The 144,179-nt window shown below is 47.4% G+C and overlaps 2 protein-coding genes across 9 annotated transcripts; one reads left to right on the forward strand and one right to left on the reverse strand.

The window, feature by feature from the left end:
* The first annotated feature begins 9,727 nt into the window (after positions 1-9,727).
* On the forward strand, positions 9,728-32,298 carry POMGNT2 (protein O-linked mannose N-acetylglucosaminyltransferase 2 (beta 1,4-)). The gene is made up of 2 exons (XM_046001412.1): positions 9,728-9,967; positions 29,988-32,298. The coding sequence occupies exon 2, from the start codon at positions 30,093-30,095 to the stop codon at positions 31,833-31,835; it is 1,743 nt and encodes a 580-aa protein (XP_045857368.1). The 5' UTR covers positions 9,728-9,967; positions 29,988-30,092; the 3' UTR covers positions 31,836-32,298.
* Positions 32,299-41,020: 8,722 nt separating this feature from the next.
* On the reverse strand, positions 41,021-107,113 carry GASK1A (golgi associated kinase 1A). 8 transcript variants are annotated; one of them, XM_046002870.1, is made up of 5 exons: positions 106,950-107,113; positions 59,017-60,312; positions 43,992-44,114; positions 42,097-42,200; positions 41,021-41,517 (listed from the first exon to the last, which is right to left on the reverse strand). In XM_046002870.1, exons 2-5 carry the CDS (start codon positions 60,265-60,267, stop codon positions 41,307-41,309), a joined length of 1,689 nt encoding a protein of 562 aa, XP_045858826.1. In that variant the 5' UTR covers positions 60,268-60,312; positions 106,950-107,113; the 3' UTR covers positions 41,021-41,306. The 8 variants fall into 8 exon arrangements, 7 of the variants coding, with proteins under 7 accessions (XP_045858826.1, XP_045858824.1, XP_045858829.1 ...); XM_046002868.1 differs by lacking the exon at positions 106,950-107,113 and adding an exon at positions 95,696-96,037; XR_006818057.1 differs by lacking the exon at positions 106,950-107,113 and adding an exon at positions 95,696-96,037 and having other exon boundaries at positions 41,477-41,517; positions 42,097-43,878.
* Positions 107,114-144,179: the final 37,066 nt, after the last annotated feature.

Genomic DNA, 144,179 nt, shown 5'->3' on the forward strand with positions numbered 1-144,179 from the left:
TGGCAGTGGGTGTTAGTAATCTACCCAATATTCATTATTCCCTTACTCTCTTAATAATGAAAAAGCTTCATTTCTGCAACTCCCTGGCAGGTAGGGGTGGCCAATAAGACATAAGTAGAAGTTCTGAGTGAGACTTCCAGGAAATTTCCTTTTGCTTCCAGTCCTTCCTCCACTTCCTGCATGGGTCTCTGTTGTATGGCAAGCGCTGCAGCAGCCTTCTTGTGACCTGGAGGATGAAAGCCATGCACTAAGGAGAGGGGAGCAGGAAGGCCAGTTAAGTCTGGGTCATTGAAAGTCCTCTTAGAGCTTTCAAACAGCTCTGGGCTATTTCTCAGACAGGAGCAAACAAAGTCCTAATTGATCTAAGCTACTTTAGGCAGCCTTCTGATGCTAATAGTCCAACACAGTCCTCCATTCACACTGATTCACATTCTGACTGATAGCACCTTTCCCCTAATATTCTCACCAGCATTACATATCACAAAGTATCTTATGTTTTTTAGCATTTATTTTTTATTGAGGTATAACTTACATACAGCATTCATGTGTACATGATTCGATGTTTATAGATATTATGAAATAATCACAATAAGTCTAGTTAATATCCATCACTATGCATAGCTACAGAATTTTTTCGTGCAATGAGAACTTTTGAGGTCTGCTCTCTTAGCCACTTTCAGTTATGTAATACAGTATTATGAACTATAGTCAAAGTGCTGTACATTACATACAGTGACTTCTTTATTTTATAACTGGAAGTCTGTGCCTTTTGGACTGTGCCCATTTGCCCACTCCCTACTCCCAGCCTCTGGCAACCACCAACCTATTCTCTGTACCCTTGATTTTATTTTATTATTATTTTTTTTTAGATTCTCCATAGATGTGAGATCATACAGTATTTGTCTTTCTCTTTTCAACCTACTTCACTTGGCCATTGATGGGCATTGACCATCAAAGTTTCCCCATGGAATTATCCTCCAAGAAATTCAAGATGTGAGGCTGCAGAAAGTGAAGCAAATTACTGAGCTGGAGATTTCAGAAGCAGCTGTATTCAGGAGGTAGCTGCACCTATTTGAGCAAGAGAACCAACAGAGACAGAAAAGCAAGGGACCCACATGGTCCTGCAGGGTCTGGGGAGCCCAGGTCAGTGTTCTCAGTCATATATTTCCCAGGTATGTGTACCATATGCACTGGTTTTTTTCGATGTAACTTGAGCATTTCCACTAAAGGATGTGCCTTACTTTTCTCTCACATTTAGAGTGAAATCATCTTCCACAAGTCTGCATAGGCAGGACAAGCTAAATAAGAGTCCCTGGCAGGAGAAAAGGAAAAGGGCAGTGTTGGGGTGAGGAGATAAGGAATGGGGTGACTTTGAATTATGCAAGTTTTACATCCTTCCTCCCAAACTTAAGGTGTGTTAAAGGCAATGCGATCATTTAAGTTTCAGTTTCAGGAAACGAATGTGTCTTTTATAACTATCTTTTTCCCTAGGTAGCATTTAGTTACCTATACAAGCCAATGCATAGTGGGGAGCCTTAAGAAAGCCCTGATGACATTTCCTGCTTAAGCTGGCTCTGAGGGCTCACCACAGGAGGAAAAAGGGAGCACCCCCATGGAAAACAGACATGGTAAGCACAAATGTTAGCAAAACTGCCTATCACACACCAACAGGAAGATGGACAAATATAACCTTGAATTAAGAACAGACAATAAAGTCTTACAGACATTAAATTTTCTTAAAAATAATTATTAAGTTTTAGAAAGCATATTTTTAAAGCCCTTTAAAACTTCATTCTGTTGCCATATCTGGAGAAGGCAGCCCTGGACTGATGGCAGGCCAGAAGGGCTCTCATTCTCTGCCTCTTCTCTCAACTGAGCTCTTCTGGGCCTTGCCTCATTTTCTGGTCTGGGCACAAAGGCCACTGAGATGATCTGGCTTCCTGTTTCTCCATTTGCGTTGAATCTGAGGATTCCTTTTGAAGATGCTAATAAATGCATAGCGTTTTTTTTTTTTTTTTTTAAGATTTTATTCATTTACTTGACAGCAAAAGATGGAACAAAGCAGAGGTAGCAGGAGAGAGAGAAGCAGGCTTCCCACTGAGCGGGGAGCCCAATGTGAGGTTCGATCCTGGGACTCTGGGATCATGACCTGAGCTGAAGGCAGACACTTAACGGCTGAGCCATCCAGGTGCCCCAAATGCGTAGGTTTCAAACCAAGTGGTTTACTAAGCTTCTGGAGGACCACCCTGAATGAGGACAGCGGAAGCAAGGTTAGAAGAGGATGGGGGTAAGGAGGATAACCACTGCAGGAACTTACACAACTTGAGGTGAAAAGAGAGGGAGCAGAAGGGGTGAAAGTGGTCTGGGAGAGAATAGAAAGGCTGGTATGGAGTCACCTCAAGCTAGGTTTCATCTTTCCATTTGCTAGCTCCATGGCCTAGGACAAGATACTTAATGAGCACTTCCTGCCCGCAGAGTTTCCAGGCACAGGGCGTGTGCATTCTTTGTTTGGGAATTTCTTGTTTTAAGGAGTTGGCCCTGAGGAAACAGTCCTTAACACCTCATGTGGAATTTAAGAAAACAAATGAACAAAGGAAAAAAAGAGAGAGAACAAGAGAGACAAACCAAGAAACAGACTCTGAACTATAGAGAACAAACAGGGTTACTAGAAGGCAGATGAGTGGGAGGGATGGGTAAAATATGTGTTGGGAATTAAAGAGTACACGCATCATGATGAGTTCTGAGTAACTATAGAATTGTCAAATCATTATATTGTACACTTGAAGTTAATATAACACTGTATGTTAACTACACTGGAATTAAAGTTAAAAAAAAATGGATGGAGGACCTCAATAGACATTTTTGCAAAGAAGACATGTAGGTGGCCCACAGATACATGGAAAGATGTTCAAAATCACTAATCATCAGGGAAATGCAAATCAAAATCTCAGTGAGGTGTCACCTAACACCAGTCTGAGTGGCCAGTGTCAAAAAGACAAGAAACAACAAGTGCTGGTGATGATGTGGAGAAAAAGAAATACTTGTTAGAAATGTAGAAATGTAATTGATGCAACTACTGTGGAAAACAGTGTGAAGATTCCTCAAAAAAATTAAAAATAGAAATACTGTATAATTCAATAATTCTACTACTGGGTATTTGCCCAAAGAAAATGAAAGCACTAATTCAAAAAGATATATGTACCCCTATATTTATTGCAGAATTATTTATAATAGTCAAAGTATGGAAGTAACCCAAATATGCACATCTGGGGATGAATGGATAAAGATATGTCATAAACACACACACACACACACACACACACATAATCACACATATAATATACATATACATATATATGAGAGATTCATATATATAGTATTATTCAACCTATATATCTATTTTACATCCATATTACACACACACACACACACACACACACACACACACAGAATATTACTCAGCCATAAAAAAGAATGAGATCTTACCATTTATGACAACATGGATGAATCTGGAGGGTACTATGCTAGGTGAAATACGTCAGAGAGAGAAAGGCAAATGCCATATGATTTCACTTACATGTAGAATCTAAAAAGAAAATAAGTGAACAAACAAACAACAGACTCTTAAATACAGAGGTCAAACTGACGGTTGCCAGAGGGGAGATGGGGGAGGGGGTGATGGGCAAAATAGATAAACAGGATTAAGAGGTACAAATTTCCAGTTATAAAGTAAGTCATGGAGATGAAAAGTACAGCATAGGGAATATAGTCCATAATTTTGTAATAACATTGTATGGTGATAGATGGTGATTACACTTATTGTGAAAATAAAAGTCACCCATAATCTTACCACACAGGGTCTATGCTAAATATCCTTTCTATGCACAAATATACTCTTTTTAAAAAGGGATTATATTGACTATTTTGGTATTTTTCTCATTAAATGATAATAGCGTGAGCGCCCGAGTGGCTCAGTCAGTTAGGCAACTTCCTTCAGTTCAGGTCATGATTCCAGGGTCCTGGGATAGAGCCCCACTTCAGGCTCCCTACTCAGCAGGGGAGTCTTCTTCTCCCCTCCCCCTGCTCATGCTCTCTCTGTCACTCACTCTCTCTCTTTCAAATAAACAAATAAAATCTTTAGAAAAAATAAATGATATAGTGTGAAATATCTTTCACAGCATTAAGTATTATTTTGCAACATCCTTTTAGTGATTTTTTTAGATGGTCCATGGCTTTATTTATTTATTTATTTATTTTAAGATTTTATTTATTAATTTGACAGAGAGAGAGAGATCATAAGTAGGCAGAGAGGCAGGCAGAGAGATGGGGGGAAGCAGGCTCCCTGCTGAGCAGAGAGCCTGACGTGGGGCTCGATCCCATGACCCTGAGATCATGACCTGAGCCAAAGGCAGAGGCTTAACCCTCTGAGTCACCCAGGCGCCCCCCATGGCTTTATTTAATCAATTCTGTATGGCTAAGGAATTAAGCAATTTCCCTGTTTTTGTTTCCTCTATTGAGCATTTTTATTTTGGAATAATTATAGATTCACAGGAAGATGCAAATATGGTACATAGAGGTCATCCTGTTTCCCTTGATGGTATGTCTTTCATGATTATAGTAATAGTACATTATCAAAACCAGGTACTTGACACTGGTATAAATTGGTGCATAGTTCTCCATCATCTTAAGACATGTAGGTTCATGTAACCGCCACCACATACAAGATACAGAACTATTGCATCCCCTCAAAGGCTTCAGCTTGCTACCCCTGTACAGTCTACATGCCACTGTCTTCTCTACCCCATCCTCAACTCCTGACAATCACTAATCTATTCTCCATCTCCATAGTTTGTCATTTCAAGAATGTTAAGTAAATGGAATTATAGCATATAACCTTTTGTGACTGACTTTTTTTCACTTCTTGTAATGATTTGGATACCCACCCAACTTGCTGAATGTATCATTCCTTCTCATCGCTGAATAGTATTCTATGATATGGATACACTATTCATCCATTCATCTTGTTTGACCATTTACCTATTGAGGGACTTTTTTTCCTTTCAAGTTTTGGGGAACTACAAATAAAACATCTATGAACAATGGATTCAAGTTTTTGTGTGGACATGAGTTTTCATCTCTCTGGGATAAATACCCAGGAGAGCAATTGTTGAGTCATATGGCAAGTGTGAGTTTAGTTTTTTTTTTTTTTAATTTTATTTTTATTTTTATTTATTTGACAGAGAGATCACAAGTAGGCAGAGAGGCAGGCAGAGAGAGTGAGAGGGAAGCAGGCTCCCTGCCGAGCAGAGAGCCCGATGTGGGACTCGATCCCAGGACCCTGAGAGTGAGTTTAGTTTTTAAGAAACTATCAAACTATTTTCACCAGCAATGTATGAGATCCGGTTCTTTGTATGCTAACCATGGTATTGTCATTATTTTTTAATTTAACTATTCTCATAGCGGTGTAATAGTATCTAATGTGCATTTCCCTAATCACTAGTGATGTCGAACATCTTTTCATGTGTTTGTTATATATATATATATATATATATATATGCCTTTCAGTAAAATATCTGTTCATATCTTGCCAATTTTGAAATTTATGGCCCAGAATATAGTTTTTTTAAATGCATATACTCTGGGTGTTCAAAAAGAATGTGTATTCTGTTGTTGTTTAGTGGAGTGTTATGTAAATGTTGGAAGGCAGCTACGCTCACCACTATACCACCAACGCTGTTATGTAAATGTTGATTAGTTCCAATTGATTTTGCTGTTTTTGAGCGTTTCTTTTATTTCTTTTTTTAAAGATTTATTTATTTGTTTTAGGAGAGTGGGGTAGAGGGAGAGGGAGAAAGAAACTTTAGCAGACTCCTTGCTGAGCATAGAGCCTGATGCAGGGCTTGATTTCATGACCCTGAGATCAGGACCTGAGCTGAAACTAAGAGTTAGTCCCTTAACCAACTGTCACAAAGGCACCCCTTGTTGAGTTTTTCTATATCCTTGCTGACTTTCTGTTTAGTTTTTCTGTCAATTTTTGAGAGAAGAATGTTGAATTTTCTACCTAACATTGCAGATTAGTCTATTTCTGCCTTTAGTTCTATCAGTATTTGATCCATTTACTTTAAGGCTATGTTATTGGTACATTCACATTTAGGATTACTGTGTCTTGTTGGTGAATTGATCCTTTTGTGGTTACATAATATCCCCTTTTTCTCCCTAGTAATTTTCCTTTTTCTTGATCTACTTTATCTGAAATTAATATAGCCACTCCAGCCTTTTATTATTATTACAAACAACACTGTTCAGCCTTTGTACTAATCTACAATTATGAGAATTTCTTGGTTAAAAGTCTGCTTGTTTTTTTTTTTTCATTTTTAAGATTTATTTATTTGACAGAGAGAGATCACGAGTAAGCAGAGAGGCAGGCAGAGAGAGAGGAGGAAGCAGGCTCCCTGCGGAGCAGAGAGCCTGACGCGGGGCTGGATCTCAGGACCCTGAGATCATGACCTGAGCTGAAGGCAGAGGTTTAACCCACTGAACCACCCAGGTGCCCCAAGTCTGCTTGTTTTTTAAAAAGATTTTAGTTATCTTTTTATTTTAGAGAGAGAGCGCATGTATAAGAGTGTATAAGCAAGTGGTGGGGCTGGGGGGAAGACTAGAGGGAGTGGTAGAGGGAGGGGGAAAGGACCTTAAGCTGAGTGTGGAGCCTCACAGGGTGCTTGAACTTAAGACCCTGAGATCATGATCTGAGTCAAAACCAAAAGTCCTACACTTAACTGAGCCACCCAGGCACCCCCAAAGTCTGCATGTTTTTAAAGGCTTTTGACAATATTGTCAAATTGCCCTGCATAAATTTACTAAGTTTTACTGCCTAAACACTGGACATATCATTTAAAATAACTACAAATGAAAGACAAGTTTTAACCAGTTACAATAGAAATGTCTCATAAACTGCAAAACACTGATGAAAGAAATTGAAGATGACACAAAGAAATGGAAAAACATTCCATGTTCATGGATTGGAAGAACAAATGTTGTTAAAATGTCTCTGCTGCCCAAAGCAGTCTACATATTTAATGCAATCCCTATCAAAATACCACCAGCACTTCTCACAGAGCTGGAACAAACAACCCTAAAATTTATATGAAACCAGAAAAGACCCTGAATAGCCAAAGTAATGCTGAAAAAGAAAACCAAAGCTGAAGGTGTCACAATTTTTGACTTCAAGCTGTATTACGAAGTTGTAATTATTAAGACAGCATGGTACTGGCACAAAAACAGACACACAGATCAATGGAGTAAAATAGAAAACCCAGAAACAAACCCCCAACTATATGGCCAACTAATCTTTGACAAAGCAGGAAAGAATATCCAATGGGGGGAAAAACAGTCTCTTCAACAAATGGTGTTGGGAAACCTGGATAGCAACATGCAAAAGAATGAAACTTGACCCCCCCTTTTTAAAAAAGATTATTTATTTACTTATTTATTTATTTATTAGACACAGAGAGAGACCACAAGTAGGCAGAGAAGCAGAGAGAGAGAGGGGGAAGCAGGCCCCCTGCTGAGCAGAGAGCCTCATGTGGGGCTCTATCCCAGGACCTGAAATCATGACCTGAGCTGAAGGCAGAAGCTTAACCCACTGAGCCACCCAGGTGCCCCAGACCACTTTCTTACATCATGCACAAAAATAAGTTCAAAATGGTTGAAAGACCTAAATGCGAGATAGGAAACCATCAAAGTCCTAGAGGAGAACACAAGCAGGAATCTTTTTGACATCGGCCATAGCAATTTCATACTAGATATGTCTCCTGAGGCAAGGGAAACAAAAGCAAAAATAAACTATTGGGACTTCATCAAAATAACAAGCTTCTGAACAGCAAAGGAAACAAGAAAACCAAAAGGCAACCTATAGAATGGGAGAAGTTATTTGCAAATGACACATCTGATAAAGGACTGGTATCCTAAATACATAAAAAACTTATACAACTCAGCACCCAAAATATAAATAATCCAGTTAAAAAAATGGACAGAAGATATGAATAGACATCTTCCCTAAGAAGACATACAGATGGCTAAAAGACGCATGAAAAGATGCTCAACATCACTCATCATCAGGGGAATACAAATCAAAACTACAATGAGGTATCACCTAACAGCAGTTAGAATGGCTAAAATTAACAACACAGAAAACAGCAGGTTTTGGCGAGGATGCAGAGAAAGGGGAAACCCTCTTACACTGTTGGTGGGAATGCAAACTGGTGCAGCTACTCTGGAAAACAGTGTGGAGTTTCCTCAAAGTGTTGAAAATAGAACTGCCCTAGGATCCAGCAACTGCACTACTAGGTATTTACCCAAAGGATAAAAAAAAAAAAAACAAAAACTGATTTGAAGTTACACCCTAATGCTTATTTATAGCAAGTTTGAAGTTACATCCTAATGCTTATTTATAGCAAGTTTAACAATAGCCAAATTATGTTTTGAAAAAACCCAAATGTCCATCAACTGATGAATGGATAAAGAAGACATGTGTGTGTGTGTGTGTGTGTGTGTGTGTGTGTGTGTGTATAAAATGTTGCTCAGCCATAACGAAGAAGGAAATCTTGTCTTTTGCAGTGATGTGGCTGGAACTAGAAAGTATTATGCTAAGCAAAGTGTCAGTCAGAGAAAGACAAATACCAAATGATTTCACTCATATGTGGAATTTAAGAAACAAAACAGATAAACATGGAAGCGAAAAAGAGAGGCAAACCAAGGGGCACCTGGGTGGCTCGGTGGGTTAAAGACTCTGCCTTCGGCTCAGGTCATGATCCCAGGGTCCTGGGATCCAGCCCCGCTTTGGGCTTTCTGCTTGGCAGGGAGCCTGCTTCCCCCTCTCTCTCTGCCTACTTGTGATCTCTGTCTATCAAATCAAAAAACAAAAACTTAAATATTAAAAAAAAAGGCAAACCAACAAACAGAACTATAAAGAATAAACTGAGCAGGACTCAGGGGGTTGGGTGGGGAGATGGGTTAAATAGGTGTCAGGTATCAAGGAGGACACTTGTAATGAGCACTGGGTGTTGTATGTAAGAGATGTATCTCTAAATTCTACTCCTGAAGCTGTATTACACTGTATATTATTACACTGTACGTTAACTAACTAGAATTTAAATAAAAATTTGGAGAAAGAAAAAAAGAAATGTCTCATACCTCAGTGGGGGTGCAGGTAGTAATGGTTGGTGAACATATTTAAATGAGTTAAATTCTCCTCTATCCTAGTAAAAAGCCTAGTTAAAAAAAAATCATAAATCCAGAAATAGGGTCATATATGTATTTTCAGAGTGGGCGCCACTCTTATGCAGCAGCCATAAGAGTTGGGAATGTTTGCCCTTTTAGGAAGGTCTGAACGGTATGGGATGGGATGGGGAACTGGATAGGGCTTTTGTATTTATATTTGTATTTGTAGTCATAGATATTTTTTTTTGTAGTCATAGATATTTTTAAAAATATGTGGTGTATTTTTATTTATGATATCTGACTTGAATTTACATTTATTATCAGGACTTCTATAATTGTAAAAATCTAACACCAAGTAAAACTGTGACTCTCATGGGAAGAGACTACAACTTCCAGGATTCCGTGGGTTGAAGCGGTGGGGTGTTCTCGGAGACAAACTACAATTCCCAGAATCCCGCTAGACAAGGGGGTGGTTCTGGCCTAGGGTTGGGGCCACTGAGTCCGCAGGCGTGCGCTCTTGCAAAGGCTGCCGCGCCGGGCTCGCCAGCCGAGCAGGCGCACGGCGGGCACCCGCGAGCCCGGCGGCCGCGGACGGGACGGCGCCTCGGGACCTGCCCTCCATGCCTGGGCCTCCCGGTCTTGTAGCGGGAACGGGAGGAGGCGGCGGCAGCTGTTTGGGCCAAAGCCGGGTCCGCCGAGGGCCCACCTGGACGCTTGAGCCCAGCGGAGCCCGGCCTGCGGGGTGCAGGTGAGACGCGCGCTGGGGGCTAGCCAGGGCTCCGCGACACCCCGGGCTTGGAGTTGAGGGATCGGCCCCGGACCTCCCGCGGGAGGGTCAGCTGGAGCGCCGGGCCCTGGGGTAAAGAGGAGCCCAGGGAAGTTTGCCGAACCAAGAAGTGACGGGTGATGCGGACTGACAGAGGAGCGGGATGGGGGCGGGGGTGAGGATAGGTGGACCCTCGGGGTCCCGCTGCCGCGGGGTCCGGGCGGCGACCCCCAGGCGCGCTCGTTGAATCCCTTAGCCCTTGGCTGGCACTGGCAGCAGGTCCTCACGCCCTTCAGCTTGGGAGTGGAATAGCGCAGTTGGCTGGGAGCCAGCGACGTGCGCGGAGGGGTCTTGGGACCCTGGAGCTCCCTTGGAAGGCAGTACCTGGGCAGGCCTGCGGGCTGATCCCTGGGCTCTTTGGGGTGATAAGCGCCCGGTGATAAGAGCCTGCCATGACTTGCTTGACAGTGCCAGGGTAGCCTTTGGAGGGACCCAGTTGGACTCCTGACCCCTTGCATGTGGGTAGACCCCATCTCCTGGTCACAGATGAGAATCCTCTGCTAAGTAAGATCTAGGGTCCTCAGGCCAGAGCCCTGCATCTGGTGGTGGGCGACTAGGGTCTGCTTACTTACTCTCAGAGACTACTCTTGGGGGAAGCAAGGCCCAGCACAGGAAAGGTTACGGGGGGTGAGCTTGATAGGACTTAGTGGCTAAGAACACAGACAGAACAGAGTTTATTCACCAAATGTTTACTGTTACATGTGCTGGGCATTCAAATCTTGGCTCTCATTTATTAGCTTGAGCTAATAAGTGCCCTTGAGCAAGTTACTTACCCTTTCTGAGCCTCTGTTTCTTCCTCTGCAAAATGGGGATGAAAGTACCTTCATGACAGGCTTGCTGTGAAGATTACATGAGATAATGCTGTGCAAGTCCTCAGCCCAGTGTTGGTACACAGTGGATGTGCAGCAGATGGTAGCACTTGTGGTTGCTGAGACAGCAAATGTTAGAGGTGCGGCTGGAACCCAGGTCGTCTTTTTACTGGAACTAGGTGCTCTCTCTGCCTCTCATGGATCTTGGAGATCTTCCAGTTCATCCTTTTCACATTACAGAGGAGGCGTCTGAGTCCCAGTTAGTGCTAGAGCCAGGAAAGAACACGGGTCCCGTTTTCCCCAGAGATGGCCAGCCTTGGGCCCCAGGAGGGTGAGGAGAGGCACAGAGTGGAGATCTTCAGCAAAGAGGAGGATGGGGTGCTGGTGACAGAGTTCCCCCAGACCGCCCTGTGGCCACACGAGCATCCTGTGGCCTGGAAGTGTCAGTGACAGAGCAGCTGCAGCAGTGTCCAAACTTTCCTTCTGGTTGGCAAGTTCTTGCTCTGCGCCAGGCTTTAGAAAATATGGAGCAACAAACAAAGGCTTCTAGTGCATATGGAGCTAATTGGAAAATTAAATTATCAAGTGTTCCATTCCCCAAGGGTCTGCGGCACTCTTAGTTTGGTTGTCAATGGGTACTCTCCCCCAGGACCTGCCTAACACCTGATAGGTGTTTTTTTTTTTTTTAAAGATTTTATTTATTTATCTGACAGAGATCACAAGTAGGCAGAGAGGCAGGCAGAGGGGGGGGGGGAAGCAGGCTCCCTGCTGAGCAGAGAGCCTGATGCGGGGCTTGATCCCAGGACCCTGAGATCATGACCTGAGCTGAAGGCAGAGGCTTAACCCACTGAGCCACCCACGTGCCCCTGGTAGGTGTTTTTAAATTGGGTAAAATAATGAACATGAAAGGCATAGCCCACAAATGTCAGCATAGGCTTTGGAGTGAGACTTGGGTTCGAATCCCAGCCCCACCACTTCATAGCTATGTGATGTTGGGCGATTCACTTAACAACTATGCATGTACTTCCACCAATGTGGGATGAAATCGATAGCACTTATTTTAGATTTGTAGGAGGGAATAAATGAGGTTGTTCATCTAAAGCACCTAGCACTGTTTCTGGCATAGAGTAAGAGCCACTGAATGGGTGGTAGACCGTTATTATGATAATAATAATACTATAAATACTATAGGCATTATTTTGCCTATAAAATAGGTATAATTGTGTTGGTTTTTCACACCAGGAAAAGGAGACTTGCAAGGGTTAAGAATTAGCCCAGGCAGACACAGAAAGACAAATAATACATGCTATCACTTATGGGTTGAATCTAAAATAGCCGGACTCATGGAAGCAGAGAGTGGAATGGTGGTTGCCAGGGACTGGGATGAGGGGGAACAGGGAGGCATTAGTCAAGGCGATAAAGTTTCAGGTATACAAGACGACCATGTCCCAGAGACCTACTGTACAGCTTAGTGCCTGTGGTTCACATGACTGTACTATTATACTCTAGAATTTGCTAAGATGGTAGATCTTATGTTAAATATTTTTATCGCAAAAAAATAATAAGAGGGTGGGAGGAAACTTTTGGAGGTGATGGACAGGTTTATGGCATAGATTATGGTGATAGTTTCACAGGTGTATACCTGCTTCTGAACATCAAGTTTTACACGTTAATTATGCACAACTTTTTGTCTGTCAAAAAAAAAAAAAGAAGAAGAAGAAGAAGAATTGGTCTAGGATCATGCAGCTGCTAAGTGCCGGGACAGGAGCTCACTTCTGGCCTTTCAGCTGGAGAACCAGTGCCACGTACTTCTCTGCAGCCTGTGGTCCTCCCAGTCCTTGAGGCCTGGCTGTGACCGGAGGGGTGGGGGCGGGGCCGGGGGGCCAGAGGGCAGCCTCTAGCATCGCAGCAGGGGGTCTTCAAGGTGGGGACCCTACAGTCTGGCTGCTTGTGCTTCCTCTCCATGTCTGAGGTTGGATGAGGCTGGAGGCCGCATCCACTGAGTGAGCCTGGGGGATGAGGTCTTAGGAAGAAGTGCGGCCCTGTGACCCCTGGACCGCAGGGCTGGTGAAGGGCGCCATCTGGGTGAGGCCTGGAGAGCTTGATTCTGAGAAGAAGTGATCTTGTTTAAGGGCTAGGAAGAGTTCTTCTCTGGGCCTGATCTCTGCCTTTGGGAGGAGGGCCACCCAGGAGCCATGGGTGTGAGGACAAGGAGCTCTGGACTGAGAGCACCTGCTGTTTTAATCTTGGCCGCCTTTGAGAGCTCAGCCGTCCTGGCCGCTGCCTCCCTCAACCTCTTTTATAAAGTAAAGAGATGGAGCAGATCATTTCTAAGGGCTCTTTTAGCTCTAAAAATAGAAGGTTTTGTCACTTTAAATTGGTGGATTAACCCTCTCAGCCCAGCACCGGGGCAGGTGGGATAATTATCACCCCCCTATGTTACCCAGACTTTCCTCGGGGCAAGAGAATGGCCACAGCTCCCTTGAGCTGCCTGCCACCGTGGGTGTCTCTGCCTGGCCCAGTGGGGAGGAATTACACAAGGAAGCAGTGGGTTGCTAAGTTACAGTGGTGAGCCTGTGGGTCTGCGTTTCTGCAGTCATCCACACCTGCTCTGCCCTTGAGTGACAAAAACTCATTGCCTTGACGTCTGCCTTGCTTCTCTGTCACTGACTCTACTGCCGAGTCTGAAGCATGGTGAATGAGACCCCTGGTAGTCAGACATAGGTTTGTATCCTGGGGCCCCTGCTTGAGCTGTAAGACCTGGAGCAAGCATCTTAATCTCATTAAACTTTGTTTTTTTTCATATTAAAAGAAAACAAAGCTAATCCTAGTACCTACATTGGAGGGCTTTTGTGAGCCTTAGTGGACAAGGGGCAGGAAAGGGGCATAGGATGGTGCCTGGTACACAGTAGGTGCTCAATAAAGGAAGCTGGTGGTAGCATTAACTGCCACCCCCTGCCCAGAAGCCAACACCCTCTTTTCCTGAGCTAGCCAGGACAGTGATGGATCCTTCCATTTTTGTCTGGCTTCCCATGTCCTCACTGCTGCCTGTGCAGGGCCCGACCTCTGTCAGACAATCAGACCTTTCACTGCCATTGGTAGCTTACCGTCAGTACGATCTTAATGCTAAGGGTTCTCTCTTTTCTCCATTTTGAAAGCATAACAGAGGGCCCCTTCCAGGCTGGACACTGGGTACTCAGCCATGAGCCAAGCATCATGGAGAGGCTGGAGCCTTTGGTCTGCCGAATTGCCTCTATTACCGTTATTATTGCAATTATCAGGAAGGCCTGTGTCAGGTTATATTCAAAGGAAAGGGAAAAAAGAAAGAAACAAGAGATTAAAAAAAAAAAAAAGGCTCTTTAGAAACTGAAGCAGATAGAAGGGTGCTGCCAATTTGCCCCTGAAAACTGCTTCACTCAGCTCCTGGAGCAGCCAGATATTATTAGGACCCCATGGCCTTAGTGCTCCCTCCTTTCTAGGAACCCCTCCATTCCAAGAAGCGCTGGACGCAGGTGTCCATGGTGCTGCCACACCCGCAGGCACAGCCGGGCAGCTGGACGAGAGGCTGCCAGCCACGGTGCCTCATCTTCTGTGGCTGGTCACCCAGCGCTGGGTGCAGGGTCCACTTCTGGGGGGCTCTGGCCAGCTCCAGACCTAGGCCCTGAAAAGCCAGGTATTAGAGCCTTGGGGTCTGAGAAGGCATAAATGCTCCAGGAGTTCTAGGCTAGGGGAGGAGGCACAAACTCCCACACTCACTGGAGCCAAGAGCCCATGGGGCGAGCGAAGCAGGGCGTTGGCCCTGGGACTGGGAGGCCAGACGCCCAGATGAAAGCTCAAGCTGAGGAAGTCCTGGCAGGAGAGTGGCCTGGTGCTACCTCCTCGTCTCGGCCAGCTCTGGCTGCCATATCAACAAGCCGCCGCTGGGGTGACAAGCAGCCGACATTTATGTCTCCTGGGTCTGGAGGACAGAAATCCGAGCTCGAGGTGCTGGCAGGTGTGCATTCTCCCGAGGCCCCTCTTCTTGGTTTGCAGATGGCTGCCTTCTCACTGTGCTTTGTCACGCTTCTTGTGGCTGAGTCACTACGTGCTCTGTGCCCCACACCAGCTGGGTCCTAAAATCTGGTGCCCAACGTAGAGAAGGCAGAGAACAATAAAGGCGGTGATAATTGCATTCGCTGAGTTTCTGTGCCCTGGCAGGCCGGGGAGATGAGGGCCAGATGGTGCCTGGGCTGTTGACATGCTCGGTGTTCAAATCCGGACTTCACTCCATACAACCTGAGGCCCCTGGGACTCATGTACTTGGCTCCACCTGGCCTCTGTGTCCTGATGTGCAGATGGGGAATTCGTGACAGCGCTAGGCTAGCCCCTTAGGGTTGGCTTGAGGATGAAATGAGATGTACAACGGTTTCTGGTACACTGCCGACATACAGTCTTGAAGATGGCCATGGCTGAAGTGGTTAATTTCATGCTGGGGCCTGGCTGCTTGTAGGCTCTCTTCCCAGGGGAAGGGAGGCAAGTCATTAGGAAGACTGAGCGAAACTGGGAGGGATGATGAATGTACCCCAAAGCCATTACGGGGGTTCAGTCCCTTTAGGAATAATTTGGGGCTGTATAGCTGGCCTGGTACCTGTGTGTCATTCATGGTTAATTTGAGGAACCTGATGAAATGTGATTCTGAAAGCGGATGTGTTTTGAGGCCTATTCAGGTACTTTCCATGTATTACCCCATTCTCACAGCACCCTATGGAGGTTATTATTCCCATTTAATAGATAAGGGTATTGAGGCTTGAGGTGTTAAAACGGCTTCATACCTAGGGTCTGAAGGAAGGTGAGTGTGAGCCGGGTGGCCTGGGAAGAATTCTTGGCCATGACCATCAGGGAAGAGGGTTGAAATCTCCGCGGCAATCTTGTGTGCCCTAATGCCTGCACTTAGCCCAGACTGGGTGGGCTGACGTGGGTGGGAGATCAGCCAGGCCTTTCTGGCTTCCTAAGCAGATCCTCCTGTTACCCACCTGACAGTGCTCCTTCTCTTGGGAGCCCTTCGGGCAAGACCGGTGGAGGCAGGGATTTTTAGGTAAGGCTAGGTGACCGTGCATTGGGATGATGCAGGGGGTGATCAGACGAGGAGTCGGGTCGGCCCCACTGAACCAGGAAGGCCTGTGGTGTGCGCACAGTGCATCCCAGGCTTCCCAGATGTTCCTGGGCCGGGAGGAGGGTGTCCTGCGGTGACGCCCCACCCCGGCCCCGGCAAGGAAGCACACATGCCCTTCTGCCGCAGCAGCTGTGGCCCATCTGGTTTGAACAACAGTCTCTTGATCCCCTCGGCCACAGTGGGGGCCTTGAGGACATTTTTTTTTCATGTTTGTGTCTTTTGCATATACTTTAATTTGGGCTGATACAAAGCCTCACTCCCCCATTCTCTTCATGTCCTGTCAAGACTTTGGACTGAGGTTCATGAATAAATATACATACGACTGACAGAGATGCATACAGATCATCTCTCCCTGGCGGTACCTGGTACCTTCGCTCAGGCAGAGTCTGCAGGAAGCGAAGGAGGGCCGAGTGCCTGTGTGGGGGCGGGGCTAGGGGGGTGGGTGGGGTGGGGGGGCAGTGGCATCCCTCTTGCTTGGTCAGTGACTCTGCCCTATTGGTCATTAACTAAGTTCCACGTCATGCCTGTCCACATCTGAGCAAAGCCTGTTTTTTTTTTTTTTTTAAGATGATTTATTTATTTATTTGACAGAGAGAGATCACAAGTAGGCAGAGAGGCAGGCAGAGAGAGAGGGTGGGAAGCAGGCTCTCTGCGATCCCAGGACCCTGGGATCATGACCTGAGCCAAAGGCAGAGGCTTAACCCACTGAGCCACAGGTGCCCCACAAAGCCTGTTTTTGAGAGAATGAAGGAAGGAGTCTAAGAACCTTCGCCACGAATGACTCCAGGCCACAGCTTTCCACTGCGGGCCAGGGATCCGGGCCTCGGCACATGTTCCAGGAGGAGTTTCCTTTGGGGATCTCTTCAGAGCTTGAGTCTGCCAGAAGATGGGAGCTCAGAGCCAGTGCCCTGTCCCTGTGTTGCCCCAGAGCCTTGCTCTGTGTGAACATGTGCGGCCTTCGCTGCCTTCTCTTCCTGCTCCTTACTCTTCCTGGGGGGCCCACTGCACCCGACCAGGCTTCGGCTGGGGCAGAGTGATTGACAGGTAATTTGAGACAAGGGTGGTCTGGTGCATAATACCCTCCTCGGGGCCTCCGTGCCAGGGAGTAGGCCTGCTGGAAACAGCGCCATCCAGGCTGTTGGTGCAGAACCTTCAGAGTCCAACAGGGACTGCCTTGTCCGCGTAACAAGTTTATTTCCAAAGAACACAGGTTAACAATCAGGCTTCGGCCACACAATTGGAAAAGGTGCCACCGAGGTCATTTCTGTTGAGGAGTAGAATCAAGGTTTGGGTTGGCCTTTGGTTTGTTTCCTTCCCCCTCCCCGCAGCCCCACCCCAGCCAGGATGGCTCTTCCTCTGCCTCCCGGCAGGGACTTTACTCGAGGAGGCAGCAGAGATTCTGCCCTTCCTTTTCCAGCAGCCTTGTGCCTTGTGTGGAAGAGTTGTATCCTCTCAGACGGCAGACAGGACTTAGGAGAATCTGGGACAGGAGAACGACCCGTCTCTTCTTCTAGGAAGATAAGTTTAAAGAGAAGTTGGCTTGCGTTGGGGTGCCCGTTTGCATGGGCAGTGGATTTTTATTCTGCATGGTCTTTATTATATGTCTGGAGGTCAGAGCGGGCTTCTATATGATAGTTGGCAGCCATCTGGGGATCCGTTCCAAGTGCAGGTAGGACGTTGCAACAGGAGGCACACCACAGGGCGTCCAGCTGGGGATCCCGGGGTGATGGAGAAGCCTCGTCATGTCCACTCAGGGCAGGAGCGAGAGGGGTCGTGGGCAGCGATGGTTTTTCCAAGTTTCATTTTCTCTGCTTTCTAAAGGAAAAACAAGCACACAAGGCCCGAGGTTGTTGGGTCCTTCAAGTGCATGGAGAGGCACTAAACAGTAGGTCAGACCTCAGGACTGGACACAGCCATCCTGTCAGCCAGACAGGCTGCATCCTGCCTTCTGCAGGACACTTCTGAGTGTTTCTTCTAGTCTCCCAGGCCAGGAATGGCGACCCGAGTTCTCCCTCAACACCCCCATCTCCCTACCCCCATCTCCCTACCACCCCCATCTCCCTACCAGTTTGGTGTTGTCACCAAGACTGGTGGCCTCTCCAGGAGCACTGAAAATTGGCCTGGAGAAAGGGGACATCATGGGACCCATTGTCCAGGAAGCAACGTGGCCCAATTATTCTTCACCATTTTGAACTTCCTCCTAGAGTTTATTATCCAGAAACATTTTGAAATGGTGATGGAAAAGGCACTTTCATCTTCTTCAGTGCTGGCGGTCTGAGTAATGAGCTCTTTGCCTCCATCCGTATCTTTTGAAAACTCTTCTGAACGTTTTGCCTGATCTTTGAGCTCTGCCGGCTTCCACAGCTGCTACAGTGCAGCTGGGGTCAGGGGAAGGGGGAGTACGGGAAACAGACTGAAAGGACTTTATAATAACCACTGGTGGCCCAAGTACCTGTTGGCTTTTTCCTGCTGCACTTTGGCTACTTCATGGCAGGGGAAAATGCAAGGTGGTTTTTCATCTGTCTCCACGTGGCAAAATACAGTTATGACTATGTTAGTTCACGTTCCTCCAGAAGTAAAACCTGAGACAGAGATGTAAGTACAGGAGATTATTAGCACTCCTTCCTAACAGACATGATTAAGGGACTGAAGAACTGAGACCAGGGACGGGGAGGAGGGGGCATGCATCAGGCCAGTGCCCACTCCGGGCAGTCACCTGTCTGTTAGGGAGCTCTGGAGCCAGTGTAGAACATGCCTCGGAACTCTCCATTCTGGACAGCATGGGAATGGGGTATTCATTCATTCATTCATTCACTCACACACTACACACTTATATTTCAATACCAGGAGAGTTAACGTGCAGTCTTGTAAGTGATTCAGCTGTTCCGTGGGAGGGGTAACTGTTCCCACTGGATGTTGGTTCAGGCTGCCTGGCTTGTACATGGTAAAGTTAGAAACCCAGGCGGTCCCTCCTCTGGGCCCCATGCTCCAGCCACCACACGATTTCTAGCGAAATGCTCTGTCCATCCCCAGAAAAATTCCCTTCCCATTTTCCCCGTTGGAAGGCAACTTGAGAACCTCAAGGGCCCTGTGAGCCGGTCTGTATTTGTCCTGCTTTCTGTCCGCATTCTTCTGGCTGTCCTGAGGAGGGGTTGGTAACTTAGCGTCTAACTAGAAACAGTGCCCCCCATCCCCCAACTCCCCAGGCTCAGACTCAAAGGCTGGCCTCTGCCTGGTTGCCTAGTTGCCCCACAGTGCCCCAGCCCCATGTTTCCTGTGTTCCGTAAGCTTGGCTCCAACTCCCCCACACCCCAGCTCTACTCCGAGCTTGCCTGGAATTGGCTACTGCACACAGAGCCCCCCAGGTCCAGAGGAGAGGCCCGGCTCCTTCCTGCTGTGCCCCACACCACACCCTCACCTGCCTGCGGCCAAGCTGACGTTCCAGCACAGGGAGGCCTGGGAGAGGGGCAGGTGGCAGAATGCTCACCAGAGAGGTGCCCACTCAGGTCAGAGTCTGGTCTTTCCTCTCCCTTTTCCTCATTTCCCTGCAGGTCTTGCTCTTTGAGGTCCCCTGGATGTGGCTGTTGTGCCTTTAGCTGCTGCTGGAAGCGTTTCCGTCAGTGATGGGAGCAGAACACGCGTCTGCTCAGGCCCTGCTCGTCTGCCTCTCATCTCTCCAGGGAGGGCCACTTATCTTATATTGTATAAATATTCATTTATTACTCAGCCACTCTCTGGAATTCTGCCATTTGTAAATAGGGATTTGTTTGCCTCTTTATCCTTAACTTTTTGACTTTTTATTATGGAAAACATTAAACAGACACAAGAAAGGATCTTAGAAAGGCCCCCATCACCATTTTTCACAGTGATCTATTTGCTACTGTCTTGTTCCATCTGTCTCCATACTTTTTTTGCTAAAGTATCTTTATTTCATTTTCTTATTTATTTATTTATTTATTTTAAGTAGGCTCCGTGCCTAACATAATGCAGGGCTTGAACTCACCACCCTAAGATCAAGAGTCGCATGCTCTTCTGACTGCGCCAGCCAGGAGCCCCATTGCTAGAGTATCTTAGGACAAACCACATATGTGTCATTTTACCTATAACCACTCTTATGTTCTCTTCTTTCTTAAGTTATCTAAATTTTTTTTAAGATTTTACGTATCTGAGAGAGGGCGAGACAGAGTACAAGCAGGGTTGAGTAGGGCTGGCAGGGGAGAAGCCGGGGGAGAGGGAGAAGCAGACTCCCTGCTGAGCAGAGAGCTCAACGCAGGGCTCCATCCCAGGACCCCTAGATCAGGTCAGGACTTGAGCTGAAATCAAGAGTCAGACACTTAACTGAGCTGCTCAGGCGCCCCTTATTTAATTTGTTGTGACTTTTTATTTTAAAATAATTTGAGACTGACAGAAAAGTTACCATAAATGCTTCACTCAGCTTCCCCTGATGTTAAATCTTACATAACCACAGTGCCATGATCAAAAGCAGGAAATTAACACAGCACCACTACCTAAACCACAGACCTTACTCAGATTCTGCCAGTTATACACTGACGTCCTTTTCTGGGTCCAAATTGCCACATTATGTTTCGTTGTTGTGTCTCCTTAGACTTCTTCTGTCTAGGACAGCTTCTCAGTCATTCCTGGTCTTCTGCGACCTTAACTCTTGAAGAGCCCTGGTCAGGTAATTTGTAGAATGTCCTTCTATTTGGGTTTAATGTTTTCTCTACTAACTTCTCTATACACCGTATTCAGAGCTAGCAGGGGAGCTAGACCCCGTTTCCCCTTTTGGACATACAGATTGAGGTTGTTTATTTCAGGTAAGAAAATCACAGAAGTCAGGTGCCCTTCTTAGGGCACCATATCAAGGGGTACATGGTGCCAGGAAATTGTTCCCAGTGATATTAACATCAGTTACTTGGTTCAGGGGCTGTCTGCCAGGCCTCTGTATCATGAAGTTTTATCCTTTCTTTTTTCTTTCTTTCTTTTTTTTTTTTTTTTGATACCATAAACTTTCTGTTTTTGCCTTTGTAACAGATATGTATCTCCCAGAGAGATTGTTTGAGAGGATGCAAATATCCTAGCTCTCATACTTCCACCCACTAATTTTAGCATCCAGTGGTGGATCTTGCCCGAGGCCATTATTTCTGTGATGCTTGCCAAATGGTGATTTTCTGTTTCCATCATTGCTTCTGCATGTATTAATTGGAGTTCTACTGTAAGAAAGATCTGTTCCTTCTTCCTTATTTACTGATATCAATATTGACTCATGCATGCTTATTTTATTCTGTGGGTTATAATCCATAACTATTGCTTTTTAATTTCATTACATTGCCCCAAATTTAGCTCCTTCAGGTTAGCTCCTGAGCCTTCTTGATATGTCCTCATCATTTTTTGAGAACTTACATTCTGGCAGTACAAGATGTTCCCAACAACTCTTGTATTTTCCCCGCCTGAGCCATGGAAGCAGTGATTTTTCCACAGAGCCCTGGTTCCTGAGAGGGGACAATGTTAGAAAGCAAGACCTGTATGCCAGGCATGCTGTCCCTGCTCCCAGGCCCTCCCGTGGGTCAGAACTAGGAGCTGTCTGTATGTGTGTGCACCCCTCACTCCCCCCGCCCCCACAGCTCTTCCTCCTGCTCACACTCCTCCTGTCACGTCAGCCTGGGTCCTTCCTCAGTTCCCTGGCCCAGGTCTGAGCTAAGGTCTCCAGGGTAGCCTCCCCAGCTTCCCAGTGAGACACGCTGCCCTTCTGGCCTCTCTTGACTTTGAGGATGAATGAACTCTCCCTCCCCCCCACCCCTGGGCTTCTTTCTGTGTCTTTTTGTTTCTCGTCAGAACCCGCAGCTGTGGTCATGTCACACTCAGGATGCAGGTGTTCCCTTCTGAGCAGTCCGTACCACGGACCCACGTACAACTAAGGGTAGTTGGCGCCTGTGGTGGAACCATGGGACATGGTCAGAATTGGTCAGGTATCAGTAATGTACCGTGATTCAACCTAATAGCGAAGTAGGTCTTCGCTGGGGCTGCCTGGAGAATTCCATGGGGTGAGGGTGGGGGGGGGCCACATGTTTTTGTAAACGTATATGCGGTGTATGATTTTACATATGTAGATATAGATACAAAATACCAACTTCAGAAGGTAAAGGTTGATGAAATCTTTCAATCTTGGGGATGGAGCTTGCAGAAAATTTCTTATGAATGAGGCATGCTTGGGGAAGGGGATGTTGGGCTTTACAGGTTGCTATGGAACATAAAAGAGTTTCTCTTTTTTATCAGTGGGCCCTTAGGTTTGAAAAGACAGGGAAGCACTGATGTTTAAGCACATTTCTTGGCTCTAGGTTCTGGGCTTGCAAAGACCTTCCCCTGGGGATTAACAGGGCTGATGGGAACACAGGGAAACCCCAGTCAGGAAGGCAGCCGCCTGCACCCTCTCCTGTCACTCTGGGGCTGGACCAGAAGTTCTCTGCTCTTGTTCTGTGAAGGCCTTGAAGACCTGCGTGAAGGACATGGGGTTCATGGGCTCTCAGGATAGCTGTGACTTTATCCTCTTCCCTGCAGGCCAAGAAGACCCAATGGGACTGGGTAAGTGGGAGTTCTGTTAAAGGATTAGCTTTGAATTCACGGGAATTTATTTCACATAAGTCATCTGCAGACTTCGGGACTTGACTTGCCATAGGGAGCATGCTCCTTGTACCACTTCATGCAGAGCTCCCTCTCTGGGGACCCCCTTCTTCTCTCCCATAGGAGTGGAGAGACACCGAGGCTAGGAGCTTGTCACTGGGTTTTCTACCTTTGTTCTCCCCCATATCCACGCTACTCTGCTCAGAGACCTTCAGTAGCTCCCCTTTGCCTAGAGGGTAGAGTTCAGATTTCTTGACCTAGCATCAAGGCCATTGACATTCGGGCCTTAGCTGATTTTTCCAAGTCTCTCTTCTGCTTTTCCTCTGTGTGAACCATCTACCTAACCAGACCGGACTGTGTGGTCTCCTCCATCTTTGGATGCCCCCTCCCCACCTCCTCCTTTCTTTCTACCCTGGAGATGACATTTGTGGTTCCTCTGAAAGCTCCAGGGAATGGCCAAACCAGAAGGACTCATTTCTTCCTCAGAGGAAGCCTGCAGGGCTCACCAGAGCCCCACCTACTGCCTATGCTGTGACCCTAAGGTTACCTTAGCCCACATTCCCTACCCCATGGAACCCGTGTGGAAAGTTGTAGCTCCACTTGAGCCCACAATGAATATGCTTGTTTTCTAATTGCTAATACAAGAGTTTCTCGGAGGGCTTTGTTTACCCAAGTCAGAAGGGTCGTGGGGAAACTGATGCCAAGTAACCCCATTAGGTTAGAGCAGAGCTCAGAAGCAGAAGGCACAGGCCAGACCCCCATGCGTTTGCTTCCTGCACAACACCCTGTAAAGACATTCTCAGGTTTTCTTGGTTTGGAGAAACCAAAACTGAGCTCCATAATCAGGAAAGCTCACAGCAGGAAGTCCAGGCGTGTAGGGCTCCGAGACATCAGTGGGGTCTTTGTTTCTCTCCTCCATCATGCTGTCCTTGGCATCCTGGCTTCACTGTCCAGCTGGTCAGCAGATGGCAGGCGGCAGCCCTGGGATAGCTCCTCCTTTCCTCTCCGGTGGGTGGGAACATGGAACATGGACTGTGAGTCCTCCCACTTTGCTCTGTTCAGTTCTACTCCGGCAGTGGCCTCCCCTGGGCCAGTAACTGGCTCCAGAAGCGTGCTCTCTGCTGATCAGCCCTCTGGAGGTGGGAGGTAGATCTTGGCTTTGTTTGCACCTCGTGGGTATCAAGGAAAGGTCTGGCTCCTAGCCAAACCCAGAATTTTATTAGGCAGGGGGAAGGGGTGGGAAGCCTGGGTAGAAAGAATGTTCCCCTCTGTCACTTATTAATACACCTGACTTGGAAACCCAAGGAGCAGAGCTGGTGCCCGTCTGACCCAAGGTGCCAACAGGTGGCAGCATATCTTGTCTTGGTCTCCATCTTTGGGAGGAATCTTCTTCGATTTAAAATGCTTTGTTTCAAATGACTATAATGAAAAGTGACAGGTCCCGCCTCAGCGGCGGTCAGCTTTTGCTTCAAGTCAGATGAAGGCAGCCAAGTATGTCCAGAAGGTTTTAAAATGCCAGACTTCATCGAGCATCCCCGTGGCCCTTCATTAACCATCTGATGCCCCAATTTTTTTTCTTTTCCCCTCTGCTAGACACTCGTTAGTTTGAACCTAATCGTGCGCAGTTGCACGCAGTTGCAGGAGTAGTCGGCTGTCAGTACTCATGAGGTTCAGCTAACACCTGATTTCTGACCTTCTCCACCACCCTGTAAAGTGAGGGCTGCACATTCACCTTTGCTGATGGGGAACTTGACTTCAGTAAGGCCACACAGTAAAGTCAGGGAGCTGGGGTTTGAACCCGAGTCTTCTGGCCTTTTATCCTTAAACTTTCCTAGACAGCGCACATCCTCTCCCAGGAACTACCGACCACCGGTAATGCAGCGGGCACTCAGAGCCAGCTTGGTCTGGGGTGTGATGTGAGAGCTCCTGGTGATCGGGCGTCTCCAGAAGAGCAAACCAGTCGGTCAGACTTACGGGAGTAAGATGGAGTTGGTGCCCTAAGTCCAAGGCATGCGGACTACCCGTTTCCCCGTTCTAGGGAGAGTTAGCAGAAGGTGTGGCAGCGTTGGCGAGGGGAGGACTCCACAGGAGTTTCCTTGGGCAGAGGAGGCTGCAGGGGATGTTGTGGGCCTGCCCTCCTGAGCAGAGCTGTGCCCAAGGGGCTTCAGAGCAGCTCATCCACATCAGACGTGGCCCGGCTAGAGGGAGGCGGCGGGATGGAGAAGCGGAGAGACTGGGCTGCACGAGGAGGGTCTACCTTCACTAGACCCTGAGCTCAGAAGCTGCTCAGCCAGGCCTGCACCTGCCTAGTGGCTCTCCCCAGCCCGTCTTCAGGAGGCAGCGCTCACCAGCTCATTAGGACACCTCCATTTTTAATCCTGGCTGCGTCAGACTTGCTGGGGGATTTGGGACCAATTCTTCACCTCTCTAAAATGAGGACTTGCTTAGTGGTGGTTAACCTGAGTAATAGGGGAATTCCTTCCTGCGAGTGAAGAACCCCATTTTCAAATACATTTTTGTGGCACTCCTATGAGTCTCCTAGGGCTGCTGCAACACATTTAACCCTAGATGTGGTGGCTTAAAAGGCCAGAAATTTATTCTTGCACAGTTCTGGAGGCTAGAAGTCTAAAATAAAGATATTGACAGGGCCATGCCCCCTCTGAAAACTCTGGGAGAGAATCCTTTCTTGCATCTTCTTAGTGTCTGGTGGCTCCTGGTAATCCCGAGCAGTCATTGGTTTATAGCTACATCATGTGAGTCTCTTGTCTTTGCCCTCATGTGGCCATCTACTCTGTTCCTCGGTGTCTTTTTCTGCCTCTTACAGAGACACTTTCATTAGATTTAGAGCCTCATTTAGATTACGATATCATCTCAAAATCCTCAACTAATTGTATGCATAAAGACCCTCTTTCCATATAACATCACATTCTCAGGTTCTGGGTAGACATGAATTTGGGGGGCATTATTCAACCCACTCTAGTACCCCTAAATATAAGAAATTAAAGGCGCTTGGTTTTGTTTGGAGGTAAATGGAGGCCCAAGACCCTGGCCTCATGTCCTTGTTGCCTACCACCAGCCTTGGCAGCCTCCAAGAATCAGGTCTGCAAGCCACTAGGTACCCAAGGTTCCAGGAAGCCCTAGTTCATCATATCCCGTGGTGATGAGACTTTGGACTTAGAATTTTGAATTGATACTGGAATGAGTTAAGACTTTGGGGGCTATGGGGACTCATGGCCCTGTTCTCTGGTTAAGAGTCTCTTCTTGGTTTTTCTCAAATGTGGCTGTACCCCAGAATCACCTGGGAGCTTGGTAAAAAAGCAGATACCAATGAGACTTTGGGCTCTGGTCAAAATGGAGTGGACACGTATATCGCTATCCAGGCATACACTAAAATACAGGACTAAAAACACAGGACATTAGGTATAAAACATGAGAGGACCGAAAAGTAGAGAGAAGAATGTGGAGCAACACAGTGGTGAGTTCCTTGGGTTTTCTTTTTGCCTCCTGTGTATCCTAGACTGTGTGCTAAAGAAACCAACCCAGAAATGTCAGTGAGCATAGACCAGAAAAAGCCCCAGGGAAAGCTCACGTCTCTCATCAAAGGACTGGAAGAGGAGCAGCCTTTTTGACAATAGTACCCTATTCCTGTAAAACACCAGGGAAAACTGCTTCTCCCCTCCCTTCCAGCTTTAGTAAAGGCTGAATAGACAGACATCCATCCATCCTTGCTTTGCAGTAACCAACCAGGTACCTCCCATCTTTAGCAAAGCACGCCTACCCCCCCCCCCCCCCATGGGGCTGGATGAGAAGCCTGGACTTTTACCACAACCCAGAGGTAAAAAGATCCCTTTTTACCCCTTTCCCTGCCACCACAGTCCCCTTGAGGTTTCACCGGAGCCTAGACTTGGACCCCCCCACCCAGTGGTGATGAGGCACCCCTACTGAGGCCAGCTGAGGAGCCTAGATTTCCACCCCTTCTCAGTGGTTATGCTGCATCTCTCACTTTCCCTGCCAGAGTGCTCTTGCTGGAGTCCAAGCAAGGAAGCATGGATTTCCCCCTACCCAACGATAGAGTCAGCACTCTCCCTTCCCCACCAGCATGGGTCTTGCAAAAACCTGCTGAAATGGAAAACCTAATATAAGCTCCAGGATAAGTCTCAGCAAAGAAAGAGAAGATAGAAGGAACTAAATGGAGATTTGAGAACTGAAGAATGTACTAACCAAAATTAAAAAAAAAAAAATCACTGGTGGGCCCAGTATAAGAATGGAGATGACAGAAGAAAGAACTGGTAAACATGAAAACAAACAGTAGAAATTACCCAGTTTAAACCGTGATGAGAAAATAGCCTGGGAAAACCAATTGAACAGAGCCTTAGACATCTCTAGGACAATACTTTTTTGAAATTTAGCATTCGTGGACCTGGAGGCCTGATGACCAGGCTTCTGAAAAGTAGACGAAGGAACACTCTTCAGGGCCACACGAGAGGAAGGATGTACAACGTCCAGGGGAAGAGCGCTTCACGTAGGGTAGATTCCTCAGAAACATGGCGGCCGGAGGGAGGCTGCCCAGCCGAAGCGTTTGTGTGCTGAGAGAAAGCACTGTCACGCCCAAGTTCTGTCCCAGTGAAAATATCCTGTAGGAAAGAAGGTGAAATCAAGACATTTCTTCACCTGAAGGAACACCGGGAGAATTTGCTCTCAGCAAATTTCCCTAAAATGATGACCAAAGGAAGTTCACCGGAGAAGTAATAACAGAGGAAAACCTGGAACATCAGGGACAAAGAAAGAACAGGAAGAGTAAAAATTGGGTAAATACAATGAACTCTCCTTTCCTTCTTGAGGAGATTACATTTGACAGTTGAAACAAAAATGAGAGCACTGTCTGACGCAAAGTTTGATGCATGTAGAGGAAACATTGAAGATAATTATATTATAAGGGAGGAGGGTAAAAGAGCCCAGATGGAGATCAGGTCTCTGTCCTCCATCAAGAGGTAGACTGTCACTACCAGTAGACGCTGCTAAGTTGCATATACATTGTATGGTGCCTAAAGAAACCACTAGAACATCTGCACCGAGAAATACACTCAGAAACACTGTACCTAAAAATGGAATTCAGATTATCTGCAAGAAGACGGGAAAACGAAACAGAGGAACAAAATATGCAGATGCCCAAGCCGTACTCCAGACCTCCTACTGAGTCAGAACCTACAGGATCCCTGCCTGCGAATTTCTGGTTTTAGCAAGGGCCTCTGGGGATTTCAGGAACCAGCCAGGTTTGAGAATCTGTGGTCTAAACCTGTTTTTATTTTTGCTTTTGTTTTAGAGAGAGCAAGTGATCACGTGTGCTGGGGCCGGGGGGCAGCTAGGGGGAGAGGGAGAATCTTCTCCATGCTCAGCTTGGAGCCCAATGCAGGGCTTGACCTTGACCTTATGACCTGAGCTGACATCAAGGGTCAGATGCTTAACTGACTAAGCCACCCAGGGGCCCCTAGACCTTTTTTTAAAAAAATTTTTATATATATTTTTATTAACATATAAAGTATTATTAGCCCCAGGCGTACAGGTCCGTGAATCGCCAGGTTTACACACTTCACTCAGCATAGCACATACCCTCCCCAATGTCCATAATCCCACCACCCTCTCCTCCCCCCTCCCCCCGGCAACCCTCAGTTTGTTTTGTGAGATTAAGAGTCTCTTATGGCTTGTCTCCCTCCCGATCCCATCTTGTTCCATTATTCCTTTCCTACCCCCCTCCAACCCCCCCCCCCACGTTGCCTCTCAACTTCCTCATATCAGGGAGATCATATGATAATTTTACCTTTTTTTTTTTAAACAGCAAATGGCCAACCCTGTTAAGTTGTAAAATCAATTAAGAGGAACATGCCCTCCCCCCACCTTTTTTAGAACAAACTTAATATACTGGACTAGAAACACTGGACTACATTATAGCCGGTCAGAGTAATTCTTCGTGAAGTTTTGGCGGAGCAGTATAACATGTGTGTATGTATGAATGTGTGCATGCTGAACCGTTAGATGACGGTCGCTGGAAGAGATGGTGCCCCCAGGAACGGCCTTCAGCTAGTGCCGGAGAGGAATAGGGAGGCGAATAGCCCGGCCTCTTCAGAATAGTGACCTGCTCATTAATGTGCCTGTATGGGTGTCACTCCTCCCTCCCACTCTCCTGCAGGGATTTCTTTGGATAATGTCTCAAACTATTTTGGCTCAAATCCTTGTCTCCGATTCTGCTTCTGAGGGAAACTAGCCTAAGCCCCTGTCTCTGGGCAGGATTGCACTTTGATTTTTGTGATTGCAGGGAGAGAGAAGTTACAAGACCCCAAGAGTCCAAAGCTAGCCCCAAGGGAATAAAGGGGTGGCTTCAGTCCCACCCCAGGGCAGTGCTGGCCAGGCACCAGGGGTTCCCTGGGCAGCTCCTATGAGGCACAGGGTGAGACCCCTCAAATCTGAGCAGTCCTGGGCTTCAGAGCAAGAGTGTTAGCTTTCCTTCTAGTGCAGGAAAATGGAGCAAACGCCACCAGCCCAGCCAGGCCTCTCTGCAGGCCTGTGTGTCAATGGTGCCGTCCAGATACAGTCCCTTCCCTGGACCAGGGAGGGGGCAAATATCTACCAGCCTTTCGTGGGACTCTAAAAGGCAGCAGGCATGAATTCCAAACAGTAGCTTTAAGCAAGAGCAGACGATCCCCCACATCCCCTGGGCCTGTGGGCCATGGGTCCTAAGAAGGGGACACTGGGCTCCTGGTGTACAGCCTGGCCTCTGCGCCCATGTAAGGAAGAGTCCTTACCTCACAGGACCAGGAATGCCAGGCCCCTGTGGCCTCGGGTCACGGATCCTCCATTGGTTAGCTCTTCCCCTAGCAGTGCCTCGTACCAAACAGCCACAGGGTTTCAGTGACATCCAGCAATGAGCACTCACTCAGCCCAGCTGTCTGCGTGTCGTCACTGGCCACCCAGAGGTCAGCTGGGTTAGACTGGGCTTGGCTGCAGCAGCAACGCACCGCACTCCTGTCGCTCCTCCTGGAACCAGGAAGTTCGGCTGCGCAGTTCTCCCCTCGGCAACGTCCTAGGTATGAAGGAGGCCCGGCCAGTCACACAGGCTCTCTTCAAGCCTCTGATCATGTTTTCCTGCTGACATTTCACTGGCCAAAGCAAGTGATGTGTTCAAGTCCCAAGGCAGGGCACAGGGATGTATACTGCCCGCACGGGAGCGGTGGGGAAGGGAGGGCGAGAATAAGCGGTAAGCGGGGACAGAACGGGCACCGCGCCAGGCAGGAGCCCAAGGTGGCTGCGGACAGACAGATGGACAGATGGGGCCAACACCTTTCCCTTTCCTTGTCTCCCGCAGGCTTGTGCTGGCGCTAGGGGTGCCCGCGGGGATGGGTAGAACCCGCCAGGCCTGTGGCGCCGCCCGGAGGCTGTGCTGGCGCTAGGGCCCCACGGTGGCGTTAGGATGCACCTGTCGGCGGTGTTCAACGCTCTCCTGGTGTCGGTGCTGGCGGCGGTGCTGTGGAAGCACGTGCGGCTGCGCGAGCATGCGGCGGCGCTGGAGGAGGAGCTGGTCGCCGGCCGCCCCGCCCCGGAGCCCGCCCCCGCGCCCAGGATCGACTACCCCAAGGCCCTGCAGCTCCTGGCGGAGGGCGGCACGCAGATGGTGTGCAGCGGCCGCACGCACACCGACCGTGTGTGCCGCTTCAAGTGGCTCTGCTACTCCAACGAGGCCGAGGAGTTCATCTTCTTCCACGGCAACGCCTCGGTCATGCTGCCCAACCTGGGCTCCCGGCGCTTCCAGCCGGCGCTGCTCGACCTGTCCACCGTGGAGGACCACAATACCCAGTACTTCAACTTCGTGGAGCTGCCGGCCGCCGCCCTGCGCTTCATGCCCAAGCCCGTGTTCGTGCCCGACGTGGCCCTCATCGCCAACCGCTTCAACCCTGACAACCTGATGCACGTCTTCCACGACGACCTGCTGCCCCTCTTCTACACCCTGAGGCAGTTCCCGGGGCTGGCGCACGAGGCGCGGCTCTTCTTCATGGAGGGCTGGAGCGAGGGCGCCCATTTTGACCTGTACAGGCTGCTCAGTCCCAAGCAGCCGCTCCTGCGGACGCAGCTGAAGGCGCTGGGCCGGCTGCTGTGCTTCTCCCACGCGTTTGTGGGTCTCTCTAAGATCACCACCTGGTACCAGTACGGCTTCGTCCAGCCCCAGGGCCCCAAGGCTAACATCCTTGTGTCCGGCAATGAGATCCGGCAGTTTGCCCGGTTCATGATGGAAAAGCTGAATGTGAGCCACACGGGGGCGCCCCTGGGCGAAGAGTACATTTTGGTCTTCAGCCGCACCCAGAACAGACTCATCCTGAATGAGGCAGAGCTGCTGCTGGCGCTGGCCCAGGAGTTCCAGATGAAGACGGTGACGGTGTCCCTGGAGGACCATGCCTTCGCCGATGTCGTGCGTCTGGTCAGCAATGCCTCCATGCTGGTCAGCATGCACGGGGCCCAGCTGGTCACTGCCCTCTTCCTGCCCCGCGGGGCAACTGTGGTCGAGCTCTTCCCCTATGCGGTCAATCCGGACCACTACACCCCCTATAAGACGCTGGCCACGCTGCCCGGCATGGACCTCCAGTACGTAGCCTGGCGGAACACGATGCCAGAGAACACGGTCACGCACCCTGAGCGGCCCTGGGACCAGGGGGGCATCACCCACCTGGACCGGGCTGAGCAGGCCCGTATCCTCCAGAGCCGTGAGGTCCCGCGGCATCTCTGTTGCCGGAACCCCGAGTGGCTCTTCCGCATCTACCAGGACACCAAGGTGGATATCCCGTCCCTCATCCAAACCGTGCGGCGTGTGGTGAAGGGCCGGCCTGGGCCGCGGAAGCAGAAGTGGACCGTCGGCCTCTACCCAGGCAAGGTTCGGGAGGCGCGGTGCCAGGCGTCCGTGCAGGGCGCCTCCGAGGCCCGCCTCACCGTCTCCTGGCAGATCCCCTGGAACCTCAAGTACCTGAAGGTGAGGGAGGTGAAGTACGAGGTGTGGCTCCAGGAGCAGGGGGAGAACACTTACGTGCCTTACATCCTGGCCCTGCAGAACCACACCTTCACCGAGAACATCAAGCCCTTCACCACCTACCTGGTGTGGGTCCGCTGCATCTTCAACAAGATCCTCCTGGGACCCTTTGCAGATGTGCTGGTGTGCAACACGTAGCGAGCGTGCTGTGGCCAGGCGGCGGTGGGGGCGGGGATGGCTCCCCCGGCTCAGTGTCCCGGGCCCACTGGGGCCCTGCGGTGGTTTCCGGGAATTATTTATTTATCGAGCAGGCCTGCCCCCAGCCTCTGCCTCTGCGTCTTACTGGGTCTAGAGTGTGACGTTAACACCACTGGTGTAGTGGGACCCTCCCAACCCCCTTCTCCTGTCCTGAGCCTCCGTACCCTGGAGAAGGTCCTCAGTGGGAGGAGGAAGAAGGAAAGTGAAAATCCTAAGGAGCCTCTGGCTGAGAGATCGTGCTGTACCCTACGGAATCTCTCTGGTTGATATCCAGATGTCTGGAAACTGTGAGTAAATCATGTGGTTGCTTGGGTGGGTGGTTCATCAGCTTCCATCATCATGAAATTCACCTGTAGCACAGTGAAGGTGTGTTTGGAACATTCATTAAATTATTATAAACGTCTTGGTCAAGTCCTTTTTTTTTTTTAATGTTTATTTATTTTTAGAGAGCGAGAGAGCAAGAGAGAGCATGAGCAGGGAGCCCAATGCTGGACACAGTCCCAGGACCCTGGGATCATGACCTGAGTGGCAGGCAGTCGCTTAACCGACTGAACCTATCTAGGCACACCTTGGGCAAGTCTTTTTATTGGGTAGTTGGAAGCAGGGCTGGTGGTCGGTGCCCGTGTGCTCTTTCATCCCAGCTGTCAACCGAGGAGATGTGGCAATGGGCAAGCGGCAAAGGACCGCGAAGTGGGGCAGGCTGGTTGCATTGCGTCTTGCAACTTGCCAGGTGAATGTCACATTTCCCATCTAAGTGGGGTCCAAGTCTGGAAGCCTAGGGTCAGGTCTGCGGTGAAGAAGAGCACTGCCCACCAGGGGGCGCTCTTACGCTAAAGAGGACATCCGGCAGCCAAGACCACTGCAGACCAAGACCAAACTGGGCATCCGGTTCGCTTAGAAGGACAGAGGGCAGGGAATTCAGCAAGATAGCACGGAGCACTTTTCTTCAGCAGGAGGAGTTCTCACGGCAGCCCAGGGGATGTTTTTCCCCTGTTCTGCAAATTGCTGCTCGAGGGTGAGGAGGAAAGACCCCTCTCAGTAGTTGGGGCCACCAGCTTAGAAGCCCCATGGGAGCCATTGTCTTTCAGACAATAGACATGGTTCCCAGCCCACCCCCCAGACACTGCGCTCAGTGGAGCCTGCTGCTCTGATGCCTGCCCAGACACTAGTACTCGCAGAGCCTTTCCAGTGTGGACATAGCTCATCTGTCGTAGGTCACTTGTACTGTAAGCTTTGCTGAATGGCACACCTGTCATTCCACCGTTCTCTGGCTCCTGCAGAAACAGCTAGAATATTAATCCAAGATCAGATTTGTTGCACCAAGCTAGACAGTTCTCAAGCTGAAGTGGTCTGTTACATGAGTAGCGGGTCCCTGGCCAGGGCAGTCTGGGAAGAATGGCCTCAGTGCCTGTCAGCGGTGGATTCAGAGCAGGAGACCTGAGTGGCATGTTTTCGTGGTCACCAGGGGCCTCTGTGACCTTCCCTTTACCCAGAATATCTTTGTCCCTAACTGTACCCTCCATCGACCGCCTTCTTGGACTGCCACATTGATGCACACGTGAAGATTCAGTTCAGTTGAAAGTCTCTAACACTGAGAGGTGAGGGTAAAACTACTTGGAAACCCCTTGGTGGTTTCTGCTAAGGCTGAACACAGCTGCCTTGGGTCTCAGCGATTCCACTGCTAAATGTATACCCCAGAGAAAGGAGTGCCAATGCCGTTAAAGGCATGTATCAATAGAGCTCTAAATAGCCAGAAGCGAAACAAGACCAGTTTCCACCAACAGGTATATTCATGCAAAGGACACAACTTTTTTTTTTAAGATTTTATTTTTTTAGAGAGCATGAAATGGGGTGGGGGGAGAGGAAGAGGGGAGAGAGAAAAAATCCCAAGCAGACTCTGTGCTGAGCACAGAGTCCCACACAGGGCTCAATATCATGACCCTGAGATCATGACCTGAGCTGAAAGCAGGAGTCGGATGCTTAATCAGCTGAGCCACCCAGGTGCCCCAGGACACAAAAAGTTAAAAAAAAAAAGAAATATGGGTACACACAACTAAATCTCACAGAGCATTAAATACTTACCGAGTAACAATATATACTGTACAATTCCATTTACACAAAGCGCTGGAACAAGTAAACCAACTTATGGCGGGAGAAGTCCGAATTGCTCCTGGGAAGGGTCAAGACTGAGCTGGACAGGAGGGAACTCGGGCCGGGGATGTCTTGATCTGGCTGGTGGTTGCACGGCGACCGTCCATGTCACCAGGCATCCGCTTACACTTGAGATCAGTGCCCTTTATGTACGTCACAATTGACCTCAGTTAAACAGAAACAAAAACTCGGCCCAAGGGGCAACTCTTCTGGAAAGCAGTGTGTGTCTTCTCCAGCTCCCCAGTCATGAGGCCTGCCGCATCCCCCAAACCCCAGCTCTGCCGCCCTGTCGTGTTCTGGAAGGTACTGTGCTCCCACAAGGGTTTGCCCACTGGCTAGAGGCTCAGCGTGGGTGTTTGTGTGTGTGGACCCTGATGCTGAGGAGCTCCGCAAATGGTTCGTTTGTTCCATGAAACAATGGATTTCTGCCTGTGTCCATATTACTTTTGCAAATTTGTGATCCTGTGAAACTTTGTCCTGTTTTTTTTGGTTTTGTTTTGTTTTTTCCTCTTAACATCGTAACATGAACGCTTTACCTTGTCCCTGAAAGTTATTCTTTGAAAACAAGATTCTAGCTGACTATAGAACGTTCCACTGCATGGGCTCACAAAGAAGTTGCTCTGCTTTCCCCAGGTCACAGCATAACCAGCAGGAGCCTGGATCCATAACCAGCAGCTCTGCCCAGGCCCTTTGACTCCTGTTTCTGTTTTTGCTGCTGCTTTGTTACCATGTTTCTTTTACTGATGTTTAGTTAATTTCTAGTGACTTGCACAGATCTTCACTGTAGAGTCTTATGGGTTTCACGCATACCTACTTCTTCATACCCCAGACCCTTGCAAAGTGTACATTATTGCTATTATCCCCATATTTGCAGGTTTTTGCACTTTGGAAATTTAGCAGGCAAGAATTTTTTTTGTTATCATAGAGGGGTTACAAGAGCTGCATTTAACATTAAGAGTATGCCATTTTGTTGGTACTGTTTGTTTTAAATTAGTGTCCTCACACAGCTGCATCAAAGAATCGGGGGGACGATGAGGGCAGGAGAGCCTGGGAGCTGGGATCTAGGGTGCCCAGGAGCAGCTCCGACAGAAGACCATCCCCATAGCCAGCGGCAACCTCTGCACCCCATGAGTCAGCTCTGAGAGCACCTCACTGGCCATGGGTGGGAGGGCAGCGAGCCAGTGCGAAGCCTGGGAAGGGAGCACACACGGACCCCCCAGCCCAAAGCAAACCCCTCAGAAGTGTCCCTCAGCCCTCGGCTGTGTAGCCTCTGTCCACCCTGCTTGGCCATCCCTGTGCGGTCAGGCGCTCCGGGAGTACCGCCCCCACCCCAGGCACTACCCAACAGCATGTACCCCTGAGTTGATGGGGGGCCCTTCTCCACCTGGGCCCCCACCTTCCAGCACAGGAGGGCAGTGTCAGGTTTGCAAATAGTCCTCCTCAGATATGGGGAGGGCGGAAGGGAGGCAGTGGCATGCTGCCTTCCTCTTTGCAGGGTTGTGGCCCTGCGCTCTCCCGGCCCAGTGTGGAAGACGGTGACAGCCTGGCCAGGTCACTCTGGTCAGCGCCAGAGGCAGAGCCCAGGGCTGCATCCCCATGCGGAAAGGCACTGTGGGGTCTCCTTCAGGAGTCCTGCTGGCTGTGGGAACTCCAGGGCCCTTACAAAAAGGAGTTTCATGTGTCAGAGAAAACCTTGTGAAGCCACACAGCATATTAGAATTTGAAACAATTCTGTTCTGTTTGGGGAATGAAAAGCACAAAAAGATGTAGTTGCTTTCCGGGCACTTACATCTAGTGGAAATAATCCAATAATCTCTTTGGAATGTTGTACTGTTGGGACTTCCCAGGTTCAGATAGGGCAACCTTCTTCTAGGATTGCTAAGCTTTAGAAAAACGCTCCAACTTGAATTTCATGTAACAGGTTTTTGGGTGCTGTATTTGCTGTATCGCTGTAATCTCATGCTGAGTTTGGCAACACTACCTTTTTCCCACTAGTGGAAAATGTGAGGTGGGGAGGTTTGTTGTATAACCACGAGGTTAGTAATCCCCTGTACTCCCATTTTCCCAATGGAAATGCAGAGGCGCTGGTGGGAGGAAGGCCTCACTCCTGCCTCAGCTACAATAAGAAATAGGAACGATACCAAATGCCTGAAAAGATGCAGGGAAACCAGATCGCTCATATACATTGCTGAGAAGAGTGAAATGGTAGCCTGGGAATAGTTTGGCAGTTTCTTAAGAAATTAAACATATTACCATGAAATTGCACTCCTGGGCATTTGCCCCAGGGGAAAAAAAATATTCTGTTCACACAAAAACAAGTATGAGAATGTTCAGAGCGGCTTTCATTGTATTAGCCAAAAATGAGAAATGACCCAGATGTCCTTCAGTAAACAGTAAACAAACTGTGGTCTCTCTGGACCGTGGGGTACCAACTAATAAAAAGGAACAGTAAAAAAAAGGAACAGACTATTGGTATAAGCAACAATTTGGCTGGATCTCGGGCATTGTGCGGAGGGAAGAGAAAAAAGCAATTCTCAAAAATTTACATGCTGTGCGATTCCATTTAGACCATTCTCAAAATGATAAAAATTGTAGAGATGGAGACCAGATGTGCGGCTGCCGGGGATGAGGGTGGGAGAGAGTGAAGGGCCGGGTGTGGCGGGAGGGGCGGCAGGAAGGAGAGCATCCCGGTGCTGGGGCAGTTCTGTGTCTCGATTGCATGGTAGTTAATGAATCCACAGGTGCTCAAATGAGACACAGTACACCAATGTCAAGTTCATGGTTTTGGAACTGTACTGTAATTACGGAAGACGCAACCACTGGGGGAAACTGGATGAAGGGTACACAGGACCTCCCAGTACTGTCTTTGCAACTACTGTGAATTCATAATTATGTCAAAATGAAAAGTTGAGGGAAAAAAATAATCCTTGGGAGGATGCGAGGCCCGGGCTCCCGGCTCACGATGTGTCACGGTCGCTGTCGTAGTTCCTTCCGCTGTCACAACCACCATCACAGAGCTGGTAACTGAAGATAGCTGAGAGGTGCAAGACGTCCTCCACCTCACTCCTTCCAACCGGCCCTTGAGTGCACCTAAATCATGGAATCTAATTTTCGTACTGAGCCCGGCTGGGCCATGGGGGAGTCTGGGTAATGACAGCTGCAGCTTTCCTGCCTGGGTCCTGCAGGAAGCCTTCGTAGGGTGGGTGGGCGGAAGTCGGACGACCCCACCCCAATCCCACACCCGCCCTATCACCCACCAGGACTAGACATGTCTTCGTGGGGCACCAGAGCTTCCAGGTGTGCAGGGCAGGGAAGGAATGCCTCCAGTCCTTCCCAGCACGAGAGTCCGCGAGGTGCCTGAGGTCCCACCGGCCCTGCGTGTGTTTTCCACGAAGGCAGTTGTCACCAGAACAAGGCAATCCGACCAGTCGCCGCTGGATCTGCCTTATGCACTAGCCTCCAGCGTCATGCTCAGAGTCCCTCCCCCAGGCACATGGAGGGGAGGCCCTTGCTGCCTGGTGTGATGCAGGGTCTGTAGAAACGATCCTCTGGCAAATGATTCTTCACTGGGGAGACAGACACACAAGAAACTTGACAAAAATCCATATTCTCACACCCATCAGCTTGAAATGAGTTACTTCACTCATCTTGTCTCCTGGGCCTCCCACCAGCAGGTGCCCTTGACCTGTACTTCCTCCACAGCCCGCACTGGGAACCCTCCAGAGATCACCCTGCCTCTGCCTGCCCTCTGGGTTGGGGTGTGCTGCTCCTGACGGCCGCCCCTCAGAAAGCCAAATGCTCCCAAGAAATCCTCCAGTAGGAGCTAAGTTGTGCCGTGGAACTGTAGACACTAACAGAAGCATTCCTCAGATCACACCTCACGTGGGCTGCCTTCCCTACTGACAAGCCTGGCTCACCCTGGAGGCCTGGCTCCTCCCAGGCCCCCTGCAATCCTGTGATCAAAGCCCACCACCTCTGCGGCTTGATTCCCAGGGCTTCCGTGTCTGTGTCTCCTGGCTGGGTGCTACCTCCTCCCCCCTGAGGCCTCCCCCAGTGGACCTGCCATCCAGTATGCCCTAGCCCATCACCTGCCATGTCCCTTGACTGACCCACGACCCCCCACGCTATTTTCCTACCGAACTTAGCCTCTGCTGTTATGTGAGCTGCATGGAATCCGACCTTCTACCTCGAGACGCCTTCCACTCTGGTCTGCTTCCTTGGAGGTTCAGTGACTCCTCTCCTCGGTTGGACAATGCCAGGGGTGGCAGAGGTCACCCCACCTCTTGCCCCAAAGGCCTCCAGCCCCTATAATACTCCAATGCCCTGCCAGACCCCACTCCCCTAAAAGGCATCCCCTGAGCCATGCTAACCAGAACCCCAGGCAGCCCAGGTGTGGCAGTGCAGGAAGTGTCTTGCCTGAACTGGCAGGTGAGCCTCAGGGGTTCAGGGGGAGGGTGCTGCCCACTCATCTGAAGGCCCTGGCCTGGGGGAACCGTCTCAAAATATGCACAGAGGTCTTGCCTCCCGCATCTCCTTGTGCTGCCCCCCCACACCCTCAGGCAGAGCTCTTGTGAGCCCCTCTTGCCCACATGCTGCCCCCAGTCTTCCTATATCCTCAGCCATGGGGACCTTGCTCAGCCAGCAGAACGCTAGGACACATGCTTATGGCCCGACGACATTATCTCCAAACATCTGGGACGTGGCCACCACAATGTGCCGCATACATGGACTCTTTCCAAATTCTATATTGTGTGGAACATCTGAACCAGTGAATGAATGAAGAAGGAAGGATGCTATAGTGGGGGAGGGGGAAGGGGCTCTGGAGTTAAAGGGGCCTGGGTTCAAATTCCAGCTTCACCAGCTACCTGCTCTGTGACCTTGGGCAAGTGACTCAACCTCTCTGGGCCTCTGTTTCCTGTTCAGTTGGATGGGAGCAGTAATGCCCTCCTCCTGGAGTTACTCCAAAGGTTTGTGATGAGGAACACAGTAAAGCTCGAGGCACAGTGTGGGCCACCTTCTGTATTCATCTCATGCCAGGTAGTGCTCCCCAGGATCAGGGCACCTGTACAGCCTCGGGCAATGCCCTCCCTCCCCAGCTGACATTCTTTACCTGTAGAGTGACAATCATGCAGCTGGGATTGTCATAAGACATTCGCGAAATCACCTGTAGAAACCCTCAGCGCCATGCCTGGTTTGTAATAAGTTATTACAGGTCTGGAATTCCATAGCCAAACCTTGGAGGCCAGAAGTCATTCCGAATTCTGGATTTTTCAGCTATAGAGAGGTAACATGGTGCCTATTTGTGTTTTATGCTACACTCTCGGTGGGATCTGAGGTTACAAAACACGATAACCAAGCACATTGGTATTTCTACGGTATAGGAATAGTGTATGAATATTCAAGTTGAGCGGGACATGAGTTTTGGCCCTGGACGTAGGAAAAGGATTTTGATTTTCAGGGCTTGGGAATCCCCAAGGAATTGGGAATTGTGTCTAGAGAGCTGTGAACCCCTGTTACTATCACCAGCCGCTCCCCTTTGGAAACACCATCATTTTCCTTGGAGCAGCCCTTCTGGAATGAAGTACAAAGAAACAGGGTCGGGTCTGGGGTGAGGTGAGTCAGCCACCATGGTGGCTGGCGACTGGGATGGCCTTACCAGACCACGTGGCCGGCCGGTTTCTCAAGGACTGGTGTGCAGGTGAGCAGACCCCCACACCGCAGACCCCTCATGGCTCTCGCCTCCCGAAGCCTTAGCTGTTTGCTTCGCTGGGCACATCCTTCTCATTCCAGAGGCAAGGGCTGGGGGAAGCAGAGGGCATGCGGGACACCCTGTGGCTGAGAGTATTCTCTGGAAAGGATGCAAAGTGGCGGAAGCCTCAGGTTTGCAGGAAAGATACAGTTCAGAGCCTGAACCGACATTAAGGAGCAAAGAGCAATGGTTAGGGAGCCAGATGCCCGTGACCACGCTTGGCCCAGGGGTCGAAGTGTGCAGCTGCATATTCCAGGCAATCGGCCCCGCCTCATCAGCAGCGCTGAATCCAAAAGGACTAGAGGAGACGCTGTCAGAGTGTTCCGGCAGGGCAGAGGGAGCCCTTTCATGATGATTATGGGCTCAAGACAAGTCCTGCCTGGGTTCAAATTCCGACCCTTCCAACTCCGAGCTGGGTACCCTTGAACAAATTCCTTAACCCTTCTGTGCCTCATCTGTACAGCGGAGATGCTAATAATCACACGTACCCATCGGCAAACCACGGTCACAGTGCCTGGTGCATAGTCATTGCCCAGGAAATGTTACTAGTCATTACGACTGGTGCCCGATAAACCTTTTTATTTGCCAGCTGCGAAGTGGCCCCAGCCAGATCTGAACCCAGAGCTCCCTCATTCATGTCCAGTCCTCTGAAAATCAAAAGAGAAAAAAACCTTAAGGGTGCCTACATTTCAAAAAGTCTTCGGAGGCGGAAGGGTGGGAGGAACAGCACCGCGAGAGACCTGCGCCCCCGGCCAGAGCCACTCTTGGCTGAGAAGCAGCCCGGGAGGTATGAGGCCCAGCCCTGGAGTTCTGAGGAGGCAGGCAGAACTGGGCTTGGAGCCTCCCTCGGCCCTCTACCACCCCTGAGGGAGGAAGAGGCCCATGCTGAAGGCTGTGCTGGAGACCGGTCTCTGCTGAGTGGGCTGAACAGAGCGCTGGGCCCTGTGTCCCCACCGTGCCCTGGGTGGTCGATGTGCGCTGGGCAAGCCGGGCAGGGCCACTTAACTGTTTATATGTCTGCCTTTCTGTGCTGAGCACACCTGTTCATATCAGGACATAAAAGGGCTTGCTGGCAGCTTCGGGCCTTGCTTACTGACAAGCTTCTGGCTCCGTGTCTTCAGAGGGAAACTTCACACATACACACACACACACATGCGCGCATGCGTTCACCCTCCATATGCATGTGGGAGGCACAATTTTATAGTATCTGGAGCAGTTCTTAGAACATTCTTGAACACATTTATTGGTGCAAGGGAGTAAACAGCCAGAGCCGAAAAGGCTGAAAGGAGGGCGGTAAGATGGAAAACCCCCACCCCCCACCACCTTCACCGTCCCGAGCAGGTGGGACATCTGGGACACCCACGGTATCCTCAGGCTTTTCTTCCGGCTTTTCCAATTTGTCTTCAGGTTGGGGAACCCAAGAGAACGTGGCCACGAGGATGGAAGCCCATCCAGTCAGGGGGTGCTGCCCCGCCAGCGGGACAAGAGCCTTGCCTGGGCAGCGGGGGAGCTCACGGGGCCTCGTCCCTGAAGAGCGTCAGGTTATGTTTCCGGATGTGCTCCAGCAGCACCTGGCCTCGCCGCTCCAGGGTCTGGAGCACCCGCTTCAGCCCCTGCCTCCCGCCCTGACTCTCCCAGAACACAGGGTCCATCTGCAGGGACAGGAGCAGCAGCTTCTGCAGACACCCTGAAGCAAGAACCTGCACGGCCGACTCAGGAAACCTGGAGGCAGGTCCCCAGGGCCAGGACAGAAAGGAAAAGCAAAAGTGATCTCAGAAAATGTCCGGGACCGGTGAAGCCAGATGGCCAGGGATTGCACGGCTGGCCAGCCTGGCACAGGTGTCCTGCAGAATGCCTGGGCCCGCCTGCTGACTCGTCCTCAGAGAACCCTCCTACCAACTCTGCTGTGAAAACAGGGGATGGGGCTTCTGGATGGGTCCCCCATCCCACAGAGATGGGGAAACCAGCTCTGCTATCCCAGGTGAGTGCCAGCTGCTGTGCTTGGCAAGTGCCTGGTGGCTGTCAGGTGCCATCCTCAGAAGGCTGAGCCGCCTGCAGTGAGTGAGCAGGGAAGGCGGGCTCCCCAGGCTGGCTCCTCCTCTGGGACAAGGAGGCCCTCTGGATACGGGGGTGCCTGCTGACTGTCCTCCCAGCTCCCCACCTCCTCCCGGGGCTCAGATCCAGTAGCTTTTGTCTAATAGGCTGCAGAGCACTCAGGACCATGGGTCAAGGTCCCACGGTCCATAGCAGGGCTATTGGGCCTCCGCCTCCAAACTTCCATCCAATCCCGCAGACCCTCACCCAGCAATGCCCTCCAGCAGCCGGAAGTTCAGCTTGTCCTCGGGATGCTGAAGGTTGCCAGCATTATCGATGTAGACCAGATGGGATGGATCACTGCTTCGGACCTCAGGGAAGAAGACGGACAGGGACAGGGGTGGGTGAGGTTGCAGCCTAGCTGGTACCCATGGCTTCTGTCAGTGTTAAGGGTCTTGGGGGCCCCTGAGCTGACAATCCCACAATGCACCCTGCTACCTGCCTGGAAGGTTCCCCTGCGCTGAGCTGTAATCTGACTTTATGGTAGTGCTGTGCTCAGTGCTTCCAGGCACCGTCTCATGAACCCTCCCAGCAACCTTAGAAGGGAGCCTTTAGAATCATCTCCATTTTACAGAATCAGGGCACAGAGAAGTTAAGTAATTTGTACACAGTCACACAGCTAATAAGTAGCTGGTTCGGTCCCACCTGGGCCAGTAGTGCGAAGACACATCCTGAGAAACTGCAAGGTAGAGGGACTGATTCCTGCTTTGGTGGATGAGGGGGTGAGGAGCACGGGTGAGAACCCGCAGGTGCGGAAGGAGCCCACCATTAGGTTGTGGCTTCAGGGCATATTGCGTACGCGCATGCTCACACACCCTCACCCGTCTGGGCCACTGGTGGCTGTTCTGCGCCTGCGTGTTCCCCTGAGTGTCACCAAGAACGCACACACCTTCCACCTTGGGTGCCATACTCCATCTATCCCCAGAGAAGAATTTAGCGACTCCTAATCCCTTTGAAAACTAAAACCAGCAAAAGGGAATACCTTAGCACTTTAAAAACATGGTGTGGCTGGGAATGAGAGGCCCGGTCTTCCCTTCTCCCACCCCCATCCGCCCCATTCCTAGACATTCTCCAGGATTCCATGGTATTTTCCCATAATTCTCCCCATCACCCTCAGCTTAACTTACGAACTTTTGCCTCCAGGACCCTAGCTTTCCCTCCCTCTGTCTCTTCCCCCTCACCCCTCTCTATACATCAGGGATCATCTATTTTTTGAAGCCTGATGACTCCTTCCTCCAAAATCTGCTGTCCTAAGGGATCTGTGAAATGGCTGCCCCCCCTCCCCGATGGTGAATGATAGTTATAAAAGCCTTACCTCTCCCCGTGTGAGTGCCTTTTACCAGGGAAGAGGGGAGCGGTCTCTAAGGATAGGAGTTGGAGATTTCCTACAACCCAGAGGTTTCACGAGGCAGCCCAAGCCTCTGGGCTGGTATGGCCTGCCTGACGGTCAGCCCGGACACCGTGCTGACAGCTACCCTCCACAAACAACTGGCCAGGGGAAGACATCGAGGACATGAGGGTCACTGGGGGAGAAGATAGAGCAGCCCTTCCTGAGGGTGGCCCCTTGCTCCTTGGGCAGAAGTGGGTGCTCTGCCATTCCTGTCCCTGTCTCTGATGGCCTCGGCACACCACTTCCCACCCTGGGCTCTACTTTTCACAGGAGGCAGCCCAGGGTTCCTCAGATTGTCACGAGCCTGTGAGCTATGGGCCAGAGGAGAGAGCCCTGTCACTGCCACTGCCCAGCCCTGCGGCCTTGGAAACTGCCCTCCCTTTTCCATTGCCACGGTTCCTACATTGGCTGGGATGGTGGGGGCGGCTCCCCAGACACACAGTTCCCACCCCTGCTTCCAGAGGCCCTCGGGGTCCCCTGTAGTCTCTCGAGGGGATGGTAGAGTGGTCCCACCTCAACCGTATCGGCAAAGGCTCTCTGGGGTCAGTTTTATATATGGTGGCTTCCCAGAAACATTGTTCGGACAAAGGCTCCTGCTGCTGAAAAGAACAGGGTTCGGAACGTCCCATGTCATGTGATCTCCGCAACTCCCGAGACTCCGCAACTTCCCAAGGAGACAGGAAGACGGGAGTCTGGGTGACAGGAGATGTACCAGGATGTGCACCAACCGCAGCTCCTCCGGGTTCCGGCATTTCTCTCGAAGCCTCTCTTCCACACAGGGGTCCGACGGCTCGGGCTTGAAGCCACAGCAGTAGCGGTCTAGGCGGTCGTGCACCTGCGAGGACACCCAGACTGTGAGGGGTGTGGCTCAGGGTCTGCCTGCCCCACAGGCCCAGCACTCGGGCGGCCTGGCCCCGGGGGGGGGGGGGGGGGGGGAGGGGGACCTCGTGCTGGGGGCAGGCCTTGGTGGCTGTCGGTGCCTGTCAGCCCATTGCTGACCCCTGACCAGAGAGGGATCCTCTGCTCTGCTCCTCCAGCCAGCTCGCCCTGCGCCCCAGGAGCTGCTGGCTCACGCCTCAGGCCGGCACGGCTTTCCACCAAACTCTGGCCTGAGGCCACTGGGCCTCCCAGTGCTGACCATCCGTGTGCTGGGGGAAATCCACATGGGACTCCACTCCTTGTTTAAGCAGTCAGTGCTGCAGCTGGGGTCCCTCCCCTCCTTGGAGCTAAACATGCTTTAATGACCATCTAGACAGCTCGGGAGTGGACACCTCTCCCACCCTGCGGGAGGCCGGAATCAAAATCAAGGTGGGAGGAGGGCATTCCCCTCACAGGCTTGGTTTCCACTGGATACCTTGAGTGAGAATTCTCAAGCGTGATGTGGGGTCAATTCTGAGGAGCTCTGCCTCCCACCCACTACGTACACACGTGTAAATGACATTTCAGAGTGTCACAGGATTCTCATAATAATATATCCCACTCACCTGCTTCCAGGAGTTCTCTTCAAGAAGGAAGGAGTTGCTGCCTGCAAGTCAGGAATTAAACAGAAACAGGGATCCGCCCGCGCCCTGACCTACTTGAGGAAGTTATCTGCCGTGGGCAGCAAACGCAAAGAGGTCCAGAACCGAGAGGCCTATAAACAGAAGTGGCAGAGTCCTCTTGGGTGGGAGAGGGAGGGTCTTGCTGTAGTTAGAGAGACAGGAAAGGGGGAGGTGAAGGGGGAGGTGGTGTGGAAAAGGTTGGGATGTGCTGGGAAGTGGATGAGAGAGAGGGTGAGGTTGGGGACAGCAGGGTGTGCCTGTCACAGGGTGGGCGAGCTGGAGGAGATGCACCTTTTTCCCTCACAGGGAGGAAGTTTGGTTTGATACAATACCTTGAGGAGTGCTAACGACAGAAGTGAGATCTCCAGAGGTCTGGGTGTGGGAGGGCTTGCTTTGCTTGGGGCAAGAGGAAAAATCCATTTGTTGCTGTGGGAGGGGGAGGAGAGAGAGGAGAGGAAGAGGGAAGTGAAGCAGGGAGCAGCAGGAGGCTGAGGGTGTGAGAGGTGCCCTCCCCGACCCCTCCTCCCCCCCAGCCAAGTGGCCACCCTTGTGAAATGCTTGCTGGCCTTGGGGGAAGGGCTGAGCTCTGAGTTCAGGTCTAGTGTGGAGTAAATCGAGGCAGGCGAAGAAGCAGTCAGCTGCCTGGGATTTGCCCAAATCCTAGGAAGGTTTACCAGATCCTCCTGGGTTGTGGGGGCCGTGGTTTGAGCGATCTTAAGTGCCCAGGTGGTGTCAGGGTCATGGGAGAGGGAGGACTCCGGGACCCCCCAAGGAGGATGATGAATCACACAGGAGCTAACTCTCAGGACTCGAAGGAAATGCAGTTCCTGAGAGAGCCTGGTGTGTGGAAGACCCAGCAGGGAGACCCAGATCCCACCTTTGCAGAATGGCTGGTCTAGTGCAGGAAGCCTGGGCACACCCCTGGAGAGGCAGGTGCCAGCCTGGGAATCTAGAAATCAGCTCCAGGTAACATACTCTGGTTGGGGCAACTGTCTAGGCCAAGGGCACAGAGGGGACAGAGTCAGGGTGGAGGTGAGTGAGAGTCAGGGAGAGGGAAGCAGGAAGCCAGATGGCAGCAAGCGGGTAATGAACCCCACAGAGAGAAAGGGTTTGCTTCCTCTCTCAGTCCTCGGGAACCTTCTGTGATTCTGCTTTACCACATGGTTCAGCTCTTGGGGGAATCTGGGGCACCTCCCTCCCCCATGGTGGTGGTGATGGTGCAGGACAGTCACAGGTTTACAGCAAATGCAGGGGCCATTTTAATCTGATATAGCAATGACAGGGTCTCCCTCCGAGATGCTGATGATGTGGTCTAATATGAAACATATTTGGTCACAGTCCCCTGATCCTGGCGCAGAGCTCCTAAAACCCTTGGAATTTCCCAAGAGATTCATAATGAGCCCCTTCAAGCACATCTGTGTTTATGCTGATGAGATGACACAGGGGAGCCCCAGATAACTTCAGAACGGGGGCTGGTCAATGGAAAGACAAGTGAAGAGAGGGTAGGAAATTTAGTTCCATACTCCAACCCCCAGGAAGAGTAGAAGAGCTGGAGGTGGGGTTATAAAAACTCGAACAATGAGATTTGGAGCACTTCCAACCCGGAAGTGGTTGGAAGTACTCCATGAGTCAGGAGGGTGGCCCATCCCAGCTCCACAGGGACATAAAGCTCCTGGGCATGGGACCCTTCTGTACCTCACCCAATATACCTCTTCATCAGGACATTCATTTGTATCCTTTATAATAAACCTGTAAACATAAGTAAAGTGTTTTCCTGAGCTCTATTGAGCCATTCTATCAAACTATCCAACCTGCGGCGGGGGGCAGTCATGAGAACCCTTGGTTTATAGCCAGTTGGTCAGAAGTGTGGGTAGCCCAGGACTTTTGACCGGGACCTGAAGTGGGACAGTCTTGTAGGACTGAGCCCCTTAGCTTGTCTGGGATCTGACATGGACTCCAGGTGGACAGTGTCAGAATTGAATTGCATTGTGGGACACCAGTTGGTGGTGGAGGATTGGTGTCAAAACAAAACATCGGGGCGCCTGGGTGGCTCAGTGGGTTGAGGTCTCTGCCTTCGGCTCAGGTCATGATCCCAGGGTCCTGGGATCGAGTCCCACATCAGGCTCCCTGCTCAGCGGGGAGCCTGCTGCCTCTCTGCCTACTTGTGATCTTTGTCTGTCGAATAAATAAATAAAATCTTTAAAAAAACAAAAACAAAAACAACAGCAAAAAACCAAAACTTTGTTCTGGTGGCCACCACCACGAAAACCACCGTCCATCCCCAGCTCCTTCACTACTCACTGCAGCTGTGCAAGGGAGACGCTATGAGCCCATTTTACATATGGGGACACTGACCCCAGACATACCCAAGGTCATAATGTAAAAGTCACGTAGCTAGGATTTGGGCCAAGGTCTGCCTGGCTTGAAGGCCAGCTCTCGGCATTATCCTGCCCTGCCTACCGGAAAATCAGGAAAGGGGAGCCAGTTACAGAGGTCAAATTAGGTCTCCATCATTACTCTTCATGAGATTAATTAATATGGTCTCACCCTTGCTAATTAAGGCTAGAGAAGAGCTTTCAAAACGGTGAAGGAGGAAAGGGAAGAATGAGAAAACACAGAGCCTGTCATCCTCCATGACAGCAACTGAGGCAGCCGCGGGCATGGTAGGGTTCAGACAGCCCATGTCTCTCATCTGTGATCCCTGGGGGTGACCAACCCAGGCCAGCACTACCATCCTGCCTCCCTCTGCCCACTGGCACAGCCACCCCTCTCCACAAATGGGGCGGAGAGGGGACGGTCTGTCACCTCTGAAAGGCAGTACTCCTCCAAGCTACCCCCCAGTCCACTCAGTCCGCCTCAGCTCTGGCCAGTCAAAGGTCTTGCTTCGTTTCCATATCCCTTGGCAGGAAAACTCACGTATGTTCTGAAAAAAATGCAGAATTGATCTCCTCCAACACAAACAACATAATTATGGTTCAATCAATGTCACAAAACTAAACATCCAGGAAAGAGAGCGTTAGAGTCTCAGCTGCTGTCTCAAAACATGTTCTGTTTTGCAATAGTTCAGCATGGAGAAGTCGCACGTCCGGGCCTAGACCAATCACCCAAACAGGCTGAGGGCAATTCTGTGAGGGCCCATGAGGGAGTCTTTCTAGGGGCAGTGAGCCAAAGACACCCTCAGGCGCTGCTCGGAGGACTGGTCCAATCTGTCCAGGGTGACATGAAGTGAGCCCATTAACAAGACCCCTGACATGGGCCATCACTGCTTTGGCTGCCTGGGCTTTGGATAACGACAGTCACAAGTCACAGAAAAACTTAATTCAAAAACGGTTTTAACCATAAGGAAAATTAAGATCTTCCGTGGCAGCGATCAGCCCCAAGATCAGGCAGGCTAGAGGTATGGTTGCTCCTTATTGTCGTGGTCAGGACTCTTTCTGCTCTCCACTCCCCACCCACAAGGTTAACATCAGAGTGTTGTCTCTGGAAGCCTGCAGGTGGCCGCTGTGGGCATGTGCTTCCTTGTTCATGTCCAGAGAGAAGGAGAGGACAAATGAGAGAAACAGAGACAGAGAGACAGAAGGAAAAGGCACTTCTCCTCCAACAACCTTCCCTTTAACCTGACTGGACCAAATTGGGCCACACACATCCCTGGACCAAGGGTGGCCAGTGGAAGATGGCTATGCACTGATCCCCGGACCTGGGAATGGGCAGAAGGTGAATCACGTCAGGGCTCTGTGCGAAAGTCTACTTTAGCTACAGTGTCCTCACTCAGGCTACTAATAAAAGCATTGACCAGGACAGGGCTGAGGACAGAGCCCTGCAGCCTGCATCCAGACCACCCCACCTCCCAGGTAGCTTTAAAGCCACTTGAAGCCTGTATCATGTTCCCGTATGCTATGTTCTCGCTATATGACCTGAGGAAGTTATTTAATCTCCATACTCCTCAGTTTTCTCATCAACAAAATGGGGCAGCGATACTCCCCTCCCACGGACCTGCCCTGAGGCTCACATCCGGTAATGATACCTGTGAGGCAGGGGGTGGTTGTTGAGGAAGAGCCTTCTGTTGTGTTTGTCCTGGGAGTGAGAGGCCCAAAGACCTCCAGGGATCTCAGGGGTCTCCCCCCAACCCCCCACCACACACACACCAGGAAGCCCCAGCTTCACCTAGTGCTACAGGCCAGAGAACCAGAATCTGAAATAATGTAAGTTATAATAGGGTAGCTACGCTCTTGTGGGTACACCCAGTTTCTGGACCAATCTGCCCAACACACACCAGCTGCTGGCTTCTCTTTGGCTGGGAAAGTAAAGGCCAGGGCAGTTTTGGCAAGACTGACACGGTAACTGCTCTGGATTTCATATTATGCCTGACGCCCAGCCGCCAAGCCCCCTTCCTCCCGCCAAGTCCTTCCCAGCCCCGTCTCCCGGCCATTCTGTGCGGATCTCAATTTACAGCATCTATTTCCAGAGGAAGCCACAAAGAACATGGGCCTATCCAATATTCCTGGCTTCTCAACTCAGTACCCATCCAAATGTTTAACAGGAGGGGCCTGGCCAGGCCCCGTTGCCAGTTTGATTATTTTGCCATATCGTCTGGTTATTTTTTTTCCACCGAAGAGAAATTCAATTTCAACAGCAGCGGGCTAGCAGCCAAATGGGACCAAGATTAAGTTTCATTCCCACATTCCTTCAGGATTTGATTTTTTTTATCCCGTTTTGAAAAAATGAGCAGTTACCAAGAAAAAATGATAAACCTTTGCAGTGTTGCTTTTCTGACCCACCCAGCAACGTTGCATGCCCATGATGGGGACTGAAGTCTGTTCACATTTACTTAAGCCATTGTAAAGCTCACTCGGTGCTTTCCACGCGACACCCCGTTTACTCCCTCCCGGTAGCCAAGGGGTAAATGCCATTATTGTCCCCACTTCAAAGGTGTGGAAACGGAGTCCCAGTAATGTGCCGAAGGTCTCACGGCAAGGAAGTGGAGGTGCCAGGACTCGAACCCGAGCGGTCCGTCTCTGACCGGTAAGGGGGGGGTTGGGTGTGGCCGCACGTGCTTTGTGGCACCAGAGCTTCCAAGTTCCCTGCTGGCAAAGATGAAGACATGGTTTGGTCCTGTCCCCAGCACCTGCACTTGTTTTCACAACCAGAGCCTTAGCTGAGGTTTTTCTGAGTGAAAGAATGAGGGAATGACATGCGTGGCTGGCTGACAACACGGGGACTATGATCACTTAAATTCTACAATTCTGGCCAAGATGCCAACACCGGAAGTGTCCGGCAGGAGGCCTGGCTTTGTGGCCGCCACACAGGACATCTGGGTGAGACAAGACACTGCAGTCTGCCAGCGAGGGACAGCAGGTCCGGCTATGGGAGAGGGGAAGTCTGGGGGGAGCCAGCACGGGTAGGAAAGGTGGCCAGAGTCCCCTAACTGACCCATCAGGCTCTTGGGCCAAGAAGGGTTCCTCAGCCAGTGCCTGATCTGGTGGATTCTAGGAGGGTGGATGGATTTTAGGTGGGTGGATTCTAGGAGGACCACTTGCTGTTCCTGGCGGCCCATGCCCCCTGCTCAGTGACCTTCTCCCCGGCTGGGAGTAGTGACAGGCCTGGGTCTTTCTGGCCACCCAGAAAGGGTGGCTCTTGGCCGGGCCGACTCACTGCCTGGTGATCAGATTGCCACGAGGTGGCAGCATCTCTCTCCACAGAGGGCAAGGATCTGGTCCCACCCTGCCCAGCTGGCGGACAGAGAATTCTTGAGGCTTCTTTGGGGAGGTCAGAGTGGGAGAGGAGTGGGTTAATGGGTATTACTCCCACGTCCCTCTGAGGATTCACCTGAGAGTGTTCCCCATGTGTCCTGACAAAGGGCAATCATTCCTGGAAGCTTCGGGAAGGAACATCTGCATGCTGCATCTGTCCCAAGCCTGCGAGGTTGTGGCCCCCGCTTGGGATGTGGGTGAACAGACTGGCTAACAGGCTTTGAGGAGATGCACTGAGAAGAACTAGATCTTATCTAAAAAGATATCTGTAGATGGGTCTAAAATTCTAACAGCAACACAAACACCACAGCCGTGAAAAGATAAATCCACCACAGCAAAAAAGTTTCCAACCGAGAAAGCTAGGGTGAGTCAACATTAGAACACCTTCCACGAGAGTCCTCACATAATAGAGTCCCCACATCAGAAGAGAAATGCTGTGACCTCTTCCACGGATACTCGGAAGACATTTGATAAAATTTTGCATCCATTCCTGACAAGAGAAATTCTTAATAAAGCAAGAAAATGAATAGTTCCTCATTATATCTTCAGTCAAAAACTACTATGATGTTTAATGGTGAAACAGCAGAAACTGTCCCAAATCTGTAGCAACAGCTTGTGTCTCTCAGGCCATTAAAATTTCCCAATCACCCTGGAGCTGCCAGCAAATGTAATGAGGCGAGAGGCAATGAGAAGACCAAGGGCATTCATTACAGATGAAAAGCTGGGATACTTGGAAAACCAAGAGGATTAACTGAGCAGCTTTTAGATGCCACATTAATACACAGAAATAATAGCCTTCATGAAGCCTGGAGGCTACTGGCCAGAACATCTAATGGAAGAAAAGATCCCATTTTCAGTGGCCACAGGAAGATGAACTCCCTGGGAATAACCCCACATGAACAGAAGACATCTAGATGCTCCTGAGGACCACGAATAAAGGGAGAGACATAGCTGCTGGAGAACGTCATTGAAAAGACATGACTGCTAGTTGACCTGAGAGCTGGACCTGGGCACTCGGAGGCCTCTTGCCCCCTCCCCAGTCCTCCTGGGAATGTGGGCTTTGCTTGTCTTTCCTGCTCCCAGAAGCTGCTCCGAGGCATGGCCTTGAGATGTTGATGTGGTGTAGAGAACACCTGCATGGGGTACATGAGTGAACCCGGTTAAGGCCTCTCTATAAACTTCTAAGGTTTGGTAGGTGGGCACGGAGATCCTCTGTCTGGCTGCTGCTAAAGGCAAGCCTGGTATATAAGTTCTCTTTGTTGATTACACCTACCACCTACCAATGTGGAGTGGTCTGCCTCTTTGGTCTCTCACGGCCCTCCATGTAGAGGGTCCGCTTTCAGATTACACCTGGGAAGGTCCAGAGTGGGTTGCGAACCAACAACATCCAAATCTTGGCTAGAATGACTTCATGTTTTAGGATATAAATTCTCTCTACAGTCCACACAAATTTAATTTGATCCCAGTAAAATCCCAAAAGGACTTGCGAAGGAGAAGGAGTGACAAGCTGACTCTAAATTTCTTACGAGAATAGTATGCAAGACTATCAGGAAAATTCTAAGAAAGAGCAATGAGGAAGACCAAGCCCTACTGGTTTGGTTATCAACATAAAATACGAAGCACAGCAATTAAAACTGTGATTCTGGCATAAAAATAGACAGAACCTTTACTGGGACAGAAAAGAGTCCAGAAATAGACCTACATACATATGGAAATTGGCTATATGGTAAAGGCAACATTTCAGATTGGGGAAAAGGTTGATTATTCAACAAATGTACTGAGACATTTGGGTTGCCATCTGAAAAAAAAAATCATTGTTTTGCATCTTATCTCTTGCTCCAGAATAACTTCCAGATGGATCAAAGATAGATGAAAACACATGGGGGAGTCTTAAAAATAACCTTGAAGTGAGGATGGCCTTTTAAAATACATACTAACCCAGAAGTCATAAAAGAAAAGCTGGATAATTTTAACAACATAACATCTTTTACATTTCTGCATAGCAGAAAGACTATAAACAATGTTTAATGACAACCGAACCTGAAATATTACCATACAGTAAAACGAAAGACTAATTGCCTTCATCTATAAAAAGCTCTTGAAATCATTAAGAAAAAGGCCAATAACCCAAAAGATAATGGGGCAAAGACTATGGACAAAGAAGAAAACAAGTTAGAAAAATCCGAACAGAGACAGGACTCGAGTGGGGCTGAAGAACAGGGAGGCGCCCACGGTCCCTGTCACGCGGAACAGGCGCTGTATCTCCTTAAGACGTTTGGACCCTGGGCTCATAAATTCATTTTCTACTGCTGCATTGCAAATGACCAGGGGCTTAGTGGCTTCAAAGAACCCACTGATTATGTCACAGTTTCTGTGGGTCAGGAGTCCACCACGTTTTCACCAGGTTCTCCACTCAGAGTCTCACCACATTGAACTCCAAGGTGTCGGCCAGGTGCCGCATCTCATTGTAGCTCAGGGTCATCCCCTAAGCTCATTCAGGTTGTTGGCAGAGACCATTCCTTGTGGTTGCAGGAGTAGGTCCCGGGGATCTCAGTGTCCTCCTAGAGGCCTTCCCTTCCATCAGGTAGTTCATAGCATGGCTGTTTGCTTTCTGAAGCCAGCAGGACACTCTTTAGACACTTCCTCTCTTTTGAAACACTCCCCTGATTAGGTCAGGCCCATCCAGGATAATCTTCCCTTTGATCAACTTGAAGTTAAATGATTGGTAACCTAATCACTGAAGTGCTGGTCCATCATATTCGCAGGTCTCACCCAAACTCAAGGGCAGGGGCTAAAGCCAGTGGGGTTGGGAACTGTGGGGATCATCTTAGAAGTCTGTCCCTCATACCTCATCCTGGTTGAGGTCCCTCTTTTAAATATATGTAACGTACTCAATGTCAGCCTTGTCGAGACAGGTTTCCATCCTCCGTAGTTGGCTGCACCATCTGTGAAATGGGGTGGAACACAGCTCCCATCTCTTCACCTGTTGTCGGACTTAAATGGGTTCATGTGTGTGGTTTGGGTCAGACATTGCCAGACAGCCGTAGGTGCTTCATGAATGGCTACTCTGATATGTCACGTCTCTGGTTGGAAGCCTGAAACGTCAGCGGTCAGAACAGATCTGAGGTCCTTTCTAACTGACAGAACACCTGATGTCCCAGGAAGACTAAACCAGAGGAGATACACATGAACTGAAGCCACAGACTCGGACTCAACAGAAGGAACGCACACAGGATCACAAATAACTGAAAACAGGCTCCTTGGGAAGGAAATGGGCCAGTCCCACCCAGAAGAGGCTCAATAAATACTTTTTCTGGAGCCAGTTTGGTACAGCAAAGAGGGCAAGACCATGCACTCTGGGGCCAGGCGGCACTGGGTGAAACAAGGCTTTGACTGTGGGCAAGTAAGTTCCTTGGCTCTTTTTTTTTTTTTATACATTTTTAAATTCTTTTTTTAAAGATTTATTTATTTATTTGACAGACAGAGATCACAAGTAGACAGAGAGGCAGGCAGAGAGAGAGAGAGAGAGGAGGAAACAGGCTCCCTGCCAAACAGAGCGCCAGACTCGGGGCTCGATCCCAGAACCCTGGGATCATGACCTGAGCCGAAGGCAGAGGCTTTAACCCACTGAGCCACCCAGGCACCCCTCCTTGGCTCTTTTAAACCTCAGTTTCCCCATCTGAAGAATGAAGCTAAGAATATTTTCTTCCTCCAAGGGCTGTTATGCATTAACACAGGCAAAGTGCTGAAACAGTGGTCAAGGGCATTGGCATCTGTCCTGGAAGTGTAAGTGAATTAATGGCCAGAAGGCAGGAGCATGACAAATGTTGTCTTCTACCTCTGTGATTCTATACAGACCCTATAAGAGAGACCTATAGAAAGCTTTGGGATTCTTTTCGGTCTAGAGGAAGAAGTGGTGTTTGAGGAATCAAAACACAGTAACACCTAGACAGGAAATCATACAGAGACCCTGGAAGTTCATTCATCACCCGTTCGTTCGTTCATTCATTTATTCATTCATTCAACAAGTGCTTATCTAGGAGACTGAGCCAAGAGTTTGGCTCTGTGTTAGGTTCTGAGGCAGTGGTGATGAACAAAACAGAGACATATGATAAATACATGAACAAATAAATCAGATATTTATATACTGTGCTGGGAATCAGAAAGGGACTAGACAGGATGCCATGAAAGAGAAAGAGAATAACAATGAGGGGTGGTCAGGCTTGCTGAAGCCTGGGGAGGAGGAGTCAGAAGCAAGTCCAAGCCAGAGGCCCTGCACCAGAAGGAGCTGTGTGTGTTTAGAAACTAACCAAGGCCAAGTGCCAAGAGATGGGGCTGCGGACAGATCCTTGAAGGCCCTTGAAGAATATGGGGCCTTGGAGAACCTGATTTTGAGAGCACTGAGAAGGCCTTACTTTGTTTTAATGGGGAAGTGGGACACGATCTGATTTATGATCTTAGAAGTGTGATCTCTGCGTCTGAACACTTCCGTGTGAACTTCAGAGCTCACCCTCCAACTTGCAGCTGCTCTATGGCTTTATCTGGGGCCTTTCTCCAAATTCCAGGGGACCCATGGCACCAGGAGCAGGCCTCAACCAAAGATTGATGGGATATTTGGCTATAAATACCTGAGTCCCTCACCTCTTGGTAGGCTAATTCTGAGCATGTATTTTATACCATTTCTCAGAAATTTTCCTGTGGAACTAAGCTCCAGTCACCCACGTGGTGACCTGCTTGATACCATGCCCTTCATCAGCTGCCTGCCCTCTCATCTCACTTCCCACCTCCCTTCAGGTGTTTCCTGAGATTGTCCCCCAGATAAAGGACCTCCCTGGAATCCTGGGCTCAGGGTCTGCCTGGGGAAGACTTCTGTAAGGCGACTGGATTGGAGGGGATGTAAGTGGAGGCAGGGAGACACATTGGAGGGCTGTCGTGTTAGTCCAGGTAAGGAAAGATGATGACCTGGGCCAGGACGATGGCAGGTGAGGCTTCCTGGGATCTCCACTCTTGGGGACATGTAGGCCCTTCATAACAGAGATTGTAGAAAGGCTCTCATGAGCCAAAATTACCAACTCCCAGTCTGTCTGAATTCTCCACATTTCACCCACCATCTAGCCAATCACACGCCCTGTAAGAGGAAGCAGTGTGAGAAAAGAGGCCCCCTTAAAAGAGAAAAATAGAAATGAGCCCAACTCCCCCAGCACTTCGTGCCCTCACTCTGGCCTCTGGGTCAAAGGCCCCCTTGGGTCCCAGGCACAACTCCTCTTAGGTTGGATTTGGCTCACAATGAATGTGACGGTCATTGGCTCTTCCTGACCAAGGCTTGGCGGTGCCATCATCACTGGCCCAAGAGGAGAAGTCCTTTCTAAATTTTACCAGGGTGAATACAACTCTTGTTTCTTGCAGGCCCCCCCCCACACCCCCCGACCTTGAGTCCCACCCAACGAACACACCGACACACTCTCCCACCCGTTTTGTCCACCCGAGTAGAACCAGCTTCTCACTGATCTGTTCAGAAGTGGCGGACTCTCTCTTGGTCCTGCTTCTTTGCATGACGCGGCCTGGACTGGTGGGCTGCTGCGTACTCACAACTAGTCCTTTATCTCTCGTAGCCAAACAGCTAATTAGCTGAGAGCACGGTCCCGGTCATACTGCCTGCCAGAGCTTGCTCTTGACTTTTTCATTAGGAGTTTCAGATATTGTGAGTGTCCTCCCACTAGTCCCCCGGGACCCACTCTTCCTGTATGTACTGATGGCTTCCTAGGACAAGGGCGGCATGGTCCCTTTCCAGCTGAGGGACCCGGTTTGGCCGGCCAGCACACAGGCCGGGCCACAGGAGCCAGGAGGTCGATGCCCTCACGAGCTGTCTCAGCCGCCGATAGTTGGGAGCTAGTGTGTAAATAACCCAGCACTGGCTCTCACGTGAGACAACTTTGGTGTGTGTTATCACACTACCTCAGTGGAAATAAAGAGCTGGTATCTTAAGACACTGAGTTCTGGATAGGTTTCTCAGCATCTCTGCAATCACTAATACGAGGTGTTAGATGGGGTTTACAGAGCATGGGGTATGATTTGTGGGAGTACGAGGAAGGCGGATGTGTGCGGTGGTTGTGTATTTTGTTGGGGAAATGGTATTTGTGATACACAAACACCAAAAAGCGAGTGTTTATATGGGATAACACCAAACCAATGAGCGGGCAGTATACGGAGTTTGTGCTCAGTTCCCGGTCAGAAGGCACCTCAGGTTCCTGTGCTGGGAAACCCACATCCTGAAACCTCGCCTCTCTCTGACTTGCTAGTGGCTTCTAGGAAGGCAGCCTCAGCCAGACAGGGGTGTTGGACTTGACTGGTGTTCAGCAAACCAAGGAAGAGTTGGCACAAGGCCAGCCAAGTAGCGTCTGACCACACACCCAACCTGTGTGTGCCTTGGCTGCTGAGGTTTCTGTCCCCACGACAGGGCTTGGCAGCCGAGAAAGGGTCCACACAGCAACTCTGGGAGATGCACACAGGGGCTCTGTGTGGAGCAGAAAACTGCGGTGTGCACATCAGCTGGGCTGGGGCTTTGCAAGGAGGTGCCTCCAGTCTCAAGGCTGGGAGACACAGAGGGTGAGCAGTGACCACTGTGACTAATCAGGGCTCAGTCCTGGTAAGGGACTCTGCAAGACACGAGGCATGCACACAGCCACCCTCACCAGGGAGGTGAGGTTTTATACCCTGGCTCCCATGAGTCCTCCAAGGCTGCTCCTGGAAGCAGACAAGCAGCCCGCCCTGTTTGCCCAGGACTGTAGGTCCTGTGGTCTAAGAAACTTCTCCTTCCTAACCGGGATGTTTGGTCACACCACCTGGAGAGCGTTAGCTCCCCAGCATCCAGCCTGTGACTTGTCACCCCGAGCAAGTCCACAGACACAGGTGCTGGCAATTAGAAGCTACCACACATTTTAACAGTCAGACCCAAGGAGGTGAGGTCAAGGCATCCAGTCCCATTTTCGATGTAAGAAAAGTGAATCTCCGAGAGGCAAAGTAATCGGCTCAGGGTCATCCAGCTTCAGGAAGGGATCTGCGAGTGGGGGGTTCCAGTCCAGCTCTGCCTGATGCCAAAGCCCATATTGACCATGAGGCTACATACTCCTCTTTGTTCACAAAGCAGCCTTTGTGGACACAGGCTGGAGAAGCCAGAAGTACCTCAGGAAAGCAGCGAAGCTAATGGATTGGAAACAAACACCCACCGGCCGACAGGCAGCATCCAAGGTTCTGGGGATGAGGCGGTAGGCACATGTCAGAAAATAAGGGGTAGGGCCTACGCCCCAAAGGAGAGCAAGGCAGCCCCTGAAGCAGGCACCCCTCCTCAGCTCAGGCTGATCACTGCCATATGGAATAGACGCCCAATGTTACTAAACCATCCAATGTTTCAAAGGAAACCGGAATTTTATGGGCAATCTCCAAAGTATTACTTGTTGTCTCAGAAATTTCTAAAAACACAAGGGGAACCAACCCTGGCTGGACCAAATACAGTGTATCAGCCTGTGGCTGCCCGAACCAGCCCCAGCACAGCCACACTGTTCATCATTGGTAAACAGCCAGTGCCTGTAGTCCCCACCGTTAACCCTGTGCCCCGACCACCCGATCCTTCCCTAGAGTCCCCAGAAACTCCAGGGTTAACTTCTGGCACGGCAGGGACCTCAGCTGACCTTGCGGGGCCAGAATTCTTTCTCATTCTTCCCCGCCCCAAAATCGTCCCTTTATCCTCCTGGGTCTCTGTGTCTCCCCACAATCACTTTCTTTTTTGAATTAGGTAATAGTCTTGAATCCTTGTTGATTCAAGGATATCATGTCCTCAACAGGGATGTGCTGATAAATGTTTGACACCTAGCTCTCAGAAGTGGTGGGGAGTCCTGACTTGCCATTCACTGACAACCTGGTGGAAATACTCCCACCCCAGCCAATTTCAAGCCACCAACACGACTGAATATGGAGTTGACGGGAGATGAGCAGCAGCTCACCATTATATAATATTTACTATATAGATGCAAATAACCTAAAAAGTACAGAGAGCAGTAAAATACAGTGAAATCATTAGGAGTTAATGAGTTCTGAGTATTTATCACCTTTTTTCTAATATAACTGATTATATTATGAGTTGATATCACCTCACTTTTAATAACGCCTGTGTTTCTCAACCAGGTCACACAATTCCTGGAAATTCTGGCAATCGGCTCTTGGAAGCCCACATGAGCAGATTCCAGGACACCACTAGAAGGATAAACACAGAGGCAGAAAAATAACAAGAACAGGGGCTTGGTGGTCAAAAGACAAGGACTGGAGGGGGAGTCCCCCAGACCATCGTCAGGAGGGCAACTCCAGGGTCTCAATTCTTCCCAAATCCCATTAGCCGTCCCCCCACCCCCCGCCACCACTTTCCACCCTCACCTTGCCCAGCCCCGCATACCTGCAGCAGGAAGTCGAAGAGCGCCAGGTGGGCCCACTCAGTGTGGTGGATGGGCAGGCAGGGGGCCTGGCTCGGCCAGCTACAGCCGTGTGCCAGCAAGGCCTGGTACTGCAGCCAGCCCAAGGACAGAGAGTTCTGGTCATCCTCTGGGTCCCCCAGGTGCTGCACATCCGGCGCCCACCAGATGATGGGCCTGGGGTTGCCATCCGTGTATCGGTAGGGCAGCAGAGAGCTGTGGAAGCTCCGGGCCACAGCTGGTAGGCTCCGGCGCAGCCCCAGCACCCGGTCCACGTGGAAGGACAGGACCTCTGGCAGGTCCCCAGGCCTCTTGATCAGGCCACAGAGCCCCTGGGTGCAGAGATGGCTGAGCTCAGAGGACATGTTCAGAAGGGCACCCTCACTGGAGAAGCCGACCTGCAGGACCTGCCCGTGGCCAGGGACCCTGGCTTTGCCCACCACCTGCCCCTGGGCCAACAGCTGGAGCGCTTGCACATCATGCTCTGTGAGCCATGGAGGAACCTGCCCACGGGCCCTCAAGCTGCGCCACAGCTCAGGGGTCTCAGCATCACACCAGACAGATCCTTGCAGCTCCCCAACAGAGCCAGGCCACCGACGAGCCCCTGTAGCTGGGGTGGGATGCCCTGCTGGTTGCCTACCCGTCAAGGCTCCGTTCCTTGCTCCTGGCAGATTCCTGCCTGCCGCTGGGTAGGGCTGTGGGGTTAGTCTAGCAGCAGCTCTCCAAGTCTGTAAAGCTGTCATGCCATGTCCTGTGACAGGGCCAGTTGGGGTGCCAGTCTCATTCTGTGCCTTTCCGATGGGATCGTCATGCCAGGGGAGACTCAAGTCTTTGGCTCTTGAACCCCTGTCCTCATCGTCCCTCAGGAGCACAAGATGTGAGGTACTGAATCTCATATCTCCTAGAGAGGCCAAAGTCATGTCCCTCCTGACCCTCCCTGGATGCCTGATGTCCCCTCTCAGGGACCTTCTGCTTCTGTCCACTGTTCCTCTGTGGCCTTGCTCCTTAGCACACACCGGGATGGAGTTCCTAGGCGAGGGCCAACCCCTCCAGACCTCTAGGTCTCTGGCCCGCTGCCTCCAGCTGGAGCTCAGAGCCTGCCAGCTGTGGGGGCCAGGGGCTCCAGTGACATCCTGGGGCTCCATGGGACCCGCATCTGGGCCAGTGGCTGGATGCTGTGGGGGGAAGTGGGTGACAGTCACCACAGACAGAGTCATCAAGAGGCAGAATGCCATCACCAACCGCCTCTTGCCACGCAGCTTTCTCCAGAGCCAAGATGCCTGGGGGACAGGACAGAAGAAGAAAGTTTGAGATCTGGGAAAATGTCAGACCCAATCCACAACACAACAGGGACTGTGAATGCAACAGCTTGGGTGTATGAAGAGGGAAGAGACGGCAGAGTACACTTAGTTGCCTTCAAGGGAGGAAGGGCAACCACAGCCAAGTGCACCACTGCTTCAAAGCTGAGCTTGCTTTGCCTTCCAGGGTAGCCTTTGCTGATCCTCGCAGTTGGATCCGGGCTTCTCCCACCTCGGAGAAGCCACCATTATGATACCAGTGCCCTCAGCATCTCTTATTCACACCTGTCCCTCCCCCCTCTCTTCTTCTCCAGGTGAGACCTTGAGTCCACTCCATAGATCCCTAATGGTTTCCCAGACGTGCTTTTCCTTTTTCCCGGACACGAGGCTGCCCAGCTGCACATGACCTTGCCCAGCCTCTCTGTGGCCATGTGGCTCAGTCCTTGCCTGGGCACACTTATCCGCCCCTCTTGCTCCCACGGAAGTTGGGTGCCCTGGCCTTTCTTAGCACACTGATGTGGTAGCACTAGTTCCTTGTGTGTCAGCAAGGACACACTTTGAGGCCGTGATTGTTAAACATGTTGTTCCTGGACCAGTAGCATCCATATCACCTGGAAACTTGTTGGAAAAGCAAATTCCCAGGCCCCACCCCTCGTCACCTCATTCCGAGGTGCCTAGGCTGCTGGGAGCCAGCAGGTGGGTCTATGTCCCAGGGTCGGGCTATCCCGATCCTGAACACCCTGCTGGAGGCAGGGCAGTGTGGGGGCCAGCACGCTGCATAGCAGTGGGGGATCAGAGGAAGGCAGGGTTCGGATTTCCTCCCTCTCCAGGCAAGGCCCCCACAGCCAGAGGGCAGGGAGACAAAGCCTAGAGGAGATCTTCCTCATCAGTGTGGGCTGGATTCCCACATTCAATCCCACGAACCTGGATTCCATCTGGAATCTCTCCTGCTTGCTGGAGATGGGCTCGAACAATGGTTTTCAAACCTGTCCAGAGGGTTCCTTCATGGTCTACGATGGAGTAAAGGTTGAGGAGAGGACTTTTGTGTGCTCTGTATCTCCCCCTCCCCCGCCACATACACACAAATGCATACACATATATCACAGACACACACATGCATATGTGCACACACGCTCCCACCAGAACAGCTCTGTGTTCTTTCACTAGGTAGGTTTAGCCCATTTATGTTACTTGATATGCTAGACATGTTTAGTCTGTTTGTCGTTAAATTTTACGGCATAGTTTTTCTATTTATAATTTGGAATTTTTTCACTCTGTTTTCAGTTACCTTTATTTTGTTTTTATTTTGTTTTGTGGTGTATACTTTGCTGCTTGTATGCCCTTAGTTGTCTAGCTCTTTAAACAGTCACTCCGAATCCCTACAAGAACAATCATAAAATTAGCACCTCTCCTCTTCCCCGTCCCCTACCATTCTTCTGCTCTTCAATATTAACCACCTGCATTATCATTTTAATGTTTGCCTTTGTACAATTAAATATGCCTACTTTTCTACTATATTTGGTCTCTTTCCATGATATTCTTTGGTTCTCCGCTCTTACTAATGAATAGTGTGTTTATTCTTCCTCCCTGATTCCCCTTCCAAATTGGTATACTTGTATAGTTTTTATCTTGCTAGAATATAAAACTTGTACATTCTATCCCTTTTGTCCAATACTCACATTTGTTCAGGTTTTAGTGAAGTACATTCTTTTCATACTCTTGTCCCTTTTGCCCTAGTTTTTCATTATTTCTTGGTTGACAGAAGCCAAAAATCCATAATTTCCTCAAGAAGTTCTTATGGGAACAAAATTCTCTGAGTTCCTGCTTTCTCAAAACTATTTTTCTACAGCATTCACACCCGAAGGAAAGTTTGGCTAGAAAGAAAATATTTTGGCCCAGTTTATCTGAATAGCTTGTGGGTCCTCCTCAACTGAACAGAGGGGACCTTTCATCCTGCCTGGTTGCTGTAAGAATTCTTTCTTTTTCTTTACGTTTTTTTTCCAGCTTTGTTGAAGTGCAACTGACAAATAAAACTGTATATATTTGAAGTATAGAATGGGATGATTTGGTCTGCATATACATTGTGAAATGATCACCGCAATCAAGTTATGAAGCACACCCATCCCTTCACTTAGTTGCCTTTGTGTGTGGGTGTTGAAAATGCTTAGGATCTACTCTCAGCAAATTTCAAGTGTACAATACAGTATTCTTTTTTTTTTTTTCTTCTTCAAGATTTTATTTGAGAGAGAGAGCATGAGAGGGGCAAGGGGCAGAGGGAGAAGCTGACTCCCTGCTGAGCAGATGGCCCAATGTGGGACTCAATCCTGGGACTCCAGATCATGACCTGAGCAGAAGGCAGTTGCTTAACCAACTGAGCCACCCAGGTGCCCCAATACGGTATTCTTAACTACAGTCACCTGCTGTTCATTAGATCCTCAGAACGTACTCACCTAATAACTGAAAGTCTCTATATTCTTTGACCAACTTCTCCCCATTCCACCTGCTCTCTCCCAGGCCCTGGCAACCACTATTCTACTCCCTTCCTTCCTTCCTTTTCTTTCTTTCTTTTTAAGATTCCACGTACAAATGATTCCATATAATACCGTATAGTATTTCTCCACCTGCTTTATTTCACTTAGCCTAATGCCCTCCCAGTTCATCCATGTTGTCATAAATGGCAGGATTTCCTTCTCTCTTTCTCTCTCTCTTTTTTATGGCCGAATAATACTGTGTTGCTCATGTATACATTTTATTTACCCATTCATCGATCAGTGGACACGGGTTGTTTCCATATCCTATCTATTTTGAATAATGCTGCAATGAGCATAGAAGTACAGATGGCTCTTCAAGACACTGATTTCATCTTGCCATTTGCAATGACGTGGATGGAACTAGAGGGTATTATGTTGAGTGAAATAAGTCAATCAGAGAAAGACAATTATCATATGATCTCCCTGATATGAGGAAGTTGAGATGCACCGTGGGGGGTTTAGGGGGTAGGAAAAGAGTAAGTGAAATAAGATGGGATCAGGAGGGAGACAAACCATAAGAGACTCTTAATCTCACAAAACAAACTGAGGGTTGCTGGGGGGTGGGAGGTCGGGAGAGGGTGGTTGGATTATGGACATTGGGGAGGGTATATGCTATGGTGAGTGCTGTGAAGTGTGTAAGCCTGAGGATTCACAGACCTGTACCCCTGGTCTAATAATACATTATATGTTAATAAAAATCATTTTTTAAAAAGACACTGATTTCAAGTCCCTCAGATAAATACATCCAAGTGGGATTGATGGATCATCTGATAATTCTATCTTGTAGTTTTCTGAGGAACCTCTGTGCACAAGGGTTTCCTCCTCCCACATCCTTGCCAACACTTGTTATCTCTTGTCTTTTGATAAGAGCCATTCTGACAGGTGTGAGGTGATCTTTTGTTTACTTTGAAGTCCCTGTGTTAACAGAACATATCTCAGTTTTGACTTTCCTGGGTCACTTTTGCTGGGCGTAATATACCTTGTTAGAAAAGGTGGATTTAGATGTTTTATTTCATCGAAGTTTTCTTAGACTAAATATTAAATGTTTTCCACTCCACTATTTTATTTTTATTTTTTTTAGGCTCTCGAATTACATATGTGTTGGACCCCCTTTGTCTGTCCTGTGTTTATCTTTCATCTTCTCTCTGATCCTTTCTAACCATTTTCATTTCCGTTTGTTCATTTTTCTTATTCCTATATTCTATTTGGCTGATTGTGTTTTCCCCAATATTCATTCATCCTTGTGTACTTTCTAATTTCTACCAAATTCCTATTAATTTCTACTTTCTCCTATTTCTTTCCAGCTCATACTTCACTTCTTCCTGCTATCTTACTGTCTTACCATTTTTTCTTGAGTTCTTGCATTTCTCTTTTGTAATGCTTCCTCATAGAGGATATTTTTCCATTAAGCTTTAAAAATTGATAACGAAGCAGTTGCTCAAAATTTTCACTTATTTCAGGGTGACCTTAATCTGTTCACAAACTTTGCTATTCGTTGTTCCCTTTTTTTCTCACAGTGTCTCTGTATGGAGGTGGAATTCCTTTTATGAGCTGGATGAGTCAGTTGAAAGAGGCTCCTATAGCGGAGCCTGAGCTGAGTTTGAAATCGTGAGCAGGCCGCTTCCTGCAAATCTGGCTTGTGAGCAGGTTCTTCATGTATCCTCTCCTCTGCTTCAAAAAAAGGAAAAAGAAATGTGCATTTTGTCTTCCATTCTCTTTGCTGCTTTCAGATGGTTTCCAGGAGACGGTGGCAAGAATGCAGAGTTTATCTTGGTTGAAAATGCACTTGGTGGTGTTGGGTCACAAGACCGTGCACCACATGCAAAGGGAGTTCAAGGGAGCAAACATTTTCAGTTTTTATACTGTGAGGTGTTTCTAGAATCATGGGGAGCCCCAAAAGAGTGATGATGTCTCACAAGTGTATTTATAATAAAATATGAAATTACTCAGAAAAAAAAAAAGAATGCAGAGTTTATGTTCATAGTAACAGGCCTTAGTGGCACATTTTTAAGAAGAAAGGAATATGCCCTCACAGAATGTAGTGACTGGGCCAGGCCACAGAACAACCAACTTCTTCCAACTTCTGTGGTCCGGAACCATGGCACCCAAACAGCTCTGAGAAGTCCAAGAGTTTGGCTCCCTCTGTACATGTTCACAAGATCTAGTCACTAGCCTTGTGGGAATGGAGTGCAGCCCCCAGGTACGCTGGGCACTTACCACCCCCAAGAGACCACCCTTCAAGAGTGTCATGGAGCAGGAAGAGAGGTGGCCCACCTATCACAGTGAGATTTCTCGGAGTCACAGAGAGGGGAAGGGATCACTAGGTCAACCAGATGTTCCCTACTTTATGTGATTTCTACCATCTCCCCCACCTCTAAAGTGCTCTTCCTGTTTCCAATCTGCTGAAAGGTAGTGCCATCCACCCAGATATCCAAGCCAGAAATCTGGGCCTGATCTCCATTCCAACTTTCCCTCTGGCCCATACACCCAAGTCTTGCAAATTTTCCTCCTACACATCTCTGGAATCAGTTCATTTTCATTGGCCACTCTGTGTCTACCTGGGCTGAGGCATCCCCTTCTTTATTAGGATACCTAATTGGTCTCTCCCTCCACTCCTTCTCTTCTACATTCCACTCTCCACATACTCGATCATATCCCTCAAAGCCTTTTTGGAGAAAGTCTAAATGCCTAAAGTGTTTGAGCCCCGCTGAACTTCCTTGAATTCCTGATCAGTGCCAGACCCTCTCTATCTCCACTCCACACATGCTGTTCCCTCTGCCTGGAATATCCCTCTCCCCCCATTCTCATTCTTTAGGTCCTCCCTGGGAAGTCCCTCCATAGGCCGGATGCCCTAGCTATGTGCTCCCATAACACGCTGCTCCTCCCTGAGCACAGCCTTTCACTACTCTACTACATTTGATCATTTAAATTCTGTTGATCCACACAGGCGGGGCACTGGCTCCCTTGCTGTTATGTCTTGGGACCATCGTCACAGTGCCTGCCACACAGGAAGCTCCGTATGAAATGAGTCCTCAAGTTAAGAGGGGTTTTCAGACAGGGACAAACACCATTCCATGGCCTAGAGCACTGCAAGTCTGCTGGCAAGAAGGGCATCTCCGATTCTGGGGTTCTTCCCTGTTTGGGGATCCAGGAACTTTCTCTCTGTAGAAGATGGTTTTGGTGCCCCACGTTGTGGCGCTCTTGGCCCCCAAGAGATTCCAGCTGCCCCCACAGTGGACAGTCCCCTGGCACACTGCCAGCATCCCACTCAAGTGCCTGATTCACTCTACTTTCTTGCCTGCTCTGCAGGGAGGCCCAGGGGAAGTTCATACCCTTGGTGACAACCCTCAGCCCAAAGGGGACAAAAGTCAGTGGATAAATGCTCAGTCACCATCCTTCAGAGGGACAATTCTGAGAGGCATGGAAATGAGCCTCTTTTCTGTAAAACAGATGATTCTTGTCACCTTGTAAAATGTCTTTACCTGATAATCCTTCTGAAGTGAGATTCTAAATTTTGTCCTGATTAGATACATTTTTATTTTATTTTTTTAAAAAATATTTTATTTATTTAACACAGAGAGAGAGAGACAGAGAGATCACAAGTAGGCAGAGAGGCAGGCAGAGAGAGGGGGAAACAGGCTCCCTGCTGAGCCGAGAACCCGATGCGATGCGGGGCTCAATCCCAGGACCGTGAGATCATGACCTGAGCTGAAGGCAGAGGTTTAACCCACCGAGCCACCCAGGTGCTCCCTGATTAGATATATTTTTAATTCGATCTTTATTACTACTTAAAACACATACACACACACACACACCATGCATTAATAAGCACAGTGAAAAACCCAAATAATGTTAAGAAATTCAAACAAAATGTGAACATCTTTTCCCCTCCCCAGAGGGAGCCACAATCATCAATTTGGATACACATCTTCATTGGCCTGTTTCTTTCCTTTGCATTAAGACATGCATACCTGTCATGAAGCAGTAATTGCCTGTGACTGCCATAATAAATATCCACAGACCTGACAGCTTAAAATAACAGAAATGTGTTCAATATCAGTCTCACTAAGCCAAAATCAAGGTACCAGCTCCCTGCAGAGGCTCTAGGGGCAATCTTCCAGCTCTGGTGGCTGCTGGCATTCCTTGACTTGGGGCCTCATCATTCCAATCTGTGGTCACTGCACCTCCTTTTTTTTTTTTTTTTTTTTTTTTTTAACTGTTTAAGGTAGGGAATTTTATTTTTTTTATTTACTTAAGGTTTTTTAAAAGATATTTATTTATTTGACTGACACAATGAGAGAGGGAATACAAGCAGGAGGAATGGAAGAGGCAGAAGCAGGCTTCCTGCCGAGCAGGGCTCCATCCCAAGACCCTGGGATCATGACTTGAGCTAAAGGCAGATGCTTAATGACTGAGCTACCCAGGTGCCCTTATTTTTTAAGATTTTATTTATTTATTTGAAGGAGAGAACATGAGTGGTGGGAGAGACAGTGGGAGAAGCAGAGTCCCCACTGAGCAGGGAACCTGACTTGGGACTTGATCCCAGGACCCTGGAATCGTGACCGGAGCTGAAGGCAGACGCTTAACCTACTGAGCCACCCAGGTGCCCCAATGCCTATGTGCATCAGAACTCTCTTTGCCTCCCTCTTAAAAGGACACGCGTGATGGCATTAAGGGCTCGCTTGGATAATCCAGGATAAGCACCCCATCTCAAGATCCTTAACTTAGATATGCAAAGACTGTTTTTTTCCAAATAAGGTAACATTTATAGGTTCCAGGGATTAAGATGTGGATGTCTTTTGGAGGATTACTTTTTCATCTATTATACATGGTCATTACTTTTAGCATAAAAGAGAGGACCATTCCACAACTTGTTTGTTGAACATAATAAGATGTTCTGAAGCTTTTTCCATATTTATCTATATAGAGTTACTTAATTGCTGCTTAATAGTTCACAATGCGAATAATTTCTTGAACCATTCCTCTATAGGGAGAATTTTTATTACAGCAAACAGTGCTGCGCTGAACACCAGCACATGCAGCTCTGGGGAAAACTGAGCATTTCTGTACAGGAGACACCGGGAGATGAAGCCGTTGGGTCCCACTCCTTACTGATATTAACTTCATCGTACATCAGTTATTATCTCATTAAATCCTCATGCATACAAGGGAAATAGAAATGATTTCCTTCCTACTTTACAGCTGAGAGAACTGAAAGCTCCAGAGTGCTAACATTTGCCCAGGGTACCACAGCTGGCAAGAATACCAATATTTTGAATTAAAACTATAAAGAGAAATGGCTATAGGAAAGTAAACCTGGTTGGGGTTTTTTTTTTCCTTCTAAAAAGAAAAATATGTTTTCACATTGGATTCGTAATCTGTATTCTCTAACTTTTGGATACCACTAAGGAAAAATAAATCATCTTTTCAAACATGTTTGAAGAAGACAGACTGTTTTGATCCTCTTCTCGGTCTTACTTGGCTTCAGACAACCTGGAGAAAGTTGGCAATTGTGCAGTTGTGCAGAGAGGGAAAGGTTCAAAACAGTCATGGGCAAATGTCCGCACAGGGCCACCCAAGTAAAGCTTTGGATAAAGAATAGCAGCTTTGATCAAATTGAAAAAACATCCTCTGAAGAGAAATATTCAGCTGAATAACAAAGAGGACATCAGAGAAGGAGAAAGGGGAATGATGCATGATATACTAGAAAGTTGGGATGGGACTCGACAGACCCCATCGCTTCCCGTTTGCAGCTGAACCCGCCCCAGAGCTCCCATCCAACACACACACACACTATCTTGTCTGCCTTGCCATGAAAGAGGACTGGTATGACCTTCACTATTTCTCCAGCTGCTTGCTTTCTCCTGCCCTCCTCAACCCCCACCACCCATCCTTTCTCCAAGACGCTCTCCTTCCCTTTAATTCCTCAAAGAAAATATCCACTGGCCTGGCAGTCACATCCACCCACAGCTGCAGAAGGAAGAGGACTGAAAAAGGGGGTAGCTAGAGAAAAAGGGCATTTGAGGAAAACATAGCTAAGTTCTAGATCAGCTCCTGCCCTTTTGAACTGTGTGACAAGGAGCAAGTTATACAACCTCTCTGGCTCATTTCCTCGGTCATAAAATGGGGGAGAATGAGGTAATTCCTCCCTCCAAGGATTGCCATAAGAAGCAAATGAGTCAAAATATGGGAAGTGTCTACCACATGGTTTAGCACATTTGAATGAGTAGTGGAATCAATGTTTCTGCCTTCTCTTTTTAAACTACCTTTACCTTTTTGGGATCTGAAAAATACCCTTCCCCATTCTTGCACTGGGCATATTGTAATGTCAGAGTAAAAAGTAGGATATTTGGGAACATAGCTCAAGTTGGAGGCAGAATGAGAAACTCTTTCATCATAGAACTACAAGTGTAAGCTAAGAGGAGGCCACCTTGGCAGTGGGGGAGGTCTTGTCCTACAGAGGTTCCATCCAAAGATACCAAGGATGGAACAGGAAGGAATCACTGGGCCTAAAAGCGAGTTGGAAGGTGAGGAGAGAAAGGGTAGGAGCCAGAAAGGAAATTCGTGGAGGGACTAAAGGAAAAGACTGAGATTTTGACAAGACTGAGGTTTGGGTTCCCTAGTAACCATGGAAAGGAAAGCGGAGAGACTTGAAAAGAGCCCAGCCCACTGAGAACCTGGGGACCTGTGCCGGGCTGGGGACAGGAGCCACCACCAAACTCCCTATCACTGCCCCCATAGAGGGTGGAGACCGCTGTTCAACAAGAAATGAAGGAAAGGGTCAGGTGGTATTACTTGTTCACTATTCTTCCTTCTTCCTTGCCTTGCCATGGCTTCACTGAAGGCAGAGTATACCTCCCCACCCACTGTCTCCAATCTTAACCACGTGAAGGCTTTTGCCAATGGAATGTTTGTGGACATCACATAGGCCACATCCTACCAGAGGCTTCGAAGGTGCCTGTATTATTTGACTTGTCTCCTTTCAGGCTTGTCCTCCACCACCAGCAGCGTATGCCCCAGGTGAGGCACCCGGAAGGGACCTGAATCCAATCCCCGACTGCAGCCAAACCAGCCACGCCCACTGGGCCCCTCCTACACAGACATTGGTGAATATCGTAAGCCATTGAGATTGGGAGGTTGTTTATTATGCAGCATTATCACGGCAGAACTAAATTAATACAGATCCTATGGTGGTTTCTGTTGGGCTTAGTGTGTGCCCTTGGTCAGATAACAGAAAGGCAGGTTAATAATGAAATATAGTGTCCTTCCCTTGACTAATAAGGGCATAGTGCTGTCATTACAGATGGGCTTAGGCTATGATGAAGGTAATAATAGAGGGCTCTGGTCACAAATAAATCCCACGAACAAGTTACTTTTATAAGCTGGGCAGATGGCATTGAGGGACACTTCAGTTAAATGGAAACCAGAGAGGTCTTTTGAAAAGGGCCCTTTTGAAGAATTCCAACACAAACCTGGTGGCTTTTGTACCGAGACAATTTTAGAAACAAGGACATTTGGAGGAAAGGACTCGAATACAGTTTGTATTGTAACAGCCAGCAGGAAACCTTTTTTTTTCATTTCTAAAGGGTCGCAGGGTAAGAAATGCTCATCTATTTCGGGAAAATCCAGTCAGGATTGAATTTTGGACTCCAGCTCTCCCTTTCCCAGATCACTTCCCAGAATGTCCTGCTCTGAACCCTGACATCCCCTGTACTTGACAGCTAATATTCCGACTGGCTCCTGAGCAGGAACCAAGTGGCAGAAACAGAGGCATAGCCATCTCTTCTCAATTACCGGGTGTCAGAAAGAGATGACAAAACCCTGGACCTCCACTGAAGTGCCATGGATAATGGGATAACATGCTGGGCAAGGGAGGTGGGGAGAAGACAGAGGTCACAGGTTCCTCTTCCCATCAAATCAGAGAAAATTATAGAGCATTTGTAAAGTGTTTCTTGGTGGGAATTCTCTGGGTAGGAGAATGGGCAGAGGGAAGCCATGTGATGTGTGTGTGTGAGTGTGTGTGTGTGTGTGTGTGCAACAAAACCTAGGTTTGGCCTTGGTTCTGGAGTCATCACTGAAGATGTCAAAGGCCCTTCCATTATGTCCCCCGACTTCTGCTCTCTTTTATTTTTATTTTTAAAAAGATTTTATTTATTTATTTGACAGAGATCACAAGTAGGTAGAGAGACAGGCAGAGAGAGGGGGGGAAGCAGGCTCCCCGCTGAGCAGAGAGCCCGATGTGGGGCTCAATCCCAGGACCCTGGGATCATGACCTGAGTCGAAGGCAGAGGCCCAACTCACTGAGCCACCCAGGTGCCACCTCTGCTCTCTTTTAAACTAAACATTCCCCACTGGCTGATCACGGATTCATTACTACTCAGACTCTCAGACAGGCAGAGATTTTGAATTCAGAGTTTCTGTTCCATTTTTTAAAGATCAGTATAATAATTTTCATAACAAAACCATGACTCGCATGAAAGGGAATACATAAGCATATTTTCAGAGGGCTGAATTAAAACCACATGTCAATCCTGGGAGCAACACTGCATGCTAGACCTGGTCAAGCTCTGCTTTCCTTGGCTGAACCCGGAGTCAGGCTCCAGGCAGGGAAAATTGGTCTAACATATGCCTGGGGGCAAAGGCAACAGGCACAGCCCATTGTAACTTCCAGGCACACAGTGTCCCTCTCCCAGTAAGATCTGTTGGATCCTGGGAGGCTGGAGCTGTTTGTTCCACGGTGGGCAGAATCCCAGGCTGCCTGTCTCCCAAGCGACCACCTAGCCAGGCCCCCTTGCTCAGCTTCATTGGAGAGTTGTGATTTTTCCTTCCATGTCAGCAACCTCAAGACAAGAAAGGACTTTTGCCCCTGTAATTTCTAACCCAGACAATTTCCAGGGAAAATAAACACACACACACATCACATACACAAACAAACAATAACTAACACTTATTCAGTGTTCACTATATATAGTGTATGTGTGTGTATATATATACACTTATACAGTGTACTTAGGACTATTTGAAGAACTTTACTTTTCTTACCTCATTTAATCTATATGCCAGTCTTACAAGATAGGTATTAGTATTATTATTAAGTTTTACAGGTAAGAGAAACAAAGCAGAGAGAATGTGAGGACAGCACAAAGACATGAGCCCAGGCAGTCTGGCTCCAGGACCAGTGACCTAATCACTGTGCCACCCCGGGAAGAGGCTGCCACCTCAAGTCCTTGCTCCAGCCCTGATGGTGAAAGACTGCACTTGGGTCTCAGGGGAGAGGCTCTGCCTTCAAAGGAGGCTTACCTCTTTGGGACTGCTCAGTTCATCCGGAAAATGGAGCCTGCTTGAAGTCAAGGGTAGGTGGCAGCCTTTTTTGCAATGGGGAAAAGTGGGGGAAAATAAAAGCGTTTTGGGGCTACATTTATTTTTCTTTCAAAATGAAAGTAACTGTTTTCTCTCATATCCTACTTCATTAAATAAAGGAAGAGCAATGAGAAAATGCTGCCATTTGACCCAGTCAAATCTGGGCATATTTGAGAGGTAACTTCAGAAGCAGTTTCTTATGATCTGTTATCCTCAAATTAGGTCTAAGTCTTGATCTCAAAACCAGACAGGTTGCTATGCCTCCTGCTCCTTCCAGAACCAGATTGTACCCAAGTTTCTTTCAGCTCAAGCGTTCTTAAGAGAGAAGCCAGGAATAGACTTGTAGTGAGTAAAGCATAAAGTATAAACTTGTTGAATCACAGTGTTGTACACCTGAAACTAATGTAACACTGTGTGTCAACTACACTTCAAGTAAAAAAAATAATAGAGTCTAGCCAGGAAACTGAACATACCTGACTTAAGAGATGGATACAGCAGATCTCTATTAATAACAGCCACTTACTCACCAAGCACAGAGCATGTGCTGGGCAGGCAGTCTCAGAACCCCACAATGTATGTACTAAGATGACAATTTCTACAATTATAGTAATTGTATAGCATTGAGAGGGATTGAGAAAGGTACCTTACTCAAGGTCACAAAGCTGGTCAGTGGCAGGCAGGATTTGAATTTTTCCCAAAGCCCACGTACTTTTCCACTCTACCACAGAATGATGAAGGAAGCCTTGGGAGACCAAGGTGAGTTTAGGGAGGGGCTAAACATGGCAAAGGGACCATGTGATGTGCTGTGGGACCATAAAGGGTGTTATATCCACGAAGCCAGCTTACTCTTATAAATGGTGGTCTACACAATGGGTTCTTAAGGAAGGAGAAAAGTCCTTCTTGAAAATGAAAATCTCTTTTCATTCCCCTCCCCCCACCCCTCCTTAACCTGCCCAAGTAAATGCTCTCCTTGGCACATCTGAAGGGAAGTATTTTGAAGAGGTAAAAGCACTTACAGCTATTGGCCTTGGGGGATTTATGGCAGAGATGGAGACTGAAGTTCACAGCAGGGGGTAATTTGAAATTCTCCTGAGGCTCAGATTTTAATCTCATTTATCCCAAGCAAATGATTCCATGAATGTCTGGCCAGGTTCTGCTGCGTAGCTTCCATAGTCTAACTTCCGGGATGTGGTCACCTTGTGATGGGACAGAAACTTCCTGGTTCAACAAATGGCAATAGCTAGTACATGGGATGGGAATGAAGACCAGAGAAATCTTAAAAAGTGATGGTTCTCAGTCTAGGAAGAGAACTGAATCAGGGAGAAGAGCCCCAGAAAATACAAGTTTTAAAAACAATAAGGAGAAGAATGTTAAATCTAGAGACATCCTCAGTGAAGACATGCTAAGTCCTAAAAGCTATCTTGGCAAGTCCAAGAAAAAGGCTGCATCACTCATTCTTCTACCCCCAAACACCTCAAGGCTGCTGCAACTTCTTTCAGCCATGAGGCAGGCAGGAAAACAACAGATTCTGAATCTAGGCTCCCAGAGGTCAGGTAAATGCCAGCAAAGCAACGACAACCTAGTAGATCCTTAATAACGAATGAGTGAGTGAATGAATGAATGAATGAATTACATATATTCAAAAGAGTAACTGGGGCGCCTGGGTGGCTCAGTGGATTAAGCCACTGCCTTCGGCTCAGGTCATGATCTCAGGGTCCTCGGATCGAGCCCCGCATCAGGCTCTCTGCTCTGCGGGGAGCCTGCTTCCCCCTCTCTCTCTCTGCCTGCCTCTCTGCCCACTTGTGATCTCTCTCTGTCAAATAAATAAATAAAATCTTAAAAAAAAAAAAAGAGTAACTAACACAGTGGTGGGAGTCAGTTTACACAAGGAGGGAAAATTACCTTCTATGGACCAGTAGTCTCAAAAATCTTTTGATGACATACCCTTACTAGTAAAACTTTTGAGCCTATCCCTCTAATACCTACACCTCATCTTTCCCAATATTTACAAATGATTATAAATGAATATGTTCATTAGAAAACATGAACAAGAAATGAAGAGTCAGAAAAAGATTGGGTAAATCTTTACAAATGTAAACAGAAGTTCTAAGGGCGACAGTGTGGCTCAGTCCATTAAGAGTCTGCCTTCCGCTCAGGTCATGATCCTGGAGTCCCAGGATCAGTCCCAGGATGGAGCCCTAAATCTGGCTTCCCACTCAGCAGGGAGTCTGCTTCTCCCTCTGACCCTCCCTACCTCTTGTGCTCACTCTCTCACTCTCTCTCAAATAAATACAATCTTAAAAAAAAAAAAAAGAAGTTCTAATATTTTTTATACTGTAACCCAGTGGATTGGCTAGTGTACCTCTGAGGTCAGTGAGCCCTACTTTGCAGACTTTTAACTTAGAAACAATCTGCTTCTTCATACACAAAATGACTCTGGCAAAAAGTAATCTGAGTTTGTGCTCATATGTTATTTAAAAAAAATGCTTTGTGGGTAACCACAATGTGCTAAAGATGATTTGAAGGGGATACTGGACCAAATAAAATAAATATTTTCTTGTGTAAATTAGGAGAATCATCAAGATTGAGGTCAGCAGTTTAGACACTCTTCTCGGAAATAAATGAATCAAATAAAGTCCAGATACATTAGAATGAGAAAATCAGAGCCTAATGAACACCTATAGTCCTCAAATGTCCAGAAACAAAAATCAGAACAAAGGTTAGGAAGCAAGAAATGGGGAATTGTTGAGCTTGACTATTAAGGATAAAAGAACTGAAGAATGGGGTTCTGATCTGAGCCAGTGTTTATCTAACTCAGCACTGACTAATAAGAATATAATGCTAATCACATATGAAATTTTGTATTTTCTAGTGGCCACATTTTAAAAAGGGAAAAAAGCTAGGTGAAATTGACTTTAATAATATTTTTTATTTGGCCAAATATACCCACAGCAGTATCATTTAAACATCATTAATATAACAATTATTGAGATATTTTACATTTTTTGTAATCAGTCTTTGAAATCCAGTGTGTATTTCACACATACAGCACAGCACAGCTCAGACCAGCTACGTTTCAGTATGTGGCTGGTGGCTACCATCCTGAATGGCTCAGATCTAAACTGAGGCATAGATCCTTGGAACCTCAGGAGTCTACAGCATTTGAGAAGTGTTATACTAAAGGATAAAAGGCACCAACAAACCCAAAGACAAGCATAACAATTATAGTGCAGAGAAAGGTTAGATTCTAATAGAGCAAATTAGGCAAAAACTAAGTCTTGATCAACATTACCCCTGAAAATCCCTTTAGAAGGAAACTAATACATATCGGTTTTTCCTCCAACCTTAGAACAGATGTTGCCTTTGTCTCCAGTTGTAAAATTCTTCTGGCACACTCAGCCTCTGAAACTGATCAGTCTTAAGAAACACATCAGACCATCTAACAAGGGATTTGGGGAGAGGAAGGTTTGAACACAGACCTACCTAGCTCTATTAAGGAGATTTAGAAGGAGATTCTATTTAGAAGGAAATTAGTAATAATTAGTAATAATTAACACCAGATTTTTTTTTTAAAGATTTTATTTATTTATTTGACAGAGAGAGAGATCACAAGTAGGCAGAGAGGCAGACAGAGAGAGAGGAGGAAGCAGGCTCCCTGCGGAGCAGAGAACCCGATGCGGGGCTCGATCCCAGGACCCTGAGATCATGACCTGAGCCGAAGGCAGCGGCTTAATCCACTGAGCCACCCAGGCGCCCTAACACCAGATTTCTAATCAGCAAAGTTTCTAGTAGTAAAAAGAACCCAAAAGGTAAAGGAGGGTGTGTGTAACAAGAGAAAAAGAGGTCAGGGAGCTACACAAAGGGCAGCAGGGAACACAATTCAGGTGGGAAAGGGGATGAGTGAGGGGAGAGACAGCAGGCCTGATCCCTGGATCCTGCGTGTAAGGGAAGAAGGGACTTCATCAAGATAAAAAGCTTCTGCACAGCAAAGGAAACAATCAACAGAACAAAGAGGCAAACCACAGAATGGGAGAAGATATTGACACTACAAACAATGGGCTGCTATCCAAGATTAAAGAACTTCTCAAACTCAACACCCCCACAAAAAATAAGTCAAAAAATGAGCAGAAGACATGAACAGACACTTGTCCAAAGAAGATATACAAATGGCTAATAGACACCTGAAAAAACGTTCATCATCATTAGCCATCAGGGAAATTCAAATCAAAACCACATTGAGATTCCACCTTACACCAGTTAGAATGGCAAAAATTGACAAGGCAAAGAAACAACAAATGTTGGAGAGGATGTGGAGAAAGGGGAGCCCCCTTACACTGTTGGGGGGAATGCAAGTTGGTGCAGCTACTTTGGAAAATGGTGTGGAGAGTCCTCAAAAAATTAAAGATGGAGCTACCCTATGACCCAGCAATTGCACTACTGGGTATTTACCCCCAAAGATACAGATGTAGTGAAAAAAAGGGCCACATGCACCCCAATGTTCATAGCAGCAATGTCCGCAATAGCCAAACTGTGGAAAGACCCAGGATGCCCTTCAACAGACGAATGGATAAAGATGTGGTCCATTTACACAATGGAGTATTACTCAGCCATCAGGAAGGATGAATATCCAACTTTTGCATCAATGTGGACGGGCCTGGAGGAGATTATGCTGAGTGAAATAAGTCAAGCAGAGAAAGTCAATTATCATATGGTTTCACTTACTTGTGGAGCATAGGAAGGGAAAAACGAAGGGAGGGAAATCAGAGAGGGAGATGAACCATGAGAGACTGTGGACTCCAGGAAACAAACTGAGGGTTTTAGAGGGGAGAGGGCTGGGGGGATGAGTGAGCCCATGAGGGGTATTAAGGAGGGCACGTGTGGCATGCAGCACTGGGTGTTACACGCAAACACTGAATCATGGAACACTATATCAAAAACTAATGTCATACTCTATGGTGACTAACATAACATAGTAATAAGAAGAAAATTATCCTAAAAAAAAAAAAAAAAAAAGAAGTGAGTCAAGGATCCAGCAAGCAGAAGTCTCCCTACCTCTCAGAAATTCTTTCTCTGAAGAGTTTGATTGCCTTCCCTTCATCACACAAAATTTTTAAAGCACATGCATTGTCGCCTCAGAGGTGTCCGATGCCGGTGCTCTAATTATACCTCCAGAAGCTCACCCGCCCCCACCCTCACCCCAACCTTTCTCCCTTCCTGTAATTCCTCACCGAGGTTCTTAGCAAAATTAGGTGTTCCTGGAAGTCAGTAGCTATAGCACCCCCCCCCCCTTGAATCTTAGTTCTTCACTTTTGAAAGGGATCAAGCCAATCAACATTTCCCCATCTGCTGCTTTGCGTTCGGGAATAAATAAGCAAGAACTGCATCCCTGTCCACGTTCTTGCTAAGGCCTTTGTGAGCCCTCTGAGCACAGAGGAATATTTCATAACATTTGGCACCTTTTCCTCTGTTCTGGCCTCCTGCCCTGGTCTGGCTAGGCCAAACCCATTCCAGGCTGGATGTGACCACATGCTGTTTGGATTAAGTTGCAGAGTGTTAGAAGGAATGATTCCTTATTCTGGACTATGTATCACCAAGTTCCACCGAGAAAAGAAGCTGGAAGAGTTCTTCTCCTCCTCTTCTATGTCATGAAGTGCTCCTTCTTTCTATATAGGACCCAGAGCAGGCTTTCTGGACTAGTCCCATAATGTCAGTGCTCTCGTTAGATTTCTGCCAAAGGGAAGATCTGGTGCTGGGTGTTCCCCATATTAGGGCATCTGGAATGGTGTATCTGGTGCACAGGGGAGGGACAGAGGTGGAAAAGGGGAAGAAGAGCCAAGGAGAGAATTCACCCAGGCAAGGAAATGGGAGGTAAATTCCATTTGCCTCCCATGATAGACATCCACTGGGTACCTCTACAGGTGCACTGTGGTGCTATGGGGGTCCAAAAGAATGAAAATCTCGTCTTCAAGAAAACATAAAAAGAAAATGTAAAAAAGGCAAAACTAGGAAGTAGAAGAAAGTAGTCTTCAGGGTCCTCCATGATCCATCCTGCCCCCCAGCACAACTAAAAACTAAATTGTCCATAACCCCTGCCACTTTGGGAGGATGATATGGTTAATCTCATGGGAGGAGCAGCATAAAACAACAAAAGTAGTAAGAGTAGAATTCACAAAGTTGGGGGTTTTTGTTTGTTTGTTTTTTTAGAATTTACAAAGTATTAATGTACTTTTCCTATCTGGACTCCTGAGAACCAGATAAGCTGAAGCTTATCCACCTACTGGAAGTGTTACAGATGAATGTTACAAAAGAGATGCAAAGGGTTAGACCAATGTTCACTTTCTGACATGCAAAATAGAGTTATGGAAATTCATGGACTTGTATGCATAGCTGCATAGAGAGATTTCCCAGACTCCTTCCTCTCTCTCTTTAGCATCAGAGGCCAAGTCTGCAGAATAGGTGATTTGGCCCCAGTTTGATACCCCTGGCAATGTGAGCTCTAAGTTCCTCCCATTTCTGAGATTCTGCAGCTCCCTGTACTTCCACAGACCCTAAAGGAACTTATTGATGAGCTGTAAACCTAACGCTGGATGTGGTAGAACACAGCAGTTGTTTGTTAAGTAATTGATAACTCCTGATTTGTTTGTTTCACTAGATGGGAGTGGGAAAGCATTTGAAGGTCATGCTGGTCTGACTCAACCCTTAGGAGCACTCAGCCCCTGCTTGACCTCACAGGACTAGGTTCGCTGATGAGGGCCAGTAACTCATGGTGCTCAAAGCAGAGCCTGGATGATTCCTGTGGCCTCTGAAGATATCCAGGACCTAATCTCTTGAAGTTGTGAAATTTATGTGGAAAGAGGGACTTTGCTGGTGTGATCAAATTAAGGCTTCTGAGATGGAGAGATTATCCTAGATCACTCGGTGGGAGCTAAAAACAACGGCAAGTGTCTTTATAACAGGGAGGCAGAGGGCGATCTCACTGCAGAAGAGGAGAAGCTGCAGTGATGAGGGAAGCAGTTTGGAGTGATGCTATTTGAAATTAGAGGAAGGGACCACAAACCAAGAGATGCCGTGGCTACTAGAAGCTGGAAAAGGATTCTCCCCTAGAGCCTCCAGAAGGAACCCGGCCTACTGACACCTTGCCTTTAGCCCAGTGAAACTGATTTCAGACTTCTCACCAGAACTGTAGGAGAACAAATTGGTGTTTTCAGTCACCAAATTTGTGATAGGTTATGACAGCAGCAATAGGAAACTAATCAAACCCTTCCCTCGGCTGCTGCAGAGATCAGCCATAGGGCCTCCTTTTAGATGTCTTCCCACCGTGGGCAGCAAGGGTTCTAAGAAGGTCATGTCCAGCACGCCCACCTTGGGAATCTGAATGTGTGTGTCAAGGTGGACAGTCAGTGGAGGCAGCCCAGAAGAGTCAAAGACCACCTCCTCCCCTGAAGCCTACCCCAGCTGGGACAGTAGGGAGGCAGCTTTGGGGCTGACAATTGGTCAAGATCAGGGGCTTCTGAGCACCTTCACCCTGGAGCTGTGTGGCTGGGGAGGATAGTGGCCCATGGAGAAGCACCAGTGTGCCCCAGCTCAGCCCAGAAAGTAGAATATATGTTGACAGGGTGGGGCAGTGATTTGAAAATGCAACAACAGGCACATTGCCTCCAAAACTCCAAAATGGCCTCATTCCCAGGAAAATGAACCAAGCTCAAGAAGGGGAAACAGCTCTATGAAAATGAGGGGAGAGTTCAGTCAGATTGTCACCTTGTGGGTTGAAAACCCATTCGTTGTGATTGGATCACTCTCACATTTTTAAAGGAAAGGAATAAAAGAGAAAAGTACCTGTACCTCATAGGGATAAGTATCATCTCATGAAACCTTTATCTGAGTTACAGGCACACGCATATTGAGTCGTCATGCAAAATGCATTGCTAAGCTCATCAGTAAAACATTTGAAAGCCAGTGGGTCAAATGACATAGGTGTGGCAGTCAGGACCTGATAAGAAACCAGAGGTCCCCCCCCCTCCCCGACTGTGCATCCTGAGAATGCTGACACTGAGGGATGAGTCCTCTCCCCGCAAATCTGGACACCATCAATGGCCACAGAGACCACAGAAGTGCCAGTCATGGCCAGATTGCTGGTATCAGGTAAACTCGCACCAGCAAACCCCAGGTTAGCACAAAGGGCAAGGTGTAGTGAACCGGTAGAGAGGAAGAGCCGTAAGTAGAAGGGCTACCCTACAGGGCCATGCCCGTAGCACCAGCCCTCAGGCCCAGCTGGGGGAGACATCCAGGCCAGGTACCCTAGCTCTTCACGTGTTTCTACAGTGGTAGAAATAATGGCACCTACTTCCCAGGATTGATGCGAGTGTTAATGAGTTAATGTGCTTCAAACTCATAAAGAAGTTGCGGGGGCGGGGGGGAAGTTGCAGGGACATAGCAATTCTATAAAGATGGTAGCTACGGGGGCGCCTGGGTGGCTCAGTCCGTTAAGTGTCCACACTGGACTCAGGTCATGATCCTAGGATCCTGGAATGGAGCCCTGCTTCAGGCTCCTGCTCAGCGGGGAGCCTGCTTCTCCCTCTCTCTCTGCAGCGCCCTGCCCTTGGCTTGCTCTCTCTCTCTCAAATAAATAGATAATAAAATCTTAAAAACCACCACCACCACCACCACCACCACGATGGTCGCTGCCATTATTGTTATCCCATGAAGAGTGAACTACAACAGAGGACAAACTGGGCTGAGTCACTGTCTGCAGAGTGAACCCCTAGACGCCACGTACCAGCCATTACCTCCTCCAGGAGGGCTGGTTCGGAGCATGCCTGCCCTGCTGGCCCTGCCCCGCCCCACCCCCACTCCCACTTCTTCTCCTTCAGCCTCCTCTTGTTCTGAGGTTGAGGTTGAGGTCCCCGGGATGGTCCACAGCTGGATCTGCATCCAGCCAACCCTGGGGTAGGGACCCCTTACATTTTGTTCTTCCGGGTATTCCTTCTACAGAGTTTTGCTCACAACCAGCATCCTCCCATACAGCTGAACAACCAGGAGATGACGTGAACCACTTAAAGGACTTCGGAAATGGTCAACGAACAGCGCAGAAGTTCAGCACAGAGTCTCTAGAGTCAGGCTACCTGGGTTCAAATCCCGGCAGTACTATCTACTTGCTGTGTGATCCTGGATGAGTTACCTACCCTCTTTGCTTCCAACCAAATCCAGACTGCCACCGCTATGTCATTTAACCGCCGGCTTTCTTTTTACCAATATGCACAGGAATGCAGTTGACATTGTGGCTCGATGTGTGTGCGTGTGTATGTAACTGAAGTTAAAGTTTCATGAAATGATACCCTTAACAGATGGAATGACTCATGTTTTCTCTCTCCCTTCTCTTTCCTTCTCTTCCTTTCCCTTCTCTTAAAAAAACAATCTGGTAGTGACCCACTAATATGGAATGTGCTTCAATTTCCTCACCTGTAAATTAGGGGAAAGAGACACACCCACCTCCTACTAGGGTGGGGCTATTTGTACCCCCCCCATATCTCCTCCCACAGGTGCTTTGGCTCCCTGCCTTCAGGCTCACTTTGATGCTGGCATATGCCTGCTGGGAAGTTAATACCCCCAGCACCAGCCGTTGACCTCAGACAGACATGGAACCAGTGGGGACAGGTTCCATCTGCTCTACCCCTCAGGTAGGCCACTTCTGAGGCTTGTTGTACATAGTCCCCTGGAAGGTCCCAGCAGGAACAAGCTCCAGCCTGCAGGGAAAGCTGCTCCTTCAAGCACGCTGCTAGCATCAGCTGCCTTCTTGGTCTCACTTTCTACTCCACCAAACCCCACCCCAGCCCCTCCCACTGCTGTCTTCTAGTGACATCTTCCAAAAAATTACTCACACTGGAATCCTTGTCTCAAGGTCTGCTTTTGGGAAAAGCCAACCTAAGTCACAGCCTTATAAGGCAGTTAGGCCCATCAAATGAGACAATGTCAAATGCTTACAAGGATTCCAGTCTCCTAGTAGATGCTCGATAGATGTCAGCTAGGAGGCATTTTCCACGGCCAATGTTACGTGAGGTTCAGCTGGAGAGGGAAGAGTCTGCACAGTCAGGGTCGGAGCAGCCCGTGGATGAAAAGCCCAAGGGAGGTGTATTTTTGGAAGGAATGTTTTGTTTTTCAATCTGAAGATTCTCCCATTTCTGAAGATCACATACAAAACCACCTTCCTGTGGTTCTCCCAGGGGGACTTGCAGGTATTGGTCTCAGAGGGTGGAGGGAGTTTCTGTCCCTTACAGAAAGGAATTCTTCTGTGCCTCCTGCCCCAAGCAAGGAACCCTGGCTCATGCAGTTGCCCATCATAGGGCCCCTCACCCTGGCCCCAGAGGCGACAGGATTCTAGCCCAAGTTCCAACCTCAGCTCCAACTCACTGTTCAGCAAATGAAGGGAGTGTAGAATGTGTGGTTCCACACAGGCTTCCAACCCATGTAGCCAACAGGCCTCTACTCTAGTGACAGAGAGGTGGCTCTCTGTCATCACCAGCAAGACGAACCATCTCTCCGGATTTGCACAAGTCCTCAAGCTCGGTATGGATGGCCACACCCCACAGGTATAGGCTAAGTAAGGGACTGAGCATTGCACACCCAAATGGCCCCTGAGAGCCCCACTCAGCCCCTGACCACAGGACCAGCCCCCAGCACAAATCTGCTCCCCACAACCTTTCTCTAGTCCCCAAGCTGTTTGACAAGCTTCATCTCTGGGCCTGGAGGGAGGCAGCAGCCTGTCAGGCTTGCCTACCATCACTGGCCCATGACTAACCCGTGGGCTCAGAGTCAGGCTGCCTGGATCTTGAGTCCAGCTCCATGTGTCTTTGCTATGTGAACTTGGGCCTCAAATTCCTCATCTGTACAATGGCAATAAGAATAGTACCTCCTTCGTAAGGTGGAGTGTTCATCGGCTCATTTAGCAGATATTCCCGAGTCAAGCGCTCACTCCTCCAGACAGAGAGTTACCTCATGAACAAAACAGACAAGCCACTACCCTTGTGATGGTCACCTTCTGGGGTGGGGGGGGAGAATGTGACTTGTCATTTATAAAAATAAAAACACTACGTGAGCCGTTGTAGGTAAAGCATTCGAAACAGAGCCTGACACAGCTACGTTCAGTGAGCATCAGTATTCTTACTATTTTTCTAGCAAGGCCCATGGGATTACCTCCATAGCCAGGCTCCTGGAATCTGCACTAAGAATGCAGGCCCTATAGGTGGGCATGTGAGCAGCCTCCTACTCTGAAGACCGGAGGGAGTTAAGCATATGTCCCTTATCTCTCCCTCCCCGCTTGCGGGTTGTGCTGCTGCCGTCTCTACACTGGTTGTACATTGGGGCTTTCGCAGCCCTGCTGGCCCCAGGAGCCCTCTCTATACCCACCACTGAATTACCATTTTGTTCCAGCTCACAAGAGCACCAGTGTGGGAACACCATGGGCCAGATGGAATTTTGGAGCCCCTGTCATTTGTTGGAAATTTTCTCTGGCTGCCCTTGTATTAACAGCCATATATTTGGTTCTCAGGCCTAGGACTGGGGCTGGGGTGGGAGAGAAATAGGTTTTGCTGCTTAAAAACTACAGCAAGTTTCTCTCCGGACCATTCTGTTCCAGCCTTCCAGAACACTCTACTCCCTGGCCGCTCAGAGGACAAGACACAACCCCAGAGAAAAGGGGGTGGATGGTCTTCCAGACACACTTCTCCCCTCTTCTGACCAAACCTGTGATTACAGGGGAAACTGAGCCAATGAAGACATGAAGGGAAGAGTCCCCCTCACTCTTGCCTTAAGGTTGTATGGACTTCTCTAGGATAAGGCCTAGAGGAGAATTTGTAAACTGGGATCATGGGCCAAATCTGGCCTACAGATGTGTTTTGCTTGGCCTGAAGTATTTTTAATAAATTTAAGCCAGTGTTTAAAAACCAGGATATTTTGCATAAAAAAAATCCAGATTTCTGGCTTCCTGCAAAAAAAACCAAAACAAAACCAAAACCAGAAGTTCTAGCCACAGCTTGTGCCCATGTTCTCACATGGCTGGAGTAGAGTTCAGCTCTCTCTCAACGACATGCTCTCTACAGTTGACCACAGGTCCCAGCACTCCCTGTTGTCTCCCAAAGCCGAGGAGGAAAGACATTTGCCTCTGGGATCTCACTTAGCATGATGGTTTTTTCATAGAAGATAAACACTTCTTTGACCACGGCTCAATAAAACTTGAGAAAACAAAACACAGAGTCATTTTTCTTTCCCCACCATATGCAGCTTATTCCACTCACTATGCCAACGGCCCAGGTTCCATCAACACTTCGGTTTGTACTTTTTGATCCAGAGCTGTACCATTTAATATAAGCGCCACTGTCCCCATGTGACCATTATATTTAAATTAATGGCAATTTGAAATTTCCATTCCTGATCCACTAGGTACATTTCAAGTGCTCAGGAGCCACCTGTGAGTACTGGCTGCCATGATGGACAGCACAACATAGAGTATTTTCATCATCTTGGAAAGTTATATTGGACAGCTCTGGAAAGATTTAAATATAAGATACAATTACAAATACCAGCCAGTCAAAACCCCTGTTGAGGGGCGCCTAGGTGGCTCCTCTGCCTTCAGCTTGGGTCATGATCCCAGGGTCCTGGGATCAAGCCCCGCATCAGGCTCTCTGCTCAGCAGGGAGCCTGCTTCCTCCCCTCTCTCTCTCTGCCTGCCTCTCTGCCTACTTGTGATCTCTGTCTGTCAAATACATAAATAAAATCTTTATTAAAAAAAAAAACACCTATTGAGCTCATCCTCTGCATCTGCACTGGACACTGTAGGGAAGCTGCTGTCTTTGTGGGGTTCACAAACAAGGCAGAAAGCCATAGGCAAGGACAAGAGACAGTGGGAAGTGCCCAGTTTTGCCACAAGAACCCGCTGAGGGTCCAAGAACGGGAGCAGGTCTCTGTTTCCATGATACAAAGAAAATGCTCTGTCCATCACACTGTGCTCTTGGCCCAGTTCCAGGCAGTCCTGTCAGAGGCTACCCGAAATGGGGACCCCCTGTTTTCCCAGAGATGCTGCTTTAGATATATGGGGCTGAGTCCGACATTTTTGAGGCTCCTCAAGCAAAACACACTATGAAAGTCAAGTTGGGGGGCACCTGGGTGGTTCAGTGGGTTAAAGCCTCTGCCCTCGGCTCAGGTCATGATCTCAGGTCCTGGGATCGAGCCCCGCATCGGGCTCTCTGCTCAGCAGGGAGCTTGCTTCCCCCTCTCTCTCTGCCTGCCTCTCTGCCTAATTGTGATCTCTCTCTCCCTCTGTCTAATAGATGAATAAAACCTTTAAAAAATAAAAAAAAGAAAGGGCTACCTCTAAGTTGTGAACATTTTTCAGGAGGGCCCACCTTGAAGTCCTTCATTTCTGTCAGTGTGTGACCCAGCCATCGCTCAGCAGCAGTAATCTCTAAATTACTCTATTACTGATCTCTAAAATGGGTTTACACCAGCCTCAACAGCTGGAGGGTGAGGGATTCAATGAGGTAATAGACAAGAAAGTCACAAAGCCCAATGCAAATGCAGGTGGGTCTTAGTATTAAGGGGAAATTATATTCTGACACCCAGCACACACTGGAAGTTTGTTGAAAACTATTTTTTAAGTGATCCTGGAGTAGAGGCTGAGGAAAGACCCTTTAGGTTAAGGGGGCTTTTGGCATGCTCTCAAGATCAGATCACACAGATGAATATACCTACACAGAAGCAGAGGTATTTTTAGTACCAAAGACTCTTCGAGCCACCTAGTGAAGCCATGGATTCTTCTCAGGTTGCTTTTTTAAAATGTATAAAATAAAAGACACAGCTTTCCAAAGACAATTAATTCTATTGAATACGTTGTATTATATCAGCTATACTATATACTGAAATACAGTTATGAAAATATCCTAAAAAATAAATTTATGGTATAATAATACATATGTTTCTTCATTAACACATTAAATAATAAGATCTAACAGCACCTCTAATAACAAATGGACTTTCAAAATAGGAGTAAAGACTATATTTCAAACTCTGTGCTTCCACTGTTATGATATAAAATACCTGTGATTCCTGGGGTGCCTGGGGGGCATAGTCAGTTAAGCGCTTTGGTTTCGGCTCAGGTTGTGATCTCGGGGTCATAAAATCAAGCCCCGCATCAGGTTCCTTGGTCAGTGCAGAGTCTGCCTAAGACTCCTTGTCCTTCTCCCTCTGCCCCTCCTCACCGCCCCCACTCTCTTTTACTCTGAGATAAATAAATAAATCTTAAAAAAATAAAATGAGGGGCACCTGGGTGGTTCAGTCGGTGAAGCATCTGCCTTCAGCTCAGGTCATGATCCCAGAGTCCTGGGATGGAGACTGGCATCGGGCTTTGTGATCAGTGGGGAGCCTCTTCCCTCTTCCTCTGCCCCTCCCCCTGCTTGTGCTCCCTTTCTCACTCACAAATAAAGCAAATCTTAAAAAAAAAAAGAAAGAAAAAACAACAACAAAAAAGAAATGTCTATGATTCTTGCTGATGACAAAGTCACAGGTCCTGCTAACACTATTGTGGTTATTGCCTACATTCATTATTAAAGAAACACCGCATTTCCATGAGAGATGAGTGAAAATAAAGATATAACTTTTCTTCAACCAAGCTGAAGGCTCCCCTGAATTTTACATACGGACTCCAGGTCAACCGTCCTTGAACTAGGTTCCTGTATACCTCCACCATTCAGTTGTGTTTTTCTCTAGCTCACCAGTATTCAGTTGGATCCACATGACTGATAACATGGGAGCTCTTTAGAGCACATGTTCTCCAATTCTAAAACCCCTTATGCATAGGAGCTAGGGTCCAAGGCTACCCCCAACTCCTGTTTCCCTTGATGCACTGAAGGGTCCTACTAACAATCTTAGAGGCTCAGCCTTGCCGCATCTGCAGCCCTGTCTGTTGTCTGGGGACGGCTCCCATTAACTGAACTTAGCATATGCTCATGACTACTGTATGAGTTGCTTTATGCTCATTAAAACATCAAACACACAACCTCAGAAGAGGACAGTGTTATCTTCGGGAGGAAACTGAGGCTGAGGGGTTAAAAGTTCAGTGACTTGCCCAAGGTTTGAATTTAGTTCTGATTCCAAATCGCCTTTTGAATGCTTCATGCTTTAAAACTGTACCAAGGAAGCTACTGTGACAATTACACTTTAAGCCCATTCTCCCTGGGAGGGAGCACCAGTGCCGAGGATGCAAGCGCAGGTGAACAAGGAGCCAGGAGCCTTTCCTGACTCTCGGTGACGGTGACGTGACTACACAGAGTGACATTGCCCGTGCAGCCATCCACACCTCCTCCGCAACAGGAAATGAAGGGATTTTAACTAGCATTTCAAGAGAGAATGTTCTGGGGGGCAAAAGGAATACAATAGCATCTTTGTAATTGCAACGGGATCTCTAGAGTGCCAGGAGAAGTGAGCTTAGCTCGGGGGAGGAAGGGGAGGGACAGAACTTGGTGGCTGACTGAGCTGACTGGGACCGGGGCCTGCAGACAGTGGCCGGGTGTATGGGGAGGCCGAGAGGGAGGGCTCGTGCTGTCCAGGAGGCCACCTCTGCCGCCAGCCAGTCCCTGAGCTGGGGTCCAGTTCCCCCAGGAGGTACACACTGGGCCTCTGTGTGGACAGACAACAGAGCCACTCTGTCCTAGAGAAAGAAGCCTGTGTGTCCTGCCCACCTTGCTCAGAGCACAGGGATGGACATCCAAACGGCCCATTCAGTAAGCAGCCCAGCCTCCAGTCCTCACGCTGTCTGCAGCCTCCACCGCCAATGGGTTCAGGCATCCCAGGCAGTACCACCTGGAGTCCCATCCCAACCTGGGTACAGCTTGAGCCCTTTAGTTCTCCCCGCACCCCCCCCCCCCATGCTTCTTCCCTGTGGGTGGTCATGGGTTATCACATTATCCTTGGGGCTGGAGTTCACTCATCTCCTCTGGGGAAAAGAGTGAAGGGGGTTGTAGCTCCCATACTTTTTTAGATTATGACCCTCTAATATAACAGTTTTGACTATCGTTGGGTCTTCCATTCCCATCTCAAGCATGGCACCAAGCACTACAAAGCAATTGTTTAAATTGTTGCCAAACAACGAAGAGACGCATGGCCTCTGCCCTCAGTTTATAGTCCAGATGGGAAGACGGCCCTAGACAACACTGCCCCCCTAAGTACTTAGATGGATCATAGAAATGAGTGAAGGGGGTATATGCTGTTTGTTTTTCTGTATGAAGGAGTAGATTCATATGGATAGTCTCCTTCTAGGAAATGCAGAAAACGAGAAAGAAGAGACAGAACGTCTTGACAATCCTGCAATGCCCGGTGCTTTGGAAGTGACCTTATAGCACTGGTGCAAAGCCAGTCCGGACACAGGCAAGGCCAGTCGCTGGGTAAGCCGAGTCTGTCTCAGCGGGAGCTCAGGGCTGACACAGGGCCTCTGAAGCACTGAGAGGCAGCAGCAGGGGAAAACATCACGGCTCTGCCAAGGGCGATCCACTGCTGACACCAGCCTGGGACACTGTGCTTGCTACAGTCCCAGAGCCCTGTGTGCCCCGAGTGCCATGATGACAGGCTGTGAGGAGCTCCTGCCTGCTCCTTTGCTGGTGCCCCTGCAGGGGAAAGGGCCTCCACAGGGCCGGTCCTTTTTTGTCTCTGAACCTCAGTCCCCTTACCTCGCATCCGAACATCTCTGGCTCTGACTCTTCTCCTCTTCTCTCCCTTTCTCTCTCCCCTCTGACGTCTTCCACCAGGCCGATAACGTTTCTGAAAAAATCCCTACCCCATTTGGCTCTTAGACATGGAACCATGAACCTGTTGCCTGAGCCAAGATGAAAGGATCTGAGTTCTCCAGGTGGTTCTGAAAGAGGCTGTTTGCTCATTGCAAGCAAACACCCTCGAAAGCCAAACAAAACCTGCCCACAAGTAAACAGCATGTGACACAGCCCCTTCCTGCCGCCACTTAGCAGAAACCCAAACTAAAGCCCATGGCAGGCGGGGAACTTGGAGGTGGAGCTGGGGGAACCACAGGCTGGCTGGCAGAGAGCACCAGGGACCACGGGCGAGGTGGCTGCGTAACACAACCACCGCCATACTCCTCTCTTATTGACATTATCCCTAATCTATTGTTTATGATAATAAGGGCAAAACCAATGTAGAAGATTAAGGGAGAAACGTCAAACCTTTCGCTGTGGCTCTTAAAAATATAACCTAATAATCGATTTTATAGAGTTAAAATGATTAGTATCATTTTTAAATAAGTCACTGCTCTAGCATGATTACTTCTAAGTGTGACTAAAGGACACAGTAGGAGAAATAAAAACGAAGAGGAAGCCAGACAGAGGTCTGTATACCCACATGCCTGAACAAGAAACAAGTCAGTCTTGACCTGCCTAGATTCCCTATCCGAGGTTACGAAGAACTAGAGGTTCTCCTGCTCAATTAAATCCCTCCCACCTGCTCCCTTCGGCCAGGCCAGTCACCAGGCCCATTCCCCCAACGCCATCTTTTCCCAGATGCTCCCCTCCACTCCCTGCAGCCTCCCTCCCTCAGAAGCTGCTCTCTGAAATGCACACACGCCCTGACTCCCCATGCTCAAAGGCAGTGTGAGGCTCCTAATGTTTGCTCACCCTCCACTTCCCCTCCTCCCTCCTTTTCACTCTTAACACCACTGAATTCAAAGCACCTCCTGGCTTCTATCAGTGGGCAACTCTAGGGCCACCCGCTGGGCCTTGGGGATACAGCCAGATCCCAGGCCACTTCGAAGAATATATGTGTCTGTACCTGTCTGTGTGTGTTGGAGGTGGGGGTCCCCACAGAGAAAGGCGGCCTGGGGATCACCCACAAACCACTGTTCTGTCCTCACTCCTGGGCCAGATGGTCCTTAGGTGCAGACCTGGATAGACACATGCAGACGATACGGGGTGGGGGACCCCAAATGTCCCAGAAGGAAACACTTTCACAGTCACATCAAAAAGGGATCCAAGCAAAGATAGCCCAGGTTGCTCATAGCAACTAGGCCTCAAGGAAACCTGATGCACTCTTTTCTAAATTGGTACCTTGGGTGGGGAGAGAGGGCTGGGTCTCCTAGGTCTGTCCCGAGGGGACTGTCAGCCTCTTGGAGGCCCATCTGAAGTACATTTCTTTCACCAGCCCCTGAAACAGCTAAGGAACTCATTTCTTTGTGAGGTCTATTCTTCACACTCCCTCCCTACTGTTTTTTTGAACCAACCTCTGCTAGGGCTGGATAGGGCTGGTAGATTATTCAAAACCCTCTGCTCCCTGGCCAGCCCCGTGCAGAGCCTGGCTCCTGTATGCAGCAGATCAAGGGGGGTGCCCACATGAGAGAAGGTATCAAATGACCCACGGGCTCCAAGGGCTGGATGTCGTGGTTCCAGTTCTGATTCCAAAACCAGTTTAACCTCTTTTCTTCCGCTGAGCCTGAGGAACTTGGGAAAGTGATTGGCTGGAGCACCCCAGCTTTAGACTGGGGCCTGTGACTGAGTGGGGGCTGCCTTCTCACCCAGTGATGAGCAAGGGGGCCCAGAGTACACAAACTGGGCAAATATCTCCCGCAAGCTGGGCACTTCCTTCTTGGTGAAAAGAAAGATTTAAAGGAGCAAGAGAACTGTTTTAGAATGCAATCTTTCTGCATGTGATCCATACTTCAAGGAGAGGCCCAGGAGCTGCCCACCCCCTCCACTGGTAGTGAATGAAAAAATGCATCAGTGACTTCCTTACCATTGGTTTTAGGTTCTTACAAAAAGAAAATTTATGGGGCACCTGGGTGGCTCAGTGGGTTAAGCCACTGCCTTCGGCTCAGGTCATGATCTCAGGGTCCTGGGATCGAGCCCCACGTCAGGCTCTCTGCTCCGCAGGGAGCCTGCTTCCTCCTCTCTCTCTGCCTGCCTCTCTGCCTAGTTGTGATTTCTCTCTGTTAAGTAAATAAAATATTAAAAAAAAAGAAAGAAAATTTATTTTGTGGATCTTCTGCAAAGCCCCCATTCTTACAGCACCTTTGGGGCACCAAGTGTTTTCACTTCCATGATGACATTTGCTCCTTGTAATGGTCTATTATTACAATCCCAGGTTACAGAGGGGTCCAAAGCTCAGAGTACTGGAGTGCTTACCCAGAGCCATGTCGTAGCCTAGTCTGGCACAAACCTCCTTCTGATTTCAAACCCCATGCTTCTCCTTCACTCCAAGCTCTACCAAATGCCTCAAGGATATAAAGAGGGTACAGTGTCTATGATGGGACCTGTGTAGGGCGGGGTAAAGACTTAGGTAGACCTGGACTCTAACCCAGCTCTGAGCCACCTTGAGGAGGTAACATCTCTTCTCTGTTTTTAGCTCCTTCTCCCCAAGATTCCCCTCTGTCTTAACTACCCGGGAATTTAGCTCTTGGCTTTTTTGAGAATAACTGACCCACATGTGGGTTCTCCTGGGATGCCCTTCCCTCCCTGTCTGCCTGTCTGCTGACATTCCCATAGCACAGAATGAAGACAGACAAGAGGAAACCCCTCCCACACCCACACTGTGGGCCTTTGAAGGTAACTGCAGTAAAATCTTTTATAAAGGGGCTGAAGCAATTTTTTCTTGTGAGCTTGTCTGATTTCCACTTAGCCAGGCACTCAGATCCCCATTTCTGTAGATAATCAGAAGCTGGCCACATGCCACTGAACACAGCTCCCAAGAGGGAAGAACCTAAAGTCCACAAGCGGAGAGATGATTATCAAAATCATGGTACTGAGCATGTAAAGTACGGCTATGAATATTTTTTGGAGATGGAGACATGGAACATACTTTGACAAAAAGTGAAGTAAAACAAATTGGACTATAAAATTGCATGTTCGGTATAATATCAACTCTTTACAATAATACTCAGAGACAGCAGGAGATATGCCAAAATGATACTCCATGGTTACGAACAGAGGTTGGCAATATGGCCAAATACACGATCAGGAAGAAAACTTTGTGTTTTTTAAAGAATCAGGAAGGAAACTTTTTTTTAAAGTTGGCAATAATAGTCTTAACTTCTATCAATACTCCTTTTTCTTTTTTAAGATTTTTTAATTTATTTGTTTGGGGGAGAGAGAGAGAGAAAATGAGCAGGGGGGGGCACAGAAGGAGAGGGAGAAGCCAGCTCCAATCTGAGCCAGGGGCGCTACATGGGGCCCCATCCCAGGACCCTCAGCTCATGACCCAAGCCATAGGCAGACGCTTAACCGACTGAGCCACCCAGGCTCTTTATCCAAGTTCTGAGTCCTGGCACACACCAAGTCTCCTGCCATGATTGTAAGTCATGGGCAAGTGCCCCAATCTTAGCTTCAGAAATGCACACACCAAGCCCTCTCAAAGACCCACATCCCCTCCACGATGATCAAGAATACCCTCACGGGTCCTGCAGCTCAGTGTTCACTTTCGCAAAGTGACATCTAAGGATTCCAGACTTTTTAGCTTTATATTTCTAAGCCCGGGTTTCCCCTTTTATGTGCCTCGGATCAGTAATATGACAGTGTTAAAGAATTACTGGACAAAGACCATATTCAAACAAGCTGGGGAGGTTCACGTCTCCGTTTCAGTGAATTAAGAGAAGTTTCTCTGAAATGATCCCGCAACAGGGGCATATAGGATGTATCCTTTGCAGATCAAGTTCACCGACACCTTCTATTTTCAGACTATCTCAGGGATGGCAGCTCGACAGATTCAGGGGCATCTAGGGAAGTGCAGTTCCTGTTCCCTCTCCCTTCTTCTTCTTCTTCTTTTTTTTTTTTAAAGAGTTTATTTATTTCTTTGACAGACAGAGATCACAAGTAGGCAGAGAGGCAGGCAGAGAGAGAGAGAAGGGGAAGAAGGCTCCCCGCTGAGCAGAGAGCCCTATGCGGGGCTCATGACCTGAGCTGAAGGCAGAGGCTTTAACCCACTGAGCCACCCAGGCGCCCCTCCCTCCTCCTTCTAACCCTGTGGTTCTCAGTCCTGGTTGCCCACTGGGATCACCTGTGTAGCCTGAAAAACAAACCCCTCCGCCTGGATCTGGTCAGGGGAGCAGAGAGAGCCAGCGCTGAGAACCACATCTTCCTTTCACCATCCTGAGGGCGTCTATGCGAAGACGTCAACACCAGATTGGGCTCTAACCTCAGAATCATTCATGTATCATCCATTTTTGAAGCTAAATGGAACTTCTAAGGACATCTAGTTCAATCTCTCATTTTATAGGAGAAGAAACTGAAGCTCTCAAGGATTCCCAGCCCCCCACCTCCTCTTATGCTGGTTCCAGTCAGTGTCCGGCAGTTCCTTGGGCCCCCAGGCCTCTAGACCACAGGACCCTTCATTCAGTGGGAGAAGCAAAAGAAACCTTTGGATCTCCAAGGCCATTTTGCTGCCAGAGGTTGCTTATCAGGCTGCCCCTCTCTCTGGCAAGTAGACCCTGGCACAAATGAAATTCTGACTCAAGTCCTCTTCCTAACACCCCAGGACTAAGGATGAGGAGCCAGGAGACTGCAGGCTCATGAGGACAGAAAGCCCACACCGGCAGCAGAGCAACACATCCATACACCCTTAGGCTGCTAGAGCAGGAGGCAGGCAGTTTTATCCCCTGTGCACTCCATCGCTATTGCGGGAGGGCTGAGATGCTGTCAGAGACATTTTTAAACTCAAGAGTGAAAAGAAGGTGCACCTGCACCCCAATGTTCATAGCATTGCCATAGCATTCCACAATAGCCAAACTGTAGAAGGAGCTGAGATGCCCTTCAACAGATGAATGTATAAAGAAGATATGGTCCATATACACAATGGAATATTACTCAGCCAGCAGAAAGGATGAATACCCACCATTTGCTTTGACATGGATGGAACTGGAAGGGATTATGCTGAATGAAATAAGTCAAGCAGAGAAAGACAATTATCCCATGGTTTCACTCATACATGGAACATAAGGAATACTGAGGAGGACCACAGGGGAAGGGAGGGAAAAGTGAAGGGGAAGAAATCAGAGAGGGAGACAAACCATGACAGACTTTGGACTCCAGGAAACAAACAGGTTTATAGAAGGTTTACAGAAGAGGGTTACAGAAGGGAGGGAGGGGGTGATGGGGTAAGTGGTGGGGTAACCAGGTGATGGGTATTAAGGAGGGCACGTGCTGGGATGAGCACTGAGATTTAAACGCAACTAATGACTCACTGAACACTACAACAAAAACTTATGTTCTACTATATGCTGGCTAAATGAACATAATAAAAATAAAAATAAAGAAATAGAAAATAAAATGAGGAGACTCCTGCATACCCGTTAAGAACCCTCTGGGTTGATGGCTTTGGCCCCTATCTTCTTCTGACAATATTCTTGCTCCTGAACATGGAATTTTGTAGTTAAAGAAAAAAATCACCATACTTTTCAGAGCCACATCCTGTACCTCTGATCACCCCCCATTTTCAACTCTAAGATTCCATTATTTCTTTCTCTTTAGCAGCACTGAGAAAGACACACTATGAGAGAGGGTCCTAAGAGGGGAAGGTGAAACACACATAGCCTATCGGTACCCTTCCCGCGCCTCCAGCTTGTGGCCTCTGGTCCCCACAAGACCAGAATGAACACCTTTGCGCCCAAGGAACTATTCTCCTAGACACCCTCCATCCTACAGCAGAATCTCTACACACCCTTCTAAACTCCAGGCTCACAGCTAAGCTCCCAGAGAAGAATCTCAGGGAACCCCAATCTGGCTTCTGTGACCTTCAGAGTGGGGAGAGGGAGCAAGTCACAGAAGCAGATCGAAGAGTCCTGTAGGTTCCTTCCGAGTTCAAACTCATTCTGCTGTCTGACACCCTCCCCCCACACCACCCACCCACCTAGCGTAGGGCAGCGAACAGTGGGTGAGGGCTGCAGGCAACTTCTACCAGGAAGCAGAGCTCAGCAGCAGCCAGTCCCGAGATAAGCCCCCTTTCTGAGGCTACATAACAGCCTGGTTCGTGCTCAAAGGATCTAGCTTTTCTGAGTGTTGGTGTCTTTGAGTTTTAGCAATGGAAAGGCAACAGTTGGCAAGTTCTCCAACTTCCTGAAGAACGTCCCAGACCAACCAGCGCTCCCACACCTGCCCGAAGGTCCAGGAGATGGAGCCAGGCACTGGACCTTTTCCAGACCCAATTTATTTCTTCGTGGATTAAGGTTCAGCCAGGGTGTACAGGTCCGTAATGAAAGCGCCCTCGGTCATCTCCGCCAAGGGAAGCGGCAAACCTGATTGACCACTCCTCGCCCCCCACACTTCCTCCCAGGTGCAAAAATTAAGAGGCCCTGCGACCCCCAAGCAAACTGTCAGAACAATTCCGCTCCTGGAGGCTCTGTGCAGGCTCTGTGGACCCAGAGCTGTGCGCACTTTCTGTGGCCACCTGTCGGGGTGCCCACCCGATCCTCCCACCCTAGTGTCCCCTCTCGAGATTCCTACCATGTCCCCTGTGGTGGCTGGACCCGCTCCTCGGCGACCTCAGCCGGCTCTCCAGCTCATCCCACAGCCCCGGGGTCTGCCCCGTGCTCCGTGACTCTCCAAGGCTTCCCTGGACGCGGGTTTCCCGGACCCAAGGTTCACAGCTCCCCAGCGGCCAAGTGGCCCCACAATTCCCGGCTGTGCGGTGCGCTCAGGGATGCTCTGCAGGTGGGTTTGTTAGAGAAAGTCTGGGATCTCCAGACCACAGGGGATCTGCGTGTCTAAGGTCTGCGGTTCTGCCAGAGCCTTCCCACAGCCTCGAGCCTCCGAGATCAGCCAGGGACTTTTGCAGAGTTTGCGAAGTCCCTGCTGCGTGTCCCAGCCCAGCCTCCCCACTTCCCCGAAAGCGAAGGAGGGGGGAACTCCTTTCACAATAAAAGCCCTGCCCTAGGCTTAGGCGAGCAAAGCCGCCTGGAGCAAGGGGCCCAGGTGCTAGGAAGGAATGGGTCCCGCCCGCCAGGAGATGATCTGAGGTTGGGCGGCCAGCGCCCAACAAGGTCTGGGCAAATCGCCGGGATCCCGCCTCCGAGGTGTGAGGGTGTTCGGTGAGTCCTGGGCAGTCGTGGGCGGGAGGAGGGACGGAGAAAGGAAAGGAGGGGCCCTGGCTGGCCCGCTGAGGGTCGCCAAAACTGCTGCTCTCCCAAGCAAAGCCTCAGAAAGATAAATCTTTTCACTGGCATCTCCTAACCTTATTTGGGCTCTGTCTCCAAGGGCGGTTGGGAAGGAAATACGGGAGGAAAATCCTTTTACCACTTAAGGTCAATCACAATGGACAATTTTTACCCCACTGAGAATTAACCAGTGATGTAAACATCGATGTCAACGATACCTGACCCCTCTGCTACCTGCTACGAATGCACAGTGTCTGTGTCCGCTGGGTCACCCACAGTAGGCAGGACCTGAGAATCTGCATGCTCCTTGCTGGAGAGAAGTCTGGGCTTAGAGTCTATAGTCCTGGAATTGGGGGCTGGCCCCTTTGTTAATAGCTGAGCGACATTTAATAGCTGAGTCACCTTTAACCAGTGCCTGGACATCTTTGAGACCTATGTCCCTAAGTAGTCCAACGTTTGGACCTCAGGATTCTTAAGAGCCTATAGGCATGAAGGTAGAGGTGAGGGCAGTCAGCAGTAGGGTGCCCTGAGAGAATCTGGGAACCAGGATGACAAATTACTCTCTGAGGTTGAAATTAACGAGAATCGTCACTAGATGGACAGAAACCGTCTTCTCAAGAGTCACCTGCAACAGAGTGCTTTGAGGTTGTCACTGATGACAGTACTTGTAAAGGAGAACAAATATCCAGAGGTCTCTTTAAAGTGTGAATGGGGACGGGGAGACAGAGGGAAGGGAAAGTATTCCTTCAGTCCTTATTATGTTCTGGATGCTTTCTGCAGGTGATTTCGTTTCATCATTACAAACAATCCTAAGAGAGAAGATTTATTACCATCATTTTACAAACAAGGAAACTGAGGAATAGGGAGTGGAAGTGACTTTCCTAAAGCCAGAGAGAAAGTAGTTTTTAGCAAAACAAAAAGCCTATTCGTTAGAACATGAGAGGAAAAGGAAGAAATTGATAAACCAGGAATGGGAGGCAGGATGCAGTGCAAAAAAATCGCAGCTTGCCTGGGATTAGGGTGTAAGAGAGTACAGAAGAATGTGAGCAAGCAATCATCGATCATCAGTCATTGATCATCGAGCAAGTGCTGGATGAGGACGGGGGTGGGAGGGTGATCCTGCAGACTGTCTCATTCAGACTTCAGTGTGGTCTTTTGGGTCCACTTTTCTGACTGCGACCCACATAAGATGTACATTTTATGCCATGACCCTTTACACAAACATATATGTCTAAATGTCCCTAAAACCAAGTTTTATAAAACATGATTACATGTAATGCACTTTGATATCTTCTATTCTGTTCCGTTTCAATTATTTGTAATGGTGGTCTCAAATCATTATGTTTATTTCAATAATATCCATGAATAACTACAGTTTGAAAAACCACAATCCTGGAGAGTGCAGCAAACTTTTTTTTAAAAATTAATGTTTTCAGAGGGTTTTGTGGTATTCTGCAGAATTTATCTGTTATGTATAAAAGGAATTTAAGAGGCAGGGATTCTGTTGGCCAAGACTGAGAACACTGAACACAGTTAAATGGACTGTCCCTCCCCCGCTCTTTTTAGCAGTAGGACTCATCAGAAAGGTCAATGCTAATGTGCACTGAGATTTCCTGAGAAAGTTGGAAAGTGCTCAGTTTTTTCCACATTCACCAGGTGCTGAACTCTTTTTCTGGGGTCTCACAGGACATACTTGAGAAAAGCTGCTCTGGGACCTGGCCCAGGTTTCTGAATTGTCACCGTAAGAACAGGAGTCAAAGCCCTACGTTCTGAAGCCAGACTCCCAAGATCAGCATCATTTTGTTCACAGGATACTCTGCTCAGCTAAGGAGGTGCCCAGACCCCAGACCAGTGTAGGAACTCCATTTGTAAGTGAACAACTGCAACTTTGTAACCCAGATTGAATGTGAGCACTCAGTATTCCAGGAATGACAGTGGCTGGGTAAGCTGGGAAAACAGTTCTGGAACTGCCAAACTAGGACACACCTGGATCTGCAGTGACTCCACCGGCCCTTCACAGAGTCCTGCCTAGAAAAAGCAACTCCCCCTTTTCTACTACCTCCTGCTTCCTTCCGGGTCTTCAGTGCTATAATTAAGCCCACTGGTCCACGATATCTTAGATGTAAACATTGACTTCCCTGATAACTTCCTCTTGCATACAGCCATGACCGTGGCTGTGGCTCTGTAACTCAACAGGTCTGCAGGCCGAAAATCTTTGACATGCACCTTTTTGTTCCCTGTCCCCCTGCTTCCTCACTCTCCATGCATTTTTTGCTGCATCCTCTGTGTTTAGTGTTAATATCAAGAACAAGTAAGTGGTAGCACTGCATTGTAAAACTGTCTAGCTTTCTACTAAAACTAAATATACATGTGCCCTGCAAAAGCAAATCCTAGACCTTGACCCAACAGAGGTGCCCACACATATCAAAAGCCATGTACATACAAGGAAGTTCATTAGCAGCAAATCATTTGCAATGGTCATAAATGAGAAACAACCCAAATATCCATCCATAGTAGAAACAATAAGAAGATTGTGGTGTATTCACACAATGAAGTGTTTGACAGAAATGGCAATTCATGAACTACAGCCACACACGAACATTCTGCAGAGGGAGAGAAGCCAGCCACAAAAATAGGCCTACATATGCTTTCATTTATATGCCGCACACAAGCAGGCCATGCTGATTTCTGCTGTTAGAGGTCAGGTGAGCGGTTACCCAGAGGAAAGTCATGACTGAGAAGAAGACACGAAGAGGGCTTTTGTGGTGCTGTGAGTGTTTTGTCTGTCAATCTGGCTACTAATTTGAATACCAATTACAGATGAAAATAAACTGAGCCGTAATAGACTTAGGATATGTGCACCTTTCTGTATGTATGTTAACCTTCAATAAAAAGCTACATGGAACAAAAACGAGCACATCCTGTCTCTAGCTTCAAAGGACTCACAATCTAGCCCAAAAGACTCCCAACATTTTAAGTTACTTGCCTCAGGAAGTGTACCGCCTTATTTTATAAAAATGTTTCTTTCCACACACACACACACACACACACACTGTACCCACATGTATGCGCCAATAGCGCTCTCGGTCATGCAGAGTTTGCTAATGAAAGGGAGATTTTGCAAGGCTGTGTTTCGAAGAAGCTGGATTATGGTAGCTACTAGAGCTATTTACAAGTGTCTAGCACCCCATCTTTCACACAATGAATAGGATGTAGGTCTCCCTGCCCTTTGAGGTTTGCTGGGGTCATGTGACCAGCTTTGGCCAATGAGATTAAGTAGAAGAGCCATTGCTTCTGGGTGGAGGCTATAAAATCCAGCCCATGACTGGCCGTGCTCCTTCTCTTCCACAGTGACTTAAAAGCTTCTATCAAGAAGGAGCCTCCAGGGGTGCATGGGTGGCTCAGTGGGTTAAGCTTCTACCTTGGCTCAGGTCATGATTCCAGGGTCCTGGGATCGAGCCCCACATCAGGCTCTCTGCCCCGTGGGAAGCCTGCTTCCCTTTCTCTCTCTGCCTGCCTCTCTGCCTACTTGTGATCTCTGCCTGTCAAATAAATAAGTAAAATATTAAAAGAAAAAAAAAAAAAGAAGGAGCCTCCATCAGCCTGGGCCTCTGGGGACCATGATGAGCAAAGCCTCTACAAGACCTCATTGGATGTGAGAGTGAGTGAGAAACAACTTTGTGTGTTTAACCATCAAGATTCAAAAACTGTTCCTATAGCGTAACTCAATCCATCCTAATCACGTGAATAAAATTACTTTTGAGAAGGCTTGCTTGAGAATAACCATAAATTGGATTTTGTCACTCCTCTGTTCAGAATCTTCCAGAGGCTGCACATCCCTCTCAGAGTAAAAAAATCCTAAGTCTTACAGAAGCCTCACAAGTCCTTCCACATTCTGCTTGTCTGTCATCACCCCCTGCGCTCTTTCACTGCCTAAGCACCAGGAGACACTCTCCTTCTTATTGTTTCTTGCATACTCCAGGCACTATGGCACCTCAGGACCTTTGCACTTACTATTCCCTCCGACCGAAATACCCTGTGTTGATGCTGGCGAGGATGCAGAAAAAGGGAAACCCTCCTACACTGTTGGTGGGAATGCAAGCTGGTGCAACCACTCTGGAAAACAGCATAGAGGTTCCTCACAAAGTTGAAAATAGAGCTACCCTATGACCCAGCAATTGCACTACTGGGTATTTACCCTAAAGATACAAATGTAGTGATCTGAAGGGGCACGTGCATGCGAACGTTTATAGCAGCAATGTCCACAATAGCCAAACTATGGAAAGAACCTAGATGTCCATCAACAGATGAATGGATAAAGAAGATGTGGTATATATACACAATGGAATACTATGCAGCCATCAAAAGAAATGAAATCTTGCAATTTGCGACAATGTGAATTGAACTAGAGGGTATTATGCTTAGCAAAATAAGTCAATCGGAGAAAGGCAACTATCATATGATCTCCCTGATATGAGGAAGTCGAGAAGCAACATGGGGGGTTTGGGGGGTAGGAAAAGAATAAATGAAACAAGAAGGGATTGGGAGGGAGACAAACCATAAGAGACACTTAATCTCACAAAACAAACTGAGTGTTGCCGTGGGGAGGGGGGTAGGGAGAGGGTGGTTGGGTTATGGACATTGGGGAGGGTATGTGCTATGGTGAATGCTGTGAAGTGTGTAAACCTGGCGATTCACAGACCTGTGCCCCTGGGGCTAATAATACATTATATGTTAATTTAAAAAAATCTTAAAAAAAAAAATACCCTGTGTTTTCCTTCATCTCCTTCATGTCTTTGCTCAAGCATCACCACCTCAATGAAGCCTTCCCTGACTGCTGTATTTAAGACTGACAACATACATCATCCCACTTCAGTTTTATCTTGTGGATCTTTTTCTGAGCTTGACACCTGTTGGATGCTATGTTAAGAGAGTTTTAAAATTTAGATAGCCAATAAACTCCTCCTCTCTAGAAAAGAGTACTACTCTTTACTTTCTTTCAGAATTTAAGTCGCTTGGCAGTTGGCTGCTCCCAGGATGCTGGCAGGGCCTCGGATTACACAGTGGACTTTGCAAGTAGTAAACATTCAGCTGTGACAGGTTGGCGTTAGTGGGGAATATTTTACTTTTTCTACTAGAGTCTATCTTTCCCTTCACCAGTTCTAAGGAATCAGATTTCCAATTTGCCCTAATGACGTTTTAGGTTCCTTGTAAATTTGTAACCCAGGCAGTTGCCCAACTGGTTATTCTTTACTCTCATTCCTTGTCTGGCTCTATCCCAGACTTACTAAATCAAAATTTCCAAGGCTTGAGACTCTGTGTTTTTTTTAAAGCACCATACCTAATTCTAAAGCACAGTTAGGGCCGAGAACTGCTAAGCTAACAGTTCCTCTTCCTTGGTTCTCATGTCCAAATGGCCATTCGAAATGACCCTGGAATTTCTCTCCTTCTATCCATTCTCAACGCCACTTTTTTGGCCAAAATTTTTGTCTCATTCACAATACTCTTGGAGGGACCCCTGAACCAGTGTCCCAGGCTCTCCTTTTACTTCCTCCAATCTATCCTGCACATCTTAGCTGAAATGTGGACTTGCCACTGGCCTGTTCCACTGTCAGGATTAAATGCAAATTCCTCAGCATGGTTTTCAACGTCCTTCAAAGCCTGAATCCTAATTACCTTTAGAAGCATCTTACACATGTCTTAACCTTCTAAGTGGTCTCCTCCTCTCAAAGCCTTTTCTGACCTGACACACCTCCAGCTGTGACCCCTTCGTTCCCACCCCTACATCTTCTCTATCCTGAAGACCCAATACAGCATGACTCCTGAAGTTACTCTATTGCAAATATGATCTTGTTAGTCTCTCTCATGGACCTTGAGCTCCCTAGAGGAAGGGTCCATCCTGGGGCCTTCTGCCTCCATTTGCCTAGGAGCAAGTAACTATTCAATAATGCTTCTAAATGAAAGAATAAGAGAGAAGACCTGGGTTCAATTCTGAAGCTACTGCTCACAAAGCCTGGGTACTCAGGAAAGCAACTTCCCTCCTGCTGGCTTCAAGGTTCCTCCTCTGACAAATAAGGACCCTCATCCCTGTCCAGCCCAACTTCCTGGGTTCCTGCAACCATGTAACATGTTCACATAAGTTACATTATCCAAACATTACCCGTGGTAAACTTTGAAAAACTTTTGTTTAATCCATGAATGAATAAATGAGAAAGAAACTTCCTTTGCAGCAGAGAATGCTAGCATCCAATTTACTTTCTCTTTTCATTCATGGAATCCCTAGCTTTTAGGGGGCAGCAGCGTACTCAGCTGCAAAAAACCCCAAAATTATGTTTCATATCCTCCCTTGCAGAAAGGGACAGCCACTGAGAAATAAATGGAAGTCAGTGGGTGGGGTCCCTTAAGTTACTATTCAGCAAATGTTCATTCCCCTTCCTTCTACTGTGAGCAGAGCATGTATATTTGCTCCACTGTTGCTGGCCTTGGCCATGGACGTACTTTGACCACTAAAATGTAAGCAAACAGAGGCACTGTATATAGTGTGCAGTATCACATGGCTTTCATTCTGTGATTCACCATATAAAAAACAAGCCCTGGGTGGCCACTACCCTCCAGTCTGAGCCCCAAAACAAGACACGTGGGACAGACCTAAGGTTCACTCATTGCCTGGAGCCAAGCCCAGTCAACCCACAGGCATGAGAACAAATGCTTATGGTTGGAAGCCACTGAGTTTTGGAGAGGTTTGTTACAGAGCATTATTGTGATAAAAGTTGAGTGATACAGGTAGGATGGTTAAGCTTTTAGAGAGCCAACCCAGGACAAAAGGGTTGCCAGGCCAAAAAAAAAGAAAAAAAAGTGCCATGTTATACTCTCCAAATCCCATAATAATATAATATATAACAAATTATTATAAATGTGTTATCACTTCAACATAAAAATATGGAAATTGGTGTTCTTTAAAAATTATGTATTATTCTGTATCATTTACTTTTGTTTCATCAATGCTATTTTTTCTGACATTTAATATCTCACTTTTGCATATAACAATAAAAAATGATACCCCAATTTGCATAGCTAAAGCCAACCCCTGTCTGCAAGCTCTTACAATTAAGAGAGAACTGTTGCTTTGTGAACTTCTTTTAGAATCTGCAGTCAATGTCTTTAACATGGTGGAGAATTTCTTTGCCAAACTCAAGCAGAATAAAAATCTTGGCACTGTGGGCTCAGACAGAGCATCTGTGATGCTTGGCAACACAGCTGGTTTTGCTGCTTTCGTGAAGAAACTTGCTTCTCATCTCAACATCCAGTGGGGTCCCCTGGTATCAATGACTCCACCAGCCATCCTGAAAACATTGTGTCTGTTTCTGCAAATGTTGTCAACCTCCTGAGAGTCTTTCAAGAGGTTTTGTCAAGAAACAGAAGTATAAGAGTAAGTTCATTGCTGCAGTAGACATTAACTAGCTTTCCAGAGGAACTGTCTGAAACATTCGGTTGACTTTCAAATGCAAGTTCTTCCCAAAGAAAACAAAAACACTGATTGAAAGAGATATCTACACCCTTCTGTTTATTGCAGCATTATTTGTAATAGTCATGATAGGGAAGCAACCCAAGTGTCTATCCACAGATGGATGGATAAGTAAGATATGTGTACACACACACACACACACAGGAATATTCTCAGCCATACAAAAGAATGTAATCTTGCCATTTGCAACAACATGGATGGACCTAGAGGGTATTATGCTAAGTGAAGTAAGTCAGACTGAGAAAGACAATTAGCATATGCTTGCTTTCACTCATTTGTAGAATTTAAGAAACAAAATAAACAAAGGAAAACAGAGACAAAAAAAAAAAAAACAACTAGATTCTTAAATACAGAGAACAAATTAGTGGTTGCCAAAGGAGAGAGAGGTAGGGCATGGGTAAAATGTATAAAGGGGACTAAGAATACACTTATCGTGAGGAGCACTTAATGTACAGAATTGCTGATCATTATGTTGTACACCTGAAGCTAATATAACACTGTGAACTATACTTCAATTTAAAAAATTAAATGGAGGGGTGCCTAGGTGGCTCAGTGGGTTAAAGCCTCTGCCATCGGCTTGGGTCATGATCTCAGGGTCCTGGAATCAAGCCCTGCATCGGGCTCTCTGCTCAGCAGGGAGCCTGCTTCCTCCTCTCTCTCTGCCTGCCTTTCTGCCTACTTGTGATCTCTCTCTGTGTAAAATAAATAAATAAAAATCTTAAAAAAAATTAAATGGAAAGACTCATCTAGATAATTTGGTAAGAGTATCCATCAAGTAAAGCAGACTGTGAATGGACTCTTTCTTGTTAGGTTAGTCTAATAATTAAATTTCCTTTGCTTCACAAATGCTATTATTTAAACAAAACAAAAATAGGACTCGTTAACAAGAGTAACTCGTAGTAATTAAAATTATGTGTGAGAAAAATGTAATAATATTTTTTATATCTCCTTTTCTCTTTTGATATAGCTACTTATTTAAAATCTTTATGGCTACTTACATAGACTGTATTATTATATATTCTTAAGCTACATAAGTGTAAGACTTTAAGAGAACATAAATGCAACCGGACTAGTTAAATAGATACATATATTTAATAAAAAATAACAATACATTTCTTTCTGTCCCATGATAAAATAGGGTATTTTTTACTTTTCCTGTCTCCTTTCTCAATGGCAGCCCAAAGAGTTAAGATCATCAGTATCACATTTTCATACTTATTTATCTAGTGTTCCAGGTACATGCAACAAGGTAAGTATTAATTATTTCAGCGGATATTAAGGTTTATTACCTTCTCACCATTACAGATCTTTGAGACAATGTAATAACGAGTATCACTCCATTACTGATGTTTGATTGCTGACAGCTTTCAAGACCCATCCTTTCCTCTTCTCCTATTGCCCCATACCTGGACAGACCTATAGAAACCCTGAAGGCTCCCTTCTTGGTGCCTGTGAGAAGTCCAAACTATGCAAAACAAAACAAAGTAAGGGGACTACATACCCTCACCCCAACTCTACTCCCTACACAAAAAAGAATATCCAAATGGCCAATAAGCATATGAAAATCGTACTCCATCTCATTAGTCATTAGGGAAATTAAATTAAAACCACTGAGCTACCTCTACACTGCCACCAGATGGCTACTATTCAAAACACTAAGGGCACGTACTGCATGGAGCACTGGGTGTGATGCCAAAACAATGAACACTGTTATGCTGTAAATAAACAAATAAAAAAAAAAAAAACCACTAAGGAGGAAGAGAACACAGAACAAAGACTCTCAAACATTGCTGGAAACAGTATAAATCATTCTGACTCTTGTAAACTTTTGGCAGTACCCACTAAAGCTAAACATATGCCCAACTTATGAGGCAACAATCCCACCCATATAGTAATTAGTTAATTAATACAAATTTATATAAATATCGATCAATCGGTTGATTGATAGATAGATATTCAAGAGACATGAGAGAATAGGGCAACCAAAAACATCTAAAACAATGTTCCTAGTAGGTTTATTCACAATAGCACCAAATCTGAGACCACCTACATGTCCATCCACCTGTGGTATAGTCAGTTAATTGAATAATACTCAGCAATTTTAAAAGCCTCTGGTATATGCAACAAGGATAAAATCTCACAGACAAAATGTGGTGAAGACATCTAAACATTAAAAAGTACATACTAAATGATTTTATTTGTATGGAGAACAGAGAACCCTGACTTACAGTCATAGAAACCATTAGAATGGTTAACACTTGGGAGGAGGCTGACGCACAGTAAGACCCACAAGGCAGCCTCATGCCATCTGGATCTGGGTGGTGGTCATAATCCATCTCACAGTTTGTCTCCACTGAAGATTACCTTGCTAATCTCAAGCCTGCTTTTCCTCCCTTAGCATGTCAACAAAAGTAGCTCTGTTTTATCTGTTTTAAGTTGCTGTCACCTTTTTTAATGAAACATAATTTTAGGAATCTTATCTCTCTAAGTAAATTACAAATGTTACAGGTGTGGGAGCTTCATCTCACAAATCACATGAAGAAAGAGAACTTGGACCTGTGGAGATAGTCAAACCTAGGTTTAAAGCTGAATTTTGTCACTGATGGCTGTGTAACCTTGGACCAAAAAAACGAACCCATCTGGCCTCAGTTTCCCCATCTTTCAAATGGGGATAATGCCTCCCCATTGTCTGTGAAATTTATTAGACAATCTTAAACGAAGAATGGAAGGAACTTAATCCTAATAGGTGCTCATCAAATGACGGATTCCCTTTTTTCCCCCAGATTTATTCATTTATTTTAGAAAGAGAGAGAGCATGTAAGCAGGGGGAGAAGGGAAGAGGGGGAGAGGGGGAGAGGGGGAAAGAGAGAGAGAATCTCAAGCAGACTCCCTGCTGAGAATGAAGCCTGAGGCCGGGCTCAACCTCACAACACTGAGATCATCACCCGGGTGGAAATCCAACTCTTGGTTTAACTGACGGAGCCACCCAGGCACTCCTCCAATGACAGCTTTCTTCTCTTCCACACTCACCAAGGTCTTGCTCAGAGAGCCCTCAATAACACAACGATGATTCTCTTACCCTGTTCTTGTACCCAAGTGGCGATGTAGAGAATGAATGAAGGGCAGCATCAGCTCAATATGCTTCCTAATGCCATCACTTCTTTCAAGTTCAGGAGATACTGTTTAGCTGACCACGCCGTTGAAGATCTGAAGATGAATTCTGAGGACTCATAGTAATGGGTATCCCGAATTTCTCTCATCAGTCATGGATGGCAATCCCCTCAAAACGAATGAAAAGGAGGCAATGCACTGCGCCTCAAGGGAGGCAGGCAGGATTTGATACATCCAGGCTAGTTCCTAAATTGAAAGTAAGAGAGATATGTTTTAAGTAATGAGGATTTGAAGAAGTAAAATATTTCTAGTCTATGATCAATTTTCCATGTGGAAGCTGTTCTATGCCCTGGTTCAGTCTTGGTGTTTTCCTAGCTATGGTATAACATCCTAGTCTCACAAGGGTGGAGACAGAACTCAGACAAATGTAGGGCAATGAGTACAACTGATCCCACAATCTGTACTTCACTGAGGAGACCTGTAGCTGTGTGCTCAAGGTGTCTTTGGAGCCTCCTACCTTCTAACAGGCTCTAATGCAACCAACCCCTTGCCATGAGCATCGCACAAACCTTATCCTGAGCAAGACCCACCCCACTGTTTTTCACCACCAGCCAATCTTCCAGTGTGAGATTCACGAAACTACATTTCTTACCAGAGTCCTTGCTTTCCCCCAAAAATGGTTGCATTTCTTCTTGTGGTTTTCCTGAGCAATATGAGGACAGGTGCCATGACTAACTCATTCACAGGTATAATCCTGGTACAGAGAGTGAGCTTAATAAATGTTTCCTGGAACAGTCAATAAAACAAAGAGGCAACCCATGGAATGGGAGAAGATAATTGCAAATAACAGTACAGACAAAAGGTTGATATCCAGGATCTATAAAGAACTTCCCAAACTCAACACACACAAAACAGATAATCATGTCAAAAAATGAGCAGAAGACATGAATAGACACTTCTCCAATGAAGACATACAAATGGCTATCAGACACATTAAAAAATGCTCATCATCACTAGCCATCAGGGAGATTCAAATTAAAACCACATTGAGATACCACCTTACACCAGTTAGAATGGCCAAAATTAGCAAGACAGGAAATAACGTGTGTTGGAGAGGATGTGGAGAAAGGGGAACCCCTTACACTGTTGGTGGGAATGCAAGTAGTGCAGCCACTTTGGAGAACAGTGTGGAGATTCCTCAAGAAATTAAAAATAGAGCTTCCCTATGACCCTGCAATTGCACTACTGGGTATTTACCCCAAAGATACAGATGTAGTGAAAAGAAGAGCCATCTGTACCCCAATGTTTATAGCAGTAATGGCCACAGTTGCCAAACTGTGGAAAGAACCAAGATGCCCTTCAATGGATGAATGGATAAGGAAGATGTGGTCCATATACACGATGGAGTTTTATGCCTCCATCAGAAAGGATGAATACCCAACTTTTGTAGCAACATGGACAGGACTGGAAGAGATTATGCTGAGTGAAATAAGTCAAGCAGAGAGAGTCAATTATCATATGGTCTCACTTATTTGTGGAGCATAACAAAGAACATGGAGGACATGGGGAGATGGAGAGGAGAAGGGAGTTGAGGGAAACTGGAAGGGGAGATGAACCATGAGAGACTATAGACTCTGAAAAACAATCTGAGGGTTTTGAAGGGGCAGGGGGTGGGAGGTTGGGGGAGCCAGGTGATGGGTATTATGGAGGGCACGTATTGCATGGAGCACTGGGTGTGGTGCAAAGACGATGAATTCTGTTACGCTGAAAATAAATAAATAAATAAATAAATAAATGTTTCCTGGGTGAACTAATGTTAAAGTGATAGAATTGTCCAATATATACCATATCTACTGATTGCTGAAATCCCTTCACTCACTCACTCCTTGATTCAATATTTATTAAGTATCTCCTATGTGCCAAAAACTGTGTAAGAGGCCAAGGTGACAAAGATAATTAGAACATGGTCCTTTGCCCACGAGAATCTCCACAGGAGAGAGAGGATGTGTGGAAGTGAGTAATATGACTAGAGCTATCAGAAAGAAATGAGCGGGCTGCTCTTGACACCTGGGGGAGGAAGAATTAAATCTGCTTGAATAGATGAGCTAATGCTTCCAGGGCTTGCAGCCAGCTGAGTGTTGAAGATGAGTAGCAGTTCTCCAGGTGAGTAATGGGGGAAGGGGAGGCATTCTTGTCAAAGGGAACTGAGTGATGCGCATGGGGTTGGATCTGGACTTCACAGAGCAGAAAATAGGGTGTGTGTTGGATCTGAAGGACACAAAAGACCCATCTGCACATGGGTACCGTTCGGAGGCATGGCAGGAAGAGATAGGGAGAGGCCTTCAAAACTTTCCCCCCAAAGTAATTTCTTTCTTAGCAACTGAGAATATTTGAAAACATTGTCAAAATAACGGCCTCTTTTCCTCCTCCCTGGCCTTCTTTTGGCAGCTATGCCTTCCTGACCCTTCCTCTGTTTCTCTATCTCCTCTAATTTCTAACCAACTTGCAACTTTCCCTTCCTCAGTCTCAGAATCTCTGCAAGAGTCAACAGGAAAGTATTGCTGCCCCAGGTTAAGAGGAAAAAAAAAAGACCTAGAGCACACTATTTCAGGACTATTTCAGGAACACAGCAGTATGTGGGGTCTGCCCACCCATCCAAACATTAATACTGCCTATCCAGACCCACGAGGCCCTATATACACCTGGAAATAAAGCCTCAAAGTTTAGTAAGCAAATAAGGAAAAATGGACAAATCCAGAAGCATGTGAAAAATTTTAAAATATGCTTCTCGATAACTGGCAAAACAAATATTGGTCCTGGTATGCTCTACATCTGAAACTAATGATGTACTATATGTTAGCTAATCGAATTTAAATAAAATTTAAAAAAATAAATAAAATATTTGAAGACCACAAAAACAAAGTTGGCCTAATGGATCTCTATATAAAATTGCACCTAGTAATCACAAAATGGATGTTCTCTTAAAGTCCAGAACATTTCCCAAAATTGAGTATTTTGCACTATCAACACATTTCAAAGGACTGAAATCATACAGATATATTCTTTGACAACTATTCAACCAAGCTAGCAACCAGTAACAAAAAATAACTTAAAAATCCTCATGTGTATGGAATTAAGGAATATACTTTTAAATAATTCACAAGCCAAAGAATGTATCATAATATAAATTGGAAACATAGTTTGAATTTAATAAAGTAGAAATGAATAAGTAGCACTTATGAGTTTTCATATACTGCTCTAAAGATCTTAAATTCTTAGCAAAACATCAAGAACTCAGGGGATTGAAAGGCACATGATGTAAAAACAAACTTTTCACAATAGGAATTAAAATTAGCAAACCTACATAGAAACACATGCAGCCTTACTTATTATAGTAACAAAATATAGGAAATATAAATAAAAAAGAAGTTACATTTTATGTCAATTAAATTTAAAGTATTTTTAAAATTTTAAAATTATAATACCTACTGCTGGTAAGATTGAAAGCAAGTATTATGTTTATTCATTTCTATTAGCACAGTAAATTAGTACAATCTTTTGAGGAATATGAAGATATGTTTTTAAAATAAAAATGATTATATCCTTGGATTTAGCTAATCTCATTCCTGAGAATTTATGCCAAGGAAATCATTCAAAAGAAGGGAGGAAAAAAACTATATTCATGGCAATGTTGAGAGTAAGACCATTTACAAAGCTCACAAATAGAAATTTCCTAATGCTCATTAATGAATTTTAAAAAATGAACCACCACCTACTGGATGGATGCTAGAGAGGAAAATATGATTAAGACATAGTCTCTACCCTAAAAACATTCCCAGCTTGGAGAGGGGAGTAAGAAGGGTACACTCACTAAATGACAAACAGTAATGATGAAGAGTATATCGACCTGGGGGAGAGGGAAGTGCTTAAGACAACAATCATGGAAGAAAAGCGCAGCATCATCTTTTACCTGTTGTGGTTCAATTCTATATACATATGGACAAGGGCTAATGATGAAATACAGATAAATAAAAATGAGATCGGGAGGTACATTTTTCTTTACATTTTACTTAAAATAGTTATAATGTATTTGGACAGCAGTGTAGTAACAATAGTCATAATGCATGAACAACCTTTGGATTATGTAGGCTCAGCCTACACAATACCTGTCTCATAATCAAACGGAAGTGAGACCCAAGTGTATCGCTTACAATTAATGCAATTTTTAGCAAGTCCAGTCCTTTACTACAGGTTGTCTGAGAAGCACTAGTTTAACCTCTTAACTAAAAATTTCCAGAGCTGACCCAGAAAAACTTATAATACTGGTTAGCTATCTCTTCGACTTTAGCTATCATCTCCTTGGCACATCTGCCTATTTCAACAGTTGGCTTTGCTACATACACAGTCAGATCCTTACATATATTTTCATTTATGTACCATCGGTTTCCAACCAACACTGTTCTCTATAACCTTCCTCCTCATCCCCAGGCTGTGATCAAGGCTGCAGCTGCTTTCCCCAATCCTTCTTTCTCTTACTCCCATTACTTTCTGTAAGTGTTCAACTCTGCACCAGAAAGACCTTTGAGCAAGATCTTCAGCTGCTTCCAGGCCTGGAGGGAATGTAGGCAGAGACTGTCATTGGCCCTGCCGTAGGATCAAGGAAGGTCTTTCAGTGGCATGAATCCAGGAGTAGGGAAAAGAGAGAAGTTTAGGAATCCTGACCTCAAAGATCTTAGCTTGGGGCACAAAGCACCAACAGGGGTAGACGAATAAAGGAGATGGTACCACCATGATCATACGCAAGGGTTCTGGAGTCTCACTTCTGGGTTTTAATTCCGACTTATCAATAAATCCCAATGTATTCACCTATGAACTGGTGGCAATATTATAACCCTTTACCTCACAGAACAATTATAAGATTGAGATCAAGCCTACAAATCCATAGCATAGTACCTGGCTCATGGTAAGTGCTCAATAAATGGGAGTATAACTATTATTATTTCAGTTATTGCTGAGAAGAGGACTTTCTGCATAGCCCTGTTCTACAGAAAAGGCCCTCTACTCACATAAGTATCATATCATCATATGGGTCTCAATAGGAAAGAGTAGGGCATGCTAGCAATTTGTTTTGAGCATTCCCCAAACATGTCCCACCACCTGCCCTTTACCTGTTACGCACTACACCCCAGAAGGATACTCAGGTATACCAATGGCAGGCAGAGTTGCTGATTCCATCACAAATGGACAACTGACATGTCAGCCATATAACCAAAGGGGCCACTCCAAGGAAGCTTCCAAACTTAGCTCGAGTCCAGCCACCTCTGCCTTGACTCAATTTCTAAAGTAGTCTTTCTTCACAGCACCCCCTTCACAACACATTCACAGCTCATTTAAGAGCATATCTTTACGGACAATGTGGGAGATTCAAATTACACAGCTCAAATAAAACACAGTAACATCTTCGCAATCAACACAGGTGTTATGCAAGAAGAGCCCTCAATGGTTGCAATCATCCCTCTGAAAAGTGTACCCTGCAGCCCAGCTTCTAACTCCTGACCCTCTATCCAGTCACACTTCTTCCCTCTCCAAGGTCTCAGAGACTCCCCATTAGACTCCAGGGTCCCAGGAAAAGTAATGACTTTCCCTTAAGGTATTCTGACCACAGGATTGACCAATTTTCCTCATTGCTTGGCCCACTAACCTGACAGGCTCCTGATTTCATCCATAAAGATACAGTCTAACGCCTTTCAACCAAAAGGCAGTTTGTGGACTGGTGGCCAACCGTGAACTGTTTCTTACAGGCCCACAAGTGCAGAAATTGAGAATAAATGCTTTAAAAAGAATATAGCAATCTGACAGAGCCAAGACATCCAAGCATATGATCAGTCACCTCATACAGAATTTATACCAGATCTGAAGTCATACAATGAATCGCATGTCACATGAGTGGTGTCAATAGTCATGTGCCACCGCAGAAACATTGATTTGTCAGTGTAAGACTGTCAGAGGAACTGGAGAACTAATCCTTTACTACAGGTTGTCTAAGAAGCGCTAGTTTAACCTTGTAACTAAAATTTTCCAGAGCTGACCCAGAAAAGCTTATAATACTGCTTAGCTATCTCTTTGACTTCACGAAAACAGTTTCAGATACATGAATGGCCAGGAGAGAAGGCAGAAACACAGCACAACCATCTTTTTATTTTTCAATAAAGAGCACTAAATAACAAAGCAGAACTACACCAAAAGTCTACAGTTTTCATGGCTATTTCATAAGAGATCAATTTAATGCCAAAAAGGAGAAAGGACAACTTCAGTGTAAGTTACCAAGAACTGTGGGCCATCGTGTGTGAGCATATACAGCTCCACCTACACACTGAGATTTCCACTACATTTTCCTCACTTGGCAGACTGGTAGAAATGTTGTCATGGACTTGCACTGCTCCACAGACTCCCATTTAGGAAGCACTGGTCTATCTAGTTTTCCTGGCTCCTATTTCACGACCCTGAATTCCCCCGATGTTGATGCCTCAAGTGACCTTGCTTTCTCAGTCCAGGAAGTTCAGGCTCCCTAGCACGGCATACCAGTTTCTCAATGATCTGGGGTGCTGTTCACCCCTCCAACATTAACTCTCAAGATCACTCCCAGCATTGTGCTAAACATTTTCAGTTCCCTAGCACGTTCAAAGGACCCAACATGCCCCCAGACACAAGGAGTTCCATGCAGGCTTGTAATTACAAATATATGAAATTAACAGAACCCAGTGGGGCTAGCTTGAGGTACAGGGCTGAGTAAGGTGACAGCTTGTCTCGTTTATCTCCTCCTTTGCCTGATTATTTCCCTCTCAGTACACAGATATTAAGGATAATCTCCCTTTTTAACAGAAATCCAGGAACGTGTATATATTAAATTACTTATCACCTGCCCCTTCCCATGTAGTTACCAGATAATAGAGTCAGGCCACAGGTCCCACATTCCAGGCAGCCATCTGGCCCTCCAGACTCAGAGATGAGTCTGTGGATTAATGTTCCCTATTCTTTGATTCCCAAACCTCTTCACTATTTAAATAAACCTGGAAACTCTATTAGCAGGCTCATTCTTTCCTTTCACAGTTTCTGCCCTCTAGGCCACTTCTCTAAGTGACATTACCGCTTTCAGCTACCGGACCTTGTTCTGAGTTCACACTCTCTACCCTTAGATAAAATGGTCTCTAAATAGGTTATGACTGTCCCAGCTCAAGGTCATCAACATCTGGCTCGCTTGTATTTTTCTAAACCACAGCTTCCAACCAAGCATAACCATTGGTTACAACAAAAGAAAGTAGTTTTTGCAAGATACAAATAAGGGTGAACAGGGCAAGGGAGGTAACCTATCACACTATTTCCTAAAAATATCACCTAGAAGCAGCCAACTTACAAAGGATTATATCTTTTCATAATGACGCTAACTCTACTCTGTTACAGAAGGCAGCAGAGAGAGACAGACAGATGGAAATCAGATAGTAAATAATCTTTTGGACCTAGAAAAGATGTACTGCATAGAAAAACAACAAATTGACCTATTGTTTAACAGATCAATTTCTGGTGAAATGTCCCATAAAACAAGTGGCAAGTAGCCTACTATATGGGGAGGCCCTGATAAAATCACCCCTTGAAGAAGTACAACTGAGGGGCGCCTGGGTGGCTCAGTGGATTAGGCCGCTGCCTTCGGCTCGGGTCGTGGTCTCAGGGTCCTGGGATCGAGCCCCGCATCGGGCTCTCTGCTCCACGGGGAGCCTGCTTCCTCCTCTCTCTCTGTCTGCCTCTCTGCCTACTTGTGATCTCTCTCTCTGTCAAATAAATAAATTAAAAAAAAAAATCTTAAAAAAAAGAAGTACAGATGAAGACCAGTTTCCATTTACTGCTAGGTTACAGCTTCCTATGCGGTCCAGGCACAAACAGCTCTCTACAAGGTCTGCTTCTTAAAGCAACAACTTTGGTTTCTGTGGAAAGCTTTCCCTCCTTCCATTCTATAACCCACATTCAAATGGTCATGTCATACATTCATTTACAGTGGAAACATATCCAAACTTCCTGATCTTTCTTCATCTATCCATGTAATTCCTGTCCTTGAGAAAGTGACAACTTGGTTGCAGTGAAATGGAAATCTGAATCTGGAGGAAAAAAACCTCCTGCATATAATTGAGTAGTAAGTGTAATGTGACCATCTGCAGAAAAGGTAGCAATTCAAGGTGGAGGAAGGTGCACATAAAATAGTGCAAAATGTAGTATCAAAGTCGCAAACTCAATGGCCCATAAAAGTCCAGGAAAGATCAAAGAAATGGAGAGAGAAGTAGGGAGGGCACCTGAGAAAGCGAAGAGCCAGGGCTATCAGGTAGGAGGTGAGAGGATATAAAGGGTAGAGTGGGGAGAAAGAACTGTCTGGAACACAGGAACCCCTTGGGGAGAGGCAAGAGGTAGGGCTGGATTGGTGTGACCAGGCCAAAAAGTGGAGGGCCAAATAACCCGCACATGGGGGAGAAGGGAATAGAAAATATATCATCAAAATTTCTATCTTACTGGAATTAAGCTTTTATAAATCTGAAGTAAATTCTGGTAAGATGTATATTGTAAGCCTTAGAGCAATCCACTAGATAAATAACTCAAAATGTAGTTTAAAAAGTCATAAAAGGAATTAAAATGACCTATTAGAAAATATTCATCTGTAAATATCTTCTCCCATTCTGAACTGTACACTTTAAATTGGTGAAGTGTATAGTTTGTGAGTTGTCCCTCAATAAAGCTATTTTTTAAAAAAGGACATGAGAGCAGTTTTGTGCATAATTTTAATGAATAAAAAAGCCATTAAATCTGTGGAAATCCATGAGTCTATAGAAAAAGAAAATGTGCATTTAACAGCATTTAAGATGGTTCTTCAATCCTTATTTTGAAAACTGATGTTTAAAAGAATCAAGTCTTTCTTCTGTATATCCAGAATTAAAGATCTTGAGGAGTTTTAAATTTTGTTACTTGTAATATTATTTTAGCTAAGTAGGAAAATATTCTTATTTTTGAGATGTATCCTAAAGGGGAGGAAAACCATAATATCTGTAAGCTTCCTTAAAGTATGTCAACTTAAAAAATTATTTTAAATTAGTAACATGTTAATTATCACAAAGAGCCAAAATAAATTCTGTAAGTTCTTTTGGTTAATGGATAAGATAATGCTGCACTGAGCTTATCAATTTTGTAAAGCTTGGGGAAACTGGAAAAAGGTGATCTCACATAACCAGTATTTAGAAAAATTTTTCCACATATCCCCAGTGTGTGCAAAACTGGGATGTAAACAAAGGTTGCTGTGTGTTGTGTATGAATGGTTTAAAGGGATGGGAAGCAGTGACTAACAGACCAGTCAGAAAAAGTGTGATCGAAGGTCCCAATATACTCCCTAATGCTAGGCACAGAGAGCACACATCTTTCATTTTGATGAAATAAGAGCAAAGGAAGAGAAAAAGTTACAAAAAGCATACTTTGCTTACCTTACCTTTTGGGGCCAATTCTCCTAGTCCTTTTGCTTAGGGGTCCCTGTGGCTAGGTGACACATAGCTCTCTCCCTTGCTCTTGCTGAGCGATCAGAGCTGGTGTGGAAGTCAGTGATACTACTTGAAGGAAAGAAGGTGATGAGTAGGTAAATATTCTTATTTTTGAAATGTATCCTTTGATGAGCAGAGTCATAGTGGTCAATCACAGCCAGTGGCTGCAAAATGAGCCAAGACAAGGACAGTAATTTATTTCTGGGTGAACTGAGCAAGAGGGACCCTGAAGAGGTACAGAGAGGTGTCCTGGAAAGGCGTGTCTGAATAGTGCTCCCAAGGAAGCCTGAAACACTCTGAGAGACAAATTTCTATTTAAAGGGAAACAAAATTTCTTATCTTCTTAGTTAGAGGATAGAAAATTCCCATAGGGAAACAGACATGTGGCGGAGCATCTCCCAGAGGGAGACTAATAGGCTGAGTTCTCTCAAGATAACCTGGAAGATCAATACTAGGGAGAAGCTACCAAGATTTGGCTCCAGCCCGACTGTATCCAATCACCTCAAAGAAAGGTAGGAAGAGAGAATAACTTTTATGATGTAAAAAGGAAGGAAAACTTTCTCGGAGGTCAAATAGTCATGGAGGGCTCTCCTTGCCTGGCAACGGTTGGCATTGCCATTCGGGATCAGCTAATAGTTACAAGAGAACCCTATAACCTCTGAGGGCCCAGGCAGACACAAGTAGCAGAGAGGACTTACCTAAGAAGCCATAGCCCCATAGTTTTGCAGCATCAACCCCTGTTACAAGGCCCTATAAGCAGGCGCCAGGCTGGCCCATTCCTTCTTGGTGAAGTACTCAGCCATGTCTTGAAAAGTTACTGATTCCTGAAAGGACAAGCGCCTGCTTTCTCAAGTCTCGGGACTTTGGTGATGGTCAAAATCATCATCGAGATTTCATCTTGTGTGAAATTTGAAAGGTTTGGAGGCAGAGGACACAGAACAAAAGGCAGACAGCCAGGCAGAGTTCAGCACACTTTTCCGTAGAACCAACTACATCTCCATTATGAACTTCCAAACATATGGGACCTCAAAATAGATTACCAATGGGGAAAATACTGAACAAGGACTTCACATAAGAGGATATCCATGTAGCCAATAAACATCATGAAATAGTGCTCTGTATCACTGCTTACTCATTAAAACCTCAATGAGCTATCAAGAATGAATGGCAAGAAGTGTTGGCGAGGAACAACTGGAAATCTCACATACTGCTGGTAAAAGTATAAACTGGAACAACCATCTCAGAAAATTGTTGGGGAGCTCCTACTAAAACTAACCAAATATATGTACCCTATGCCTTAGCAATCTGACTCCAAAAGGTATAGCCAAGACCAATGAGCGCATGCATCCACCAAAAGCATATACAAAAACGTTCCCTGAATTCCTATGCACAGTGGTCAAAATCTGGAGGCAACCAAAATGTCCAGCTACATTCCATGAATGAGTAAATAAAACATGGTGCAATCAGATAATGGAAAACTACTCAGCAATGAAAAGGAACAAACTACTTGCTCTGTGTAAAGAGGAGTGAAATTCATTGACATAATGTTGAGCAAAAGAAGGCAGATACAAAAGAGAACACGTCGAATGACTGCATTTATGTGTGTTTAAGAACAAATAAAACTAATCTATGATGACAGATCAGAGTAACAGTCAGCTTCAGGATGGGGCAAGAGGTAGTCTTTTGAGATACCAATAACGTTCTATGACTGATGGTAATACAAGGGTATATATTTCCAAAAAGTGAGCTATGCAGTTCAGATTTGTGTCATAAAGAAGTTACACCTCAATGGGAAAGTAAATTTATATATTTAATATATGCAAACATAAAAGTATTTTGCATATATTTTATATATGCATGTATACTTACATTATGCATGCATATAACTTATATAAATGTACATTTATACTAAATGTACATGGAAGTATACATGGAAGTATACATGCATATATAAATAAACATTTGTACATACACACATGCACATGTACATGTAGAAGAAACCCAGCTCACTTGGGGGCTGGCTATTAAGGACATTACTGTCATCCTCTTACCTCTTTTATTCCCATCTTGGGGGAAAGTAAGTCTCAGGAGCTGAATGTAAAGAAAGAAGCATTAGTAACATCAATCCTACTGACCACAACTCCTATACACAATATCCAACTCCCCTGTTTGAAGCTACGTGAAGTAATACTATTCATCAGTTACTGCCTTGTATTAGTGGCAATTCTCATCTCACAGTGATGAAATAGCAGGCATGGAAGGGAACAGAGAAAGGAAACAGAAATCATCCCAAGAATGTGTGATGAGAAGGTGGACCAAGAAAACTTAATTTTCAGTAATCCAGAGAAGACATCATAGGAAAGGACAGAAAAGGAAACCAGGTGGTCAGTGGATAAAATGTGATGGGCTGAAAAGAAAGCTGGGGCTCCAGTTAAGATCTCTAGAATCACACAATACAGTTAGGAATGAATTATATACAAGGAATCCATCAAACACCATAAGGTCTCCAGATCCGTTTTTCCTCTTACGTTCTTTAAAATATTAGAACAGGACAATTTTATTTTCTAATAAGTCAGAACAGAATTTGAAAAGAGTTTATTAGGAATATCCTTATATCTCCCCACTACTCTTTTTCCCCTCTAAATACACAGATTGATTATTAAAAACTTCATTCAATTTTATAAGTATCAGGTGTTGGTGGTGAGAAGAAACACATGACCATATTAAATGATCCATCAACTTCATGACACATCTCAAATACTCCAAGTTCTCAATATTACAGTATAAGAGAAGCAAAGCAATTTTATTTCTAAAGTAGTTCCAACTCCTTTTCTGGGTCAGTTAATAGTGCCTCATTAAGAAGTAAGCCTTCCGGGTGCCTGGGTGGCTCAGTTGGTTGGGCTACTGCCTTTGGCTCAGGTCATGATCCCGGAGTACCAGAATCGAGTCCCGAGTCAGGCTCCCAGCTCTATGGGGAGTCTGCTTCTCCCTCTGACTTTCTCCCCTCTCACACACTCTCTCTCTCAAATAAATAAATAAAATCTTAAAAAAAACAAAAAAGAAGTAAGCCTTCTGCCATTCAGGAGAATGAATCAGAAAGGATTACACGTTAAATGTAACACCTGAAATTCAAAGAGCTGCTATCAGGTCAGAATTATTTAACATGCACAAAAGTGAATACGCTTAGGGACCTTAAAAACAACTTCCATTTCAACTCCATATCTGCAGTTTGCTGAAAGTCTCAAGGAACTACAAAGCATCAGAAAAAAGACTGGAGATACTCAGTACACTGTGTTTCTCCACTGACCCTTCTTAGTCAATCCAGAAAGTCATCCATGAAAATAGAAGAAGCTGAGACTCTCCGAGAAACAGAGCTGTCAGGAGAGACCAAAACTGCCTTTTGGCAATTACAGGGATTCCAATAAGGAAAAAGAGAAGGTGTAAGTGCAGGGTGTACAAGAAAACACAATGCAAACTGACACAAGTAATACTGCTAAACTCATGGATGGTTTTTGTCCCAGGGTAACAAAAAGCAGGGATTTATAGTTGTGTGCTCCAGTTCCCTTAAAGCATGTTGTCATCCTATCTTTGTAATAAATGTCCCTTACAGTGGACACTTAATGATATTGACATATGAAACAAAAGGATTGAAGCAGAAAGGTCTGATCTGCGCAGGTGACAATCTGTGAAAAGTAAATCCTCTGGAAGCAGAACAGCAGCAGAGACCACCCTACAAAACACTCCCTCCTACTTGCCTATGAGGAAAACCAAAACTATGGCATTGAAGCATAGGTAACAAGCTCAAGTTGAAAACAAATCACAGTCCAACACACTTTACTAACAGCAGGGACCAGTTTTTTGAAGCCGATTGTTAGGAACCCTAAAAATTAGGTTATGACAATGATGGAAAGTTTAGAGAATGTAAGGAGAAGAGTGACAAAGGATGTGAAAAGGTCAAGAGATCTCTCTGTATCTTCAGCACTGTATATATGAATTTGTCCACTAAACTTTGGACACCTATTAAGTGCTTGGTAGTTAGGACTCATGAGATTTTTAGATTAAACTTTCATATGGAACAATCCAAATCCAGGGCTCCACGTTCTCCAATTTGTGGACTAAGTAAATAGCCCCCATGCTGGGGTAAAACGACCCAGCTATTTCAACATTCTCCAAACTTGGCTCTACGAACAGTAATAAGCTTTCAGATCGGGTCTACACCAGGCCAGGCAAGTAAAGCAAGCGAAGGACCACCTGAAAAGGCAGAAAGAGCCTTAAGATGCACACAGGCCGCGGCACAGGGCTGAGGTCTCCGCAACTGGGACAAGAGGCGGCTGGAGCGACCGCGAAGTTCTCTTCTCTATTAACGGCGGGTCCTGGAGCGAAGACATTTAAAACTTTTTGAGGGTCTCGGATCCGTGTGGGTACCAGAATCTGAAGCTGTCGTGGGCACGAGAAACAGGCGGGGACGACCAGCGTCCCGGGGCTGTCAGCGCCCACTCTCCACCGAATCGAGTCGAGCAGAAGAGTTTGGGTGAGGATCCCAGGAGCAGCAGTAACCGCGCCCATTTCCGGCGGAGTCCTTCCGGTCCTCTTCAGGCCAAGCCACGCCGCTCACCGTGGGCTCCGGGCGGCCTCTATAGCTTTCTAGCTAACAGGTTTGGGGCACCACTCCCGTCCTCACAAACCAATAAGCGCTGCGCCGAAAGAAGGTCAACACAAGACAATGTTCTACCAACTTATACCTACTCTGAAACTCTCTCTAGCGAACTCAGAGGGCCCCACATCTCGGGGTCCCCTCTTCTAGCTCCCGAGAGACACACCTGAGGAAAAGAGAGGCCAAGCGAGGAAGTAGCCTCCTTCCCTGCCTCCGGGTCTAAACTGAGGACCCAGACGGAGCTTGTCCAACAGACCTCCAGAAGGAGGCGGAGGCGGAGCCTAAGACTAAAACAAGGAGCGGGCTACTATTTCATTGGCTATCAGGTGGGAGGGCGGGGCCCAGCCAGGCCAATGAGCAGATCATCCTTCCCCTAGGCGGCAGCAACCTGTTCCGGGTCGGACAGGTTCGGGCCCTGCCAGGTAGATTTCCCACCCGGAGGTGAGTCTCTTCAGAGCTTGGAAGAACAGTCCACCTGGCGGGGAGAACTGAGCAAGGCTAAGCGCTGGCCTGGGCGGGATGAGGACTTCAGAACTGAGGAGCCTCCGATACATTTGCTGAATGAATGAGAGCCAAGAAATAGAGTAATGATCTTACTGTGAACCCAAAACACCTTAAGGATGTCAAGAAGGCAGTGCTTTTTGGCCCTGCACGGTAGGGCACGCCACCTTGAATGAGGGGGGGAGGGTCAGGAGCGGGACGAAGTGGGTCTAGGCCCCACTTAACTTTCTTAGACTATCTTGATTGGTTCAGCAAGTTTCATTTGTCCACCACTACTGGATGTCCTCATTTGCCTAGCTCCTACTTAGGCTACTGTAATGCTCTACAGGGACTCAAAGTCTACCACTCTTTTATCTCACATTCACGCTCAACCATTGTCTCCCACAGAACCACAACACTGCCAAGAAGTCTGGATCCAGAGGAACATCCAGCTCTCAGCCATGTCCTACTGAGGCCAACACTTCCATAGGATTGATGAGAACCTTGTGTGGAACGTGGATCACATCTCTTCAAGGTAATTTCATCTCAAGTCCTCGATGGTTGGCATAACCCCAGACCTTTCTAAGAGCTCCTCTGGTCACTCCCAAAAGATCTTTTAATACAGGAGAGCAAGGGTTAGGATCTCACTTGCTGTTCAGAATAAACTGAGTTATTACAAGTAGATATGCCAAGGCAAAAATCAAAAGAACCCAAGCCATAGTGATTAGTGTAATATTCATTTTAGAAAAGCAATTTAGTTTCAGGAAAACATCACTATCCCTAACATTAATGCACTTTGAATGATGATTTTGAATGTTCAGTTGTAATTGTCTAAATAACTTATAAACATAAGGAATTTATATCAGGCTTTAAGAACACACATATCTAAATGCTTTTACACATTTTGCAAATTCTTACCCATCCAAATGCTTTAAATATAAACCAAATGAGCATATTTTTAGCCATTTCAGAGACTACCTGCTTTGCATAACCCATGAAACTGCACCTAACATCTGCTAGCCATAGATAACAAACCCTGTGTCCATAAAAGATCCTAAACCATTGCTGCCCTTCAAAGCTCTCTGATCCAGACTCCCACCTTGCAGCTGAGTGACATTGCCTAGACAAGTAAGCCTCCTTCCTGATGGCTCCCCACGCCCCACCCCCAACCCTAGAATTCCCTTACCTTCTTTCCCCACTGGGCAGCCCCCTTCTGTCAGGGTTTCCCCTTTTCTGCAATCCAGGGCAGGGACTACCCAATAAAGCTTGTTGAACAATAGTGCCATCTCCTGGTCTTCTTGTCTCTTTCTTTCTTTCCTTTCTTCATCAGCCCTGAAATCCTTAAACTCATAGTTTATAGTACTGAAACAATATAGATCATTTTGCCTCTTTAGTTCTCTAATACTGTTTATTTAACACTCACTGCATCATGACTAATGACATTGAAGCATCCTGCCACCCACAAATACTGGCTTCTTTTTTATTATTAACATATAATGTATTATTTGTTTCAGAGGTACAGGTCTATGATTCATCAGTCTTACACAATTCACAGCACTCACCATAGCACATACCCTCCTCAATGACCATCACTCAGCCACCCCTTTTCTCCAATCCCCCTCCCCTCCAGCAACCTTCAGTTTGTTTCCTGAGATTGAGAGTCTCTTATGGTCTGTCTCCCTCTCTGGTTTTGTCTTGTTTCATTTTTCCCTCCTTTCCCCTATGATCCTCTGTCTTGTTTCTCAAATTACTCATATTAGTGAGATTATATGATAATTGTCTTTCTCTGATTGACTGATTTTGCTTAGCATAATACCCTCTAGTTCCATCTATGTTGTTGCAAATGGCAAGATTTTGGGGTTTTGATGTCTGCATAATATTTCATTGTATATATATGCCACATCTTCTTTATCCATTCATCTGTTGATGGACATCTAGGCTCCTTCCATAGTTTGGCTATTGTGGACATTGCTGCTGTAAACATTGGGGGGCACGTGTCCCTTCGGACCACTATGTTTGTATCTTTAGGGTAAATACCCAGTAGTGCAATTGCTGGGTGGCAGGGTAGCTCTATATTCAACTTTTTGAGGAACCTCCATACTGTTTTCCAGAGTGGTTGCACCAGCTTGCATTCCCACCAACAGTGTAGGAGCAGTCCGCTTTCTCACTGGTATTTAGGAATATTCATACTATGTGAAAATCTCTAAAAGCTAAGTCACATGTCAGATAAATAAATCTGAAAGGCAACCATTCATATAATGACACCCATCATCAATGGCAAATATTAGTGTAAACTTTAGTGATCCCAGATGGCCAGTTTCTTCTTTGCATATATGCCTGGTGATCATAACTACTTCTATGTGTATTAAATCCTAATTCCATACACTCACTAATATGCATGTCAATCTCCAGTAAACATCTCCACCCCAGCTTTGTCCCTAATGACTCTCCCAATGTGAATACAATGTGCCCTGGCCCACAGTGGTGCCATCTCTGTACCTGTTCACTGGAACGTTCTTTCCTGCATGCCCAGCAACTATAAACTAGCTCTAGCCTGAGCAAACCAGATGATTTTCTGCCACCTAGTGGACTACAGCTATACCTTCTCCAACCAGGTCTGAACCTCAGCCTTGGGGAGAAACCTCTCTTCCAAGTTTGTGCTTCCTTTGGTATCCCCATCATCCCTAAGGTACCATATAGCATCCTCTTACATCTTATAGGCTATTCTTTTATCATAGCTTAATAATTCTTTTTATTAGGCACCTGTGTGGCTCAGTTGGTTATGCATCTGACTCTTGGTTTCACCTCAAGTCATGATCTCGGGGTCAGGAGATTAAGCCTCTGCTTAAGATTCTCTCCCTCCTTCTCCCTCTGTCCCTCCCCACTCACTGTATGTCTCTCTTTCTCTAAATAATAATAATAATTCTTTTTATTGAATTTCCCTTGTTTAAATCTCTGTTGGTTTCTGTCTCCTAATTGGGCACAAACTGATACAGTCCTTGAAGGAATCAGCTGTACAACTCCATTCATTAATCTCCCTTGGGGATATTACAACTTCCTGACCTATCCTTCTCTGAAGAATCTTACCACTGCAGAGTTGGAAAGGATACTGAGCCAACTGGAGGTAAAATAAAGAATAAGAATACAAAACAACAATAATAAAAACCCAGCACGCAAATTTTAAATAGAATAAGGCATTCTTTAAGAAAACAGATGAAGGAGGCTGTGGTGAGAAAGGCAGCATCAAACTGACACGTTTGAAAAGGTCTTAAGAGTAGCTAGGATCAAAGAAAGGGGAACAGGTGGGTAAAGGTTACATGGGGAGCAGAAAAGGCAAGGGCTCTGAGGTACACAGTGAACAGAGTACCACAGACAGTGAGTAGAGAGAATGGCGGGAGCCCAGGGAGCACTCTGGGGAAGGGCAGGAGGTACAGTCGGATTGGGATAATCAGGTCAAGAAGAGGAGGGTCTGCTAACTTGCCTTCAGGGGATACATAGACCAACAATTATATTTAAAAATTTCTCTGAGGATGAATTCTCCAATGGTGAATAAAATTTGAGATCCAAATGAAGACTTCCCACATTCCTGACGTTCATAGTGTTTTTCTTCAACACAGTGCCTCTGGTCCTGCCTCATGCTGAACTCTTACGGCAGCTCTTCTCCCACTCATGGGGTTTTTGCCTCTGGGTGGATCCGCTGATGTGGATTTGAGCTGGCTTTCTATTTGAAGGCTTTGCTGCAATCCTTCCATGGATAAGCTTTCTCTGGTGCTGGGGGAGATTAAGTTCTGAGTGAAGACTTTCCCGCACTCCTTGCAAAGATAGGATCTTTCCCCGGTGTGCGGTACCTGGTGGTGAAGGAGCTGTGAGTTCACACTAAAATCTCTACCACGTGCATTACCTGCATAGGATTTTTCTCCAGTGTATGTCCTCTGATGGAGAACAGAGGTGATCTTCTGACTGATGGCCTTGCTACAGTCTCTGTACCTGAGGGGCTTCTCTCCAATGGGGGCTTGCTGGTGCTGAGCTGAAGCCAAAGACTTTGCCACATGCTTTGCACACATAGGACTGCTTTCCTGTTGTGGGTCCTCTCAGGGGTCACTGCTGGTCCCAGGTGGACGCATCTCTGCCTTCAGACCCAGTTTCAGTGAAGCATCTAAAGAGAAGTAGAGTTGAAGGCAAAAACTTTGCCATGATCCCTACTCATTGGACTTTTTTCCAGAGTGGATTCTCCATGTTGAAAAAAGGCTGAACTGCAGTTGAAACATTTGCCATACACATCACATTTATAGGAAATCTCTTCACTTGAAAATTGCAGATGTGTTACGTGATAAAAACTCATTTTTTTTCTGATTTCTTATGTGGATGACATCTATTTTCCATAGGGATTTTCTCATTGTTTATTCTCTTCTTTGTTGAATCTTTTTTTTTTTTTCATTCCATCCACTCTGAGATTTCCTGAATGCCTATCTTATCCTCTGATTCATAAGTGACTTAAAAACTAGGTCCCTGAAAATGTCTCTTAGATGTTCTCCTGAAACTAAGCCACAGGACTTGTGTTTCTCAGAAGTGTCTTCTCTGAGGCCAAAGCTCAAATTCAGCTCTGATTTCTCAAACTGACCATTATAATAATAATAATAATAATAATAATAATAATAATAAATGTAAATGTCACCTCTTAGCAATGTTAGAGAGGGAATGGAATCACCAAGGATAAGACTGTTTCCTGTAAATGCACAGCTTTTGTGTATGTGTGGTTACCTACCTGTGGTACCTGTGTCTGATCTTATGGTCAGAGATGCAAAGCACACAAGAAAATTATGGTTGGTCTGAAAGGGTAATATTGTTGATAATAGAAATCTCATACTGGGAACGGCCGGAGAAGACTAAAATAGAAGGGGAAAGTGAAAAAGCTACTTTGTTGGGTAAGCTGTAGGGATGAGGGCAGTACAAATTGAATGTATTATTAAGGAGATTAACAATTAAGAAGGAAGAAAAGGGGCACCTGGCTGGCTTGGTCATAAGAACATATGACTCTTGATTTTTTTTTAAAAGATTTTATTTATTTATTTGACAGAGATCACAGGTAGGCAGAGAGGCAGGCAGAGAGAGAGGAAGGGAAGCAAGCTCCCTGCTGAGCAGAGAGCCTGATGCGGGGCTCCATCCCAGGACCCTGAGATCATGACCTGAGCCGAAGGCAGAGACTTAACGCACTGAGCCACCCAGGCGCCCCTGACTCTTGATCTTGGGGTCATGAGTTTGAGCCCCACGTTGGGTGTAGAGATTACTTGCATAAATAAAAAAAACTTTAAAAATTTTTTTAAAAAAGGAAAGAAAAATATTAAGATAATTAAGTGAAACTTCTATTATTTAATCTGATGTCAAACAAAAAAAATCAAATAACTTGGCTACTCCAGGTTAGGGGTATATGAACAATGTATAAACTCATCAGTACTGTCAGGAAGCTTGCCTGTTATCTGGAAACATAAATAACATGCAAAATTAGAGAAAACAACATTGGGCTGGAGAACACAGGTGGAACCTGCCAGCTATGCTGACTAAAGGTCACTGTAAGGTAGCAACATTTTGCCCTAACGATTTAGCTCTAGGACATAACAAAATACCACAGACTGGGTGACGTGACAAAAATTTATGTTCTTATAGTTCTGGAGGCCATAAGTCCAAGATCAAGGTCCCAGCAAGTGGGATTCCTCTGAGGCCCCTTCTTGGCCTGTCAATGGCCATCCTCTTGTTGCCTCTTCACGTGGGTGTCCCTCTGTGTATGTGCACTCCTTGTATCTGTGTCCTAGTTTCCTTATAAGGACACCCATCAGATTAGATTTGGGCCCACTCTAACAACCCCATTTTTAAATTTAATTTTATTATTTTTAAAAATTTCTTTTCGGTGTACCAGAATTCATTGTTTATGTTCCACACCCAGTGTTCCATGCAACACATGCCCTCCATAATACCCACCACTAGGCTCACCCAACCTCCCACCACTTGCCCCTTCAAAACACTCAGACTGTTTTTCAGAGTCCATAGTCTCTCATGGTTCATCTCCCCCTTCCAATTTCCCTCAACTCCTTCTCCTCTCCATCTCCCCATGTCCTCCGTGTTATTTCTTATGCTCCACAAATAAGTGAAACCATATGATAATCGACTCTCTCTGCTTGACTTATTTCACTCAGCATAATCTCCTCCAGTCCCATTCATGTTGCTACAAAAGTTGGGTATTCATCCTTTCTGATGGAGGCATAATACTCCACAGTATATATGGACCACATCTTCCTTATCCATTTGTCCGCTGAAGGGTATCTTGGTTCTTTCCACAGTTTGGCAACTGTGACTGCGACCATTGCCTTTACGACCACTGGGGTACAGATGGCCCTTCTTTCCATGACATCTGTATCTTTGGGGATAATACCCAGTAGTGCAATTGCAGGGTCATATGGTAGCTCTATTTTTCATTTCCTAAGGAATCTCCGCACTGTTTTCCAAAGTGGCTGCACCAAATTGCATTCCCACCAAACTTCCTCCATGTCCTCTCCAACACTGTTGTTTGCTTCCTGTCTTGTTAATTTTGGCCATTCTATCTGGTGTAAGGTGGTATCTCAATGTGGTTTTGATTTGAATCTCCCTGATGGCTAATGATGATGAATATTTTTTCATGTATTTGTTAGCCATTTGTATTTCTTCTTTGGAGAAGTCTCTTTCATGTCTTCTGCCCATTATTTGATGTGATAATCATCAAAATCTGGTTTTGGGGGGTTGAGTTTGAGGAGTTCTTTATAGATCTTGGATATCAGCCCTTTGTCTGCAGTGTCATTTGCAAATATCTTCTCCCATTCCGTGGGTTGCCTCTTTGTATTGTTGTTGAATGTTCCCTTTGCTGCGCAGAAGCTTTTGATCTTGATGAAGTCCCACACATTCATTTTTGCTTTTGTTTCCTTTGCCTTTAGAGACATGTCTTGAAAGAAGTTGCTGTAGCTGATGTCGAAGACTGAATGTCCGTTCTGGGAAACTGTGTTTGGCCCCATGACCTCTGCCCCTACAATGATGCAGTTTCACCAAGCCCCTTTCCATTCTCCCACTTTTCCATCTTTTATCCAGACTGATTGAGGAAGTGAAGGAGCTGTGTGATGGGCTGGAATTAGAAAATGAAGATATTTACATGGCAACCACCTTTGGGGACTTCATCCAACTACTAGTAAGAAAGCTATGAGGGGACTTCATCCAACTACTAGTAAGAAAGCTATGAGGGGACGACAAAGACACGTGCATCATTGACTGTGTGAGTCTTCCTCCACATGGGCTTGGCCCTACAGAACCCTCAGACACCCACATCTGTGGATCCACAGTGGCACATGTGGGAGACCTGGACATCAGGAAGCCAGGGCACCTAAGAGCCCACCTTCAGTGTCCTGGGCTCTGCCTGGTAACCCTGGATACCCTGAGGATGCCAGTACAGTTGGGCAAATACAACAGAGAAGATTGTTATCTACAGGACAAATTCTTTGTTTTTTTTTTTTTTTTAAGATTTTATTTTTATTTATTTATTTGACAGACAGAGATCACAAGTAGGCAGAGAGGCTGGCAGAGAGAGAGGAGGAAGCAAGCTCCCCGCAGAGCAGAGAGCCCAATGTGGGTCTCAATCCCAGGACCCTGGGATCATGACCTGAGCTGAAGGCAGAGGCTTTAACCCACTGAGCCACCCAGGCGCCCCGTACAGGACAAATTCTGACCCTCAAGACATGAAATGAGGATTTATTTATTTGTTTGTTTGTTTATTTTGAGAGAGATTGGGTGTGAGCGGGGGTGGGGAGAGGCAGAAGGAGTGGGAGAGAAATAATCTTGAGCAGGCTCCACACCCAGCATGGGGTCAATCTCATGACCCTGAGTTCATGACCTGAGCTGAAATTAAGAGTTAGATGCTTCACCGACTAAGCCACCCAGGGGGCCTGAGACTAGGGTATTAAGGAGAGACTTTTACAGTATACTTCTCACTCTCCTTCTTCCTTGGTGGTTTTTCCCAATAGTGGCCTCATCTCTGCTGTGGCTCCAGCCCCAACCCCTGTCAGGACTCTTGCTCCTCTGGGGACTCTAGATGCTAGTTCTGGTACCACTACTTCCTTGTCCTTCTAGTCTAGTAATGGCTGCGACTTCAAGCTGTTGTCAGTCTCTGGGTCTATCTCTGGATTGACTCCTGGTCTCTCAGCTCTTTCATCGCCGGAGCAACCAGTTGCCTGCATTAAATTCCTTTTGTGCAATGCCAAAAGAGGGAGATAAAGGGAGGGAGAGAGGGAGGTAGAGGAGAGAGAAAGAGAGAGAGAGAGAGAGAGAGAGAGAGAGAATGGGGAATTGGGAATATTTTTCTAATAAGCAAAACAAGTGATCCTGTACATTTGAATTGTGAATATGGAAGGGTAATGATGTAATTATATATTTATATAGGTATATATGTTTCAGATTTTATTTATTTATTTGAGAGAAAGAGAGGGAGACAGAATGAGCTGGGAGCACAGCAGGGGGAGAGGGAGAAGCAGACTCTGCACTGAACAAGGAGACTGATGAGGGGTTCAGTCCCAGGATGCTGGGATCATGACCTGAGCCGAAGGCAGACGTTTAACCAACTGAACCACCCAGGTCCCCCACAAACTTATTTTTAAAACAAATTCTTGAAAAATCATCCTGAGGTATCTTGATAGGGTACTAGCTCCCTTAGGACTTTGCACTTGGATAGGTTGTTTGGAAAAAAAGATGAAGAAAGTGTCCATCTTGGCCAACTAGGTTTGCCTTGGGATTGTGGACAGGTGACTAATGAACAAATTTCAGGAGAGGAATGACATCCCAGAGGATGCCATTCAGTGTGAAATTTCAGGTCTATAGGGAAGTGAGCAGTGGAGTTGGCATCATGTCTGGTGAGTCACAAGTGTCTGTCTACCAGCTGGCATTTCCTACACATGGAGGCCAGGAAACCAGCCTGAGGTCACACAGCAGGTAAATGGCAGGACTGGGGTTGTAGCCTAAGCAGTCTGTCCTCAGGTTCTGTGCTATCTCTTCTTATCATTCAGCTGCCACCTCTGTGTACATAATAGCTCGTTGGGCCAAGGAAGGTGGCAGGACCAGATTCAGCAAAAGAGACCTGAAAACGCCGAGGAGCCTTGAGCCCTGGCCCCCTTGGCACTGTGTGTGTGTGTGTGTGTGTGTGTGTGTGTGTGTGGTGTGCACAAGTGCTTGTTATTTGACCGTGAGAGTTTCCTGTGTCTCTGAGGGTTTGTATCCATCACTGAGGCACCTTGTGAAGAGTCCACACTGCAGCTAACACCTGCAAAAACTCCCTTCCTGGGTGGAAAAGGCAGGGAACAAGCTGACCCTCCGAATGCACCACCAGCTCTTCACTGGGCTCATGTCTGTGGATGCTGAAGTTGCCAAGACTGATGAGACCGACAGATGGAAGTGTGAGTGCAGACCTACCGTGCTCTCCAAACTTTTCTCCTTCCTACTCACCCCATGGCCTCTTCTTCCACCTGGCATCTGGGGATTTTGGCCCAGGGGGACCTCTGCTTGGATGCAAAAGGGTTGCTGCCATGTTCCAGTCCTCCCTATAGCAATGGCCTAGAGGGGAGAACTAGTAAGGAGTCAGGAGGACTCCAAAAGTCTAGAGCCTGCTTCAGAGAATGGAACAGAGTTAAACCCTGCCCCCTGCCCCAAAGAGAAAATGAAGCCATTCACGCCTCCTCCACACTTCAACAATGGCCGTAGCACGGCCCCTGCCTTCTTGAATATGTGTACGCCTCACTGTTGGGAAATTCTTCCTTGAATCCCATGTTTGTCAGACTGTCTTGACTGTGATCTCCTTACGTCATGACCCAGTACACACACATTGTGTTCTCTTACACATACACCCACCTGAAATAACACTTACTCCTACATGTGCATACTGATCATTATCCATTCTCCACCCTAAAGCATCTCTCAGGGCCTGCAGAAAACAGCATGCACACAGTGGGTCGTTTGAGGGGTTTTAAAGAAAGTGGGGGATGAAGGGGTGGAAAGGGTATGGGGACACACACAAGGGGGTGCAGTGCTCTCAGGCAGAAACTGGGAACTCTTACCACCTTGAGGCCTGTTTTGAGAATCCCAGAAGGGAGGTTGTGTGGGCAGGGCTGCCTGGGTGCTAGGGCCTTGGGCAGGGAGGGTGCAGCCTACCTGTGGTGACCAGCAAAGTGCTAGCCTTGCTCCTCCCACTTCTGTCTCCTCCTGGCTTTCCCTTTGGCCAAGCGCAGGTGGAAGGAAGTGTGAGAGCCTTCCCTATAGTGCATGTGGGCACTGTCAGGACACAGCAAGGATGGGGACAGGAATGGTTCTGCCACAGTCAATGTCTAGACTATTTCACCTAAGAAATAAACCTTCCACCTGCGACTCACTAGATTAATGGGTTCTGTTCTTGGCTTGAAAACACCGAGCTGATCCTCTGCCTGGTAGCAGGAGCCCGAGTCTGTTGCCCTGTTTGGGCTCAGTGGCAAGTGCAAAGAAGGATCCTGGTATGTGGAAACACAAATAGGTCTCTCTGAAGGCCCTTGACTTTTCTTACTGTGTACACACCCTTCCAGGGCTCTCCCGTTGGCCGACCATGCCCTCTGAGCCCTCCCAGGTGGCAGCGGAGTGGGTGGTGCGGGGCTTCTGTGTACATGGAGTCCAGGGAAGACCTCACAACGCCGCTCCACCACAGGTCATCTGCCAGGTGTCCCTGGCCCAGGTCAGTGATGTTGGCAAGGCAGTGGTTGCTGCTAAGGATGTCTTTGAGAACAGATTGTGGGGGAAAATCAATGCATGGGACTGGGGCCAGCTCCTGTACAGGTGAGAGCCCCACAACCACCTGTCAGCCCCCTTCAACCCCCCACAACCACCTGTCAGACCATCAGTTTGGGCTGGCGCTGCATGCTTGGGTCCTGCCAGGAGGAGGCAGAGTCTCAGACACGTTTGTGCGACCAAGGCCTGAGGCTGAGAAAAGGCTCCAGAGGAAGTGGCTTGAGAGTCAGGAGGGATTTCACCAGACACAAGTCGCCTTGAAGGGAAAGGTGTCCTCGGCGGAGGGGACAGTGAGATAGAAGATGAGAGGGTGCAGAAGTGAAGGTGCTGATCAGATCGGAGCAGCAGACTGGCAAAGCTAACAGAGGGTCCTGGGCAGGCTCAGTACGGCCTTTACCTGGAGTGGCCTGGACCAGAGTTGGGATCGGGCTACTTGATGCAGAAGCCGGCAAAGGAAGGATGGGGCCTGTTCTGTCTGCTGGCACTTGCCCAGCCTCACACCGGCTGCTGGAATCTCACACTTTCCTATCTTGTTTTTTTCCTTAAAGCAGGGCAGAAGGGATTTTTTTCCCCTTAGTTCCATCAGAAATCTTAGGGAAGGACTTCGGGTTGCTCCAGCTTGAGAGAATGGGGTGGGAGTGGGGCCTGGAGGAGAGATAGCTCCCCTAGAACAAAGTGGTCCCAATGGGGGGGGCAGCCATCCCCAAGGAAGTGGAGTAATGTTTCCAAAGGGGGCTGCTGGGCAGATGAGCTAAGCAATGTTGAAAAGACTGGTTTCAGGAACCTGGCTTTTCTGCTCTGGGTCCTGGGGAAGTTGTCAGGCATACAGCCTGGTCATGATGTGGTCCTAATGTGCTTGTCATCTGGTGGGAGAGAGACCCTGTCTTGGCCTTGTAGTCAGAATGCCAGTTTGTTTTCTTTTTTTTTTTTCTATTCCAGAGGCCAGACCCACCAGGTCAGCCCCCAGCACAGGGGACCAGAAAGGGGGCCTGTATGGTTTCGAAATGGAACAGAGATGGTGGGATTTAAGGAGGTGCACCCAGCCTGCTGTAACTCAAGTTAGTTTCAAGACCCCTTGAAGAGTCCATCAGTTTTAGGAAGCCATTGGCTTCCTAGAGCCCCCAGTTTGGACAGAACCAATATGTGCAAGGCCAGTCTTATGGTGCTGAGCCTACTGGCCCTGAAGCAGAGACTCCCATGGCACAATGTGCTGGCCCAGATGAGTTTTTTCCTTGAGGTTCTCTGCTGCCATCTAGTGGTCTGTGACATAATAGCACCACTAGCCACACCACAGTGAGGGATTGATTGTTGGTCCCTGCACAGCTGTAAAGAGTCCTGGACTGCTGGGACACGCATCTTGAGGCCAGGCCTGAGAGCTCCTAATAACCCGGTCCCTGCCTCATGTAGTCTCCCAGTGCCCATGGTGGAGGCGTGCCCATTGCTGGCCCAGGAGGGGGCAGCCCCTCGTTCAATGAGGAAAATAGGACCTGGGCAGATATTATGGAATACAGAATGCATTGTAGGGGTAAGTTGGGAAGAAAGAACCAGCAAGGAGTGTTAGAGAAAGTCACGAGACAGCCCCCAATAACCGCTGAGGGACAAAATCGAGACTCTCAGGAGCCTGCAGAGCCAGTGTCCCAGCTGCCAGATTGGGACCACCAAGAGCTGGTGGGAGAGTCTGTGGGAAGCTGTCACCTTGTGTTCAGACACTTCCTTAAGTCCACACCCAAGAATGTGGTGGTGGCCCATGCTACTGTTAGGGAGCCGGGGTGCCAGGCTGAGTCTGCTTGGCACCTCATCCTTATCCTTCCTCACGTCCATCTTGTAGACCTGTGGGGTGATGGAGGTTGCTTCCCCTGCTTTCTCCACTGGCACTTTTCTGGGGACAGGACTCTGGGAGGTAGAGCTGCAGCTTAACAAAGTGGACAGTAGTAGAGTCCCACTCAGCTCTCCTTGAAGAGCCTCCCAAATGGTACGCTAGGGTGATAGGCACTTTAGGGACTTATGACATGACCACATCACATGTGTGTGACTTTGTCTGGCGGAGTTTGAGGGATTTGGGGCTGTTTGAGGGAAAAGATATGACCATGAGAAGTATTAATGCACAACAGACTTCATGGGATGGTGCCCCCATAGTGGGAAACCCTCCAGAGATTGTAGTGGCGGTGCCTACTCAGAATGGGAGGGGCGCAAGGGAATTCTTGGGGGTCAGGAGATCCTGGAGGGGGCTCTCATGTCCTGGCAATGTTTTCTCGGTAGTAGAACAGGAGTCTCTGGGTCAGAGGGCTGGGAGGGGCAGCAGTTACAACCGTGTGGTCCATCTCACCAATGATAACATCTGTCAAGTGAGGTTCCTGGAGGATGCGAAGCAACAAGGCCCTAAGTGGCTAAAAGTCTGCTTGTTTGGACTATTTTTAAAATAACTGGATACATAAACATATATCCAGCAGGCATCTGAGCTCACAGGCCTCACCCTGCGAATGAGACGTGAACAACCTAGAGGCTAATACACAGAGGCCATCTTTGGCTTATGTGTAATATAGATTTATACCTTAGACACATGTTTTTCTAGTTGATGAAACCCTGGTTCTTGAAATGCCACAACACGGTGTTTTCTTTATCTGGTCTAGAATAGTTCTCAAAGAGTGATTTACATCTTCGTTATTCTTAACTGGAGAATTACCTGGTATATACTGTCAGCTCTGCCACTAGATTGCTCGTGTCTGTTTGGTCCAGTTTCTCTCACCAGCCTTGTGCCGCATGCTGACTGTGTGGCTGGTGGGTGTAGGAGGTCCTGGAGGGAGCAGAAGACCAAATACTGTCCCAGCTCTCCGGGGAATGCAAACAGTTCTGGAATACTTGTCTAAGCGGGTATCTGAGATAGTCAGACGAGGTTTGAAGAAAGACAGAGGGTGCTAGGAGGACCCTGCAGGAAGGTGTGATTGATGTGTGCGGAGAGGAGCAGCTCAGCAGGCTTTGGTCCCAGACTTTGGGCCAGAGCTGTCCCATGTACAAGATGGAGAGCTGCTCTAGATCTGTGGTCTCCACCTTCCCCTGTCCGCCCTGCCCCCTGGGCATGCTGCTCCCTGAGCTCCCTTACATCAGGGAAGGGGGCAGAGTCTTAATCCCCAGGCTGCCCATAGCAGCATACCCACCAGAAGCATGAAAGGGAGGCTGGCTGTCGGAGTGCCTCCATTTAAGAAGGGCTGGGTAGATGCACCTTCCTTTGAATCTCTCCCATCATCCCCCTACCCCGCCCTCTCCACAGATGCCATCCTTGGGGGCATACTCCACCAGATGGGCTGGTGCTTGAAGCCAGACATGCTTTCCCCTGGTCAAGGCTGTCTAGAGATAGAGAGGGTGGCCTTTGGAATGGTGACCTCCTTATTAGAGAGGCAGAGGGACTATTTTGCAGGATCATTTGTAAGCATCATTAGGAAGTAGTAAATCCATCAATATTTTAGGAAGGAAGAAAGGAAAAGAGAAGAGAGAGGGCCAGAAGGGCACCATTCTCACACTCATCCGGCCAAGGAAAACTTACTGTCCCATTTCACGGATGGGGAAACTGAGGTCAGCACTTCGGAGTGTGGCAGAGCTGGGAGTGCAGGGCAGAGCCCCTGACTCACTGAAGAAGGGCCTTGAAAGAACAGGCCAGGCTGCTCCAGGCCTGAGCCCATCTCCCTCCTCTCTGCACCCCCACCCCCTGGCCAGGTTGGCGGACCTCATGGAACAGCATCAGGAGGACCGCCATTGAGGCTTTGCACGCAGGTCCTTCTACACATTGGCCCTGAAGACCCATGTGGGCATGTCCACTCAGACCTTCCTCTACTTTGCTGGCTGGTGCGACAAGATTCAGGTGAGGCTGAGGCTCCTGCCCACCAAGTGAGTTCACACAGGCAGGCTGGGCCCAGCAGGAAACTCTGAGGGCAGTGCATTGGCCTGCCTGCAGTATAACAAACGACCACAGCTGACTGGCTTAAAAGAACCCCGTTGATCAGCTCTCACTTCTGCAGATGGGAAGTCCAGGCAGCCTAGACTTCAGGCTGGGTTCCATGCCAGGGTTTCCCAAGGACAGTGTCAAGGTGTGTCCAGGCTGGGCTTTGGCTGGAGGCTCTGGGGAGACCCTGCCTGCAGGCTTAGTCAGATGTTGGCAGAGTTCAGCTCCTGTTGATGGAGGACTGAGGCCCAGGTCCTTGCCGGCTGCCGGCGGGGGCTGCTCTCAGCTACTGCAGGCCTTGCTCAGGCCCTTGCCCCAGCCCTCCATCCCCTTGCTGTTTTCAGGCTTGGCATCCATCTGCCATGAACTGGAGAAAACTTTGTCTTTGTGGGGGCTCCTGAGGTGGTGCTGGGGACACCTGCATCATCTCCTCTTCCTAATGTCAATGTGCCATTCTGCATCTTTGCAGAAGGAGTAGCTCACCATCTCCCAGATCTCAGGGATCAGAGTGGGACCATGGGATCCATTTTCAGAGATTTGCCCACTACAGGCAGTGATGGGACATCCACCACCGAGGGATTCATGGGTCTGTGCCAGATTTGGGGTTCATGCCTTTTGTCCTCTCCATGGGGAGGAGGGTGCAGGTGTGATGGAAGGTCCACCTTCTGCTCCTCCTGCTGCGTCACTGCTGGCAGGAGCTGGCCCCCGCCTGGGCCCTCCTGGGCTAGCACACCCTCCAGAGGCAACTTGGCCTCTCACTCCCCTTTTCTCTGTCCCAGTGTCAAAGCCAGAGGTCTTAGCTGTACCAGGACCAGCTACGCATCTGAGGACTGTGCCAGGCTCTGTGCGGCACGCACCTTGCACCTGTTGGCTGCCCATTCCACCTGTGTCTGGGGTCCTCAGGTGTCCCTGTCATACATAATCTGGAAGGTTTGGGTCTCTACCTGTCTGGTTCATGGGGGCTGCAGGACACAGGCAAGAATCTTGAATTCTGAGTTCCAGACACAGTCTGGCTGCCCACTGAGGAAACAGTGGAGCCCCCTCCCAGTGACCCCACTGGCCACTCGGTGCTTCTTCCAGGGCTCCACCATCCCTATCAACCATGCCAGACCAAACTGCAACCTGACCTTGACCAGGAAGGAGCGTATTGGGTGAGTCACAGCAGAGGGTGAATTTCGCCACACACTGGGTGCTTTTCATAGGGAATGTTGTGTGGGCACTCATCCTGTTTCTGCATATCTATCCAATGTCTGTTTATTCGACAGTCACTACATGCTGGGCGGTTCAGGAACTGGAGATACAGTGATGATCAGAGCTGATGAGAATGCCTATCCTCAGGGGACTTACAGTCTAGCAAATGAAACAGCTTTCATTCCCAAAGTACCTGCTGTGTGCCAGGCACTGTTGTAATGACTTTATAAGTGTAATTTTACTTATTCCCCTCAATAACCCTCTAGCAGTCAGGCTCGTAGTAAGGGCACCTGAAAAATTTTATCTGGAAAGATTATAATGATGACTGTGCATCAAAACAAAGAAGTACACAGAACCAGGGTACAGGAACAACATAATGGAGAAATAGGCAAAGGTAGGAACTGGCACTCCAAGGCGGAAAGTCAAGCGTCCACGGCACACAGAACAGACTAGGGATGGGGAATGATTTACACCCAGCAGTGAGGCCCAATAGCCTAGGGAGAGAGAAGCCCCCTCACACTGCCGGGGGACGGCAGAAGGGCTCCACCCTGTGAAAGGCAGCTTGCCATTGACTGTTCAGTCCCCGGATGCACCCCAGCCACAAGGCATGGCTGTGAGGCTCACTGACAGGCGCCCTGGGAGACCAGCCCGAGAGCGCTCCCAGCAGCTCTGCTGGGGCTCTGACAGCAGAACCCGGCAGAGCCCCTGCTGAGCTCTGGGGCATCCTTACCAGGCATGGTGTGCAGCTCTGTGAAGGCATGGGGCAGAGCTAGGGGGACCCCAAGAAGCAGGCCTGAGAGAAACTTGTGTGAGGAAAGCACACCGAGGAATGTCCTCTAAAATCATCTAAGATGGGTCAGAGGCCAGGTGTGGTCAGCAGCCAGCAGACCTTCCCATCTTCTCTGTGCCCCCAACAGTGTGGGGACACCATGCCCCACCAGCAGGGACCTCACATCCCCATGGACGGAGGTCAGAGCCACTTGGCTTCCTGGAGAACGTGGGAGTGTTTCAGAAGAAGGGTTTCAAATGTCATTTGGATCCACAGAAATGAGCACAGATGGACACACCAGGTCCTGAAGGACAGGCCTGCTGGTGAGGGAGGCTCCTGCTGGGAGACTGGGCTGTGGACACAGGAAACCCTCTCCTGTAGCCCACCGAGAGGGACAAGGCTGGGGGGAGATGGCTCGGACAGGGCAGGGGTGCCCACCTGGCCTTTCCCCCAGAGGACACGAGATGGAGGGAGTGCTCCAGGACAGCCCCCCACAACAAAGAACTCCCCAGCCAAGATGTCAGAGTGTGGAGCGAGAGCCCTGCAGGGCCGGAGTGCTTGGAGCCCCTTCCTCTGGCGCAGGCTAGGGCAGGGGCCCAGGGCCCATGGCGCCAGGCACATGAGTCTGTGAGGTCACTGATCTTCCAGGCGCCTCTCAGGGTGTCCGTCCTGTCAGACTGAGGAGGACGCTGATGCTGAGCCTCCCAGTGAGATGGGGGGGCAGGAGGTTTTCCCTATATCGGCAGGTGTGTGAGTCTGCTAGGACCACCATAACAAAGTACCCAAACCAGGAGGCTCAAACAGCACGCATTTCCTGTCTCGGCGTTCTGGGGCTGGAAGCTCTAGATACAGGTGTCAGAAGGTTGGTTTCTTCTGAGGGTGGGAGGGAGGATCCCCTCCAGCCCTCTCCCCTGGCTTCTGGGCTTTATCGGCAATCTTTGGTGTCTATCTCTGACCTCATGCTCACATCGTGTTCTCCTCCTGCGTGTCTATCTCTTCACATGGCCCTGTTTTTATAAAGGCATCAGTCATTTTGGGTTAGGCACCTCTTCTATTCCTGTAAGACCTCATCTTAACTAATTACATCTGGAACAACCCTAATTCCTGGAGTTAGGATTTCAACACATGAATTTTGGGGAGTACCGATCAGCCACGACAGTGGGACTTCCCTCGCGTCTTTTTTTCTTTGGAGCCTTCACAACCCTGATGACCTCACCCCCTTCCCTGGGAACACTCGCTGTGCTCCCTCCACTGTCTCACCCTGCTGGGTGCACTGGGGGTGGGAGTGGTTCTCCCAAGCCCTCAGTGCACCCATTGCTCCCAGGGCAGTGTGCAGGTTCCATTGGTCCTGATCTCAGCGTTCGTCCACACTCTTCCCCTCGCCTGGGCTTAGCTAAGAAGTCATCTTTTTTGGGAAATGTTCTGATGGTGATGATGATCATGAATATGGTGATGATGAAGAAAATAAGTCACGTGCCTATGCTGAATGCTGGTGTGGACCGGCTCAGCAATTGTCTGACACTGAGGAAGACGGTGCCCGCGTCTTACAGGAGTTAGGGGAAGGCAGGGACCAGTGGGGGCTGTAGGCAGGGTCTGTTCTTTCAGCAGTAGGGTGGCCGAGTCAGGTTAGCCGACCCTGTGCCCATAGCTGCTTGGTGAGCTCCACAGGTGCCAGCACTCTGGGTTTGGGGGAGCAGAAACCCTGTTTGGTAACCCTTGTCCAGGCCTCATGCTCTGAGACTGAAGCCCAGCCCCTCATAGAGAAGCTACAGAGGTAGGACCTCGGAGTCACTCAGACAGTCTGGAAGGGCCTGAGCAGGGTCCCCCTGGGATGAGGACACCCCCTGAAGGAGCCTCAGCTGCAGTGGCAGCCCCTCCCCTGCCTGCCCCCAATGGTGTTAGGAACTGAAGGCAAAATGCTCCATCACGGGGCTCTGGACGGTGTGCCCTGGAGGTCTCTTGCTCCCCTGGCTGCTTTGGGGCAACTTGGCTCCAAAAGTCTTATAATTTAAAAACCAACAGTAACAACAGTTGACATTTACAGTATTCATGCTGAGTCAGGAACTCCTAAAGCATTTTAATATATAACAAATTTTGCTAAAAATGTGCATGTATTTGCTCACTGAGCATCACAGCAACACTCTGAGTTCACCCAGGAAACCACCTGACGCTTGACCCGGATTCTACCCCACTGCCTGTCATAGCCCCAGAATCTAGATCAAGCTCTCTGAGATATTCTACTGTTGCTACTCAACTATTTTTAAAATCACAGTCTTGATTTTTGGATTGTGACCTAATAAACCATGCTGACAGATTTTGTTCTCAAATAGCACAGGAAAATATTTTTTTCATTGTAATAACATCTTTTATTTATTTTTGGTGACAGTTTATGTTTTGATGGTTATTAAAGCAAGTAATCACAATAGAATGTACAGAAAATTATACAGTGAAGGTCACTTTTTAAAAAGGTTTTATTTATTTACTTGGCAGGGACACAGTGAGAGAGGGAACATGAGCAGGGGAAGTGGGAGAGGGAGAAGCAGGCTTCCCACTGTCCGTTTTAATGCTACCATTCAGAAGCAGCCAGTATTAGCATCTTGATGCATATCCTTTTGAACTTTCACTGCTTATGTTCACTGCTTTGTGCGTTTATGTTAATTTCTCATTTGCTTCTTTAAACTGAAATTAGAAACATTTTCATAATGATTAAGAATTGCTTAATCGGGAATCTCTTTCTCTGTGAAATTATGTAAAGGATTGTCTATTTCCATATCTTCTGTACTGAGAGAATGGTCCAAGGGCCCCCTGTGTATAATTATACATTGTATTAGGATGTTTGACCAAATTCAGAACTATAAAGAAATCATAATAAAGTGACCACTTGTTGGGGGTCCCTCCCGCTCCGTGCATGGGAGCAATGTGATCAGTGTCCAGAGAAACCAGGCAAGCTCCGAGTTGTTCTATTGTAAACCAGTTAACTTCTGCAACTCCTTTCCCCAAAACATGCCATTTCTCTCTGCCTTCCGCTGGCTCAGACTCTTGTTGAAACACAGGGATCCAAACCACAGATGGCAGGCAGCAGCAGATGGGAGAAGGGCGAGGAGTGGACCACAGCGAGGGCGGTGGAGGCAGTCTGCACTGGGAGTCAGGGTCTTAGTCCTGCCTCTGGTACTGACATGTGTGATGATCTTGGGCAAACCCTCCAGGGCCTTCAGTTTCTTTCTTTCTTTCTTTCTTTTTTTATTTAAATTCAGTTAGCCCAACATATTAGTTTTTTTCAACATCAGTTTTTGATGTAGTGTTCAGTGATTCTTTTCTCGCATATAAAACCCAGTACTCATCACGACACGTGCCCTCCTTAATGCTCATCACCCAGTTACCCCCATCTTCCCACCCCCTCCCTTCTAGCAACCCTCAGTTTGTTTCCAGAGTCTCCCTCTCTGATTTCTTCCCATTCAGCTTTCCATCCTTTCTCCTATGGCCCTCTGTGCTATTTCTTATGTTCTGCATATGAGTGAAAGCATGTGGTAATTGTCTTTCTCTGCTTGACTTACTTCACTTGGCGTTAAACCCTCTGGTTCCATGTCTGTTGATGTAAATGGTAGGTATTCTTTCTTTCTGATGGCTGTTGTCATATTCCACAGTAGATATGAATAAGATCTTCTCTATCCATTCATCTGTAGAAGGGCATCTCAGCTCTTTCCAGTTTGGCTTTTGTGGACATATGGCTCTTCTTTTCCCTATATCTGTATCTTTCGAGTAAATACCCAGTAGTGCAATTGCTGGGTCATAGGGAAGCTCTATTTTTAACTTCTTGAGGAACATCCATGCTGTTTTCCAGAGTGGCTGCACGAGCTTGCATTCCCACCAACACTGTAACAGGGTTCCCCTTTCTCCACATCCTCGCCAACATCTGTCATTTCCTGGCTTGCTCATTTTAACCATTCTGACTGGTGTGAGGTGGTATTTCACTGTGGTTTTGATTTGTATTTCCCTGATGGCAAGTGATGTGGAGCATTTTGTCATGTGCCTGTTGGGCCTTCGATTTCTCACCTGCAAAAACAGAAGGTTGTACTTCCTGGTGAACATCCTAGGGTTACTTTGTGAGTCTGGTGGTGGACTGAACGTGGAATGATTCAGCATGAAAGGGCTTTGAGAAGCACAGATGGCTACACAAGGGAGCGAAGCTCTTTCAGTCGTTCATTTATTCATTCATTTGCAGGTCTTGGTGCTTCATTTGTGGTTGGTTGGCCCCCATCTCTGCTCCCGTTCCTTGGGTTTCCTTCAGAGCACTTGTCACAGGTCATAATTACATTTTCATTTTTAGGATTGGCTGCCGTACTAGAAGGCTCTAAGTGTGTGTCTTTCAGCTAACAGATGCACCATGACACTTAGACCTTGAGTCTGGCAAATATTAGGCCCTCAGGAGTAATTTGAGGAGTAAAAGAATGAATGCTTTCCCCTCCTCTGAAGATTGCAACAGTGAGTCAGCCAGCCTCCATCTCGAGGCAGTGCACTCCAGGAAGGGAGAGTCGATGTGTGTGCATTTCATGTTGCCACCCAGCAAGTGTGGGCTTGCCTTCAGAGGGGTTCAGAAAAAGAGTTTGGGAATCTTGGGCAAGAGGTCAGGCTCTGTCCAGGAAACTGGGATGGCCTCAAAGACGAGGAGGAACTTCAGCTGGCCCTGAGGTTTGGCAGGAGTTCAGTCTGAGCAGTGTGGAACCTGCAGAAAGAGTGGTGTGAACATAGGCAGAGCCCTCGTGAGGGTCCATGGGAAGTTCCTTCTAGGCCGTGCGGTGTATGACTATGTTCTAGAAAGAGACAGGCCTCAAATGATGTTCCCCAGCCCAGATTGTGAGGGACCTTGAATGTGTGGCCACAAAATCTCAACTTTCTCAGGTAATGAGCTGACAGCTCTTGAGGATATTTGGGTAAGCAGGTGGCTTGGAGATGTAATATAAAATGTGAATGTGAAGACATGCATTACTTCTGGTGGACAGATGGGTTAGGATGTAGTAAGGGCCCTGCTGAAGGTGGTGTCCATGAGCTGAAGAGGAGGGGACAGGCGTGGCAGAGACATGGGGACGAGCAGATTGGGTGTGGTGATGAGGTTTGGGGTTGGGTGATCAGAAAGGGTTTTGGTTTTCTGGCAGAAACATTCACTGAGGCAGGAGGCTTGGGAGAGGGGTTGGAAGGAATGATCATGGAGGACTAATTGAGTTACATGGGAGTTACGGAGCCTGAAAACTCAGGGAAAGCTTGATAATTATTAGTTTATTTGAGATGGGAAAAATAAAGAGTGGGAACATGGCTCTCTAGATGTCCCTATTACCTACTACCATGCCACACACAACACCCAAATTTAGTGGCTTCTTTCAAGCCAGTCATTCAGTTAAATCATCAATCTGCCATTTGGGTAGGGCTGTGTGAGAATGGATGTCTGCTCAATTGCTATGTCTGCTGTGGTGTCTTGCTAACCACAGGCTAACTCACTACATGACATGACAGTTGCTGTTGGCTGTCACCTGGAATCACAGTGGGAACACCCATAGGGGGCCTCTCCGTGTGACCACTTGGACTCCTCACAGTGTGGTATCTGGGTTTCAAGCATGAGCATTTTGGCAGATGGGAAGCAGAGACGCATTCTCTCAGGAACCAGACTGACTTGGCTTCACAAATCAAAGGGAGGAATGTCCAAGAAGTTTAGAGCTCATTATGACTGGCTCCATGGAAAGGCTTAAAAATACCTGTTGTGAATGAATGAGTAAATGAATTGTGTGAGG

Source organism: Meles meles, chromosome 4 (genome assembly GCF_922984935.1).
Source record: "Meles meles chromosome 4, mMelMel3.1 paternal haplotype, whole genome shotgun sequence".
In the NCBI taxonomy this organism is placed as follows: Eukaryota; Metazoa; Chordata; class Mammalia; order Carnivora; family Mustelidae; genus Meles; species Meles meles.

Coding starts and splice junctions, on each gene's coding strand:
- POMGNT2 (XM_046001412.1), top strand. CDS start 30,093: ATGCACCTGTCGGCGGTGTTCAACGCTCTCCTGGTGTCGGTGCTGGCG.
- GASK1A (XM_046002868.1), bottom strand. Junction 42,201..43,991: donor TGCGGTTGGTGCACATCCTG/GTACATCTCCTG, acceptor TTCTTCCCTGAG/GTCCGAAGCAGTGATCCATC. Junction 41,518..42,096: donor CTGCTGGAGGGCATTGCTGG/GTGAGGGTCTGC, acceptor ACCTGCCTCCAG/GTTTCCTGAGTCGGCCGTGC.